The 101,831-nt window shown below is 41.3% G+C and overlaps 4 protein-coding genes across 4 annotated transcripts; 1 reads left to right on the top strand and 3 right to left on the bottom strand.

Moving 5' to 3' along the window:
• Nucleotides 1-5,719: 5,719 nt before the first annotated feature.
• LOC137265361 (lipid droplet-regulating VLDL assembly factor AUP1-like) lies at nt 5,720-21,317 on the bottom strand. Its single transcript, XM_067800751.1, has 12 exons — nt 21,157-21,317; nt 17,841-17,978; nt 16,792-16,942; nt 15,269-15,380; nt 14,954-15,026; nt 13,641-13,677; nt 13,356-13,400; nt 12,560-12,633; nt 8,565-8,743; nt 8,142-8,309; nt 7,552-7,676; nt 5,720-7,197 (listed from the first exon to the last, which is right to left on the bottom strand). The coding sequence occupies exons 1-12, from the start codon at nt 21,186-21,188 to the stop codon at nt 7,063-7,065; spliced, it is 1,269 nt and encodes a 422-aa protein (XP_067656852.1). The 5' UTR covers nt 21,189-21,317; the 3' UTR covers nt 5,720-7,062.
• Nucleotides 21,318-21,323: 6 nt separating this feature from the next.
• On the top strand, nt 21,324-65,891 carry LOC137265360 (TATA box-binding protein-associated factor RNA polymerase I subunit B-like). The gene is made up of 15 exons (XM_067800750.1): nt 21,324-21,398; nt 23,335-23,465; nt 24,231-24,345; nt 41,730-41,830; nt 42,403-42,509; nt 42,807-42,891; nt 43,799-44,005; nt 57,781-57,908; nt 58,710-58,806; nt 60,703-60,832; nt 61,346-61,517; nt 62,222-62,268; nt 63,088-63,178; nt 63,600-63,703; nt 64,628-65,891. The coding sequence occupies exons 2-15, from the start codon at nt 23,370-23,372 to the stop codon at nt 65,413-65,415; spliced, it is 2,268 nt and encodes a 755-aa protein (XP_067656851.1). The 5' UTR covers nt 21,324-21,398; nt 23,335-23,369; the 3' UTR covers nt 65,416-65,891.
• A 2,461-nt stretch (nt 65,892-68,352) lies between these two features.
• On the bottom strand, nt 68,353-71,897 carry LOC137265480 (cytochrome P450 26A1-like). Its single transcript, XM_067800888.1, has 5 exons — nt 71,724-71,897; nt 71,312-71,534; nt 70,688-71,185; nt 70,018-70,422; nt 68,353-69,663 (listed from the first exon to the last, which is right to left on the bottom strand). The coding sequence occupies exons 1-5, from the start codon at nt 71,828-71,830 to the stop codon at nt 69,292-69,294; spliced, it is 1,605 nt and encodes a 534-aa protein (XP_067656989.1). The 5' UTR covers nt 71,831-71,897; the 3' UTR covers nt 68,353-69,291.
• A 6,039-nt stretch (nt 71,898-77,936) lies between these two features.
• Nucleotides 77,937-81,981, bottom strand: LOC137265481 (cytochrome P450 26A1-like). The gene is made up of 5 exons (XM_067800889.1): nt 81,868-81,981; nt 81,447-81,669; nt 80,820-81,317; nt 80,151-80,555; nt 77,937-79,841 (listed from the first exon to the last, which is right to left on the bottom strand). The coding sequence occupies exons 1-5, from the start codon at nt 81,966-81,968 to the stop codon at nt 79,470-79,472; spliced, it is 1,599 nt and encodes a 532-aa protein (XP_067656990.1). The 5' UTR covers nt 81,969-81,981; the 3' UTR covers nt 77,937-79,469.
• Between the last annotated feature and the right edge of the window lie 19,850 nt (nt 81,982-101,831).

The following is a 101,831-nucleotide window of genomic DNA, read 5'->3' as shown; positions in this document are numbered from 1 at the left end:
AAGAGAACAACAACACACTGCTTATTCATTTATTCATTCATTCATGAGTAGGGATTAACACCCCCAGACATGTTGACATGTCAGCTTGTTGGAAATGCTGAAGTGACACAGGCCACATTCATATTACCACTTGTCGATGAGTGCATGCTGCACTTAACCAAAGTAATAGTTAGAATACCTGCCTGCCTGATGGCCAGGGACATGTTATTTTCAACATGGACTGCCAGATTCTCCAATTCACCTGCCTGATGGTCGGTATAAAATTTAAATCATAATTATTTTACAAGTTTTTGCGGGCAGGTAAGTTTTGGTCAGCAATGGCTAGTTTTACATTAAACCAGCCCTGAGGTCTGGCTGAAATGAGTGTCATACCCTGCCATAGTCCAATCGTGTGAGGAAAGTAAAATTCATGTCACAGATTTCATTGGTGAATCCCTCAAGCATTGGTATGATGGTGACAAACCTTGACTCAGTCGGAGTGACATAGGATTCAAACCACTGATCACAGCTATTTGATGTGGGTGAACTGTGATACAAACAAAAAATCTCAGACCTGTGAAGGTCCGGGATAGAATAGGCCTTTACGCTTGTTGTAAGAGATGATTAATAGGATTGGGTGGTCAGGCTGTCTGACTCGGTTGCCACATGTCATCGGTTCCCAAATGCACAGATCGATGCTCACGTTGTTGATCACTGGATTGTCTGGTCCAAACTCGATTATTTACAGACTGCCGCCATATAGCTGGAATATTGCTGAGTAAGTCATAAAACTCATCCACTCACTCACAAAAATTCTCAGGTTTTTGGCATCCATACAAGGGATGCAACCCTGCACTCCTACTACTGGTCTTCAGTGACAAAGTCCCATAACTCCTGAATCATATCAGAAGGCCTGTTTAGAACTGATCTTCAGTAACCCATGCTTGTTGTAAGTAGCGACTAATGGGATCGGGTGGTCAGGTTTGCTGAATTGGTTGACACGTCATCACATCCCAATCGCTCATGCTGTTCTTCACTGGATTGTCTGGTTAAAATATTGACCGACCACTGCCACATACCTGGAATATTGCTGAGTGTGGCGTAAAACTCACTCACTCCCACTTTTCCAGGTGTTGGACACAACAACAAAATATGTCACCTCCCATTTTAGGGACATGATGCCATTGGACAATGACTGGCATCAGGAGGATGCATCCATGTTGATGGGACATGACATATATCAACCAAACCAATGAGACTTGACCACAGCATGACAAACATGGGTCTGTTCTGCCTCCAGAGACTTGGTAAGCCAAGTCCTCTGGATGCTGTGAATAATAGATTCTGTCACAGCTGAAGGATTCTATTCTAACAGCAATTCTACACTATCACATATGCAACAGACATTAAAAATGAAACAATTACAAAATCAAGCATTGTTTTATTATTGAAACTCCACACAACTCCATGTTATATTACGTTTTATTTTTGACATTTTAAATCAAATAATTTTTTATAAATTTTTCATTTTGACAATTCAAGAAACTTAAATATGGCACATATTATTTATACACATATATCGTCAAGGCTTCCTTAAACCCAACTGCAGACTGAAAAACTGATTTTTCGGCATAACATAGCTGTACAGTTGATCAAAAATATATTAAATCATTGGTTAACAACTACACATTAACTGAGGACATAAAACTTTGAGAGAACCTCTGAAATCAGCAATGACCAAAAGTATTATAATCAGACATATGTTTAAATTGTCTTGCATAACCCTCATCTAAATAAAATACCAAGGTCACACAGTGATCTTGTGCTGTTGACACACACATACCAAACAATTTCAACAACTATATTACCCACAGCCCTTGTGCCATGGAGCCAAGGATATACTATACTACCGACAGAAAATAAGGGAACCAAGAAATTGAATGTAGATGACTTTGACTGTGACAGGGTCCGTTATCGTGGCGTATCTCCCAAACGCAACATCCAGTGACAATGGAATTTCGCATAAAGCATGCCCAGCACGTGCTACACGTGCATACAGAAGTTAACTCCTGTAAATGTACTGGAGAAGTTGCAATCGCTAATGCAATAGAGATTGACACTTACAGAAATGCCTCCGAGGCAGTATCTCGGTGAAGCAACAAAATGGAGAACTGTGGGGATGATAGAGGGGGGGGGGACATCATTATGTGAAGTTGCCCGGCAGATGGATAAATCAAAAAGTGTAATTTCACGCCTGTGGGATAAGTACCGTCAAACGGGTGGGGTTGCAACGAGACCTGGGCGTGGTAGACCAAAATCAACAACACCATGACAGGATCGTCTCATTACGTTAATTGCTCTACGCGATAGGTTTAAATCGGCCCCTGCCATCAATAGAGAATTCCGGACACTCACTGGAAGTCGCATTTCAACCTCAACCGTTAAAAACTATCATCAAAAAAAAAAAACTCTATCAAGCTCGTCTGAAAGCAAGACGGCCTTTTAAGGGTGTCACCCTTTCAGCTCACCATAAGCGCCAAAGATTGGCATGGGCTAGGCAGCATCAGGGACGGGCTATGCGCCACTGGCGTTACACCATGTTCTCTGAAGAGTCAAGGTTTTTCCTACGATTCACAGATGGCAGAAAACGTTGTTGGCGTTGGAGCGGGGAGCGATATGCCAGAGCAGCAATTCTTGACCATGATCGATATGGAGGTGGTATTGTCATGGTGTGGGGTGGGATTACACATGACAGACGATCAGATTTGGTCATCATTAACGGAGCCATGACTGGTCAGCGATACATAGACCAAATATTGCGTCCTGTTGTGGCTCCATTGGCTAGAGTTATCAGCCGAAATTTTGTATTCCAAGATGATAATGCCAGACCACATCGGGCCCGAATTGTCTCCGCTTATCTCCGACAAGAAGGTATCCAGACATTGGACTGGCCCTCTAAGTCCCCTGACCTGTCCCCAATTGAGCATCTCTGGGACGTTCTTGGTCGAAGGGTGTACGCCAGGGACCCAGGACCCGCCAACCTGGCCCAGCTTGGTGCAGCTCTCCAAGAGGAATGGCGGGCAATACCACGGGCAACCATCCGGAAATTGATTAACAGCATGCCATCAAGGTGCCGTGAATGTGTTGCCCAACATGGTGGACACACCAGATATTGAACTTGACACCTAAAATTGATTTAGTGGATATTTAAAGCAGTTTCAAATTCGCTATTATTTCATTAGTTCCCTTATTTCTTGTCGGTAGTATATGTGTCTGAAGACAAGCAATGAAACTAACATCAGACATAACGCTGATTTTACTTACCTGTCCTTGAGTTCTCAGGATCATAATGGTTTAGATCAAGGATGAAAATCACACAATAACCATGGTAACCATGCAAAGGGGATTCACCAGGCTATGTGTGTTAGGGACCACTCATAATTTATGGCTAGGGCGTGTGATGATGGTTTTCACGGAGAATGTGTATGGAACGAAACTGACACCAACCACCTCATCCCCCCAAAAATCATCATCACCCCTCCCCTGTCATAAATATTAACTACACTCCAACCTGTACCAGTGTTGCAACACATGAAAAGCTTACGATCCTGCTGCTGTTTGTTGCCATGAAATACTTGATGTCAGAGTGATATTACTCCAACATCAACAAGATGCTTCTCTTCAAGAAACACCTCTGAGGCTTTAAAGACAAGAGTTCCATAACAATGAAGCATAATCAAATATGTCAAAAATAGTTCTCATAGTTCTGTACAGCAAATGCATTCACACATACAATTTGATATTTTTTTTAGACATAAACTTCATAAAATATGAAAATAAACACTGTACATGGAGCTCAACTAATGAAGTCCAAATATGTTTTATGGAGCAACTACTGAAGCTATGACAAGCATGTGACTAAGACAGTCGTAAAGTAATGTTAATATATGGCACTTACGACTATCCTAGCACTAAGAGAGCTTCCAAAATCTGGGTCCAGATCTGCACATGCAAAGTACTGAAGCTATGACAAGCATATGTAAGATATCATAATACCACTAAAATATGGAATCTTGATATCCTCATTTATGAAATTATAATTGTGTTATTCCACTGATCTGCTTGGTAGTTATGAATAATTGCAATCTAGAAACTCCTAAGATTACTTCATGGAACCAGGCCTGTAAATGGTAGAATCTATTTCATCTTGACTGTTCATCTCAAAACTGCTTCCAGTGACACTGGCAGTAATGAATGAAGCAGCAATGTTGGAATTTGTCAACATAAGCACAAGGGATTGTCACTGACAGGGTCTTAGCACTGCACATGAAAGCTTTTTGTGTTACAAGCACCTGTTACCTAAGTAACATCCTAAAGAATGGAACACCCTAGATTAGTGGGGTTTTTAATTTCTGTCTACGTGCCGCCTGCTCCATGCCATCATAAAGTCTAAATTGTGACACTTGATGCCTGAATTTAAAGTGATAATATTTTGTGTTTTTTTCGACTATCATTTTGTTATATGATTGGTTACTACTTTTAATAGAATAGGAAAGAAAATAACCTTAAAAACACTGCAAAGACTTTGTTTCTAGTATCTAGCATATCCATTCATATGGCACTAGGGCGTACTGACTGGAAAGGGCATACCGGTGTACTTACTGATTTATTCTGTTAGAGGGTAACAGGTGTACTGTTGTAGGATCTACAGGTGTACTGACAGTATAGGACATACAGGTGTAGTAAGTAAATAGGGTCCTGGTGTGCACTGTACATGATACACAGGTGCATTGACTGTTGTAGGCTAGCAGGTGCACGGATTGTATCAAGAAAGCTGACTGTACCTTTAAGAATGACACAAAGGTGATTGAAGTCTTTCTGAACATGGGCTTCAGACATCCTACAAATGTTGGTTGGTTGGTTGGTTATTTGACACCTCATTCAGCAGCATTCCAGCTAATGGTGACAGTCTGTAAGTAATTAACCCTGACAGTCCAGTGATTAACGGCATGAGCATCCTTCTGCGTAACTGGGATACGATGACATGTGGCAACCCAGTCAGAAATATTACATCAGTGTACTGTACTGATGACCAATTCACATTCTGTTAATATTTAAAAAATATTCTGACCAAAATAATATCCCTTCCAAAACTGTAACTTTTTTGTGAGAACAAAATAATACCAAAAACAATCCCTTCCACAGAATATTTAATATTCAGTACACAAACGAGGGCTGCAGTTACTGGTAAAGGGCCATGTTGAAGTCTAACAGAGCTTGTAGTGATTTTGTTAAATCATCACACCCATCGATCACCTAAACAACCAACACAAACCACACACACCTGCCCATTTTAAAAGAAAACCAATGACACTGACAGCTTCCCCTTGAATAATCAGCCATGAGCTAATGACAAAACTGAATGCTCAAAAGTCAGGTGCATAAATTCTACTACCATTGGGCCTAGTCCTGAGTCAGGTTGACTGAGTAAGTGGGTTTAACTACAAACACTGTGATCTCAGGAGTAGCTGATGCAGGTAATCAGTTACATCCATTGGCACAGGGATCAGGCTGATAAATCAGAGATCCAACCAATCACCGATGTGTGAAGGACATAGCTCTACACAAGAAAGTAAGATTCTTTATGGATAACAACTTCTTTATTACGTCTTTAAGAGTGTCTTGCTTGACAACGGTATAAGGATCAATACCGAAACATCACATCATATGTCATAAAGAAGTTGTTATCCACAAAGAATCTTACTTTCTTATTACTCATGAACTTCTTATAATGCCAAGCACACAAAATAACTCTACACAGTCAACTGAAGTGTAAACACTGATCTGTGCAATTGGGTACCTGTGACATGTGTCAACCAAGTCAGCGAGCCTGACCACCTGAGCCCGTTAGTTGCCTTTTGCGACAAGCATAGTTGCCTTTTGTGGCAAGCATGTGCTGCTAAAGGCCTATTCTACCCCACCTCTTCACGGGTCTCTTTTGGAAAGAGCATGATGAAGTAAGGTCAAGCTTTTGAAACTCTTCATCTGCACATCTTAAATACCTATTTCAGGAACATGAAACTATTCAATTTCATGCATTGTAAAAGCGAAAAACTATAAAAATGTACTGAAAATGCAATTTGTGAAGCATGGCCTTTGACCTTCTGTGCTGGAGTGAGTGAGTGAGTTATGTTTTACACTGCTTCTAGTAACATCACATAAATGGGTTTCATGCACTGTGCCCCTGTGGGGAATCGAACCCAGGTATTTGGTTTGATAAGCAAACCCCACCGATGGACTTCCACCATCATCCTGCTCTGGAGTCTCAGGCAACTGCCGTATCTGTGATGATATCATCTACACTTTGGCAGGACAGAGCAATATTTGAACTTATCAAAGGATTCAGCAAGCCAAGGCTGGTTTGAAACATTAGATTCTGATGTAACACAAGAGAGTACACTCTTAAATATATGTGAACCCCTGAGAATACCTATGTACTGGTTTTCACAAGACCATCATATGATGTTTCTTAAACATAGGTTAATACATGCCCAACACATTAACAATATCTTCTCAAGTAAGTATTCTTACTGATTGTACAGGTGAAACATAACAAACCGCCATCTGCCATCGGCTTGCCATGGTAAGCCTGTATATGACAGTGCTAAATGCCCTTCAGCTGTAAACTGACCGCATCCTCACTCCCTGTCATCTGTCACATGCTGTCCTTCCCCCCTTGTGTGCCAAATGTAATACACTGTGCTTCACACTCTGCCAGAAATACTGTGTTGCGTCATGCCTTCAGTGTTTGATGTAGTATCACTCCCTCAGTGTCTGACGAATGTCACAAGATGTGGTGCCATGCCCTCAGTGTCTGACGAATGTCACAAGATGTAGTGCCATGTCCTCGGTGCCTGTCCATATGTCACAAGATGTTGTGCCATGCCCTCAGTGTCTGACGAATGTCACAAGATGTAGTGCCATGTCCTCAGTGTCTGACCATATGTCACAAGATCTTGGGAAGCTCTGTTGGTGTCTGACAAATGTCACAAGATGTGCCATGCCCACATTGTCAGCTGATTGTCACAACATGTTGTGCTTCTCCTTGTACCTCTTCCTAGCAGCCTCATACATGGCTTTCTTTCTGTCTTCCAGGGACATCTGACGGTTGCCGGCATTTTTTCCAAAGTTGTCTGACTTGAATGTCAACTGTGAAGGCTAGAAGAAAGAGTGAAATATTATAGTCAAGGGTCAGAGTCATGCAATTTTTCTGTATTAGCTAGAAGCCAGAGGAGTTGTCTCAGCATCTATATGTCCTTCAAAACCCACGCAACACTATTCCTTGATGGAACTTGATGGTGGCCCACACACTTGCGTAGTGGATCTTATGAGCTACATTTTGATAGAACCCAATAAATCAGAAATTACGCCCAATTAACCAACAAGCATTCATATGGTAGCATTTTACGTTTCGTCTAATTAATGCATCGGAATAAAGATGCTTCTATGTAGTAATATACTATAATATCAAAATTGTGAAAGTTATTCTAATTCATAAATGACTGAACTTACGCAAACTGTCTTTTGAACTGGAGGTGATACTGAGTTCCCCACTTGAGGCAGTATGTCCTCTGGAGTGAACTCCACATTCCCCTCCAGGATGTTGGTGATGACAACATCAACATCTTCACACCTGTCTGAAACAAATATCACACCTGTTTGAAACACCCATCACACCTGTTTGAATCATATCACACCTGTTTGAAACACACACCATATCTGCTTGAAACACACATTACACCAGTTTGAAACACCCATCACACCTGTCTGAAACATATCAACTGTCTGAAACACCTGTCAAATTTGCATGAAACACCACACCTGTTTGAAACGCACATCACAACTGTCTGAAACATTACACCTGTATGAAATACACATCACACCTGTCTGAAACACACATCACACCTGTCTTGAAACATTACACCTGTCTGAAACACTCATCAAACCTGTCTGAAACATATCACCTGTCTCAGACACATATCACACCTGTCTGAAACAGACACACAAAACAAGCACATGCTAAGTGCTGATAAATAAACACAATCAGGTCAAATCTCTTATTGAAACCCATCATCCTTGTCTATAGTTCTGCTATCATTTACCTAGCTCAGCTACTATAGTAGCAATAGGGACGTGTGGTAGTACACTCTTCACTTGGTCTACCATGACCTTGACCTCTGGAGCAAGTGTGATTTGATTGGTGGAGACTGGTGGTGAGGGGGATCCTTGAGATCGTTGTTTAGCTGCCGGAGCTTGTGTGATTTCAGCAGCTGGAAAAAGTTGCATCTGTCATCAGAATACACTCATCATAAGTTCAAGAAATTTGATAAAATAATAAAGAAATAAGAAAAAAAACTTTAAACAGGTGACAAACTGTTGTTTGTTTGACTGGTTTGGCTGATACTGGTAGCAGCTACACTTGTGGTCAACAGCATGGTCAGCTATCTATCTTCTTGCATGTTACACAGGTTAGAAATGGTTGTTCAAAGTCAAATGTTACTAATAGCCCTGCCATCACTACTTACTATTACTAGGCACGGATGGAGCTGGCAAGGGGTAAGACTGCCTCTTGAGGTAGTCAGTAATGTCTGAGTGGGTGTATGTGGTAGCCAAGACACCCAGACTTCGACACATGTTCTGTCGCACTCTTTCAGAAAACTCTTCACTCAGCTCTGCTTCCTTCTTCTCTGTCACTGGCAAATATCTGTAATACATGTCGAGTGAGTGAGTGAGTGAGTGAGTGAATTTAGTTTTATGCAGCACTAAGCAATATTCCAGCTAAATGGCAGCGGTCTGTAAATAATCGAGTCTGGACCAGACAATCCAGTGACCAACAGCATGAGCATCAATCTGCGCAATTGGGAACCGATGACATGTGTCAACCACGTCTGCGAGGCTGACCACCCGATCCCGTTAGTCACCTCTTACGACACGCATAGTCGCCTTTTATGGCAGGCATGGGTTGCTGAAGGCCTTTTCTACCCCAAACCTTCACGGGTAGTGCCCTTTCAGTAGCTATATCCTCATGTGGGCACTAACATGTACCCTACAGTATGATTTGGTGTTCATCCTTGATCAGTATTTGTGATGTCAGGTTCACACATCCTAGTGTGTGTTTCTTAGTATGTTGACTACACTCTAATACTCCAGATATATAACTATGGTTGCCCTAGAGGGAAAATGATACAATTTCACAAAAATATACCTCTCAGCCTCTTAATACGTGGGAGATGATTATCTGATGGCCATCCATCATATCCGATTTATATTTCTATTAAAGCCACCACCACATTCAATGTGACCTAATGTGGACTTAGCTTTCATAGGCAACTACTGAAACAACTTGGCAGTGTTTGCAATAATGTAATTTTCTGAAACAATTGATATTTTATACTTATCCTGACTCATGCTTAATTGCTTATCTCCTCTTCCCTGGCAAAGGTAGTGGAATACCTGAAATCCCTTGAAGTTCCCTTCTAAAAGAAGCGGACGTCAAATACACTCACCCACCAGAAACCTCCCTTTTCCCTTTTCCCGCCAAAACGGTCACATGACCTGCCATGCTTGTCGGTCTCTCCTAATAAAAAATCGCCCAACACAAGAATTTTGGAATTCAGTGTGCCTGAGAGGGGCAGCTGGGAGGGCTTCGTCATGAGTCAGAATAAGTATAAAATATTTTATTCAGAAAATTACATATTTTCCATTATCCCGACTCATGCTTAATTGCTTACAGAATCCAACCGAAACGGTGGTGGGTCAGGCCACGCTGGATTCTGCTGACTGTCAAAATTATGCCCAATATTTCCCCCCTAACAGGAACTTGGAATGGTGATAATTCAGTCCTGTTCTTACTATATTCATGTGTTATTTCCAGGGGGATCACATCCAGTCGAACTTGTCATCTGATGAAGGCTTCGTTGACTGGTATGTGATGATATCTTAGATTAACTAGCATCCTGTTAGTATCTAATACAACTAGTTGTCAAGATGCTAAAATCAATATTAGTTATGACCCTTTTTCATGTACAAGTATCTTCATTACGAGTACAGGGTTCTAATCACTCATGCTAGACTGTTCGAGAGGTGCGCATGGACTCTCAACCATTATACCCCGCAGAGTGTCTTGGTCTTCACAAGTCACGTGATAAATGGGTGAGTAAACTCAGCACCATGTTTGATTTCCAGAAGCAAACCTCCATTATAGTTGATAGCGAGCAATTTCCATGCAGAGCTAGTGTAGAGGCCAAGGCTTTGAGTTCATGTGGGTTGGAGGCTCGCAGAGGTTCCAATCCTGCTGCATTATTGGCTCTCAATATAACAGCTCTGATCCACACTGAGATAGTGTTGCAGGAAACTTCCGTAGGTGTCTCTGAAGATATAGGGATAAATAGGCACTTGAAACGTTGTTTTACGAAAGGCAGACAAGAGACCTTATCGACATAGTAGATTCAGTTTTGCAGTAGTTGAGGTGAGGTGTTTGGACATAAACAGCTGATCCTTCTTCTGTGTTGACAGGATCATTCTCTCTTCCTCTTTGGCAGGGTTGCTGAACTTGGAGTCTTGTTGATTGCCTTAGATCAGGCTAGTCCAAAAAAGGTACGTCTCGTAATGGTGTCCACTTGAACAAGTCACTTGTCCTGTATCTTATAAGATCTGTTGCGGGCACTATTGATGATCTTGTATGCTTCGTCTGCATCTGGTGCTCTAATGAAGGGCTCCATATGGTGAAGAGGAAATTAATGAATGTTGAAAGGTGGCATATGTTGCTGCTGAAACTCACTGGAATCACAGATATTGGAGCTATCGGCAGAAATGTTAACGTTTCGATGTCCTCGTTGTTCATCCTATAAGTGTTGGCTTCATTGGAGTCCTTGGATGGCAGACCATTCATGATCCACGATGTAACTTTACAGTCCGAGAAGAGGGCTTCCTCAGTAGATGACGACTGGTAGTATCTGTCTCCACCCTTCTGTGAGTGAGACTCATTTGATGAATGCCGATGATCCTTCTTAAATGAGTCCAGGTCTGAAGGGGATGACGAGTGCTGATGTTGCCTTCGATGAACTGGGGAGACTGATGAAGATCTTCTGTGTTGACTGGTAGACCTGTGAGTGCACTCATCCGAGTGAGTGTCCTCACTCACACGAATGCCATGCACGAATGGGATGACAAAGAAGACGGTGACAATCTCCTTGATCAGATGCGTGCATACAATGCCTCTTCATCCTCTGGAGTGAGTGCAGATCTATTGGTGTGCTCACACGGAGCGGCAGTCGATGTAGTTGAAGATTGTAGTCTCCGCTCCTCTTCAACACGACGCTCCATCAAGCTCATCATGTGCGTGGTGAACTGTTGCATGAAGGGTAACTCAGTCAGTGATGGCTGACTTGCAGAGTTGTCCGAAGCGATGACCGAGGCTGCTGACGAAGTCAGTGTAGTTTGACAATCTTCGATCTAGATGAAGGCGAAAGTTGTCTTTGCCGGTTGACATTCTGCTTGTTGTGTAGAAACAGAGGCGGCTTGTCGTCGATATGTCGTTCCTGCAGTGGGACGACCTTGTTGCAGAAGGACTTCTTTGTCAAAGTATAGTATGTTGATTCTGCGATGACTTCGTTGAAGATGACTTTGTCTTCGATGACGATGACCTAGACTTCTTAGGCTGCGACAACCCCATCTCTGTTGAAGTTCTCTTCTGTGGTCTACTGGACAACTCGCTGGAACCAAAATAAAAGTCCCAGCAACATGCCTGACTGGTCACTAGAATGTTGAATGTCAGCAGTTAATGATAAACAGTTACCCGAGGCTCATCCGATTTAGACACAAAATTATCACAAATTTAACAAATTCTGATGCATATACATGCATACAACATAAATTTAGTTAAAGGACCATAATAAATCAAAAACTTATAGCCGTATTTGGGACCCCAGCTGCCTCCAGCCGACCTCGTTGGGCGATGAGGAGAGAGTGACAAGTATGGCAGGTCATGTGACCATTTAGGCAGGAAAAGGGAGGCTTCTGGTGGGTGAGTGTATTTTAGGTCTGCTTCTTTTAAGAAGGAACTTCAAGGGATTTCAGGTATTCCACTAGCTTTGCCTGGGAAGAGGAGACAAGCAATTAAGCATGAGTCAGGATAAGGGAAAATCTTTAATTTGCCAGTTGGTCATCAGGTCTTGTTACAACCTGCAGACTTTAAAATCTACGGGCCCTGAATGAAATCTGCAGGCTCATTTTGTTAAAGTCAAACACTGTAACACTGTTTCTACTACATAAGTTCGCTTGCGCAAACTTTTTCATTCCTATGCGCAGGAGAAAGCATTGAAATACCAGGATATGAAACTGTAAATCATGGGCAAACATTAATAAAGAATAAAAATATAGGTAAGATTCCATTTGAAAAAAAATGAGAGATAATATACTGAAGAACGTAAGGGCCTGCAGATATCTGAAACTGCTTGCCTGACACAAAACAACCAGCACTTGGCCTCTGGGTGAGCGATTATTTGGAATGCTGACTCACCGTAATTTAAATATTGTGTATGGAACAAAAAGGCACCAGAAAAGGTCACTCCACCAAGTACTTTTGACTGTGGACTGAAACATAACAAACACCTGGAAATGCAGACATCTTGGTGTTTCACTATCAACTATCACCATACCTTATAGTTTGTTTAAAGTGAAAACATACCGATGAATTTCACTTTAAGTGAAAACATACCGATGAATTTCACTTTAAGCAAAAAGGTAAACAAAGGATCATAGATTCAAATCTCTATTACTGGTCTGTATTAAAAGTGGGAAAACACGGTAGTTGGAACAGTGAAACAAACTCATGTGCGGTACGTAACGAATGTGACTTACTTGTTCTCTCTGTTTCATTTAATGTGCATACCCCATTGTAATAAAAACCAATAATAGTAATTTGTTACTATGATCATTTATTAAACAGCTTTTATATTAAGATGAATAAAATTCTGAGTTGGCAAGTAAAACTTATGTGGATTTGCAATCTTAATTTTACTTTATTCAATTTACTTTTTAGTTTACAGTGAAATTCATAGGTATGTTTTCAATGTAACATACAATGACTGATGATGTACAATCTGTGTGACTTTCAGGCCATTTGAAGGTAAAAGTCAAAATGAGTCACATTCTGATTTGAATGTACAGACAGAAGATGTAAGGCAGGCACATTAGCACACAAATACCTTACATGAGACCTTACCTTATATTTTTGCAATATGAAACAGCTATATAAATGTCCAACATGAAAATATTTGAGAAAAATGCAGCAAAAAATGACATCAGATACTTACGACATTTATTTTGAAAATTTCTATTCTGCTTGCTTGAATTGTTATCTGAAACAATGAAGACTTTCATCACGAGGTGACCCAACTACTCTCGGCCCCCACATGAGGAATAATACCCTGGCTACATTACAACACCATTGTTATGACAGATCACAAAACAAACCAGGGCCCAGATTATTATACAACCTGAGCTTGTTATACTAGTTGGCCAAGCTGACTTCTCAAAGTAAGGTTAAGTTAACAAATGAAAGACAAGGACAAAATATGCATATATATGTATATACTCACAGGCTGTATTAAGTGACCTAATTCAAATGGCAGATACCTGGAAGATAATAATTGACATAGAAATACTGAGACAGACAGTAAAATCATTTATATGTAATTCTAGCATAGAACTGACTTTTGACCTGTGAAGGACCCAGGGTAGAATAGGCCTTCAGCAACCCATGCTTGCCATAAAAGGCGACCATGCTTGTCGTAAGAGGTGACTAACAGGATCGGGTGGTCAGGCTCTGTCTTGGTTGACACATTTCATCGGTTCCCAATTGCGCAGATCGATGCTCATGTTGTTCATCGCTGGACTGTCTGGTCCAGAGTCGATTATTTACAGACTGCCGCCATATAGCTGGAATATTTCTGAGTGCAGCGTAAAACTAAACTCACTCACTCACTAGAACTGACTTTCACACTTTGTGCATTTTTAAGAATGGATCTTCACAGGGCAATAGCCAACTTGCATAAACTGGTTCACACTATAATGCCCAAACACAAGGCAGAATTAATTCTTATTTTATGAAGGCGAAGTTTCATGTGATAGAAGCTTCTAAAGTGTGTGTTTACAAGTCATTATAGCTCAACTGGCAGACCATACAGATGTGTTCAAATGTGTTAAACCGAATGAGTGAGAAAATGGGGGAGTTGGTGAATGCAATATTCAGCAACACTCAGCAATATTTCAGCTATAAGAAAGCAGTCTGCAAATAATTGAGTCTGGACCAGACAATCCTGTGATCAACAGCATGAGCATCAATATGTGCAATTGGGATACGATGACATGTGCCAACCAAGTCAGCGAGCCTAACCACGCCACACAGTCGCCTCTTATGACAAGCATAGTTTCCTGCAGATCAATTCTAACCCGGATCTTTACAGGTGTGCTGAATAGATGCTGAAGAAAAGACTATAGAGCATTGCTGACAGTCTAAGCAATGACTGTGTTCATAGTTTGGATGTGTATATGTCTTTGTTTTGATCACAACATTTTCACTTTTCCCAGTGAATGCAATAAGCTAAATTTAATGTATTAAAGTGCCTTGAGGACAGAATTTATTTGTCTGTATTTATTCATTTATTCAGGCTTGGGAATTTTCTGAAAAATGTGTAGATGTGTAGTCATCACTTCAAGACCACAGTCTCCTGACAAACACATAAATATGAAAACGGTGCATTCAACAGCATTGGATGTAATTTCTGATAATAGACTTTAGGAAATTTGACCACTAATTCCTGAGAAAAGGCACAGATTGGTGTCTCCAGGTAGAATAGACAACCTCATCAACATAGCATACATCTCCAGGTGTCTTGAGTATGAAACTTACCAAAATTTTAAAAGACCTATCTTTCCACTTGTTGTGGTCTTTTCAGGAAAAAATAATAAGGGTAATGATGTACCTGGAACAAGAAAAGATTCACAATGATGGGAAATGATGTTCTTGTACCTATTATCAGTCACACACATTCACTATAATTGGATATCATATCAGTGTTTATGTTAGTGGATAGACAGCTAAAGTATGATTGTCTGTGTCATGACCGAGTTAATATCTTTTAATGAAAAAAAATGGTGTATCTTTAATGGGATAATATCAACTTTTGTCCATACTAAATTATCACAGGTTGACTGTATTTCTTACCATTGTATATTGATTTTACATATTTGACAACTTCTTCTTTATTTTTATCAGGGCTGATTTCTTGACATCCTGTCACCCACTGCAGTAGTGATGAAACATGCCAGTCCAACAGCTGGAACAAGAAACAGGAACTGAATGATGATACATATTAGAAAATGTATTTCAAACAAGAATATTTGTTTCCACACAAATTTAAATCATTGTCCATTGTGGAGGAAAAGCCAGAGCTGATACAGGGTGCATAAATATATTGCAGTGGTTCAGCCCATGTGATTAAACAAAGGGACATAATCCAGGTGCAAATAAGATTACAGGTTCCACTACACTATATCAGTATCACATGCTGCTCGAGCGAGGACTGTATGGAAACAACTCAAACGGACAGAGGCCTGTGACAGCTGTGATTGGATGAAATAGTGTAAGATGTGTATGTGTTTTAAAAGCACACCCACCCTGTTATTAAAACTGACCACAATTTTAAGTATTTAGTGCTGTCATTTTTATCACCATGGGTTATGCTTATGTGTGTACATATATTTTGAAGTAGGTGACATTTGGTGCGGAGCTGGGGGTTGATGTGTTCCGCTTCCTGTGCTTGGCAAATGTGCCGGACAAGTTGGCCACAACTTGTGTTTTATTGTAGCTTAGAGGCCAGACTGTGCACATGTGTACATGGAATGGCTGTTGACAGCCTGGATATTTTTAAAAAAAATATAAGGTTACTATAGAAGTCTATGGGAAAACATTTGGTGTTGTGTAACCTCAAACCCATCTGCAGGGCTCATGGCATGAAAGGGACATAATTCTGTCTTCCAAAGGTTCACATGATAAACTTATCTCCCTTATGTTCTACAGCAAAATAAGTTTGTTGTGACAATCTGAAAACAGCAGAGAATGGCAAGTTGGTTGGTTGATAGATTGGCAATCTTCTATTGCAATACTCCAAGGACATCATGACAGGACACCAGAAATGAACTTGACACATTGTAACCATGTGGGGAAACCACCATCAATGTGACGAGTAGACATTTTAATCACCAGGCAACACAGACATTTATGACAGGGAGGGGTGGGGCTGAGGGTTTGGATCATATTTTGCTCCCAACTCTTCCCTAGTCTACTCAACACAGAAATAAGTATGTGACACCGGTCACAAGGGGGACATTGGCTGATGTACCCCCTGTTTGTTTATGTTCCCTGAGCCCGAAGGAAACATGAATAAACACAAAGTACACCCATCCGTGGGCCCTGAGGAACCAGTGAGCAATGTATTTATCTTACTGAACACCTTAATGTTATTATACAACTGTTTGAAGCATGAGTATTGGATATTATAACAGGACTTAGGCAACATCTAAATCACTATCAACACAAACCACAAAAGCAATTCCATAACTCAGCATTTCCGGTAGGTAATATAGAAAATGTTATTCGCTTGTAAGTGGGGAACATTAACTGGCTCAGACAATCAGAAAATGACATTTATGTGTGAGGTTAGATACAGGTATGAGGACTGTACTTACACAGACATGAGGTACGACTAAGCTTGTGACCAAGTGATCAAGTGGTGAAATGTGGTCACAGACTAAAATTCTTGCACGTTTGTCACAGTTTTCATCTCCGTCTGTTGATATTATAATGCCAGCAACACCAAACATGAACCTCAGGATCACGCTGAAACACACACAAAAAACCCTGCGGTTTACTTGACCTGTGTTTCACTTTCACGATTACTGATAAAGGATCCAGTTATCTGCTCTAACAGCAATGGAATTTGGGTATCCCTAATGGGACCATGACAGCGATCATTAATTAGCCTCTCATTGTATAGGTTTCTCTGCACTTGATTTATAATACATTAGAGACTGAGTTTGAGTTTTATGCCCCTTTAGCAATATTACAGCTGGAGACACCACAAGTGGGCTTCACACATTGTACCTATGTGGGGAATAGAGCCTGTGTCGTTGGCATGAAGAGTGAATGCTTCACCACTTGGCTACCCCACCGCCCTTATGATAAATTAAACTGATTCAGCCCAAGATAGTCACTGCCCCTCCAAACAGAAAGACCATCATGAAGAAGCCGGGCCCTGTTCAACCCAGAAGTCTCCGTGCTACAACATGACTGGTAAGTGTTGCAGCAACACCCTCATGCAAGGCTACCCAACTATCCTACATAACACATAATAACAACCAAATGGTCTTATGTTCATTATAGACGCAATGTATGTGTATTGCCCATCTATCTCTGTGCCATAGGTATGGCGCCCTGTATTCCATGAAGCACTTGATATTGATTTATCAAATCATAAGTCACCATGTTTTACTCAGCAATTTCCAAAAGCATTAAATAAAATCTTTCCAGTTCATACCACTATCACTAGTGTCATAATTCCAAGGCAGTTCCGATCATATTTCACAGAAAATATATCTGAAAGCATCATGATAAAATTGTTACACTTACTGTTGTCACTTGGAGGGTGTATGAGCTAACTGTTTGTGTATACATCTTGACCAAAGATGACAGAAATGAAAAATAAAACACAGTTAACATTTGACATGTTTCTGCTTACCTTCTAATGAACCATGTTTTGGGGATGAGGAAGGAGATAAGGAGGGCATGCAGTGAGATGAAGAAGCGCAAGACAGCCAGCACCAGCCCTATTGGGAAATATATTATGACTGGCACCATGGATATCCCATCTGGTAACCTGCAAACAAGAAGAAACATGTTCAGTTATAATGTTTACACATCTGTTGGGATTAACAGTTAGATGTTTGGTGAGATGGTTTAAATATGCTTTAAGCTATTCACTAATTCTGGTTTTAAAGTGATATAGCTCATAAGGCTCACCTAGTTTGGACTCCACTGGTGCTGGGAAGGCACAATCAGACAGAACTTGCATTATATAGTAACAGCAAAAGAAACCCATGTTTCGAAAAAATGAAATCACATAAAAGTATGTGTTCATTTTCATGTCTTCTATTTCAAAATTACAAAAAAAACAGAGTTGCATTTCTTTTGCTGTTCAGTGTATGTGAGCTTGGTGAGGTTAAGGAATAAAGCTCAAATTATTATTTCGGAGATAAAATTTCACCACAAAACAATGATTATTGCTCACTGAATTCATCCTAAAAAGTGAGGAGGCCAGATGCCCATCACATGCCATCATGTAAAAATATCCATGGTATTCCTTATTTGATTGTAACAAAATATCCCAGCAGTGTAGTTTTTTTCCTGATACCTGGATGGTATAGTGATTGATCCAATTTGATCTTATTTCTGTGTTTTTACCTATATATTTAATCATGTCATGTGAAAATATGATGTCTACATACACGTAGTAAGCCATTTGTTTCATATAAGTCTGAAAGATTGCAAAGCTTTATATTTAGATAGTTTTGAGGGTTGGTCCAGCTGTCATAGCAAACATCATACGTAAATTTTGGTAGCTATGACCCTGGTTTATTTTCTATGATAATAAAAAACATACAGTTGATTTATCGGAATTCGTAAAACTAATAATGACTTTGCCATTTGTAGAGAAATCTGAAAATTTTCTTGTGTAGAAATAACTGATTATACACATTTACCCAAATACACAGCAAATACCTATGTGCATTTCTTTTGTAAGAACGAAGTTCCGTTGGTATCCTCAAAACAGTTTTGGCCCATACATGGTTTCAGGCTGCATGTGACACAGAGATTACATCTTCCTTGCTGTAACTCGTGTTTGATGGTATGAATCTACACGTGTTATCTGTCATCATTCACTTGATGGTCAGTTAATGAATTTATAACAGGTAGAAATAGTGGTAACACCACTTAAATTACTCGACATAGGTTCCCATTTGGCATTTCTCCTGTCTGGAGTAAATACTCAACATTACAAGTTAGGGTCCGTAGTGGCAAATGTATTGCATGTTATGTAATATGTGCAAGTAAGTGATGCAAGAGGGTTTATCAGCTAAGTTACAAAAACAAACATCGTTCAAAGGATTAACCGATAACACACTGATTGATTAATTACTTTCATCTTCTGTCAAAAAGGCAGTGTTTGTGAGTGTAGATTTATGTAATCAATACTGAATACACCCTGTCGTAAAGTATGAGTGTAAAAACAACATCCTTCCTACAAAGAATTAACCGCCACTGCCTTGATTGATTGATTGTTGCTCATTATTGGCTAACTAATGGTGGACATCATACAGTTAGTTGCCAGGTGTGCTGTCCTGGGTGACCAGTGAGATTATGTATACACACCAGTGTGAAAAATGTTCAAACGATGTGTCACTTTTTTGCATATTAGACTGTTAAAAGACACAAGACATAGAGCAGGATTATTTAGCAGCTGCAAATGAATGGAATATCGTTCTTTTGTGTGGATACTGATGGGTACATTCCTGAACGAGGTAATAGCCTGACATTGTTGCTATAACTTTCGTCTGTCTTAAATTTAATATTTGCATTTTGTTTTAATTTATTTCTTGTAGCATTCAGCAGAATCTGTATTACAGAATACATGCACTAGGTCGCAAATAGGGTGTGTGTGAAATATGATTCACGTTGGCAATCTATACAAAGTTTAGATATTAAAATCATGTTAGAAATACACTGTACATATAAGCAGACCGTGTGGGGTTTTTTTTATTAACTTTCAAAATGCATACAAATGTGACAAGGAACTAATTAGTTTTATAAGGCAAAATACAAAGATGTACATTGACTTTGTTACTTTTCAGTCCTAATGTGATTTTTTTTATACCACTCGCAGATGAGTAAATTTCAAGGTGTTCGATTTGTTTTCAAAATAACGAAGTAAAAGACTTCATCTTTGATGATCAGTCTACACATAAACTATCAATTGCACATACGGGAGGCGCAGCAGAGATCACAAACCAGTCACGAATTCTGGGATATCATCCGGGTACTCGCAGGAGAAAAACAATAACAAAAGAAACCACCAGTCCACGGAAATTGCTCGAGAATAGGCATCAACGCCCCTTTAATGACAAGTCACAATGCTGCCATGACTGTCTTTCTTGAGGAAGGAAAATAATGATCATGACATCTTAAATAGACATGTATTGGTATAAGGAATATGGGACAAAGAGGGACATGCACCTCAGGATATGCTTCTAGTGGTGTACAAACAATCCTATATCATAATTTTTGACAAGAATTTATGTTATATGTTTGTATTGGAACTAAAGACTGAAATAAGCAAGCATCAATTTGCGTCTCTGCTCCTTCATTGCTCCGACATGAACTGTTTATTGAGCAGTGTATCTTAACATTTCAAGTAAAGAGCTCAACATATTAACTTGTGCGCTCAAGAAAAGTTTTATTGCATAAGGTCCCTTTCGCCCTTCTGTATTGAAAACCTCTGTCAACGGAATATAACTCCAGGAAATATTCTTTAGTATCACTTCACTGATGCCAATATTGGCTCCTCACTGACCTAGTCATGTTGAACCTCTTGGTTTGTTCTGAATGTGAAATAGACAGGATGAGTGATCTCCAAGAATCCAATCCGAAGATCTAAACGTTGGCTAACATATTCTATGGCAGCTCTCTGGTTTGAATAAATTACTTATTCCTAAATCAACGCCGGGTGTTGATGGTAAGTGACATTATTGTGCTGTTTTCTGCCATCGTCACCCCTCTCCCATAGTGACCCTAAACAGTAACAAATCTTTAAATCTAACAGCACATTATTCGTTATCATTAAACGATAGTTGTTCCCGAACCCTTCACTTCATAACCTACTCTGGTAAAAAATAGTATTGTCAATTTCCTGTTGCGTTCGCCTTTAGGCTTCACCTTTTCTGCCTTAGCGACAGCGACGGACTGAACCTTGACTCAGTAGATTGTCCAAATGATCTCACCTGTTGAATTCCAACAAGCTGCGAATTTCCATTTTACCGAGCTATAATGAAACAAAGGATTTCAATTTCAATGTTTCTTATAAATTTCTTTTCACGAATTAATTTCTAACGGGTTGTAAATAGGTTCTTTTTCATGCAACCCAAAACACCATGGGCGCCGCCATGATGGGCGTCGAACTATGGGTAATGTATGGAACTTCCGGCGTTAGACGCACATGTCAATGTTTTGACATAGCCAACTGGTAAGTGTACTTAGTTTGTGATCCTTAATATCTATCTAAATTATGTTTAGAGACGGATTCCTTTAATTGTTTGGGAACTTGAACTCCCTGTCACTAACACTGTTTTTTGTCTGTGAGAAACGCTGCTAGCAACTGAGGCAGACGAACGTCCCCATGAAGCCGATAAGCTGAAAGGATTTTATCATCTCTTCATCCTTCATTCAACACCATATCGAAATGTCATCAGTCAGTCTACATCGCCACAGTAACAACGTGTCACAATTACAAATGAATGAAGAGACAGCTATCATATTGTTTTTGAAACTATTTTTCGTTAGCAGTATTTTTGCTGATGTCGTTACACCAAGTTAACCGGAAAAAGGAGTAATGACACTGATCATGAGCACTAGTTCGGAATATGTCCCTTCAATACTTTGATTGCTGCCTGTCGTAAGAGGTGATTTGTTGACATAGTTATCACTAACTGATTGCATGTGACTTGTTGCTCACACTATCAACGACTGGTTTTTGTGGCACAGACATGGTTATTTACAAGCAGCCTCAGAGGGCTGAACATAAGTTAATCGTCACTGACTTTGTCACAGTTAGAATTCTTAAAAAGTAAAGGCTGATCAATAAAATGGCACTTTCCATTTGTATCCCCAAATGTGAATATGAAGGTTGATTTTTGATGTCCTGATGGAGAAGCCGTTGTCAAGATCTGTCGTGTTAACCAGTAAATCAAATTTCTGGCACCTCATGAACCACAAGGTCCACCATCCTTCTCTGGGGTTTTGCACACACCTATCATGGTTTCCAGAGAATAGGTGTAAGTCCTCTGTGACGAAATTCAGTCTCTGCTGGACAAGGCAGTCATCGAAGTGGATTCAGAAGGTCAGCAAGGAGAGGGGTTTTATTGCACTTATATGCTAGTGTCCAAGAAGGATGGATGGTTCAGACCCATTCTAAATCTCAGAGGGCTGAACAAAACAGATGTACCGTATTTCAGGATGGAGACACTTCGTTCTGTGATCTCATCTGTGATGGCTAACGTCAGTCAATCTCAAAGATGTATACCTCCATGTTCCTATGTACCTTCAGTTTTCCTTTAATGGGAAGTTCTACCTGTTTCGTGTGCTCCCCCTCTTCATCTCCTTGGCGCCAAGGGTTTTCATCAATATTTTGCTTATTCTAGCTCTGTTAGCCAGGCCACAGAGTTGATGTTGTTACCAGTACCGATTCTGAACGCGTCTTTGGTGTTCTTTGGATCAAGTTTCAGTATGGCGCAGGGGATTGTCTCCCTTGCTCCGAACTGCATTGTCAAAGTCCGGAGGTGTGTGTCATAGTTTCTTAAGTCGTCCGGGCGTCAGCTTGGACATGGTTCCGGTTGCTGGGTAACATGGCGGCGAGAGACCTATGCAGCAGACACTAGCTCAGCTTTGGCTACGTTCAGAGGTCCCATAAGTCGATTCTTGAGACACCTGAGTGATTACTTCCTCATCTGTGGTGGTGGATGGAAGTCTGAAATTTATCCAGGGGGATCCCTCTGGACACCCTGACCCCATCCCTATCAATTCAAACAGACACCTCTCTCACAGGTTGAGGTACTGAATTAGAGAACTAACTTTTGACACCACATTTCTTCAATGATATGTCATGATGCCTAGTGTCAAATCATACATTTTTCAATATTATCCTGTCAACATCAAGTAACAGTTTAAATTTTGACATAACCATCAATTTCGAGTGAAAAATAGCAATTTTAAAGTCAATGATATGTATCATGAAAAGTATTGATATATTTATCTTTGAATAAAGTATCAGAATTTTCGATGCAATGATATATCGTCACAGCTATACTGATTTGTCAGAAGTTTGTCGCAGAATGAATACAGTTCATTTCAGACACACATGTATCAACATTTATCAACTTTTTGCAAAAACCTTGTTTTTACAGGAAACATTTTGAATATGATGTGAGTGTTGAACCATATGTTCACCATGCCTCAGTGTGTGGTGTGTGGGTTGGAGGAATTTGAGGAGAGAGATGGGCTGTTCTACTGCACCACTTGCCAAACTCAGACTCAGGTAAGCTATCATAAATGTTAATGAAGATGAAAGGACACTCTTTAATTTGATGGTGACTTAAAATATGTTTTTGAAATCTTAACAATTCTAACAGGTTTGTAAAATCTTAGCAGTTGTGAATGCTGAAAAATTCCTGTCATGTAATGGGGAGAATGGGGAAATTGTGATTGTGAGTTTTCTGATCCAGATTTGCCACAATTATTTTTCTGGGGGAGGACATGTAAGAACCATGCCCAGGCTCATGAGTTTTACAAAGTAGTAAACACGTGAGACCTGCTTCTTGTCAACAGATTCTCCCTCATCCACTGATATACCTGGAATACTGTTGAAATCTAAGGCTGCAACAATTCAGTTTTATTCATCAGAAATCAAATCTGACATCTTAAATTTGATGTTCTTCAGCTTATGTTACTAACTTAATTTAATATTTGAATGGGTTTATCGATTATTTCCAAGCAGTGAGAATGTAACTTTGACTCCAACTTTGAAATTTTGAGTGCTTAAATAAGGCGAAAATGTAATTGGTTGAGATCAGGCCATTTATCCAATGAGAATTGTTGTGCTGACGATGGATTTTACGCTTAAAAAGCCGACTCTGAGAGTCATGCTTTTATTTGTATGATGAATCATATTGAAAATGATCATATTGAGGGTCCAATATCGAAAATCTAATCAAATCGAGGTTTGGGTGAATTGAAAACCGAGTTAAAACTCACTATGTGAAGCCTCTCTATTCCCTACGGTAATTCCTTCTTGCTTCTGTAGGACTTGATACATGAGCAAGAAGACGAAGAGTTGCCACAAGGTGACCCTTCGGCTGCTGCTCCAGTGAGGAAGAAGATGATCAAACAGGCACAGACAATGGCCTCCAAACCTGAAGGTACATGGGGAATACAAAGATATCACCTGAATAACCAACATGTTATTATCCTTAAGATGAATATGTCGAATTCTGATAGGTTATTAGCCAAAGCATCCAAAACTTTATTACCCTTAAGATGAATTTGTCGAATTCTGATTGGTCAGTAGCCAAAGCATTTGAATCCATGTAGGCAGATTTGCCAGAATGTACCAAATGGTACAACATGAAGAATCTGTCAGGTGACACACTACACTGATTGTATGAATGACCTTGACCTTAGATGGAATGTGGCTGCCAAACAGCTGATCACTTCGAAATTTCATGAGGCACGTATACAATTATGAGCATACACAGAATAATAAAACTGTTGCAATAATGTCTTATTTGTTTGTGTCAATAAATATATATTTAAGAAATGTTTCTGTATTTCATATGTCATTTAATGGAACAAATTTGATCAGTTTTATCATAAACTAAGCCATCCTGAATAACTCTCTTTACGACCAGACACGAAATGTCATGGTGAAACATTTTGCATCTCATTCTGCTGAATGTTCAATCTTGTTGTTTAAAGATATACTAAATTTAAAGATCTTAAGGGTAATATATTCATCACATGGTGCTTTGGAAAGGTATACAGGACTGTAAGACCCTTGTAAATTCCATATTTCCTGAGGTGCAGCCAAAGGGTCATTAGGTCACGTGCACCGTTTCAAAAAGCTGTGTAACTAATAATGAAGGTGAATTTGCCAGGGTGGTCGAACCGTACATGCTGTCAAATATGTCATGTGACACACTACATGAGTTGTGAGAATGACCTTGACCTTAGATTGAATATGGCTACCAAATGGCTGATTGCTTCGAAATTTTAGATTTGGCCCACACAAGTATATATATAAGTATAAATAGAGTAATAAAATTGTTGCCATAACTTTTATTGGTTTGTGTCAATAAACATATCGAAAAAGTGAAATGTTTCTGTATTTCATTTGTCATTGAACAAAACCTCAAATTTAATAATTTTTATCATAAACTATGTCATTCTGAGTTATTTCTCTTTATCACCATTCTAGAAATATCACGGTGAAACATTTTTGGTCTCATTCTGTCGAAGGTTGGATGATGCTATTTAAAGATAAGCTGAACTAAAGATCTTATTGGTACTGAATTCATCACATTTCTCACAGAACTGTAAGACCTTTGTCAATTCCATATTTCCTTGGACTTCCTTGGAGTACCGCACACCCTTTCAAAACATTCTAACAGTATCACGTGACAGAAAATGAGGTATACCAACTCAAATCCTGGTAAAGATCCAGGTTGAATTTGATGTTCAGGAAACCATGCTTGTGATTTATTAAAAGCAACCTATGGGGTTTTTTGATCAGGTTCAATGACTAGTTTTCACTGATTCTTGTCTTCAATATGTAATCTATTGCACTATGATATGGAGAAACATTTTAAGTTGATACTATTCCGTGACAATGTATAATGCTGGACCAGCAGCTATTTATTGATTTTACTCTGATGATAGACAATCCCTACAGTATCATGCACTCTGTCAGGCAGCTAGAAGGTATAGACTAAGGGTCAATGACAGTGTGAATAGAATCACAATAGCACAGGTGAGTGTGAGGAGAACAGTGAGGTATATAATGAAGCTTTGGTGTAGATCCTGGCACCTTTTTCAAGATTTATGAAACTTTGAAACAGTGAAAGAATTTATACGAAATTGTCTGAACATGAAGTAGTATAGGGAATGATAGTCCGAAAACACTTTTCAAAAACCCCTCTAAAAAGCCTCATTTACTAAATGAGGCTTTGGTGGGACTATTAGCTCTTGCTATTATTGCCCCTACTACAAAGCCACGCCATCACGTTTACCGTGACTTGGCAGGCGGTAACACTGTGCCGTACGGTACGATCAATAATTCTTCTCTTACAAAACCCCTACCCGGCCCATCCCTCAAGTAGTACAAGTTAGGTTCGTCGGCTTTCATATCCACTTTATCTATGTTGTAAGTTTTGACTGACCATATAGGATCGGTGGCCCGCTTTCGGCTATCACCCTCGTGTTCCCCAGGCTGGTACAGATACCTCACTAGGGCCCTATCCGGTATCTGTTTTTCCTTCCCACGCAATGGAGCGGCCGACTCTACAACTATTGATTTTAGTTTGATAGCGTCTGCCGGTTTCTTACCGGTGAGACGGGTGACTTCATGGTTGATTGCCGACACCACCTCGGGTAACCTCGTGACCCATTCGGTCGATCGTTTTCCAGGGGTGGTCATCTCCCTAGCATACTGATGGCCGAACAAGCGCTCAGCCAAAGTCCTATTAAATCTCTCAACTATAGCTTGGCTGCGATGGGCTCCAGCCGTGCCACGCCTGACCTTCGTATCGTGTTTGGCTAGCAGTTGTGACACGGCACCCATGAACTCCCGTCCGGGGTCAACTTGCAGCTCTGTTGGCCACGTCAGCGGACTGCGTTTGTATATACGTTCGAATCCTCTGGCTACCTGGGCCGAATCTTTCGTGGTCAAGGGTTCGGCTTCCTTGTAACGACTGGCTACGTCCACTACGGTTAAGGCATACTTGTACCTCTTGTCGTGGGGTAGGAACAGTAGGTCTGCCTGGTGAATGCTATTAGGTATGTTAATTCCGAAACTCCTTCTAGGTACGTAGCGTGGCGCCGGCAAATAGATCTGCCACAGGGCTTGTTTTTCAAGCCACGCTTTGGCTTTCTCTGGTGATACTCGTGCCATTTTAGATAGCTTATCTACTGCGCTAGCTCCTTTCCAATATCCACGCGGGCTGTAATAAATAGCCTCAAATTTTTTCATGTCCATACGCGTATGTGTTTATACCATCAATAGCTATCCAACGTTTCGTGTCCATAGGCGATAGGGACGTCTTGTTTATAGTCAGTCCGTATATCTTATGTCCATCACTTCTAAGTGTGTTCATCTTATGCCTAAAGGTACGGGTCTTGAACAGAGCCTCCTTGAATCTGGTGTGTTTGATGTGTTGTTTCACCACATACTTCTTAACCCCTTTAGCTTTTCGGATCTCACTATTGTCGGCTTTCAATATGGAGTACATCTTAGGTCTCAAACCTATGTACTCAGCTATTGGCGTGCCAGCACACTCGTCCTTCATCTTACCTAGGACCTTTTTATTTACCGTGCTGTGTATAGTATGGGTCTTAGGATAGTCGCTGGTGTCGTATAAATCGATGTGTTTTTTCATGTCCTCGTACACGTCCTCGGTTCGAATCTCCATCAGCAGGGAATCCGTGTCAGTGTACAACACTTCGCACCTGTCGCCGTACTGTTTCTTGAGCTCGTTGTAGTAAAAGTCGTACATCAGGTGTTTGGATAAATCGAGGATACTCATCCCAACGTAAACAGGTCGGTTGAATTTTATGTGACTTTTCTTCATGTGTATGGCAACTAGGTCGTCTGTGAATATTTTATTACGGTTGAATGCCGGACTGGCTATCAATTTCCTGAGCTTGTCTTCCTCACTAGATCTAACCAGTTTCACGGTTACGCGTTTCCTCAGGTTTTCCATAGTCTTACCAAACACCGAGTTGTTCATGAGCTTGTAGAGATTTTTCTCAAAATCACTGGTGGCTTTTTTTCGTAGGTCTGTGTTCATTCTGATGTAGGGCTCCATCCATGGGCTCTGGTCGAACATGAGCACCCTGTGTATTTTGGTCAGCCTCATACCCAATGATAGGTACAGCTGTAGGTTGCGATAGTGAACTATGTACTTGGTCTTATTCATTAAGTTAGGCACGAGTTTCTCAACGTCCGCCACACGACCACCTGACAAGTTATGTTGGTACTCAGACATCCAGTCTGTGTTAACCTTCATACGTTCGGGCGCAAGGGGATAGCTGTTGTGCGATGTGTGTAATTCCTTGGGATACTCTAAGTCAACTTCGAGGATATACCCTTTGTTAGAATCTGATGCAATGCTCATAACATCAACGTTTGGTACCCATTCGAATCCTCCTGTAGGTAGATACTGGCTCATGGCCCAGCCGTACAGGTTATTTGCGTCGAGGTAGAGAATGTGATTGGTTGGTTTGTTAGGATCGTAACCTTTCACGTATTGATTATTTGCTTTAGCGTATCGTTTGGATGCCATGGAAATCCCACCTCGCAAGCCTTTCTCAATGAATAGGTGCATGTCGTAATCTGTAAGCAATTCTAAATTAACTCCTGTCTTTTTAAGCAAGGCGTCCCACGACAGACCTGGGCTGGTGTAATACCATGCGGGGTCGAGTTTATACTGCTTGAAACATGTTTGCCGAAACGTCTCGAACACGTCGGCTAACAGCAGTACATCTGTCCTCAAGTACAGATCGTGATAATCGCCAAGGTTCTTACAACCCAGTTTATTCCATACGTTAATCGCGTGCGAGTAATCGTCTCGTGAGACGGACGCCTCATTCAGCTTGCTATAAAAGCAGTCGATAGGAGGTAGTCTGGTCTCTGTGAACTTAGCCCAACTATCCATGTACTCATATGGGTATACGCCCTTCCTCATGAGCAGGTGTCTAGTCTCGGCGTCTGTGTATCGATCTGTGATAGGGAAGGTATTGTTGGCCTTGACCAGACTGTCGAGTGACGACAGGAGGAATTGAAACGAGTCAATGAACCTAAGTCCGTTTAAGCTGAAGGAGATGTATCTCTCCATGTTGTTTGGGATGCACGATATATTACCATCGATTTTCGCGATGGCCTGCATGATCAAGTGAGAGTCGTATCCTCTCAAGTTGTGAAAGACAACGGGGATGTTTATTGTCTTAGGGTTGATTTTAAGCTTGAGGTTGCACGCGTTGTGAGCGGCGCCTCTATACTTACCAGTTATGTGGCAGTGATCTCTCACCGAATCACCGTTAAGTGGTGAGTCGCACACGTGACAGTTAGTGCTACTGGCGTGAGCTAGCATGTCGGCTCTGGTCATACGCATGGGAGCGATTCTATACAATGCATTCCTAATAATTTTTTCTTCCTCCTGCAAGCACTTTAGAAACCTTTCAGCCGCGTCAGGACCCCTATACACTACCGGAGCTTTCGTTTCCCCGTCACAACGGACGACAATGTATCCAAACGAACAGGCTTTATGCTCTTGTGTTTTGTGTGTGAAACTCCCACTAGTGGATGATTCCCCTACAATTAAGGCTTCGAAGTCGGCGTATATAATATAAGGCACAGACATTTGATTCTTGTGATTGTCGAATTTTAGGATATTTTCACCTTCCTTAGGCATGTCGACTCGTATGGCCGTCTGCCCAACACCTTGGCAATCCTCCAGGTGGGATTCTAATAAATCGGCCCGACTGAAACAGTGTAGGCATCGTACACAAAAGTGTTTTTCCCCAACGTGTTTCGACTGGTCGTGCAACAACCGGCTGAGATGTTTTATCCACGTGTAGTGATACGTTTCACCTTTTTGAATCATGAATAAATTAATAACTTGACAATCCTTCACCGGGCTGACCCTGTGTATTATTGTTGTATTACCTTCGTGTCCAAAGACATTTATAGCCAGATTATTCTGTTTTTCTACTTTAGTGATCTGGGATATTGGGGTGGGTTCATCTATACCATCCCAGTTGAGCCCATCGTCCTGTGGATAATTAGAAGGCCTGTTCGGATTAGTGGCAGCTGGAAATAAGGCTGACCTGATAGATAACCTCAAGCAATCGTTTCCTCTATTCTTAACGTTTACTATGGCTTGTTTGTTCTTATAGTAGGGAGGCAAGGCTAGGTATGACCCACCTCTGAACGGCACGTATTTAGCTATATCTAGATAGACATTATCGATTTTATCTACAGCCCACCCGGACCCCATGTGTGTGTAGCGTTCTAGGTATTCTCGTATCTGCTGAAAACTATTATCGATTGATGTGTCAATGGTCTCTGCATGTGTGACGACCTCTTGTTTACCTCGGAAGTAAGGTTGAACATACTCAGTGGTACTCCCAACCTGCTTATCGAGTGACATTTTCACTGTGATCTGAAACTTGATACTTCCTAGATTATTTAGTTCCTGGTTGACCTTATCAGCTATCAGAGGCTTAATATCTGTAATGTCTATGTTTCTATCAATGTGCATGCGCCAACCTCTCAAATAATTGCCTACGGCGTGCTCAGTGCGCATGAACTGTAGGTCAATAGCTCTATTCTGTCGTAATAATTCTAAAAGCTGTGGTTTTCTCATACGAGAATACCCACCTAAACCCAAATCGTGTGCCTCGGCTTTCAGTTGTTTTACAGTGGGAGGTTTTGCTACAGGGGTATGTGATAACAATGTGGTTAACCCGGCTTTCCCCAGTTTTGAATAACCCGTGTATCCAAGCTGTTTCGCTTGAGCTTTTAACTGTTTTACCGTAGGAGGGACTTCTAAACCTAGTAATCTCAACAATGCTGGCTTCCGCATTCTAGAATACCCGATAACACCTCTCTGCTTTGCGGCCCGCTTGAGCTCGCGCACAGTAGCCATAGTGTTTACACCTAAGAGAATCAATGTCTAATTGGTCGGCAGTAACTCTTAAAAAATATTTTCTGGTGGCCGGGTACAATTCTAGACATTCTGTCAAATCGTCCCACGTACCTGGTAAAATATATAGTGTGGCTGTTTCAATCCAGTACTCACCTGGGTTATAGTATTCCTTGTATTCACTTATACTCGAAAAACGTTCTATATGGTATTGAGACGCGATATCCCGCTCCCATTCGAAGGGGTGAGTATACTTAACACCCTCTTTAATCCATACCACGTCCACTATTATCTTAAATCTGAAGCTGCCCCATAAGGCCAGTTCATATTTGAATATGTTTTCCACAGACATAGCTATACGTAGGTGTGTATAATCTCTAATTGGAGTCTATCTTGAGCAGTCGCCTACGTTCTTTTATGTAGCCTTTTTTATTCTCGTATATGAGTTGATGTCTGACTACGTTCGCTCCGTGAGCTTTACATAAACAGTAGTGACCTTTAACCCCGATACCACACACAGAACACGTGTAGTTAGGACTTCCCATATGGAAACAACAGAACCCCTGATTCCTGCATTTCCTACCACAGGCCTCGGTCTTCCCCATAAGTATATATTCGCATCGGTATGGAGCGGGTCTCATGTTTACTTATATAGGTATTTTAGTTTAATTGCTTAGCAACCAACGCAGTAGCTGCTATACCCAACACTATGAAGCCCAGTTCACGATTCATTTGTCCCTTGGATGGTGTGTAGTACTGAGCGAGTGTGGGTTTATTGAGCGCTTCCAATCGTTTACCAGTTAGTTGGTAGTATTCTTTCATTGCTTCATCAACATCGTTGAATGTTTGAACGGCATGGTTTTCACGCGTGAGTTGTTCGTTAATAAAATCGATCCTCTGGAGGCGTTTTTTAGCGTACTCAGCCTGTGCTCTTTGTAATTTCTCAGTAGCGAGATCGTGTCGCTTCCTTTCTTCCTGTATTTCAGCCGCGTGATCATCTCGTAGTTTCGAGAAGAGGAAATTACTCCCGGAAAATGCCAGGGCATTCACTAACGCCCCACCAACCATCATAGCTATCGTGGCCATCCCTATATTTATTTCATTATATTATCAGGTATTATTCCTTGTTTTACTAGGATGTCTTTTGTGGCCATCGCCATACCAAGGTTCATTATGAGCATACCCATATCCTGCAGGTTGAAATCTAGCTTGATAGTTGGTTGTTTAAGCACCATTTTAGTCAAAAGAGCGTACCCTACTGCTAAACTGGCTACCACTGTGGCGTGGTATGCGTCGTTGACGAACGTTTTCCCCTCAGACATTATGTATATGATATAAAATATTTTAAATTATAACATGATATGCGGGTCTACCATGGGGGATACCCCCATACCCCCACTGTTGGGGGTTACCTCACTGTTGGGTTGTGGCTCACTGTGGGAGGTGTATAACCATGTTATAACCACGGCAGCAGTTACGCCTACAGCCAACAACAGTCGGGTTGGGTTGGTCACTTTATGTTGGTTACACCACCGTTTTTTACCGGCAGCTACTCTCTTAGGATTCTTCTGTCTGGTTACTGTTGGAGGTACCTCCACTGAAGGGGTCACTGTTGGGGGTGGGGTCTCCTCCATCACTGTTGGGGGTACCTCCACTGGGGTTTCCTGTGCAGCATCCATCTATACTATTATTATTATTCTTTCTCTCAAATTGGCAATGTTTTGCCGTGATAATCGCCGCCGTCACTGGAGCCAACAACATACCATATTTGTGGTACAACCCGCAGCTGATAGAGCTCACGGCGTGTTCGATAAAAGGGTCTTTATCTAGGTCTTCCCACAGGTAAAGTCGGCGCTCTGGTGGAATGGGAAGGAAATGTGACACAATACCGGTGTACATCTGGGTCATAGCCGATCCTATTGTTTTTGTCATTTCTGCTCCGAGCCGGGACTCGTATCTAGCGTACAGCTTATCGATTTCTTCGGCTGACATTTTGTTAATTTTATCTGGAGTGTAGTCTCCAAAGTAATGTTTGGCTTTGCCTCCAACAGCCAACGCCACCAGTTTCTCTCGCTTGTCATCAGTGGGGCCTGCGGGCGGCGTGGGGGAACCCTCCACAGACAATTGTTCGAGCAATTCCTCACACTCCATCTTATAATATAACAAGTAAGATTTAGTTTTAACTATATAATACCCGATACAGACAAAACACAGAGAAATGAAGGTTAAGTTGCACACGACAAATACTTCGAATATCATAGCTATATGCTTAGCTTTGCTTAGCTTTAGCTTAGCTTTAGCTTAGCTTTGCTTAGCTTTGCTTAGCTTTGCTTAGCTTTGCTTAGCTTTGCTTAGCATACTATATAAGCCACGGGTTGGTCGGTCTTTAGCACGAGCTTAGCGTGTTTAGTTTCAGCGAGCTGTTTCTTCACCCGTTCCCGTTCTAATTTACTCATCACATCGTTCTCTCTCAAACACTCCTCAAACGAATCCCTGTCCTTGCAGTGAAATAAGGCCACCCATCGCGTCTGCTCCCTGAGGTCTTTCAACACCGAGTTGAACTTCTGCGTTAGCACCCAGACGCTGTGATTTGCATGCCGGCCGGAGAAGGCCAGGTACGATAGCATGTCTCTCTTTTTTGTTATCTCGCGATTAGCGCTGCAGTCGTCCAGTATGAACAGCGTCGGTTCCCCTTTAAATTTCTCGTGAAGAGCTTTCAACCAGTCCTGCAGGCGTGTTCCAGGGTCGATTTTGTGTACGTCCGGGTCCGTCATCACCCAAGGTCGCGCGTACGTTTTATTCATGCCCAGAGTAGGGCACATGATAACAATGTTATCGAACACATCCTTGTAGTAACCCTCCAACATATCCAACACGAAAACTGTCTTCCCACAACCAGTCTGCCCGCATATGATAGCGCAGTGTGGGTCAGTGGGGAGGGGGAGACCCCCACACCCCCCAGAGGTTGGTAGTTTATTGGGGGGTATGGGGGGGTACCCCCCACTAGTAGATGGCTTGCACGAATCTCCCATTGTCTATATTAAGTTGCGCGTCCATAATAACGTACAGATATAATTTCAACTTACCAGCGGTTTGAGCCTTCTTAGTAATCTGGATGGTTATCCCTTCGCTGCCGTTATCTATACGGCGCCCGCTACCGTGCAGTTTATCATCATCCGTGGATCGCATGTCCAACCATAGGGCGTACTTGGTGGTCAGGTATTCACCGATCTGCACGGAGCCGAGGTCCAGGTCCTTTGTTATGTAATCCCCCACTGGTAGCTTTTTTATCTCATCCCACTGCTGGTGTGGTCTCATACCATGACTGAACAGCTGGTTGGGCACGCCCTCGATGGTAACTTCCACCTTTTCAATCTCGGGGTTGAAAAACTTCTCGCTGTCCCTCCGGAATGGATCATAATCCTCCACGGGGACGACCAGGATACCTTTCATCGATCGCGCCGGCACGTTCAGGTTGATATTCCACACAGTGTCGCTCTTATCTCGCACGACTGATCTATGCCTCAGTACGCGATCGTACAGGATAGCCATCTTCCCAGAGTACTGACTTCGAACCTGCCTGGCCAGCTCCGGGCTAGTGACCATGTCGAACTCCAGAGAGATGTTGTCTATGGCATAACTGGCCTCATCACCGTTCGGCGTACGCACTACTTTGCTATAATCGTTAAACGTGAGCTCGTATTCTAGCCTATCACCCAGCGCGGCCTGGTAAAACGGCGCGTGTCCCGTGAGCAACTCGAAGTCGAGCGGCACGCAGAATCGATTTCCGTATGCTAGAGCGATGGCCTTTTCACCGTCCGATAGCTTGTCTTGTTGGTCTGTCGTGAAGACGTATCCTATGCGCGCCCGGGTTGATTTGCTGATACCCTGGTACACATCATTGACTCGTTCTCTCTCGCTTTTCCAGAGATCCTTGTAGCAGTGAAACACGTCGCTGTCGTCGATGCTCAGTACCTCGTTACCGCTGATCTTGACGGTCGTTTTCTTGATGATAGCTCGACCCACGTTCCGCACTAGCTCGCGTTTGTCGTTGTCGGAGGTCAACGTGATATTGAACGCCAGTCGAACAGTGCCTGGTACAATGAGGTCATTCTCACCAAGGTTTGGAAATCTAACCAGCAGAGTTTGGTTCTGGTCTATCTTGCTGGGATTGTTGGTGATGGTCACCGACTGGCGCACGGCTCTGGCACCTAATGGCTCTCTCAATTTTCTGAAAGGATCTAATTTTCTACCGTACATTGTTATATATAAATAAAATATATTTAAATACTAATGGATGAAGACATACCTATGGATGAGATGCCGGGCGCTAGTGCCCAGGCATCCGATGTGCAGGAGACCTCATTTACTAGTTTGCCATTGAGCCAACAACTTTTAGAAACAACGGTAAATGATTATTACGAAAGTTTAAAAAGTGATAAAAACTACGTTGAACCACAGGGTATATACCATAAGAATTTTTTTGTTGATACAAAGGGTGTTCTACGTCTTAAGTCTGCCCCAGGGGTTGACCTCTTTAACAAGATCACTAAAAAACCACTGGCCTTGTCAACTCTAGCCAGCCGCAATGGTGGTGCTAGATTTATCATTGAACATCTAAACATGCGTGATTACGGTGGTGCAATACCTAAGACCGTTAAAGAAGATCTGCAAGCTACCAGATCCCACCTCACCACTATAGATGAAATGACGCCAGAGCGTGCTACAGAAGCCTCGGACAGCATAGAAAAACTGTTGAGCACCTACTGGGACAAACCGTTACCGGGGTTTGACTTTCCGGTAAGGGAACTGTACGGCTTAGACGAAGCCGTGAAACGCGTGCGTGGAGAACTCGTGAACAACATGGGGAAACTGAACGAAATCGACGAGCACATCGCTAGGGAAAAAACCAAACTCACCGAAACTGACGACGATGATATGAAGCGTCGCATCAATGAACGAATACGTGATTTAGAAGACGAGAGACGTACACGATTGGAAGCCGCTTCCTCGAATCGTGAACATCTTCGATCCCAGATCAGTCGCATTCGGGAAACAATCGATAGAATACTGAACGAAGATACAACTTTAGCCAACAGGATTCGGATATTGTTCCGGGAGCAAGGGATCACCATCGCCAGCATTCTGACTGCATTGGGTTTCATTATATCAACCCTGGTGGTGTCACTGGTGGGAGGAACCCCTGTGGGGCCTGCCGGCGGCGGGGGAACTCCAAGTGGTGGTGGTGGTGTTAAAGACTGGATCAAAAAACTCGGGGAAGGCCTAGCTAAACTGGCTGGTAAAGCCGCCGAAGCCCTTCCCGGCATCCTGGGTAGCATCGTCTCGTGGTTGTTGAGCGCTCTGTCTAAAACTGCCATGTGGCTCAGTCAAAACCTGTGGGCAGCCATCGTCGCCGTGGCGGGTCTGGTGTACGTAGCGGCTAAGAAATCTTTAACCAAATAAGTCCCAAAGTTACCCCACCAACCACTAGGGCTGTTTTATTATCAATATGCTGTTGATAGGTGGTGGAAACCCCCACACCCCCCGGGGGTACCTCCACATGAACTTTAGGCTCCGGTGGTGGCGCCACTATACCCTTTTCACGTGGTTGGATGTGTGGGATATGTGGGGTGTTAATATCGGGGTTGATACCCAACTTTTGGTCCGCCGTGGCTATGACTATTTTGTTGTTATAACCCACCACTTTTTTTATTCTCAGTTGCATATCACTCGGAGCCATGTACAACCCCACGCCGAACACGTAATTGACTTTCGATCTGGCGTATTCTAACACATTTTGGTAACGGTCGATGGCCCTCGGGAGATCAACTGGAGAATTGATAGCATCCTCAACGTTGGAAACGAATTGTGTCTGAGCGTCGTAAGCAGTTCCCTTACCGAGGATGTTAGAACGCGTCATCGACTGCGCACCCAACAGCGCCCACACGTACGTTCGAATTGAGTCATTCAAGCGTATTGTACCAGCACGAGTGAATCCTTTCGATGTTTTTGAGATCATTTTAGTCCAGGCTGTGGCTGCATCAGGACTTGTTTGTTTTATACAGCTGACATGGATCTGTTCATTCGTTGTGGGGCCTGTAAATGTATGACGATGTGGGTTGTATGAACCATCTTTAGAACCAGCATAATATTTTCCGGACCTGTAGAAGTACACGAGAACTATACCGAGACCATGGTTCACACCAGGAAGGCGAAAGTCTTTATTCGTTGGAATCTCAAACTCCCCACAAATACGTTCATAAGCGCGTCTATCATAGGGGTTATTCGTCATACTCCACGCTTTATCTTGGGGAAGAGGAGCACTTATTTCCTTCAATATTCGTCTCGTTTGATAATAAATATGAAACAAAATAACCGCCTTACTCAGTTCGTCTATACCATAGTCTGGTTTCACACCCGACCCTGTTGTCACACACCACACAGCAAAGTTGAGTTGGTTCTGCCAAAACTGCATTGGGTTTTGATTCCAGTTTACCACCGCCTGCGCGTTATTAACGGACACGACATACTTTTCAAAGATATCAATAAAGGTTGTTTTAAACCCCGTACCATCTGCATTCACCACGATTTTCAAGTGTGCTAAATCCATATTATAATTTATAATTCATATATTATAATATGTACATAACACTTCCAGGAATAACGAGCGGTGAGGCCGTTCAGCTGACGCACGCGATCGATAACACGTCAGGTCAACTCGAAGTCGCACTCTGCGATATCACCTACCTACCACAATGGACTAACATTAATATCAGCAACAATAAGCTGTTCGTCAGTGGAACTCGCAGCCAGATAACTGACGGCTACTACAGCGTGTGCTCTCTAAACGACGAGGTCTTCAAACCCCTGGGAGCTGAACTCAAGATGAACGACTCAAACGGTACAGTGGTGTTAATCAACAACGGAAGAACCTCCTTGAGGCTAGGCCGACCATTAGCGAGGATACTCGGTATGTCTCCTGACGAGATAAAACCAACAACAACCGTCACAGGCACGAAGTTACCCGAACTAGTACCGTACCGAGAGCTATACATTCATCTCGGTCAGGTGAGCACAACGTATAACATTCAAGGAGGCCACCCTTCCACTATACTGAGAGCAGTGCCGGTGAAAACTGAGAAATTCAACGACGGTAGAACCGAGTCGTTTTCACCACGGCAGTATAAGAGATTAACCCAGGGCAACATACCTGAGCTGACAATATCGGTGTTAGATATAAATCATAATCCTGTAAATATAGGATACCTCAGCTTAACACTTCATGTAACATGACCAGCGCACAAGGACCCGGAGTGAAAAAATGTGTCAATATCGGGATCTCCGACCTCGGAGACACACACGGTTTCGACGCTCCCGGAGTAGATGGTAAATCGTACGCCTTGCAACTGAAAAACAACATTTACAAACGCGTTGAAATCCCCTCCGGTGGAGCCCTAAGTGATATGATAGATACCACAGGAGCAACAGCCAACACTAAGTACGCCCTCGTCAACACCGGTGATGACAACTGGAGAATATACCCATCATTCGGAGGTAAACTGTTCGACTTAGACGATTTTGAGAGCACTACCGTCGTCAAAAACAAACCATATATGCTCGTCTTCACCGAAGATGACAAGTGGGTGTTGTTACCCGATAACAAATGGTTTCTCAATATTAGACTCGTCTCCCCTTACGTGTTCACGGATAACAAAGACAACCACCTAAACAAAGTCGTAAACAATGGAACCCTGCTCGTGGCTTACGTCCCAACTCAGAGACGTAGTATAGTCGTCAGCCCAGTCAACACTATAGCAGCCCACATGCTATCGAGTAAACCGGCCATGCAAAACGTGAAATTGCAGTTGGTGTCTGAATTCGAAGGCGTGGTTAAGATACTAGAGAGTCTACCGGCAAACTCAACACTGTTCATCAAAGTCTACCTAGGGGAACCATCGGGGAATGATGTCGAGATCGTGAAGGGGATCAAACTCGGGTGGGTGAAACGACACCAGTTTCAAGTTTGCAACGTTTACGTGCGGGTGGGTGTCGACTCCAAGACCAGTCTGCAGGGGGTCAACGTGATCGTAGAAAACAAGATATCACTAATCAATATCTTCCTGCCTGACAACATACACTTCATGGGTATAAAGTTAACCCCTGAATTATTATCAGAAAACCAGTTGGAAATTATATCATAATAGTATAATAATGACTAATCATCATCCCAACACTACACTTAACGACCTGGGAGATACAGAGGGATTCGATCAGCCTGGTGAGGAAGATGAATTCTACATCCTACACTTCAAAGACAACGTGTACAGACGAGTGTCGTTATCAAACTTAAAAGAGCCTAGATGGTTGATCAACTTAACATTAGCCTCACCTTATATCACACTAAAAGAAGATGATCTTATCACTAAGATTAGAAACAACGGTGACTGGATCGGGGAGTTCATTCCGGATGGTGGTGTAGCAGTCATAGTAGGGTTTGGTAATATAAAAAATAGGTTAAGGTCTGTTGGGTCAATCAATAAATTAACATTTAACACTAATATACCTTTCCCGGGCAGTATTGAGCTATCATACTACCCTTTAACAATCATCATAGAAGTCTTCTTTACGAGTGATGGCACCATGAGAGTAACCCAAATTTTACCCGGGTTGATAATAAGATGGGATTACAAACACGAAGGTCAATATTGCCGTATTATTATACAACGAGGATACCAACCGGAACCTATAAAACACTTAACAAGCCTCAGTGGGGTTTCTATTGAAATAATAGGAGAGACTATTAAACTCTCACCTATTACCCTGACTATTGGTATAAACCTTCTAAGCCTTAAATACATTAAGAGAAAGTTAACTGAAACCCAATTAAAATATCTTTCATAATATATATTATAGGATGGGTCTGTACCCAGTCGTAGAGGAAGTAGCTAAGACGCTGGAAACCGTAGATGGGTTCCGCTTGAGGCAGTTATGTGATATGAAACGTCAACTAGAACAAGACCGTGACACGCGGAAAGCACTATGTAAAAAATACAATAGAGCTTTCAATATCGTGGATGGGGCTGACACTACCCTTATGGCAACCAGCATGGGACTAGGGGCGGCAGGCGTTGGGTTGTTAACCACCATCGTGGCTGCACCTATAGTGTTAGGTATTGAAATAACGGCTGGGGTGACAGGGTTGGTAGGGTTGGCGCTTAAGTTAGTATCACGCAGACTTAATCGTAAGGCATTGAAACACGACGAGATCAGGGTTCTGGCCGAAGCAAAGCTGAACACAGTGAGTGAGCGAATTTCCACGGCACTCTCTGACAGTAAGATCTCAGAAGAGGAGTTTCGTTCAATCCTCTCTGAACTCAAAAAATATAACGGAATGAAACAAGATATTCGATCCAAGTCTCGTAAGTCTGCTATCAGCGAGGACGAGAAAAAAAAGTACATAGAACAGGGGATACAAAAAGCCCAACAAGCCTTTATTATGAACACCAAAGAGATCGTAGGCGGTTCACGTTAAACTGTTTTATCGATATAAATATAACATAGCCGTAAGCGAACCACCGATCCTATATGGTCGGTCAAAACTTACAACAAATTATTGATCGTACCGTACGGCACAGTGTTACCGCCTGCCAAGTCACGGTAAACGTGATGGCGTGGCTTTGTAGTAGGGGCAATAATAGCAAGAGCTAATAGTCCCACCAAAGCCTCATTTAGTAAATGAGGCTTTTTAGAGGGGTTTTTGAAAAGTGTTTTCGGACTATCATTCCCTATACTACTCATGAAGTTGTTATCAATAAAGTTGTGAGCGTTTTATTGACTCACAAACTTCGAGAAACAATTAACAGTGAAATGTGATGTTTGGCAGCTTGTTCTGTTGTAATCTGGTATAACCTGGTTGTGTTTGGTGCAACTTGTTTTTCATGTCCGCATGCATGATTTGGATGTAGATCATGCTCCATATATGACCTGTTGCTGGAGAAAGACTAAGGTGCTGGGTTAGAATTGATCTTCAGTAACCCATGCTTGTTGCAAGAGGCAACTGATGGGATTGGGTGGTCAGGCAAGCTGACTTAGTTGATTCCTGATGCTGTTGATCACTGGATTGTCTGTCCCAGACTCGATTATTTACAGGCTTCCACCATATAGCTGAAATATTGCTGAGTGCAGTGTAAAGCTAAGCTCACTCAGAAAGATTAAAAATTTAACATTTTTTTCCCCCCATTCCTTTTCCTGAATGCAATGTGAATGATGATAATCATGTATAGACTGAGTCTTCATCCATCTTGTGGAGTGGGAGTCCATGTACATGATTTGGTCTTCAGTAACATATGCTGGTAGTATGACTTGGGGCTGCAATGAATCATCTGGGAGGTGAATATGATGCGTATCACAAATATTGGGCAGTGGATACAAACATTGGGTAACAAATACAATAACAAATCAGTTTATGTAGTATATCGAGTGCAACAATAGCAATATAAATTTTGTCAAATTACTGACAAATTAAATATGTGTTAGCTGTCATCATGCCTAGCTTGGATATACTGCATTTTCTATATTTCACTTCAGTTGAAAACATCCCTTAAAAAAATATGCATGAATATTTGATCCCAGTGAGTGAGTTAATGAAGTGATACACTTTGATATTTTGAATATGCAAGTAAATCGTAGCAGCTGTAGGATGAGGTGAAGAAATGGATCAGATGGTAAAACTTCTTGGTTGGCATATCATCATAATCTGATAATGTGTACCATTTGTCATTATATTAGCCACTGGGTTGTCTAACTTGGTTATATTTGACCACAGTGGTATAAATGGAATATTACATAGTGTGGCATTGAAGAATGACATGTCTATAACTTGACAGAATACAAGGGCAGACCATGGACTATCTACGAGGCCTATCAAATTATCCTCAAACATCAAGTGCAGGCTTTCATCAGACTGGGGGCACATGCTAAACTAGAGGTATGGCTATATGATGGGGGCGCTATGGTGAAACTTCCGTGTCAGGTTGCATGCTGGCAACCTATGATTATGGGTACAAATCCTGCTTCTTCGTGAGTATATGCTAGATTTTTCAACAATGTAGCAGTGCTTGTGAATTTCATTTAAATGCATCACCGCCGGCATTTTAGTTGCTGAGATTGATGCTTATACTGTTGATCACTGGATTGTCTGGTTCAGACTTGATTATTTACAGACTGCTGCAATATAACTGGAATATTCCTGAGTGCAGCATAAAACAACAAACCATCCAACCAACTACTGGTGGTCTTACAACATAAAGCCCATATCACATGTCATATATATGGTCATTAAATTAACAATAGGGCTAAGGTTTATTTTAATGATATTGTGCTTCTCACTTTATACATCATTATATGCCATGATTACTGTTTGATACAATTGTTTTTGACTCTTGGATTATAATGCTGTTAAGTTGTTACAGCTCAGTTTAGATGCTCAGATCAGATACTGTTTTAGAATGGCAACACGTGGAGATGTGCTACTGGTACTGGATGGGTGTTTTGTTTCAGGAGTTTGTGTTCCGGTTATGGGCCCTTTATCTCTCCAAACTCAAGGTGGCCTTCTCTGAGGATGAACAAATCTACCCAGAAGCCCTAAAAAAACATGTCCGACACAGGTAACATTATGAGATTGTTCAAGCCAAACATGTTACAGTTGCCTATTAATAATCACTGCCTTCTCGACAATGTGATATTTGCATGTACAGAATCGGATTTACTGCCAAACTGATTTACATATTTAGAAATATTATACCAATTGTGGTGTTAATGATATCCTGATGCATTCTATCTCACTGGGTAGTAACATGCACTCCACTCCCTCATAAGTGTAGTAATTTTAAACATGGTGTTAGATCCCATTTTACCTCAACCATCTCACCTGTTGAATAAGTAGAAGTTTTGGTTGGTACTAGGGAGAAGTACCATGGTACCCTGGAGAACCCCATTCCTCCAGCTGTGAGGAATGTCAGGATGCACAAGAAGAGGAACCCCAACAAGGTAGATACTGTGATATTTTGACAAATATTTTCAGTTTTAATGAGTTTGTGTTTTGTGGTTTTGAAAGTCACAGTGTGATGATTAACTGATTGAAGATGCTTTTGCCCTGAGTATAGGAAGTGTTTTTTTGTGTTGTCAACACTGCAGTAATTCATCTCACACTTACATTGTTTAGCTGTCATGGTAACCATGGTAACTGCATGCTCTTTACTGAAATTGAACACATTCTAATTAGTTTTGATGAAACCATCAAAACGTTTCTGCTTCTATATTCATATGTTCAATTTACTCCTGACTGAGACCTGGAAATGTAGCTCAATGATTTGTTCTGATATTTACAGACTTAACTCATTCAATGTTTTACAGATCATTATTGCAATAGTACTGTGGAAAATTAAATATTTAGGTTCCATGAACCCAAAGCCTCAATAATATCTTAATTGTTATCCCCTGTGTCCATGCACATTTGTCTTTTTTGTCTTACTTTCAAATTGTTCGCCATTTCTTCACCAGCTTGGCTCATAGATAGATCTGGTGGTGTCCTGGTGCCTTTTGGTAGTTTTGGATTTCTGAATAAAATATTTTTTGTGTTTCCATGGCATCAAGTTTTGACTTAGACTGAAATTGGCGGTAGTGGTCTTTTCCTGAGGAGAACTTAAAAACTTGTTTCATCACCAAATTACATATATAATTAGGTCCAGTGGGAAACTAATGACATTTCACATGATCATAACTTATACACATATTCATGAAGAATATTTTGCCATTGCAGGGGATATGGATGACTTTGTCTTGTTGTTAACATTGAGATACATTGATATAAAGCTATTAACTTTATTTAAGAATGACATATTTGATATTGAGGATGTACAGATGACATGAGAACCACATTGGTGACATGTTATAGGTAGTGGACAGTGTCACCCCAGTCTCCTTAGAAGGTGAAGAATTTTATGCAGAGGATGACCCTACGAAGGAGGACAGGGATGAGTACCCCAGCTCGGAGTCAGAAGAGGAAGTGGACGAAATGTATCCCAAGTCAGCTGACTATATTCGACAGGACAAGGATGATCTGTCTGATGTGTCTCTGTTCGATGATAAATTCATTTTGAAGGTAATCTTCTGTTGTCATAGGCCTGAAAAGAAGTGACCCAACTAATCCTTCATTTTCGTTGTGATCTTAAATGTATTGGTATAAGTAATAGCGGTTCTGGACCACATTCCAGATCCTCTGCAAATTTGCAGGGGAATCCAAAGGAACACCACATCTGAGACTTAAGTATACAACTACTTTTCATCTGCGAAAACAGTTCACATATTAATTTACAGAGGTGAGTAACTCTACCAAATTAATAGGGGTACCCCACTTTCACAAACTCTGAATACCCGTCTGCCTTCACATAAGGCTGGTTTGTTCACATAAGGTCTAAAAACTTCGATGTGTGGCAAACACCACAGTGGTGGTGGCCTATTCCATTAACTACTCAAATGTTTAAATGTGAACTAGCAGGCACGATGGATAAAGTGAGCGACCGGCTGAAAGCTGGGTTACACAGTGCATACGACCTCACACGAAAGTGAGTGACCGGCTGAAAGCTGGGTTACACAGTGCATACGACCTCACACGATCGATAAAGTGAGCGACCGGCTGAAAGCTGGGTTACACAGTGCATATGACCTCACACGATTGATAAAGTCTGTGCCGCTGAGAGCTGATTACACGGTGACATACAGTTAGAGAAATGATTCACATATATTATGAACCCTGTAACATAACTACAGTGCATGAGTTGAAAAGCAAGCATGTGAACGTGGAATGCGGGGGGTATTGTCATATGAGGAAACCTGAGTTACTTTGAGGGGCACTAATGTGGAGCAATTTCTGTGGACTGGTGTGAACTTTTGTTATTGTTTTTCTCCCGTGAGTACCTGGATGATATCCCAGAATTCGTGACTGGTTCGTGACCTCTGCTGCTCAGTCCTTGTGCGCAATTGATAGTTATTTATAGACAGATCAGCTAAGGTGAAGTCATTTTTACTTCATTACAAATGTATTGTGAAAACGAATGAAACACTTTCAAGGTTAATCATCTGCCAGTGGTAGAAATAGTAATAAAAACTATTAGGACGGAAAAATAGCAAAGCCAATGTACGTCTCTATATTTTGTCTCATAACCCTAATTAGTTTATTGTATATTTGTATGATTTTGAACATTACTAAAAGAACACACGGTCTGCTTATACTTATAGTACATTTCTAACATGACAGCAACATTTATACATTGTATCAGAGATACCCTACCTCTATATAGGCTCCCTGATTTTTTTATATTGCCAGTGTGGATCCTATTTCACACACATACGCGATCTAGTGTGTGTTTTCTGTCATATAGATTCTGCTGAATGCTACAACAAATAAATTAAAACAAAATGCATGTAAAACAGACTAATTTTATAGCAACAATGTCAGGATACTACCTTGTTCAGGAATGTATTCATCAATATCCACATAAAAGAAATCGTATTCCATTCATCTGTAGCTGGTAAATAATCCTGCTTTGTGTCGTGTGTCTTACAACAGTCTAATTTGCGAAAAAGTAACATCGTTTCACGTCTTTCACATTGGTGAAAACCTCTCATTGGTCACCCAAGATAGCACACCTGGCAACTAATTGCATGATGTTCACCATTCTAAGTAATTTAGTTAACCAATAATGAGCAATCAATCAACACAAGGGTGTTTAATTCTTTGAAGGGAGGATGTTGTTTTTACACTCGCACTTTACGACAGGGTGTAGTCAGTATAAATTAGTACATCTACACACACTGCCTTTTGACAAATCTGCTAGAAGATAAAAGTAATTAATCAGTCAGCGTGTTATCGGTTAATCCTTTGATCGATGTTTCCTTTTGTAACTCAGCTGATAAACCCTCTTGCATCACTTACATGCACATATTACATAACATACAATACATTTGCCATTACAGACCTTAATTTATAATGTTGAGTATTTACACCAGACAGGAGAAATGCCAAATGGGTACCTTTGTTGAGTAACCGAAGCGATGGTACTACTAATTATACCAGTTATAAATTCAATAACTGACCATCCAAAGAATGATGACAAATAACACGTGTAGGTTTACACCATCAAACGCGAGTTACAGCAAGGAATATGTAACCTCTGTGTCGCATGCAGCCTGAAAAACTTATGGGCCGAAACTGTTTTGAGGATACCAACACATTTTTGTTACATAAGGAATACTGGCATTTGCTGTGTACTTGGGTAAATAGATGTAATAAGTTGGGTTTTTTAACGTAAGAAAATTTTCAGATTTCTCTACCAAAGGCAAAGTCATCGTTTTTAGTTTACGAATTCAAATAAAACAACTGTGTGTTTTTATTATCATAAATAATAAACCATGGTAGTTACCATAGCTACCAAAATTTATGTATGATATTTGCTATCACAGCTGAACCAACACTCAAAACTACCTAAATATAAAGCTTTGCAATCTTTCAGACTGAAACAAATGGCTTGCTACGTGCCTGTAGACATCATATTTTCACGTAACATGATTAAATATCGAGGATAGAAATAGGATCAAATTGGATCAGTCACTATACCATCCAAGCATCCGAAAAAAACTACACTGCTGGGATATTTTGTTATGATCAGACAAGGAATACCGTGGATATTTTTAAATAATGGCATATGATGGGCATCCGGCCTCTTGACTGTTTAGGTGAAGAAATTCTGCTAATATGGACAGGAGCCCAGTCCCTTTGTCCGTCACGGTCGAGGGAGCGGGCTCTGACCAATTTGCAGTTTGGTTTCGTAATTAGACCATTGGCGAGAAACATTATTCGCTCCGCATCAGTGCCTCTTTAATTTATTAGGGGTAAAATATAAAAAAAAAACTACTGTGAAAGAGTTAATAAAGGAAGCTTGTGAACGTGGAATGCAAGGGTATTCACGTATGAGGAAGTCTGAGCTCATTGAATTACTAACGAAACAACAACCTATACAATTACAATTCACACTGACTGAACTTGCTACAGGAAAATATTTGAGAGGCTGGAAGATGGGAGTTCAAAGAAATATAGAGTTTGGAGATATAAAACAGTTGGTATTTGATAAAGTAAATGAAGAACTGAAAGATTTAAGAGGTATAAAATTTCAACTCATATTAAAAATGACACTAGAGAAACAACAGGCGTATGAAGTAATTGACCAGACCATTGTTTACTTCAGAGGTAATCAGGAAGTTACAACACGACCAGATACTATCAACTCTTCATTTGACAGTATGGGGTCTGTTTGGGTTATTGTTATGACTAATATGATCTACCTGGATATAGCAAACTATAAACCATCGAGAGGTGGATCATACTTACCCCTGCCTGAGTATTTTAAGAAAAAACATGCTACGGTTAACATTAAAAACCGTGGTAATAATTGTATGAGGGTAGCGATAAGATCCGCAAGGTTTCCTACTGAAACATATTCTGACAGACTTTCCAGTTATCCGGAAGATGATGGGATAAATTGGGAAGGTATAGATGAACCCACCCTCATATCTCAGGTCTCAAAAATAGAAAAACAGAATGCAGACTTAGCGATAAATGTATTCGGACAAGAAGGTAAAAACGTAGTAGTACACAGGATAAGTCCTTTATTGTATAAGGATGGGTGTAGAACAATCAATATATTTATGGTACAAGGTGAAAAATATCACTCCACATGGATTAAGAATTTCAGCGGACTGTTGAACGATCAATCGAAATATGAGAGAAAGAAACACTTATGTGAAAGGTGCCTTCACAGGTTTTCTAGGGCTGACCTGCTTTCGATTTGCACAGGGGTGATTGCCTAGGTGTAGGGGAGACAGCCGTACGGGTAGATACGCTGACCAAAAAGAACAATATCTTGAAATTTATCAACCAAAAAATCAGATGCCGGTACCATACATTATCTATGCCGACTTCGTATCGATACAGTGGTCCAATCCCCTAATCAGAGTTTCACGCAAAAAGTTGAACAGCATGAAGCATGTGGGTTTGGGTATGTGGTCGTTCGTTGTGATGGCCAAACTAACCCTCCTGTTATTTATTGAGCCCCAGACGTGGTTGGGAAATTTCTAAAGGCTTTACAACATGAAGAGAAAGCGATCAGGAAAAAATTGTACTACAAAACACCAATGAGTATGACCCAAGCAGATCGGAAAGCCCACAACAAAAGCATGCATTGTCACATGTGTCATAAACCTCTGAATGGTGATTCTGTTAGAGACCACTCTCTCAGCCAGAGCGTTGTAAACAGGGCCTGGAACCGACAGCAAACTTTTGGTACAGCAGCACACAACATGGGGGTGGTCATCAGAGGTCGACAACCCAACGCCAAGACCATGTTGTGGCTCTTCAGGCATGATGCCATCCCTTCTGGACAGCAACCAACCTACATATCGACCTCCTGAGCACCTCGGGGGGGGTGAATGTGTCAACTCAGACGATACGGAATCGTCTTCACAATGCAGGTCTCAACTCGAGAGGGGCATGTGTTCAAATCCCTCTGACTGATGGACTGGGTTGAAGATCATGTCACTTGGACACAGAACGATTGGGTTCCAGTTCTGTTCACCGATGAGTCCAGGTATTGTTTAGACTTTACAGACAGGAGGCACTGAGTGTAACGACGACAATGTGAACGTTTCCATGAGGCCATCATCAATGAACATTACCCTTATGGTGGTGGTTCCATGATGGTCTGGGGTGGAATCAGCAGGGATGGAAGAACAGATCTTCATGTACTGGAGAGAGGAACAACAACAGGCTTGCTGTACCGGGATCGTGCCACGGTGGTCTAGCAGTACCTTCAGCAGGAGACAATTGTCCGCATGGACTGGCCAGCGAGCTCGCCGGACTTGAACCCGATTGAGCATGTCTGGAACATGCTGCAGGATTCCCTTTCACACCATAGAGCACAACCCACGGCAGAGTCGGAAACGAGTGGAACAACCTTCCCATTGGAAACATCCAGGTGCTTATTGACAGCATCGCTCGACGTTGTCGAGCCGTCATTGATGCAAGGGGAGGCCATACCCGGTATTGACACTTCATCAATTAAGTGTAATGGTGGACTATCCCCCAAAACTGTGTAATTCTTTCTCTGGTTTGCTGTTATCATTTTGTAATGAAATGCCTTTTGGTGTTGTTATTAGATTTCAACATTTCTTATTGATAAAAGTTCATGCCATTCATGAATTTTCATTCATAACCTGAGTAAACACGTTTCTGAGTCAAATTTATGTCTTTTGTTATGTTAGTGGTAAATTACACACATATAACCTAGTGATCCTTATCAAATTTGGAGTAGTATATTTGAAAATGGATGTGTTGTTGCTGGCAGATGTGTTTGAGCTATTCAGAAAAATGTGTTCGAAACAATACGGGTCGAACCCGGCATAGTATTATTTGAGTCCTGCGCACTCGTGGGATGGCCTACTGAAGAAAACAGGTGTGGAGTAAGAATTATCCACCCATTACGACATGCAATTGAGAAAGGGTCACGTGGTGGTAATTGTATGGTATCAAAACGTTATGCTATAGTTAACAACAAGTATGTGGAAGGCTACAACCCTAATAAACGTACAAGCCACCAACTCTATCTCGATGCTAACAACCTGTACGGCTGGGCTATGAGTCAGTATCTACCAACAGGGGGATTCGAATGGGTGTCTGACCAGCTGGTTGATGTCCTGAGCATAGTGCCGGATTCCCCCACTGGCTATACACTTGAAGTGGACTTAGAATACTCAAAGGAATTGCATCAGTCTCACAACAGTTATCCCCTGGCACGGTTGACAGTTAACCAAGACTGGATGTCTGAGTACCAACATAACTTGCTTTGTCGGGTGTCCCCATCCCCCATTGAAAAACTGGTACCGAATTTGATGAACAAAACAAAGCATATTGTTCACTATCGTAATTTACAGCTGTATTTATCACTGGGTATGAAGCCGACTGAAGTACATAGAATACTTAAGTTTGACCAGAGCCCATGAATTTAACCCTACATCAGGATGAACACAGATATGTGAAAGCTGGCCACTAACGACTTCGAGAAAAACCTGTACAAACCCATGAACAAAATGGTGGAAAATTTATGAAAATGCGAAGCATGTAGCGATAACGTGAAGTTAGTCTGGTTGAACGAGGAAGACAAGATCAGGAAACTGATAGCGAGCCGGGCGTACAATAGAAGTACTATATTCGATGATGACTTGGCAGCTATACATATGGAAAAGAGTCACATTAAACTAAATCAACCGGTCTATGTCGGTATGAGCATTCTAGACCTATCCAAATACCTGATGTATGATTGCTACCACAACAAACTCAAGAAAAAATATGGCGGCAGGTGCAATGTGTTGTACCTGAGACCTGAGATGTATTCTATCAATGATGTCTCAGTGCTACACTCCTTCAGAGGGACGGAAAGATCGTGAGTTGGTCTTCGTGGCACTTGGTTTAGCGGCGACAGTGTTAATAGTTAAACAATTACATCACTGAGGTGTGGGGCCCCACCTTGATTATCTCTTCCTGGCCAGCATCCATCTTGTATAGTATTATTATTATTTGTTTTATTAAATTTACAATACTTTGCCATGATGATCACTGTTGTCATCAGGGCTAGATACATATTATATTTGTGATACAAAGCACAACTGATATAGCTCAAACATTATTGATAAACATGTCCTTCTCTAAGTCCTCCCACAAATAGAGTCAACATTCTGGTGGGATTGGTAGAAAGTGTGACACTATGCCGGTTTTAATCTGGGTAATAGTTGAACCTATAACTTTTGTCATCTCAGCCCCGAGTTGTGTCTCATACCTAGCATATAATTTATTTATTTCCTCATCTGACATTTTCTGAATTTTGTCAGTGATGTTGTCACCTAAATATTGTTTTGCCTTACCGCCCACGACAATGTTATCAGTCTGTCTTGCTGCTTGTTGTCCTTTTGTTCCTCTGCAACTAACATCTGTTCCAGTAATTCATCGCACTCCTTTTTATAATATAGTGCTGTAGTTTTTGTTTTCAAAAAATAATATCCAACATACACCAAACAGTAAAGACAGAGAGATAAAGGTTAGGTTACACACGACTAAAACGCAGGTCATTATTAAAATTTACTAAACTATTACTAACATTTACTAAAATTTTATTAAAAACAAAGGCCGGCCGCAGACCAATACTAAACTATTACTTTGGTAATCCACTGGTTGGTCAGTTTTCAACACGAGTTCGGCATGTTTAGTTTCAGCGAGCTGCTGTTCCCAGTCTGATTTACTCATCACATTGTTCTCTCTCAAACACTCCTCAAACGAATCCCTGTCCTTGCAGTGAAATAATGCCGCCCATCACGTCTGCTCCCTCAAATCTTTCAACACCGAGTTGAATTTTTGTGTCAGCACCCAGATGCTGTGATTTGCCTGCCGACCAGAGAAGGCCAGGTACGACAGCATGCCTCTCTTTTTTGTTATCATTCTGTTAGCGCTGCAGTCATCCAGGATGAACAACATTGGTTTTCCTTTAAATTGGTTGTGAAACAATGTTAAATACTCTTGTAGTTGTGTCGACTCTTTGTATGTCTGGCTCTGTCATCACCCAGGATCTATCCTCGTAAGTCTTGTTCATGTCTATAGAAGGGTACAAAATAATGATTTTGTCAAATACGTATTTATAGTACCCCTCCAACAAATCCAGTACAAAAACGGTCTTGCCACAACCTGTCTACCCGCATATAATAGCGCAGTGTGGATCGTGGGGTAGAGTGGGCCTGGTCTTTGAGCCTTCTTTGTTATTTGAATGGTTATACCATTGTCGATACGATGCCCACTACCTTGTAGAGTGTTATCATCTATCGATCTCATATCCAACCATAACGCGTACTTTGTTGTTAGTTAATCCCCGATATTCACGGAGTATAGATCCAGTCCACTGGCCATGTTGTCAACTATTGAGTTTCGTTTGATTGCCGGTAGCTTCATTAATTCATCCCACTGCTGGTGAGCTTTCATTCCATGGCTAAATAATTGATTAGGCACTCCCTCTATGGTCACTTCTACTTTGGTGATATCTGGGTTGAAAAATTTCTCGCTGTCTCTTGTGAATGAACGGTATTCCTCCAGGGGTAGGATCAATATACCTTTCATTGATCGCGCTGGAATGTTCATGTTGATATTCCATACCGCTTCGCTCTTGTCGAGTACGATCATTCTGTGTTGCAGTATCCTCTTGTATAGGATGGTCATTTTTCCAGAGTACTGATTTTGAATTTACCAGGCAAGATCTGGACTAGTCACCATGTCGAACTCCAATGAGATGTTGTCGACCACGTAACTACTGTCATCATGGTTCGGTGCACGCACAACTTTGTTGTAATCATTGAACATGAGTTTATATTCCAGCCTGTCGCCCAGTGCGGCTTGGTAAAATGGTGAGTGCCCAGTTAGCAACTCAAAGTCAAGCGGGATACAAAACCTATTCCCATACACTTCAGCGATTGCTTTTTCACCATTTGGTAGTTTGGATGTCTCCTCTGGCGTGACGGCATACCCGATACGTAACCTATTCGATCTTTTGCTGCTGAGTCCCTGGTACGCACTGTTGTCACGCTCTACCTCACCTTTCCATATGTTTGTGTAACAGTAATACACATCTATGTCATCTATGCTAAGCGCCTCATTGCCACCAATTTTTATAGTGGTTTTCTTGACTATAGCACGACCCACATTATTGACTAGCTCACGTTTGTCGTCTGAAGTCAGTAGGATGTTAAATGCCAGTAGTGCTGTCCTTGGCACTAAGACGTCGTTCTCGCCCAAGTTTGGGAATCTAACCAGCAGTACCTGGTTCTAGTCTATCTTACTGGGGTTGTTCGTAATAGTAACCGACTGGCGCATGGCAAATGATTATTACGACGGATTAAAAAGCGATAGAAACTACATTGAGCCTCAGGGCCGAGACTATTCAAAGTTTACCATAGATGAAAAGGGTATTCTACGTCTTAAGCATGACCCTTATGTTGACCTCATTAACAAGTGCACTAGAAAACCGCTCGCCTTGTCAACTCTAGTCGGTCGTCATGGTACCGAATTTATCCCTGAAAAACTAAACATGCAGGATTATGGTGGTGCAAAACCAAACATTCCTCTGGAGGTCATTCAAGATCTTCAAGCTACCAGTAAATAGTAGTGGTGACATAACACAGCGTGCTACAGAAGCGTCAGATGGCATCGAGAAACTGTTGAGTAATTACTGGGTTAAACCATTGCCGGGGTTTAAATTTCCAGTGAGGGAACTGTACGGTCTAGACGAATCCGTGAAACATGTACATGGAGAACTCATGAACAACATGGGAAAACTGAACGAACTTGACAAGCACATAGTTTGTGAAAAAACCAAACTCAGCGAAACGGAAGATGAGGATATAAAGCACCGCATCACGGAGCGAATTAGTAACTTAGAAAACAAGAGACGCACGAGATTAGAATCTGCTTCATCGAATCGTGAACAGCTGTGATCCCAAATCAGCCGCATATGGGAAACAATCGATAGAATACTGAACGAGGAAACCACGTTGGCCGACAGGATCCGAATATTGTTCCGGGAGCAAGGTGTCACCATAGCCAGTGTTCTGACAGCATTGGGCTTCATCATATCGACTCTGGTCTATCACGGAGTAGGGGATCTCCCATATGCCCGAGTGGTGACACCACGCCAGGTGGTGACGTCAGAGACTGGATAAAACATCTGAAATCGCTGGGGGATGCCTTGGCTAAACTCGCTGGTAAGGCCGCAGAAGCCCTGCCCGGTATCATAGGAAGTATTGTATCATGGTTGCTCAGCACGCCGGGTAAAACTGCCACATAGCTTGTCCAAAATCTGAGACACAAGCTGATTGCGACACCTCCGACACTCAGCACTGTTTAACGATCAATATGCTGCTGATTGGTTGCCTGCACGTTGGGGGATACTGTGGGGCCCACACCCCCTGGTTTAACCCTTGGCTTGGGGGATGGCGCTACTTTTACCCGTGGGGGACCCTCTAGTGGCTGATATCAAATCGTTAATATACATGTACATATTAAGAAGTACAGTTGATAGCAGGTGATAGTGGGTTTATTGGGAAATTTTGTGGGAGACGTTTACATCAGCAATAAAACCCAATTTTTGATTGGCTGTGACGATGATTATTTCATAGCCCATTATTTTATTGATTCTCAGACGCATATCGCTCAGAGCCATGTACAATCCCACACCGAACACTTTTGACCTGGCAAACAGATAGATCCGGCGCGAGTGTAACCTTTCGATGTATCCAGCATAAATAATTTCCAATCATCTTTCGAACTGGGAGGCTGCTCCACTTTTTGGATAGTGAAAGCAACATCACCTTTAAAATTCATAAGATCATCTCTCCATTCATTACTCGACAGAGCAAAGTCCTGCCAAAGTATCCCTCGTTTCAGTAAATCATCGTTAGCATCTTTCACTGGTTGGGGTCCATATTTGGTAGGTTCAGGAACAATATTAGCTAAGGCATGGAAAAAATTGCCCGTACTAAACATTTCACATTTCATAAAGTTTGTTACTATGTCTTTTCTGATTGCTTTTACCGAGAGCCCATGGCTGTATGGAATTTCTAAACCATGGTTTAGACCTGGTAAACGCCAGTTGGTCTTTGGGTCAATTCCGAATTCATTACAAATCCTTTCGTAAGCCTGTCTATCATATGGGTTGTTAGTTACATTCCACGCCTTGTCCTGTGGAAGTGGAGCGCTGATCTCTTTGAGGATGCACCTAATCTGGTAGTATACATGAAACGTGATAACTGATTTACACAGGGCATTGCACCTAGTGTCTGTCAACGTCAGACTGCACACAGTAGTAGTGCACCATGTCGCGAAATTGTGTTGATTCTGCCAAAACTGCATCAGATTATTGAACCATGTGTGGACAGATTTCTCATCAGTGACTGATAGCTTATACTTTCCAAACACATCTACAAACTGGGGTTTGAAATACGAACCATCCGCATCAACAAAGATTTACATGTGTGTGAAGTCGGAGGCATTTATGTTGCCGTTTTAGAGGTAACGTTCTTTGGATTTATACATATTATAATTATATATAATTTATATCATAATATGTGCAGTACTCTTCCGGATATAACAAACGGTGAGACCATTCAACTTATACACGGTGTGACTACCATCCTGGAAAGCCTTCCAGAAAATTCCATGCTGGCCATAGAAGTCTTCCTAGGTGAATCACCACAGAGCGATATTGAGATCATGAAAGGAATCAAACTCTGGTGGTATAAAAAACACCAGGGTCACGTTTGCACAATTTATATGCGGGTGGGGAGTGGTCCACACACCAATATACAAAATGTCACAGTGATAGTGGAAGACACTATATCTCTAACCAAGATTTTTCTATCTGAGCCCATCAATTTTATTAGTTTAAAGTTCATACATGAGGCGTTACCAGAAAAACCATTAGAAACTATTTTCTAACAGTTATATATAAACAATGGTAAGCTACAATGTAACACTCAGTGATCTAGGAGACACAAAGAGTTTCAGTTGACCTGCTGAGGAAGACACCCCATACCTGTTATACTTTAAGATAACATACAAACGAAAATCCCACTAGCAGATTTTACAGAGCTTGAATAGGTAATCAAAATAACACTAACCAACCCTTACATCATTTTTAATCAAAATGACGTTTCCAAAATTACTAACAACGGCTTTCTTCTCACATCCTTTAGTCCCTTAAAAGATAATTCTGTACAAGTTTTACAAATACCATATCACATTGGCAACATGTTAGCCCCAGTCAACTTGGATGCCAGTTTATGCATTGGCAGAATATACGATTACCAACGTCTATATTTTTCGAGTTCACGTGAAATGAAATCATACACAACACTAATTATAGACGTATATCTCGCAGAGAGTCCCTCAAGTCCAATAGATATTTTAAATGGCCTTAGAATAATTTTGGTATAAAAAGCATGAGAATAAACGTTGCCGAATCATAATAAGACGAGACTTTCCATCAACAGCAAGCCTCGATGGGGTTCATATTATAGACGATGATGGATATGTTAGTATCTCACGCATATACCTATAAAATAATATGAACCTTATAAGCTTAAAATATGTCAGTCAAAAATTAACTGACTTATAATTAAAAACTAATTTATAAACTATATTATAGACAAATAGAATGGGGTTGTATCCAGCCATAGATGAAGAAGGAAATATACAGGGAAGTGCAGACGGATTTTGACTGAAACAGATATGTGAAATAAAACATGAGTTTGAACAAGAGTGTGATATCTGGGCATCACTACATAAAGAATACAATAGAGCTTTAAACTACATAGATGGTGCTGATACCACCGTAATGGCAACTAGCATGGGATTAGGACCAGTAGGAGTTTGTTGTAGCTGCACTGGGTTTGTTAGGACTTGAATTAGCAGCTGTAGTGACAGGAACAGTTGGGTCGGTGTTTAAATTTGTATCCCGCAAATTGAATTGTAAAGCAAAGAAACATGATGAAATTAGAATACTTGCTGTATCAAAGTTAAACATGAAAGAAGATCATGTTTCAACCGCACTGGATGACAAAAAAAATCTCAGAAGAGGAGTTTCATTTGATCCTAGGTGAAGTAGAAAAATACAACAAAATGAAGAATGAGGTTACATCACAGGTTCATAAAACATTCTATAAACGAGGACGAGAAAGAAATTTATATAAAACAAGGGATACAACAAGCCCAACAGGCATTTACCACGAAAACCAACGGAAGAATAGAAGATACATGTTAAACTGTTTCGCTGAAGCCAATATGGAGGATACACCCCCACCCCGTGTTTATACAGTGGGGTAAGTCTGACGTGGACTTTATTGATGCACTGTGTAACCCAGCTCTCAGCCGGCGTGCTCACTTTATCAAATGTGCTCGCTAGTTCACATTTAAACATTTGAGTAGGCCACCACGACTGTGGTGTTTGCCCCACATTGAAGTTTTTAGACCTTATGTGAACAACCCTGCCTTATGTGAAGGCAGACGGGCATTCGGAGTGAAAGTGGGGTACCCCTACAAATTTGGTAGAGTTGCTCACCTCTGTAAATTTACATGTGAACTGTTTTTACAGATGAAAAGTAGTTGTACAATTAGTCTCAGATGTGGTGTGCCTTTGGTTTGGAATGTGGTCCAGAACCGCTATTACTTACACTACTAATGTTGCACTAGTTTTCGGTAGAACATTTGAATAACACAGATGAAATAGTTGAAATAGCTTTGCATTCTTACATATTTATTAAGGGAGTGGCTCTAGAAAGAGATTTTCTCTGGTCCTCATTGTATTTTCATGGGAGAATATATATTAAGATCTATAATATTACTATAATATTACTGACTGATTTATGTATAATATTGCTGAATACAATAAATCTTTAATAGTGCTGATATATCTGTCATCATTGGTGATGTTGCTGAGTGTGATATATCCATAGTATTGCTGAGTGTGATATATCTGTAATATTGTTGACTGCAATGTATGTGTATTATTGCTGACTGTCATATGTCTTTCATCATTGGTAATGTTGCTGAGTGCGATGTATCTGGAATATTGCTGAGTATGATATATCTGTAATATTACAGTAATTGTGTTTTTAAATCTGTACCAGAATAGTCTGTGATATATCTATGCTGATTGTCATGTATGTGCATTATTGATGAATGTAACCACGCATTACATGTGATGGCAACTAACACTGCTAACTCCACACCTCCAGACAAAGGCCTCCGTCAACCGCATGATGGCGCTACAGATAGAATGGGTGAATCTCTCCAAGCTGTTGTCTCTGTGTCACTTGGGCCTTCTTTACACCAACAACGCTACAACAGCAGCTGATATTGTCAGGTAGGGCGAAATTGTTGGGAACAAACATTATCATCTCTGAAATATTACATGCATATCCTGTTTATATCACAAGGATCTAGGATTATACTGATAATTTTTTTCTCACAAATGATGTTTAAGGTTGATATACTTGAAGTGTAAAGATACAGTTGGTTGCATTACAATACATATATTGATAATGTTGGTGCAATATGTTTCATATCTCTGTCATTTCATAGATTACATACCATGACATTCTTGTTGAATAAGATTGTTTTCAGTTGAGCCTTCTTGAGATATCACTTGAGTGAGTGAGTGAGTGAGTGAGTTTAGTTTTACGCCACCCTCAGCAGTATTCCAGCTATTTGGCGGCAGTCTGTAAATAAATGAATCTGGACCAGAGAATCCAGTGATCAACAACATGAGCACCGATCTGCGCAATTGGGAACCGATGACGTGTCATCTGACCACCTGATCCCATTAGTTGCCTCTTAGGACAAGAATAGTTGCCTTTTGTGGCATACATTGGTTGCTGAAGGCCTATTCTACCATGGACCTTCGTGGTTCGTAATTACATAGGCCTAATGTTTACTGTTAGATTCTGTTGTATCATATGAAATAAATAATAAATCTGTCGCATTAATGTTGCAGATTTGACCTCACTTAGTCTGTATGGACCTAACTCATGTTAATGAGATGCTCATGGGTAGGTAATATGTAGTTGCACCAGGCTTTGTTTATGGTAATGAGAAGAGCTTATTGAACAACATCAACTCTGGTTCCATTACACCAACAATTTGTAGTACATGGTTTCCTTGGCAGGCTGGTGGAGGCCGGTGAGATCCCGTACACTGAAGTGTCCACGCTGCTTCCTGAAGAATTCCAGTATGGCAGTTATGACCCACATCTGTTTCTTACTGTGAGTGGAGCATTGGGTAGCCAGTGGTAAAAGCGTTCGCTTGTCACTCAAACACCTGGGAATCCCAACATGGGTACTGTGTGCGAAGTCTCATTTCTGGTGTCTTTGGGTGTGATGTTGCTGGAATATTGCTAAAAGCGGTATAAGACCATACTCACTCACTCTTGCTGTTAGTATCACACATAGTAAGATGGCTGCACATTCTTAACTGGACATCTAGGAGGTGAAACTTGTGTATTTTAATGTACAGAAACATTACTAGGAGGTTGGCCATAGCGATGCGTTTTGGGTTTCAAATCTATTGGCAACCTAGCTCTTCATTTGGAATACACTCTCTCCATTCTACTATGAAAAAAATATCTTTTTGTTTGTTGATATTGAGTAAACTGACATGAGTTGATTTCAGTGTTTTCCTGGGTGTCAAGTAGATTAATCATTATCTTACCTCACACGTAAATGTCGCTTTCTGATTGGCTAAGTGCTCTTCTATTCTTTTCAATGTACGCAACTTACAAGCGAGGTACATTGCAATGTACCCTGCTGCAAATGGCAGCTCATTCCATACTTTGTATGGATAGATGGAAGGGAGATAACTCTAAATTTGTTTTTCCTGTTCCATCAGCAAAATCTAGTGATGGCTACGAAAAGATTTGCCTTGCATTTCAATAAATAAAGTTTGACAAAACATTCAAGTGTAGTCTTTGTGAATATTAAGAAGGGGAATTACACCATGGTAATTTTACTGAGACAATACATGCAGGTGAAAACAGCAAGATGCAAGATTTGAATCATGTGATTCATACACAATCTGATACCCATGCTTCAAAGATGGGCTCAGGAAATATAAACAAACAGTGAGGGTACATCAACCCATGCCCCCCCTGGTGAGCAGTGAACAACTTGTATTGTATGTCACATTGTTTAAAAATTCTTCAGGACAGTTGCTCTTTAACATTTTGTAATTGATACCTCCAGCTGACCAGTGAGAATCAAATGTTTTTTAAATTCATGGTAGAATACCTGTCAAAGAATATCTGTCAAAGAGCACTTGACAAAGAATACCCATCAAAGAACACCTGTCAAAGAATACCTATCAAACAATACCTTACAAAGAATACCTGTCAAAGAATGCCTGATAAAGAATACCTGACACACAGTACCTGTCAAAGAACACGTCAATGGCCACCTGAGAAAGAATACCTGTTAATGAATATCTGTCAAAGAACACCTGACATAGAATACGCATCAGAGAACACCTGTCAAAGAATACCTATCAAACAATACCTGACAAAGAATACCTGTCTAAGAATGCCTGATAAAGAATACCTGACAAAAAATACCTATCAGAGAATGCCTGATAAAGAATACCTAACCAACAGTACTTGTCAAAGAACACATGTCAGTGGTCACCTGAGAAAGAATACCTGACAAAGAATACCTATCAAAGAACACCTCTCAAAGATATGGGGACTGACTGATGAATGATCAGGTTTCTGTGTACTACTGAACATTGTGCACTGCTAACTCATGTACAGGAATGGTGGTTAGTCTTTTTTAAGGGATTTTACATCGAGTGGTCACTATTTATGATTGATTACATGTCATCTTACAACAATGGACATGGTTTCAATGAATATGACATGAATGAATCATACAACTTTATGGATATCAGCTTCTTGTTTATTGCATTTCAGGAACATTTCAGTCAAAAACTATCTGCACTGAAACATAACTCTGTGCAATAAAGCATTATTCATATAGTGATAAGCTTCATTTATCTCACCAACTTCTAGAATGCCAATGGAAGAGTGAATATAATATGTCTTGCAAGTATATTCATCTGGTATGTTGTGTGCTCACACACACACACAGACACTCATGCTCGTGTGGTTTCAGGAAATACCCAAGCCTCATGCCCTGAGGTACCAGACTGGTAACATGGCTTATTTCCTTGAGATCAGCATCCTCCCGGAGGTACCTGTCACTGAACTCATCAGCAAATATATTCTGATGCTGGATCTCCCAGGTGAGGTGTTACCACAGATAGTCTGCAGTTCACACATGCACAGATTTTACTTGTCAATGCTGTCTCAGCAATATTTCAGTTTCATGATAATGGTCAGATAATAATGGAATCCTGACCATACATTCAAGTGATTGACATCAAGAGCACAGATCTATGTAATTGGGACACAGTGACATGCTTTAACCAAGTCAGTGTAGTCTTACCAGTTGATCTTGCATGCACACATGACAAGTAGTGATGTGTAAATGACTTGACACTATATTTTTGTCACTCAATCACTCTTAGAGGTACATAAAACATATCCCATACCCACTTCCCATAATGATTCTTAATGTTTGTCTTTCCCTCAGTGTATTGGCACACCCGTAATGGAATAGTACCTTTGAGATGGTTCAGATTTGTTCAGATAGCCAAATATAAAATCAGCTCTTCCAAAGTGCTCTTAAGCAATAAGACATGAAGACATATACTTTGAGTATATACTCTGGTGACCTGAAAGTCTTTCTGTTTCAGGAGAGTTCCATGGACTAGTGATGTCTCTTGTATCTTGGCACCGTCCACAGTGCCAGTTCTCACCAAAGGCTAAAGGAGCTGCTGCAGGTCTTCCTTTCTTTGATGGTCTTGCTATGGCCTACATCATCCTTACTCTCAAACTGTATTTTGGGCTTGATGACATCACAGAAGTGTGAGTTACCATTGTGTCTGAAGAATAATTATCACCTCATGCTTGCTGTAAAAGTGACATAATTGGATATTCATTTGGATGTAACTTTCGTCAGTCTTGTTCCCCCCTGTGTTCCAGGTCTGATTTCAGTTCTGAGCCGCCTGAAATTTTAATGGTGAAAAGAAAAACCCTCCCAAAGCACTTATACACTTGAAAGCTTTTTTGGGGGGTCAAGATGGCTTGGTAGTCAGAAAGGAATTATACACTTAATGGCGCAGTCTTTTGGGTCAAGATGGCTTGGTACTCAAAAACCACTTATGCACTTAATGGCACACTTTTTGGTTGAAGATGGCATGGAATTTTGAAAGAAAATGATGTCATTCCACAACAGTTCTTCAAGTTTCGGCATTTGGAACACCTCAGATGTATAAGTTTTTTGAAATAAAGAATGTCCTCAGTGCAATTGTATTGCAGTAAATGATCAGACATTGATGAAATTTTAATGACATTGAATTATTCTCTTGTAGAGTTATTTTAGGTTGGAAGTAAGTGTTGACAAGATTTCTGACTACCTGTGACATTAACTGTTTGATGAACAATGAGTGTGTACATAGCTGATTGTTTCTTGTTGTGTTAAGCCCTGGTTTGGCTTGTCCAAATAATGTCATAGCTCTGATGTTGAAAACTAACACTTGCTGATTAGTTCATTGTGTTTGTCTGTGCAGGAAATTGTCAGAATATACAAGTGAAATCAAGCAGCTCATTCAAAACAGTAAGTTACACAACACTTCCGATCAACTGAGTGCAGAGTTGTGAACTTGGGCACACCAGAACCAATGATTGTGGGCTTAATTCTGGTGCATCTAAAATGGTGTTTGGAGTTTGTCAGCACCATGCCCTTCCTACTGGATGTCTCTTATAGTGTTAAGTGTCTAAAACCAATGTAACACCACACTATCCTTCTATGTTATGCTGATATGTTATGATCTATCTGGAATACTGGGTTATAACTTAGTACTGTGGTGTAACTAGGATACTCTGATGGAACTGTGTTACTGTGTTATATCTTGACTGCTGTGTTATGGCTAGGATACTGTGATGTAACTGGAATACTGTTTTATAACATTACTGCGATATGACTAGGATGCTGTGATGTAACTGGAATACTGTGTTATAACATTACTACGATATGACTAGGATACTGTGATGTAACTGGAATACTGTGTTATAACATTACTACGATATGACTAGGATACTGTGATGTAACTGGAATACTGTTGAAAGTGTAGTGAAGTTCAACAGTCAGTCTCTTGCTTATGACAAGTTCAGATTGGTTCCAATTCATGATTTGTGTAATATTTATGAAACATTGTGAAAGATGATGTTTAGCAAGTCAGTGTTTGAATGAGAAGTATCAGCAACAAGTATTTACATTTGATTGTTACCCACTAAATCAGCCTCGCATGAGCCAAGTGAGTGAGTGAGTTAAGGCAAGTGCTAGCAATAGCACTGCATCATGGATGTAACAAGCAACCCGGTCAGGCCCCCAATCCCTTTTAGCATGGAACACAGAGAAGTTGTGTTATTTCAGGACATGAGCTGTTTGTGTTTGAAGACTGGAAGACCCACCTGACAGAGAAGCGGGCTCAATGTGCGGAACATGTCTCTCTCTTCAGTCATGTGTGAGTGTTTCTGAGACAGTCTATACATAATATTTGGCATTGACCCATTGTTTGACCTTAACACTTGACCTTGCTGATATGACAACCTTACAAGCCTAGACAGACTAGATAGTTTACACATCACTGCCATACAGCCGGAATATTGCTGACTGTGGTGTAAAGTTAAACTCATTGACTCACCTTGCATACTACACAAAAGTAGTTAATTACCGCATTACAGTTATCAATGATATGAAAGTGTTACTATTATCAATGGAATGAAATATCATGTACGTGTTCATAATAATGTAGGTAATTTTCAGGAATATCTATGCTAACTCACATTCTTGTGAAATTGGTTTTATTGTTATCATGTATTACATGTTTGTTATCCACCTTGTAACGTTTTATAAGATGAAAACAGTAATGTAATTTCCATCAGTGACCTGACAGATGTGAACAATATCGATATCCTGCTTGAGAGCTACTTCAAATCCAACCAGCACCGTCGCCGTGTTCCACGTTACTACAGCCATCCAAAGGGAGGTATGTACTTAAAGTTGATTCTTTTATACTACTTTTTGAACTGTCTTATAAAGGCCATGTTTTAGGGATGAATAGCTTTTGTGATATCTTTTGAAAGGGAAAGATTGCAAATATTACATTTTAACACCTCATGAAATAGATTAGGTAGTTACAGTTTGTGACCTGATTCTCAAACATAGGTATTGTCAAAGAGAGTAGCCCATTATTATGTCCACCTTTGATGGCAACTATTACACTCCTGAAAATATTACTTCTTGTCTGCAGTCATTCTTTAATGCTTATGTTCCAAACATGATGATATTTTGACAAAGTATTTGCATGCTTAAGATGTCGACAAGAGCAAATTGTTCGTACAGAGATCAGGTGAAGTGTTATTAATGGCATTATATTTGTGAGTGAGTGAGTCTGGTTTTTATGCAGTGTTTAGCAATATTCTAGCAGTAGCACTGTGGGCTTCAGACATTGTGCCTATTAAACTCAGGTCTTTGTTGTGATGAGCGAACGCTTTAGCCACTAGGCTATCCCACCGCCCTACTCACAACCAACCCTGGCGTCATGAGCCATTCCTGAACATCACTGTTACTCTTTATTCATTATGAACATATCTGGCCTAGATGTTTGGGTGTTTAGCTTTGATTGTGTATTTTGGAAAGAATGCACCATGCAGGGTTCTCTCTTTTTGTTGTTTTGTTAAAACAACAGCCATGTCACAAATATGTCTGTAAATGCATCAAGACTAGACAAACCAGTCGCTTCAATGACATTATCAGCCATGTCTTAAGGCAATCCCATTTGAATCAGCTCACAGAGGTGGAATTGCCCAGTGGTTAAATCGTTGGCTTAAACACTCATTCACTTACAAGAATGTTCTCATGACCAATTTTTACCTGGCAACTGGATAGATGTTAGTCATTTGTTTTGTAGTTGATGAAAATCGCTACCAGCAGCCAACAAAGGAAGACTTAGCTCATCCTTTCAAATTAGTACGTGAGAAGATGGAGAAGTCTTCTGATACTGTACAAGGTGAAGGTCATGATGGAGGAGAAGGTCATGAGGACAAGGAAAGATCGATATCAACAGAAAGTCGTAAATTCATATGTAGCAGCATGAAACATATCACGACCCCAGCAACGTTTCTGGATGACCTTGACCGTCATGGCTTGTCAGATGACACTATCTACAGCTCATGCATGGAATCTGAGGATGAAGAGGATTATGACGGCGGAAGGGGGGATGATGATGGTTCTCTGTGCAGTGGCACCGAGTCAATGTCTGTTGACTCTTTTGATAACTATTTGTCTCAGAAACCTAAAAAAAAGAAATCAGCTGTAAAGCAAGCTGTGAGACGTGTGTTGACCAAGATGGAATTAAATGAGAAGCTTCACATTCCACACATCAAAATGGCTGAAATCATGAAAAGACATATTTGTGCCAGCAAGAACTTTGTGATATTTAAGAAGGTTCTTTTAGATGACAGAAAGAAGCCATTGGAGTTGTACCGCCCTAAGTCCTACTGTTGGCTCCTGAACATTTGTAGTGAGATTGTTCGATGCTCCCCTTATGAAATGGACGTGTTTGTCCTTCAGCTGTCCTACATCTATTTCAGCTTCAGTGCACTGAGACACAAGCTTCCAGGAAGGGACATCAGGAAGTTCAGAGACAAATATTTTGCCCATGAGGAGGAAGAAGACAATGACTTTGTTAGGTATTGATGACTTGAAGGAGATAATGATTTTTTCTATATTGATATGTGAAGGGACAAAGCAGATAAAGTTTTATGTGAAAGTTGAATCAATGAAGGTAAAAGAAAAAAAGATCCCCGTGTGTGGAAGATTTTCAACTTTTTTGTCTATGGGGAAATGGTGGATCCTTTGTGAACATGCGCAAGTGATAACGACAGTACATACTTCCTGCAATTCATATTTATTGAATGTATGGTTATTATACAATGACATAAAACTTTTTTAAGAAACGGTAAAGTTTGCAAGTCCACTGTATTATTTCAAGAAATGTTTTGTCACAGTTACATGGTTAAAATGTGCTGAACATTTAGAAAGTATCTTGTTTCATGTTTTCAGAATGTTAACTGTGTTTGAAGTGGTTCATTATTAAAACCTTTTCATGTTGAATACTTTGTCAGATATCAGCTGCGACAATAAAATTATAGTCAATCTGTTACCATTCCATATTTCATGTATAATATATATTTTTATACTCATCTCCACATGTGATCAAGCTCTTTGCCAGGATTTCCTTTATTTAATGTGCCGCTGGATTGGATGACGCAAATACTTCACTCATTCTTCAGTGTTGAATGTTTATGCATGTGTATACCATAGATTACATGCTATCAGCTTGTTAGCGGGGTTAACCTCTTTGGACACATGGACAAGACATCTGACCTCGGATCACAAGGTCCGTGGTTTAAATCCCAGTGCAGGACTTATAGCCAAATTTTATAACCAATACACTGGCATCCAACTTCAGGCTGAACACATTCTTATGGAATTTTAGCAAAATAAGTCGCAGTACCATCTTGTGCAATTCAGGACGTACCTGATGTTCATCAAGTAATGTGTAGCAGGGCGTGGAATCATCGGACACATGACATCTCTACCTTGTCAGTGTGTGTTTAAACTCGTTGGTCATGTGGACAAAGCATCCAACGGATCATAACGTCTGTAGTTCAGGTCCCATCAGAAACTTGGAAATATTTGTGGGGACGGGGTGTGGATAAATTCTTTGATTAAAGTGAAGGGTAAAATATCTTAGTGAAGATGGTGGTTTAAGCCGGGGTAGAATAGGTCTTCAGCAGCCCATGCTTGACATAAAAGGCGACTTTGTCTTGTAAGAGGCGACTAACGGTCAGGCTCATTGACTTGGTTGACGCATGTCATCGGTTCCCAACTGCGCAGCTCGTTGCTGATGCTGTGGATCACTGGATTGTCTGTTCCAGACTTGATTATTTACAGACCATTTACTATACGCTCCCCATATAGCTGGAATATTGTTGAGTGCAGGGTGAAACTAAACTCTCTCACTGAAACCGACCAAAGAAGTTCCTACTTTAGTCAAAACCAGTTGCTGGTTAAACGCCTAAAGTGCGCGAGGTAGCGTCCTGTTGCCATCGTGAAAGGAAGACTTTTGTTAGCTACAGATGTGCGATACACACAGCAAGTAGAGGTGAATAAAACCAAATAACTAACGCCATTGACCCAAAATGAAGTCAGAAATTGACCTTAATGTCAGACAGTTGAAATTTAGGTTGCAATGATGAAAGGTCGCCATGACGTTTTCAGTACATTGACAAATGTTCATGAGCACATTTAAAATTAAGCGGGAAATTTTATGCCAATTTGGAGTGAAAGTTTACGTTTACACATGGACGAGTCATTTGGAGATGACGCAGTAGGATGGTAAGTCATTGCAAATGAACAAAGATTAAATATTCTTCTATAGTCATGGTATATTTAAGTACCACGTTTCAATAACATACAGTTTGCTTTCCTACATCAGATAGCATGATGTTTATGGTTTATCTTATACTTAAATGAGTTATCATTAAGACGTCTGTGATGAATGGTGTTACATCGGTTTGTGTCGGCTTATATTGTTCCCGTTTTGGTAGTACTGTAGAGTATAACCTGGCTAGAAGGCCACACTGTGTTCGTAGAAGTAGTGTGTTATTCCATGTTGATGTGCTTCATGTGTTTTGCAAGGTTAATAGGGAACACGTGCACACTTCACTCTGCAGCCTTGAAACGAATTTTGTAGATTTTACGTTTTTCTTCTAATCTAGAGGGAGACTTATTCTCACGTCCGTAAGAAACTGACTTTATGTTCCGGCATCAGCATGATGAATCACTATCGACCAGGTATAGGTGGATACTTGCTTTTGGATTTTTCCCCACCGGTAAAAACAACGGCAAACCAATTGGTCACTTAAACACACAAGTGACAATGGGAAATCGCAGCAGGCATTATTCTTGTCAACGATGCATCCGAATTTGCATCTTCCATAACACGTTTGGAAGGTGAGGCCTAAAATGTATATATGCGATGCAGACACCAGGCACAGAGGCTGGGGTTGGACGTGACACAGATTGAGGGCAGACAGGAGTAAGTGAGTATGGTTTTACGCCACGTGTAGCAATATTCCAGCACGACAGGGACGCGAGTAATGATCTTCACATATTGTACCCATGTGAGAAATCAAACCTGGGTCTTTGGTGTGACGATCGAACGATATATGCAAAAGGCTACAGACCGTCCCGAAGATGTGCGTCCCCAGACTGTTTTAATGAGTAGTTGCGATGGGGTACGGTGTAAACCCCTTTGTAGAATGGAACTAGAAGAACGCCATTACTAAAACTGAAAATTGATGTCTGTGGCAGTTTGGCACTTTCATGTCAGAAGGTGTTGTGGAAAATATATTAATAAAGTTTAATGAAGTATAAAGTAAGATTGGATGATCCATAATTTCAACATTACCAGGCGGGAACAGTCTGGGGATCAGCTCACATGTATATTGTCTGATGAGACATTATATTTCTCATGTTTTGAGGCCCAACTCCAACAACTTTACAGATGGGCTGAAAGATGTTACAGTTATGCCCTATTCACTAACAAGGAAACAAAATGACAAAAAGTTCACAAGTATATATTTATACTTTTGTTATTGTTCAAGGCAGAAGGTCTGTTACTGATGTAACAGGTTAATCGCCAATGCATGATCAACATGACAGAGACCGGTCACTATATCTTAGTGTATGCGGTCGTATACATAATTATTATATAACATACACTTGGTATAAATCTACTACATGTATTGCCATCAGTATATATCAAGACTATCCATAGGTCATCGAGATCATCCAGGCAAATGATGACTGGCAAGCTAAATCTGAAACCTGTAGGCTACCACACAGTTTTGTCTTTAGCACGTTGGACACTAATCAGTTATCAAAAAGTTGGAAACTATACCATTTCCTGCTTTGAGTAAACCCATTGCCACAAATGTAGGAAGTAGCCAACTCCCAATATTTCTCAGTACATTCACTGCATAACTTCTTGTACATTGTTCATTTACTTAATTTCTTTTGGTTATCTGAAGATCATGGGTTGTTGAAAATACCATCACCTTATTCATACGAAAATGAAAGCTGAATAAGGCCCAGGCATTCACAACTAAAGGGAGAAAATAGCCCCAACATATTTATACCACGGACGTCTGTAGATGGGTCTAGCTGTAAACATTCTGTGATGAGGATGAACTAGGTCTGTAGTTAATAACTAAAACTCAACTTACTTAACACTCACTAAATGATCCATCACGTTGCATCACTAAGTCCTTTGATGTCTTGTGTCAGCGCAACATGTCTCCAAACAATCTACCTAGTGGATAACGTTCTGTGAGGAATGAAGGCATGTAATATGTGGTTACAAGTTCCTGATGGCTTAAACTCTCTGTACACCTTCATTAATTGTGGTAGACACAGTCTGGACCCTCCTTACGTTCAAATGCCCCTTACACAGTTCCAGCTGTCAATTGTCATTGAAAGAACCCAATGTTGTCCATTGAAGGGCACCTATTCCTTCTGTTGCACATACCTGTTAACTGTGTGACGAAGGTGAAAGGTTACAGGGAGATTATCTGAAGGCTTTGTTGCTGGGAAGTAGGTAATCTTAGGACTTCTGTTCTTGAGTTCCCATGTACATGTCCTAATGAGTTCCACAATAAAAATTTTCAGAAACGTCATGGCAAACCTTTCGCCAGGGCATGCACGAGCACCTGCTCCAAAGGGAATGTAGTGGAATCGGTGGCCACTCACACGTGTCTTTTCACCCACTATATTCCAGCGTTCAGGTTTGAATTCCTCTTTGTCGTCAAAGAGTTTGGTTGTTTGATGTGTGTCTCGGATGCTGTAGATCACATTCCAGCCCTCAGGAATCTGGTAGCCCTGTAGATGGAAATAGGAAGATTGTAGGACTGTATATCAAAGTTAGTCGTGATATAAATATGGCTTTCAAGCTTTATGTATTGAGGAAAACGGTAGATTCTGACTTAGGTCTTTGTTGTATACCAGTGGTATACAACAGGTCTTACCAAAATGTGGATTTTGTTGTTATTAGGCCATTTCGATTCATGGAATCTGTGTGAGATTAGAAAATGTCGTTCAGTAGTATGATCATTGCAAACTTCGTCGTATTTTAAGCTCTTTGTGGATAAGATTTTGTGTGTGATGGAATATTTTGTTCCCCGTATTTCATGTCTCAAATGAAGAAACGCCGTTGGTTACGGTTAAAAAAAATACCTCAATCTCCATTGTTTTCTTAACCTTCCTGAATCCACCACCAACAGGCGGATACACTCGGAGCACCTCCTTCACCACGTGACCAACGTAGGTAAGCTTCTTTAAACTGTCAAAAGTCAGCACCGCGTCAGAACTCAACAATCCATTCTCTTCGAGTTCTTCTTCGATTTGTTTTCGAACTCCTTCATCTTTACCTAAAGCCAGTAGTGTTGAATTTGTCGTGCTGGAACTGGTATCATTTCCTGCAAACCATAGTTCTAAGACTTTGTCTGCCATTTCGTCTGCTGTGAGTGAGGTAGTCGTTTTATCAAGATTCTTCAGTTCATCAAGGAGGGACCATTGTTGTGTCTCCGTGTGAAGTCTTTTCTTGATTTCCATTATGAGCTGTTGTCGTGCTTTTAGACCCTATATAAAAGAGGTAAAGGTCGTTTCAACTTCATTGATAAAATAATGATGGATTTTTTATCATATACTAAACATGAATATGTTGGTATCAGAATGCAGAATTTTTCTATATAGCAGAACATTCAGATATGTATTCGCCTCATTGTTGTTTGCTGTTATTCCCCTACTACTGGGATTGGGATTCCAAAGGAGACTAAATAACCAGTACCCAATGCGTAGTTATTTTGGGTGAATTTGTCTCTGAGTATAAGACACTTGTACGTACCTTGGACAATCCTGATCCAGGCAATTCCCATGGCAGTGAAAAAAGGTTGCCAGTGAAAGTCTGGAAAGAGCTTATTATTGACTGCAGGCTCTGATCATCAACGTCAAATCCAATAAGGATGTTGGCAGCAATTGATATTGTCAAGCGTTTGCAAATATCTGTTCCGAATTGTTCCCCCTTGCTACACCAGTCCAAAATATGGTTTCTAACGAGTTTTTGAATCCTTGGGACATGTCCTTGTATAGCTGCAGGAGCTAGAGCACGGAGAAGTAGCTTCTTCCTGATCTTGTGGCTGTCAGGACTTGCATTTATTACTCCACCTTGCCCGAGCAGACGTTTGACTGACCTTGGTTGACAGCTCTCAACATTGACGTGCTCACCCATCAAAATATGGCGTACATTATCAGCTCCCATGATTCTGATGGTGGGCTGTCCCAGGAGGTGTGTCTTGTATACGTTGCCGTACTGTTGTCGCCGAGACAGGAAGTAGTCGGATCCCTGAAGGGAAAGAGAATGTACCTTTAATTTAAGTCCAAATTCCTAGAATTTTGATGTAAAATGTGATTCGACAGACAAGTGATCGACTTAGATTTATTGTAAACTTATCAACAATGGATGACTTACTCTACTTATTAAGGACAGTGTCTCGCCCACCAGTGGAAAGCCCATGGACCCTGGGGGGAGGGGCAGTTTGCTGCGGGGGTCCACGGCACGCTGGTAATACTGACGCCACAGCCAGGTTGTTACGATCATGGCGAGAAATAACCACAGCATGAATCGCGAGATGTCTTCAAGTATACCATCGTGGTGGTCCACAGAGAGAACCTCGGCATCTTGTCGTGGCTCACTGAAGACAGAAAGGTAAAATAAGTCAACCATTTAAATCATGAAGTAGAATGACTATCAAGTATATGAGATCGACTTGACATTGAATGGACCGCGGCTGCGATCCAAGCCTTGTCTTATGTCACACAGTTCGTGATGGTAGACTCAACATGTTCCCAGTATTGCCCATCAGACAACGACACATACTTACCATGTGTTTGTAGGTTTTTGGTGCACACCAACAAAAATCACACTTTTCACTGAAAGTAGCAGTTGTTTGAAAGCCTTATCGTGGACAATGTAGGATATGGTTGCCATCGTGACAAGACGGTGACTTTCTGCTGTTTAACTGTTGATGCGCTATATATAACAGGAAGGAGCCAGTGAAAACATCGATGACTAACACGTCATCGGTTGTAACTGAAAACAAAACTTGTACGCAGTGTAACCTCACAACTTGTAAACAGTTTCAATTTAGGTCGCAGTTCAGGGAGAGGTGCTAATCCCATGAAGGATGTTAGTGACTCCTCGGCTTGTGAACGTGGACAAATACCATCACTTCTGGAAGTATCTTATACGGATTTTAAAGTCATAGACTTCTACATCTTCGCAAATTCTGCAGTAGTAGTTATCTCATTATCAGGGCAATAAACAGGAGCTTAGAATTATATAAATACTGACGTAAATAATGAAAATATCTTGCTGCCTAACCTCAAACTGGAACGAATGAAAAAAGAAATAATCATTATGGCCAGAGAATTTGAGTTTTGCAGGTTTTGCAACGAACACATTTGCGTTTCAGTATATTCTCCTGAGTCTGACACCTATTTCAAACCAACATTGAATAGCACAAATATCACTATGTGTGATATCTTTGACTCTGTACACAGCCCCAGGAAAACTGAAAAACCAACCCAGTCGTAAGAAAGATGTATTTGTGCACTGTTTACCCAATATGGCATTGATTGCAGACATCATTGTTGAAAACAAACCAGTCTGTATATAGGTTGTAGTGACTAATCCTCTCCTCACTCAACACATATAGACGGGTTATGGAAACACAACATCATGTTTACAACAGGGATATTGTTTGGATGTATTCATGTGGTCACGTTGACAAGTATAACTATGAGACTCTGGATAGACCCATCCCCTCATTTGCGACCCTGAAATATTGTTGCACTTTCTTGTCGGCAGTAAATAAATACTCCGGCACAAACGAAAATATATTGTTTGTAACGTGTGCACAACAGTTAAAGCACGACAGGAGGAGCTTTGATGACGATCTGGTTCTTCAGCACCTGCTATGTATGTATGTATGTATGTGTGTGTGTGTGTGTGTGTGTGTCTGTCTGTCTGTATGTATGTACGTATGTACGTATGTACGTATGTATGTATGTATGTATGTATTAGTCCGTGCATGGCTTGGGAAAAAACATCAACTGAGCACATCAACTTAGTCAGTGCATGGCTTTAACATGTCTTTGGAAAAACATCAACTCATGTATATTTGGCACAGGAAGAAACTGTTCATACAAAAAATTAATATCTGAATTGATCAAACCTCTGTAGACACATATGGATTTAAGTTCAGAGACTAGTGACAAACATCCAACATACATACACGTGCCACGTTCAATGGCGTCAGTGGTTTCTTCCTTGAAACGTGCAATACGTTGTTGCGCGTACATTCCGGGGAAGAGAAACAGAGCAAATGAATGCCACACAATATTGTCACTTTTTGGAACGCTCAGCCCCTGCCCTTGCTATCGTTCAAAAAATGAAACGGCTATTGAAACGCATAGCATGCCAAGGCTCATGTCTGCACAACGTCATCAGGCCATTGGGGTGGTTCTTGGGGGAACGTCTCCACTACAAGTGACTGCACATTTCCACTGCTACCTGAACACCGTTTCTGCTCTAGTGATACGCTACCAGAACACAATTGACGTCATCGACCAGCCATGTTCTGGACGTCCACGTGTAACAACGCCAAGACAGGACAGATGGATAAGGGTGACCCATCTTCGCCACAGGTTTCAAACTGCAGTGATGACTGCCCGGACCATCCCAGGACTTCACCGTATTCACCAAAACGCAGTTGGACAACGTTTCCGTCATCACGGGATCAGCCCACGACGTCCCGCCATACGACCTATCCTGACAAAACGTCATCGAGAAGCTAGCCGGATATGGTGCCGAAATCATGTCCACAGACCCTTTTTTAGGTGGAGAAATGTTGTTTTACAGATGAGTCGAGGTTCAATCTTTCCCACAGTGATGGACGTCAACGTGCCTATAGACGCGTGGGAGAACGTTAAGCACAGGCCTGTGTCATGGACAGGAATTTGTCTGGTAGTGGTTCCGTGATGATTTGGGGTGAAATAACAACACACCAAAGAAATCCTTTGGTGATTTTTCAGGGCATCCTAGCTGGTGTGGGCTACAGGGATCAGATTCTTCGACTCGTGCCAATTCCCATTCTGCAACGTCATGGCCCTGGGTTAACATTCCAACAGGACAATGCCCACGCTCATTCTGCAAGGGCTGCTATGGATTTCTTTCAACACCTTAACGTTGACTTACTGCCCTGGCCTGCAAATTCACCGGATCTCTACCCTATCGAGCACGTTTGGAAAGAGATGGATCGACGTCTACGCCGTCTTCCTCATCCGCCAGATAACGTCCTTGACCTTGCAACAGAACTTGAGAGAATCTGGCGTGCCATCCCACAAGCCTTCCTTGCAAGTTTGATGGGGTCGTCGATGCTTGTGAGTCGTTTGACCCTTGCCCCGTTTGTGAACTCGTAACGTCATTGTGATTGACTTTTCAATTGAAATTCTCCCAACTTGTTATGGTCTCATGATCCCTTCATTAAAGTTTGTCTGTACCTTTGACATTGTTATCGTATTTATCAACTGGGATAATATTTTGACAATGTTCAGTTTCTTTATGTAACTAATGTTTCTTTTTGGAAATCCCACTGTGCATGTCTTTCTCAACGAATAGGTGCATGTCGTAATCAGTGAACAATTCCAGTTTGACGCCCATTTTCTTCAAGAGCGCATTCCAAAACGAGGCCGATGTTGGTGGGTCGAGTTCATACGTCTGTAAATAATAGAGTCTGGACCAGACAATCCTGTGATCAACAGCATGAGCATCGATCTGAGAACCGATGATATGTGTCAACCAAGTCAGCGAGCCTGACCACCCGATCCCGTTAGTCGCCTCTTACGACAAGCTGACTCGCCTTTTATGGCAAGCATGAGTTGCTGAAGGCCTATTCTACCCCGGAACTTCATGGGTCGAACACGTTCTGAACGTCTTGAACACGTCGGTAGCAGGAGCACGTCATGATAACTAAAAGCGGTCCACGGGGGATAGTGTCGTCTCGCCGAACTTAGTCCAATAGTCCATATACTCCATATATAAGTACACTCCCATTTTGAGCAGCAGGTCGAGTTAACGTGTCGGTGTATCACTCGGTGTTTGAAAAGGTATCGTTGGCCTTGATCAAAATGTCAGTGACGAGAGGAAAAACTGAACGCTATTGATGAATCTCAGACAGCTGAGCAAGAAGGAAATATATTTCTCCATGTTGTTAGGGATGTTACTGGTTGCGAATCTGATGAGCCAGTTCCAGTTTCGTGGCTATACATAAGGTTACAGGACAATTCCCACCCTGACAATTGTCACCCGGATAAATGCCACCCGGACAATTCCCACCTAGGGCAATTTCCACTTAGGACAGTTCCCACCTAGGACAATCCCCACCCAGGTATTTTCTCTGTAATTGCCACCATACTGAAATAAAGAAACTGACTTTGATGAAGTTCTTACTTTGCGCAATATTCACTTTGATAAAATATAAACTTGATGAAATGTTAATAAAACCAGTTTATTTGAGCACGGGTGCTACTGTTAAACAGTATACATATTTTGAGATGGTGCCAAGAGAAGACCTATTTATTAAAATAACAGCGAGAAATGTGTATATTGAGCAAGTGCTTGGCAGATCAAGGTCTTACCCCAGGTGCCCAATCGAGGAAACAGTATCGCGACTGCCTGCAGCGCCTGCAGTGAGTCGCCACAGACTACCCCAACAGACGGTGTCTAGACCTCAATCAACAGAGATCAGGGATATCTCATCCCAACTGCATACAATGAACTCATAAAAATAACAGATTAGAGCTCACCAGCCACCATTACTAATTCCACTATCAGCCATGTATACTTTGTCACAGCTACAGCCACTATTGGCTTCCTCTTATTGTCTCATCATTACTACCACCCATTGTTGTTGTTGTTAATCCCCCGCCTTTGATTCATACCTACGTGTTGTTATTACTTTATCCCTGTCCATGTATATAAGTCTGTTCTGTGATGTATTACTCCACTCTTGCTTGACAACGGTATAAGGATCCATATCGAAACGTCGCATCATATGCAATAAAGAAGTTGTTATCCATAAAGAATCTTACCCTCTTATCTCTTACGAAGCGTTGACCACAGTATTAGAATGTAGCGAACTTGAGGTCACGCTACATCAGTAAACATGTAAACATGGCAATATCATTAAAAGTTACAGTAACCTTATGTATGTCACAAAATAGTGCTTCCTTACTTAAAAATGCTATCATTTGTTATGTATTAAACATGATCAGTAAAGCTGATACTAAATCATGTCAAGAAGAAGGTGATAGTTCATGTTTGTTTTATATAGAACATGTGTTAAAATGAATAAATGTACCATGTTCTTCATGTTACTTTCATGTAGGAATCGTCCTAGGTGGGAATTGTCCTATCTGGTTCTTGGTAATGGTTACCGACTGATGCATGGCTTTGGCCCCCACTTGTTCTCTCAATGTCCGGAAAGGATTTAGTTTTTGTCCGTAGGCCAGTGACATCGCAGATATATTGAACGAAGGTTTTTACATCTTCAATAGAACAACCTTGGCCAAAGGTGGTTACGGCAATATTCCAATGGACGATTTGGTTGAGAGAACCCCATTGGTCGACGATGATGATGATGATTACACAGACACGAACAACGTGAGCGACAAACTCTTGAACGATTATTACGACGGTATAAAATGCTATGACAATTACACCAAGACACCGTATCGAGACTATTTCATGTTTGTTATCGATAGCAGGGGCATGCTGCGATTGAGAGTGGATCCGAAGATCGATCTTATGAACACATGCACAACAAAACCGCTTGTTCTGTTGACTCTGGCCGGAAAACATACCATTAATTGACTTTGTGATGAATTAAACCTTCGAGATCATGGTGGTGCATGACCCCAACAAATTCCACCCAAGGGTCGTCCAAAATCTGCAAAACGTGTGTACCGAACTAAGCTTTCGTCAGATCAACTGGAGCAACGATGGCATTCTTGACACTGACCACGAACTGTTTCTGTGCATCGTAAGTCATCCCATTACCTAGGATGCCGGAACGTAGACTGACTCAGCTCATCGCGACGAGTGTCGTTGAAGGTCACACCGCACCCAGTCATCCTACACCACAAGGCGAAATTGAATTGATTCGTCTAGAACCGCGTCGTGTTGTAAAGCCAATCCTATATTACTTTTACAATCGCTGCCGAAAACCTATACTTGTGAAAGATATCGATAAATAGGGTTCGAAGTGGGAACCATCCTTGGCGTCCTTCATGATCTTCATCTGCGTGACATCGGTAGCAGTGACGTTATCGCATTTAGGACAAATCACTCCCGGTGTGTACTTGGGTGTGTCCTTAGACATATTGAATGTGCATGGCAGTTTTCTGTCTGGTGTTGGCCGAAAATGCCAAATACCAACGCATGAACGAAGAAATGAGTCGCCTCTTACGACACGCACAGTCGCCTTTTATGGCAAGCATAGGTTGCTGAAGGCCCTTCACAAAAACACCGTCCGACTGAAGCCTCATGCAAGACCAAGTGGAACAGCTCCGCAACATGCGTGGAGAAACATCGATCTGGAATGCAGATTGGCATAACTATAATTGTAATTCTACTCTTTTACCACCATGAACATACATGGCATGGGTGTCTACCAGCACATAAAAACTGACAAATTCTTTCGACAGGTTGTCACAATAGCTGCGTGATATATACAGATATTTGGTGGACGTGGAAGAGTTGCCAGAGGCAACAACGTGATTTGGGTGATCAGACGGTGTAACATGGTTTATAGTGTACCATCCTCTCCGATGGGGTACATTGTAAGCTCATATTTGGAATGGAAAGTTTGAAATTTATGTATGCATTAGTTTGGAATCAATATGGGGATCAGCTCACACGTTTGTTGTCTGATAATATGATTGCTCACTTTTTGAGGTATAGCCAAACTTTACAGTGAAGCTAAAATGTTATAGTCATTCGCTGACTAAAACACTAATACAGAAACTAAACGACAAAAAGTTCAAAAGTTTATTTCAACCATTCAATGATGTATCATCATTACAGAAATAACTATTCACTACACAAAAGTTAGGGTCTTTTTACACAAGACAGAAGTTCTTTCAGTGATGTTATCAGGGTGATGTAGCAGTGATGTTCTTTCAGTGATGTAGCACTATTTTTCACGGCATTATTATTTGTAGACGCCCGAAGTCTTTCATTACCTGAAAAGACCGAGGGCTTCTGCAAATGATAATGCGCTGAAAAATAGTGGTTACCGTTATTGCAGCTAAAATGGATAGAATTTCCTTTTCCTTTGCAGCGCTCAACAACGAGTTCAAGTAGATGTTTTCGTTGGTGTATGTTGTAATTTATGGTACAACTGCTATGGGTGGCACCGGCAAGGACGCGCAAAATGGCACACGTACATGTGACGAATGTAAGTCAGAAATAGCGCAACACTGACCCCAAGTTAAAACGAGATGAGCTACTTATGACGTCACCTAACAACGATACTTGATAATGGCCCATCGTCAAGCATGTTAGCGGGCATTGTCAAGTTCTGGCGTTTTAAGGAGAATTCTATCCATTTTAGCAATGAAACAAGTAAACATGTTTTGCACCAACATGTCAAAAACAGGACACTGCGTGGTAGTGTATGCCGTCGTATATATGCACGACATATAAATAGTGTACATCTACTCTTGCTATCAGTGTATATCAAGAGTATCTCCATGGTAACATGATCATCAGGGCATATGACAACTGGCAAACTGTTTCTGTAGGTTATCACAGGATGTGGACTTAAGCATGCCGGACGCTAATCAATTACCAACAAGATGGAACACGGCGGTGACATTGACACGAACAAACAAAAAGCAAATCAATGATCACTTATCAATTGTTCTTAACACAATCGCTTGATAACTACTGATACATTGTATATTATTTTAATTTCTGAAGATCGTGGTTTGTTGGAAATACCATCCCCTTAATCAATGATGCTGCAGGAAAGCTGACTAAACTAGGCATTGGCAACTGTCCATAGATGCAAACTTGAAACAAGAGAAATCAATCATACATTCTAGAGACATGACTATCCAATTTCTCTGGAAGATCCCGGCATATTCACTTGATGCGACTGATATATGTTTCCTTTGGTATTATGGATGGTGTGGTACGTTGGAAATACGCACCCTTAATCACTGATGTGAAAGGAAAGCTGCCGGAGAGCTAGACTGTGGTACTGATAACCTTTTTCTGTAGTTCGAGTAAAACCCCACAAATTATTCAACACTCCCTAAATGGTCCACCTCGTTGCATCACCAAGTCCATTAATATCTTGTGTTAACGCAAAATGTGTCCAACAATCTACCTCATCGATAACGTTTTGGGAGGAGTGTCAGCTATAAAATATGCGGTTGCAGCATCCTGATGGCTTGCACTTTCTTGACATCATCAGCAACTTTAGATGTCAAATTCAAAAGCCTTTTACTCCGTTCCAGCTGTGAATTGTCAAGGGTACCCAAGGTTGTCCACTGAAGGACATTTAGACGTTTTGATGTACATTCTTTTTAACATCGTTACGAAGGTGAAAGGTCACAGGGAGGTTATCTATGGGCTTTGCTACTGGGATGTAGGTAATCTTAGGATTTCTGTTCTTGAGTTCCCATGTACATGTCCTGATGAGTTCCACAATGAAGATTTTCAGAAACATCATGGCAAACTTATCACCTGGACATGCACGAGCACCTGCTCCAAAAGGAATGTAGTGGAACCTTTGGCCACTCACACCTATCTTTTCGTCCATTTCACTCCAGCGTTCAGGTTTGAATTCCTCTTTGTCGTCAAAGAGTTTGGTTGTTTGATGTGTGTCTCGGATGCTGTAGATCACATGCCAGCCTTCTGGAATCTGGTAGCCCTGTGGATGGAACATAGGAAGATTGTAGGACTGCATATCAAAGTTAGTCGTGATATAAATATGACTATCAAGCTTTACGTATTGAGGAAAACGGTAGATTCTGACTTAGGTCTTACCAAAATGTGGATTTGTGTAGATGAAACGTATAAGGATATTTTGACTCAAAGAATCTATGTGGTATTTCACAATCTCGTTCAGTCGTATGAATATCGCAAACATCGTCGTGTTTACAGCTTTGTCTTCATAAGATTTTATGTGTCACGAATTTCTTGTATCATATGAACAAGTGATCGAATAGTAAACGTTTACCTCAATCTCCATTGTTTTCTTGACCTTCCTGAATCCACCACCAACAGGCGGATACACTCGGAGCACCTCCTTCACCACGTGACCAACGTAGGTAAGCTTCTTTAAACTGTCAAAAGTCAGCTCCTCGTCAGAACTCAACAATCCATTCTCTTCGAGTTCTTCTTCGATTTGCTTTCGAACTCCTTCATCTTTACCTAAAGCCAGTAGTGTTGAATTTGTCGTGCTGGAACTGGTATCATTTCCTGCAAACCATAGTTCTAAGACTTTGTCTGCCATTTCGTCTGCTGTGAGTGAGGTAGTCGTTTTATCGAGATTCTTCAGTTCATCAAGGAGGGACCATTGTTGTGTCTCCGTGTGAAGTCTTTTCTTGATTTCCGTTATGAGCTGTTGTCGTGCTTTTAGACCCTTTATAAATGAGAAAGGTTCAGGCGAACATCATTGATAACAAACGGATGGAGTTTTCATTACATATGCAAACCAGCAATGTGTATGTATCGGAACATAGGACTTTCCTGTCTAGCACAACATTCCGACATGTATTCACTGCATTGCTGTGGCACGGTATTTCCTCACTACGCTACTGGGATTCTGAAGGATACTAAATAACCAGTGTCAAATGCTTAGTTATTTTGGTGAATGGTTGGGGAGTGTAAGGTACTTCATACATACCTTGGTCAATCCTGATCCAGGCAATTGCCATGGCAGTGAAAACAAGTTGCCGGTGAAAGTCTTAAATGAGTTGATTATTGACTGCAGGCTCTGATCATCAACATCAAATCCAATTAGGATGTTCGCAGCAAGTGACATTGCCAAGCGTTTGCAAATATCTGTTCCGAATTGTTCCCCCTTGCTGCACCAGTCCAAAATATGGTTTCTAACGAGGTTTTGAATCCTTGGGACATGTCTTTGTATAGCTGCAGGAGCTAGAGCACGGAGAAGTATCTTCTTCCTGATCTTGTGGCTGTCAGGACTTGCATTTATTACTCCACCTTGCCCGAACAGACGTTTGACTGACCTTGGCTGACAACTCTCAAGATTCTCGTGTTCACCCACCAAAATATGGCGTAAATTATCAGCTCCGGTGATTCTGATAGTGGGTTGTCCCATAAGATGTGTCTTGTATACGTTGCCGTACCGTTGTCGCCGAGACAGGAAGTAGTCAGAACCCTAAGGGAAAATGAACTTACGTTGTAGTTAATTCCCTTGAGTCCAAAATCCTAGAATTGCGATGTGTTCTCTGAATGAGATTCAGCAGGTTAGATTTACCCATGAACTTCGCAACAAAGCATGACTTACTTTTCTTATGAAGGACAGTGTCTCGCCCACCAATGGAAAGCCCATGGACCCTGGTGGGAGGGGCAGTTTGCTGCGGGGGTCCACGGCACGCTGGTAATACTGACGCCACAGCCAGGTTGTTACGATCATGGCGAGAAATAACCACAGCATGAATCGCGAGATGTCTTCAAGTATACCATCGTGGTGGTCCACAGAGAGAACCTCGGCATCTTGTCGTGGCTCACTGAAGACAGAAAGGTACAATACTTCAACCATTAAATTGTTGAAGAGACATGAATGGCCAAACAGATGAGATCGACTTAATACTGCCTTGCAAAAGGCACCGTTGATCCAAGCCCTGCCATATTTAACACTGTTCGTTGATGTTGACTGGACCCAACGTATTCACACTATCGCCCATCAGACAACAGCATACACTTACCATGTGTTTGTAGGTGTTTGGTGAACATCAAAGAAATTCACGCTTTTCACTGAATTCAGCAACTGTTTGAAAGCCTCGTCGTAGCACACGGCTGCCATCATGACAGGAAGGTGACTTAGTGCTGTCTATGTGTGGATGTGCTATATATGGCAGGAAGGAGCCAATGAAAACCTCGATGACTAACACGTTATTGTTTGTAACTGGAAACAAAGGAAGGAAAGTTCAGTCTCTCGTCTTGTACACAGTTTCAATTTAGGTCGCAGTCGCTATTTCCATGCAGGATGTTAGTTACTCTTCGAGGACCAGTACAATGCATTTTGGATGCATTATTTAGCATCTAAAGGCTTCAAGGTCATAGACTGTAACACTTTTATGTGGCATATAGCTGATTATGAGTAGAGATATCTCTTGGTCATGGAAAAGCTTTTGTAACTTTGACTGCGATAACATGATAACATGATAACATGCATGATAACATGCATGATAACACAAATATCACTGCGTTTGGTATCTTAGTTTCTAACTCCTGTATCGACGTCGTTTCAAACGACCATCTGATAATGCAAACATCAAGTATGTATCCAGTCTCTAATACCCCCAGCTATTGAGAAACCAAACCCAACATTAGGAAACGCGTTGTACTTATACACTGTCTACCAAATATTTAAGTGGTTGCTGACATCATCATTGAAAGCAAACCAGTCGATAGAAAGTTTGCGGTGACTAATCGTCTCTTCAGTCAACACGCATAAATTCTCAATAAATGGAAAATAACAAAATGTTTATAGCAGGAATATTGTTTTATTCACGTCTTCGCTGGACAAGTATATCACTGTATGACTCTGGTAACTGAACAGACCCATCCCCTCAATTGAGAACCTAGTGGATTAAAAATAAATGCTTCAACATAAACTAAAGGATATGTTTTTGTGCTTTTGGTGCTAACACCCATGGACCGGCTATATGAAGCTTGTTTTGTTGGTGGATTTTCATATACCTAATTATAAAACGTGTTGAATTTACGGAGGTTGCATATTTTGCTGCATATTATGGAATATAGATTCCTTTTCTGTTGAACAGTAGCTACATAAATCGATGTCTTGGTTTCCCCTTTTATAGGGGCGTGAATTTGTGGTTGGGATATTGTGATATTTGTGTGTAGAATCCGTGCATTGAAACACTAATATACTAGGCACATAAACAAACTGTGCATACAAAGATTTAAACCCTAAATGTATAAAATCTGTGTAGACACATGAGGATTTAAACTCAGAAATTAGTGACATGTATTCAGCATGCATGCACGCGCCACGTTCCGAGACGTCAGTGGTTTTGCCCTTGAGACGCGCAATACGTTGTTGCACGTGCATTCCGGGAAAGAGAAACAGAGCAAATGGATGCCACACAAAACTGTCACTTTTGAAATTTCTGCCCTTGCGATCGTTCAGAAAATTAAACGGCTATTGAAACCGCATTGCATGCCAAGGCTAACGTCTGCACAACGTCACCAGGCCATTTGGATGGTTTGAGGGGGAATGTCTGAACGACAAGTGACTGCACAGTTTCACAGTTCACCGGAACACCGTTTCTGCTCTAGTGATACGCTACCAGAACACAAATGACGTCATCGATCAGCCACGTTCTGGGCGTCCACATGTAACAACGCCAAGACAGGACAGATGGATAAGGGTGACCCATCTTCGCCACAGGTTTCAGACTGCTGTGATAACTGCCCAGACCATCCCAGGACTTCGCCGTATTCACCCCAACGCAGTTGGACCACGTTTACGTCATCACGGGATCAGACCACGACGTCCCGCCATACGACCTATCCTGACACAACGTAATCGACAAGCTCGCCGAATGTGGTGCAGAAATCATGTCCGCAGACTCCCAAATATGACATATGTTGCATTTGACCACTTTCTAAATGGCATCGTGTAATCATAGCTTTCGGCCGTGGGAGCCGTGCCAATTTACACTCATCAGAGGGGTACACAAAGTACGCAGTCTAGACTACCAGTTGTCCGACTTTCATTTTTGTGGAAGTCGCGGTGGCTGAGCGGGCTAGGCGGCTGACTTTGTGTGCTGGCGATTAGGTGCCTGACTCTGAGGGTGCGGGTTCGAATCCCGGATGGGACTCAACCGAAAAAAGTACTAGAATTTGTACTTCACTAAGAAAGTGAAATCCCAAATATGACATATGTTGCATTTGACCACTTTCTAAATGGCATCGTGTAATCATAGCTTTCGGCCGTGGGAGCCGTGCCAATTTACACTCATCAGAGGGGTACACAAAGTATGCAGTCTAGACTACCAGTTGTCCGACTTTCATTTTTGTGGAAGTCGCGGTGGCTGAGCGGGCTAGGCGGCTGACTTTGTGTGCTGGCGATTAGGTGCCTGACTCTGAGGGTGCGGGTTCGAATCCCGGATGGGACTCAACCGAAAAAAGTACTAGAATTTGTACTTCACTAAGAAAGTGAAATCCCAAATATGACATATGTTGCATTTGACCACTTTCTAAATGGCATCGTGTAATCATAGCTTTCGGCCGTGGGAGCCGTGCCAATTTACACTCATCAGAGGGGTACACAAAGTACGCAGTCTAGACTACCAGTTGTCCGACTTTCATTTTTGTGGAAGTCGCGGTGGCTGAGCGGGCTAGGCGGCTGACTTTGTGTGCTGGCGATTAGGTGCCTGACTCTGAGGGTGCGGGTTCGAATCCCGGATGGGACTCAACCGAAAAAAGTACTAGAATTTGTACTTCACTAAGAAAGTGAAATCCCAAATATGACATATGTTGCATTTGACCACTTTCTAAATGGCATCGTGTAATCATAGCTTTCGGCCGTGGGAGCCGTGCCAATTTACACTCATCAGAGGGGTACACAAAGTATGCAGTCTAGACTACCAGTTGTCCGACTTTCATTTTTGTGGAAGTCGCGGTGGCTGAGCGGGCTAGGCGGCTGACTTTGTGTGCTGGCGATTAGGTGCCTGACTCTGAGGGTGCGGGTTCGAATCCCGGATGGGACTCAACCGAAAAAAGTACTAGAATTTGTACTTCACTAAGAAAGTGAAATCCCAAATATGACATATGTTGCATTTGACCACTTTCTAAATGGCATCGTGTAATCATAGCTTTCGGCCGTGGGAGCCGTGCCAATTTACACTCATCAGAGGGGTACACAAAGTACGCAGTCTAGACTACCAGTTGTCCGACTTTCATTTTTGTGGAAGTCGCGGTGGCTGAGCGGGCTAGGCGGCTGACTTTGTGTGCTGGCGATTAGGTGCCTGACTCTGAGGGTGCGGGTTCGAATCCCGGATGGGACTCAACCGAAAAAAGTACTAGAATTTGTACTTCACTAAGAAAGTGAAATCCCAAATATGACATATGTTGCATTTGACCACTTTCTAAATGGCATCGTGTAATCATAGCTTTCGGCCGTGGGAGCCGTGCCAATTTACACTCATCAGAGGGGTACACAAAGTACGCAGTCTAGACTACCAGTTGTCCGACTTTCATTTTTGTGGAAGTCGCGGTGGCTGAGCGGGCTAGGCGGCTGACTTTGTGTGCTGGCGATTAGGTGCCTGACTCTGAGGGTGCGGGTTCGAATCCCGGATGGGACTCAACCGAAAAAAGTACTAGAATTTGTACTTCACTAAGAAAGTGAAATCCCAAATATGACATATGTTGCGCAGACTCCTGTTTTGGTGGAGAAATGTTGTTTTTACAGATGAGTCCAGGTTTAACATTTCCCAGAGTGATAGACGTCAACGGGCCACGTAGGAGAACGTTATGTGTCTTGGAGATGAATCGCTTTGGTTCCGTTCTGATTTGGGATTTGGGGTGGAATAACAGCACGCCAAAGAAATCCTTTGGTGATTGTTCAGGGCAACTTAACTGGTGTGGGCTACAGGGACCAGATTCTTCAACCTGTGGCAATTGCTTTTCTTCAACGTCATGACCCTGGGTTAACATTCCAACAGGACAATGCCTGCCCTCATACGGCAAGGGTTGCTAAGGATCTCTTGCAACACATCAACGTTGACTTACTGCCTTGGCCTGCAAATTCACCAGATCTCTCCCCGATGAGGCATGTTTGGGACGAGGTGGATCGACGTCTACGCCGTCTTCCTCATCCACCAGATAACGTCCTTGACCTTGCAACAGAACTTGAGAGAATCTGACGTGAAGTGCAGAAAACAAATGATTGAGTTTGGGAAGTGTCAGTGACTTAAGAATTGTGTTTTTACCTACTGGAGGTAAGTCACGAGCAGACCATATTGCCATTAATGTTTCACATTGTCGAAGTTCGTTTTCATAATTCATCTAGATCATTTCATTCAATTCAAAGAAAACGTGATGCCAAGCAGTTGAAAAGGTTCCTGTTTCCAATTTAGATTCCATTCTGGACATACTTTCAATTTCGATCTTTTCTTTGAACCTTTCCATAAAAGTTTTGTTTCATCAGTATTTACTTTTAAACCAGAGAAACGAGCAACAGATGTTGAAGTCTGAGTACTGGGTAGAGCCATCTTTCACACCCATTGAGTGTCATCTGCCAAATGAAGAAGAAGATATTCCTTATTTCCATTTTTGAATACATTTTATGTCTCTATTATTCCAAATAAGTTTGCTAAAATTTCTACACAAAGAAGAAATATATAAGGATATAATGGATCTCCCTGACGACATCCTCAGGATATGGTAAAGAATTTTGATCCAAAACCATTGACTAGAATACATGATTCTGTTACATTATAGAAGGTATTTATCAGTGTTTGCATTGTCTCCAAAACAGAAAAAGGACCGTATTCTGTCTATATACTTTCAATCATCCGTAACGAATGCTTTTTCGAAGTCTACTAAGAGTGATAGGCTTGGGATCTGATGGTCTTCCGGGTGCTGAATCACATCATGTATCTGCCTGGTTATGTCTCAGATGTATCTGCCAGACATAAATCCTTTCTGATCTTCGATTACAAGCAGTTCTAGTACGTTTTTGATTCTGTGGGAAATGGCAATAGAGGCAGTTTTATGAAAGATTGAGAGAAGAGAAATTGGAGGCCAAAATAGTATCTATTTACTTCTTCCATACTCTCCTGTTGTTCGCCATGATTATTACTTTGGCTATGCTCTAGCCGACTAGTTGCTTTAACCAAATAGCTATAGATTCTAATCTAAGAAAATATAATTTTGGTTTCTCCCCATGTTCGGAACAGTCTGCCTTTGACCTAACAATGAATAACCACAAATCACGAACTACAAAACGAAATAACTCCGTCGAGTCGATATTTTCCCTCTCACTGCACCACGTGGTTGCACAATGTGATCTACAGGATTATTCTGCCTCTGGTACGCGGACAGGGAGTCTATAAACAAACTTGAAAGTTATCTTATCTACCCTGTTTTCTTGGACGTTGAGCGATTTGACGAGAAAGTCTCTCAACACTTTTCCTGTATCCTCCTGAGGGGACTAAAGTATTACATATTCCGGTTCTGATAGAAGAATCGTGACTTTTCTTTCTTCTTCTTCGAGTGCCGACGCGTGAAGGTCCCAGGGTAGAATAGGCCTTCAGCAATCCATGCTTGCCATAAAAGGCGACTATGCTTGTCGTAAGAGGCGACTAACGGGATCGGGTGGTCAGGCTCGCTGACTTGGTTGACACATGTCATCGTTTCCAACTTGACGATCGATGCTCATGTTGTTGATCACTGGATAGTCTGGTCCAGACTCGATTATTTACAGACCGCTGCCATATAGCTGGAATATTGCTAAGTGCGGCGTAAAACTAAACAATAGGCTAGTGTGAGTAGGTTTTCTGACAAAACATCCACTTGCAAGTTTTGAGATCGATTGGATCTTTGTGTGAAGAGTTATTAACAAAAACCTGGGACTACATGCATTTCATGCCAAACAGTACGCTACCTCACCGCTCCCATGAACGCAGACACACTTCAAGGCAAAAAAGGAATCAGTTCACCCAACATCTGCATAACTGATATATTACTGTATTATAGAGTTTCTTTTGTTAATGTGAAGCATGTTGGAAGTAACCTCCCCTTAATCACTGATGCGAAAGCTGAAGGATCGCTATTCAACTGCTAATTTGTAACTGAAGAGAATTTCGCATTATGTGGACACTCGCTCACCGTGTTGAAGACATGGTTTTGATACCCAACATTCTCAAGTTTTTTAATCCTTGGGACATATCCTTGTATAGCTGCAGGAGCTAAAGCCGGGGGCAGAAGCTTCTTCCTGATCCCGTGGCTGTCAGGATTTGCATTTACTACTCCGTCTGGCCCTGGCAGACGTTTGAGAGATGTTGGCTGACTGTCTCAAAACTGACATGGTCCCTCATGATAATATGGCGCACATATCAGCTCAGATTTAAAAGTGACAAAATCCTTTTAACATCCACTAGAAGTGTGTGCTCAAATAAGTGTTTGTCATACATCGATAACCATATTATGAGCATATGTTTTTCAAAATACGCCAGGTGGTCGTCAAAAGGTGAGCGTATGCAGCTTTCTGGAAAACCCTTTCGTCATGCAATCATATGGAGCGGTTTTGTTGACCGAACCCTTTCCTCTTCTTTATTTCAAGGACATGATGAACCAGAGAACAGGGATTGGCTATTTTGTAAGGTTAGATCATATCTATAGCTGATGCTGGATTTTCACTTCTTTTCGGCGTTACACAACAACCAATCATTCAACTGACATCTTGATCTAATTACGAGTACCTCATTTCGATTTTGCCAATACGAGGAGAAATTCTGATTTGCATAAAGAAACTGATGACTGGGTTCCGTCTTATTGTGCAACTTGTTACAATAACCAGTGTAGAATTTTAGCCTAATTCATTTAAGTGGATGCATGAATATTAATCAGTATGATTTGATACATCTAGGCACTTGTATATTGCAACACTCTTTCTAATACTTGCAAATGCGTCGTACAGCGTGCTCTGTCGTAAAACGACCTTTGACAAACCAAAACCTGCAAACCACGGAAATCTCAAACCAAGGTTCTGTTGCTTGAAACGTTTGGCGGTCTGATACGGAAATGATATCATACCAATCTCATTGTGCGTTACAAAATTCTAATGAATAAGCGAAAAAAGACATAACAGGTGTAACCAGTGATCCAAATGCATTGTGAATCATTTTACGACCTCATCAAACAAGGACAGCCCTGACGTCTCAGTTAAGGCCATGCTGCCTACATCTCGCCGTAAAGCGTAGGGATACGGTGTTATTAAATCTTAGAATTAAAATTCATTTGTAAATACCATTTTTTCATGAAACAAGGAATTGGAATTCAGTGTAACCAGAGTTCTTTGCGATGTCTATTTTCACTTTCCCTCGAGAAAATTCGGATCGACAGAAAAGTAGGTCTGAATAGGCTAAAGAGACCCTTGTTTCGGTTTCCACTCACGTTTGTGAGGAATGAATATTCAGTGCCATTTGAAAACTGAGAGATGTAACATGGTGCTGTGATGGACGCTCTTACTATTGTACGACGGGTAACTGTAAGCCGAGACAGTCCTGCTCCCAGGAAACCTTTTGCAATATACCGACTGGCGCGGCGAGGAATTTTGCATTCCTCGAAAAGTTCACAAATGCAGTGAATAAACTAAATGGAGTAATCGATCTTTTATACCCACCAATACCACGATGTGATCCCCAAGGTTCACGTCCATTAGATGTTCTGTGACATGACATGCATCCATTGAAAATCATGCTGTCACGTACATGTATTTCATGCCGCATGCATTTGGATATGATGTTTTAGGACACCATATCACCATAGGAATCATCAAGAAAACAAACGTATTTTCTTTGTAAAAACCTCCCTGTATCAATGCACTACTGCATCAAAATGTCATTTTCGTTATGCCGTCTTTTTAGAGCGTATCCTCATGAAGGAGAGTGGAAACGTGAAGATTATTAAATTTGCAGCGGCCCAGCTGACATTCCTCCGGAGCTGCTTACATTTGTTCTTATCCACATCACCTGCTTACAGGCGCTTTGTTTCACAAGTATCACTCTCAATGCAAATTGTTGATGGTTCCTTAAAACTGAAATATTGTGAAAAATTGGAAGATCTTTGCCTGAGAATAGTGCGTTATTTCTCTAGTTTGCAAATTTCAAATGCTGGGACATAAATTGTCTGGTTTCAATAATCCTTTTCTGGCTTACCCAAACGTTTAGAAGCAATATAGAGAACTTAACTCAGCAGTTGTGTCCACTAGGTTTGACGTTAATTGTCTTGAACCCCATTTCAACATTACTTTAATTGTTACATTTTTTTCAGCGACGCAGAGTGTAATTTTTTCTTACTTTGGGCAATTCCAATGGTTCCTGCAGGAGAGGCAACAAATCTTCTAAATGAATGATGTCATTTGTCTTTTGTCAACTTAGTGTGACTATGTCAGAAACACGCTCAGGCATTCGTTGGCTGTCTTCCTAACCAAATTAGTGGCAAAGTCGTTTACTTTGTGATTACATCCACGACCCATTGCTGTACATAAAGGTCGAATCCAGTCATTAGAATTTTCTCTTGACATTCTCTTTAGTAGGGCTTCATTTAGGCCACTGGAATGGTGATATATGTTTCTCTCCCAACAGTTATGCAACGGATGGAGTGATTATTACAATTGAAACATTAGTAGACACGGTAGGAAATAAATCTGTTGATGCCTTGTGTAAGCTGGCTGACGCGTGTTTATAATGTCAGTGTTGTCTCCAACATACATCAATCCACAAAATGTACACGTACACTGATTTTTTTCAAATGTTTCTGTGCAGCATGTTTTAGTTCTATAGTTAGATTGAATTCACAACGAACCATCAAAATACATTCCATTCTTTTGCCCTAAACACTGTTGAATAAGTTACTGCTTTGTGTCAAATCGCTCTTTAGTTAGTGATTGAAATTAGGTTTATGTCGCTTTGACCAATATTCCAGCAATATGACTTCGGAGACATCAGAACTGGGCTTCACACATTGTGCCCATGTGGGGGAATCGAACGCGGGTCTTCGGAGAAGTGCTATGCCACTTACCGCTCCTTTCTTTGATGAGCTCAGAACACTAGGCATTCTATTTACACCTAGAGTAATAGTTAGGCACACAGTGACACTTATCAGTGTTTGTTGTTTATGCACCAAGGAAGTTCAGCATCTAGTGAGAAACCTTATCGTGCACAGTATAGTGAAGGAAAATGCAGGTCCCGGAGAAAGTTCCGGCCTTTTGCTGGTGCGCGACTTTTGTAGTAACCACTCCTATGCATCAGTCATGTTTAATGATCATTGGATTGTTTGCTCCAGATTCAATCATTTACAGACCGCCGCCATACAGCTGACATATTGCTGAGTTTAACGTAAAACTAAACTCACTCACTCATATGCAAACGTTATATTTGGAATTATAAGATGTGTTGTATATCGGAAAGGTTTACTATATGTGTACAGTAATGCCATGTGATGTTCTAACAGGATACGGTCCATCTATAGGCCAAATCAACGTACCTGTGGTATCCTGTATCAACGTACCTGTGGTATCCTGTATCAACGTACCTGTGGTATCCTGTATCAACGTACCTGTGGTATTAACAAACATGACGGACTAATGATGGTATCTGTTGGTTACTTCTTCTGTCTTGTTGGTATCCTATGCGTCGTTTGAGAAGAATCAAACAATAGGAAGTGAACACGGTTATAAGTCGTATTTAACGACTGTCTCGCTACATGACGACCTGCATGTGTGTATATGTGCGGCTGCTTGTGCTAGCCCAGATGTACACTGCTTTTTTTCAATAGAGCTAGCTCACTGAGATACCATGCTGCAGTTAAACATGAATACCCCACTCCGACACATTATACTGACTCCGAGCCGACCGGTCCCTGTTGCACCCATTAATCCCGTGCACCAAGCAGGGACATATAAGTATGATATTTCAACGTCTTTTGGTATGATGTGGCCGTTGATCGAACCCGGAACCCTACGCTCTCCGGACGAACGGTGCAACCACTACACCGCGGAGGCGGTTCAAACAATATTGTGTGGAAAATTGGAACTTTCATTTAAGTATTCTTAGATTTATTAAAGATTGTTGCTTTAATGTAAATTTAATCAGATTGAATTTAAATTTGGCTATATATTTCAAGTATGCTCAGATTATAGACAGAACCACAAAACGTTACTATCTAGTGCAACAACATCACCTCATCCATATTGGGACGAGTTGTAGATCGTTGGCTTGAAGCTCACAATGTAGGTTCATCCACCTGTAGCTGCCCGGCATTTCATAGCCCTACATAACGACTGTTTTCAGCTGGGATAAATCCATTCTGTCCCAGCCATGTGTTCATAGGTCGGCTTCACATGTCATCTGTATCACATACATTAACAAAATTGTTTGCACTATCGCCCAATCAACGATGCTTGTGCATAACTGGAACTTTACTGGCGCCGATTCGCTGACCCTTTGTCAAAACTGCAACTGTACTGGCACCGAAATGAAACATCACAAAAGGTTAGGCATCACGCATCCGTTGTTTGTTTCAGTATTTTGTGATTCAACTGTCGACGTGTCATGCAAGATTCAGTTTAGTCTACATTCCAGGTCAGTGGCGTTAAGCCAACTTACAGGCATCATGCAAGTGACTTGGTAGTTACTTAACCATGTGGCAATGATTTAAGGTTTGGCTCTTGTGTCACCATTCTTGAAACTTGTGCGTCACTAGTAGGATTCGAACCCACCATTTCCGTATTGAAGGCTAACGGAGAAACACTCCTGTCTATGGCATATTTACTACCAAAAACATTTACCATTTCTAACATAAATTCTTCGAGTACGACAGCGTATTAGGGCCACGGTGAAAAATTGTTTATGTGTCACTATCTCCTACGTAGGACCTACTATCATCTACGTAGGAGATAGTAAGTCCTACGTAAGAGATATTAAGTAGTACGTAGATGTTAACTACTAAGTCCTATGTAGGAGATACTAAGTCCTACGTAGGAGATATTAAGTCCAACGTAGGAGATGGTAACACCCAAAAAACTTTCCACCGTGGCCCTTATACGCTTCCGTATTTGAGTGACATTTTGATGCTACGCTGGTGTGATGAACAACGGACATACTTCTATGGATATACAATGTCTTCGTTAATATGAGCGACCTTTCTGTGAATAGCTACTGCTACCATCATCAGGCAAGTGATGTACAATACTGCAGGCAAGGGCTATGTGTACATAGTCTGAACAGTTCGTCAATTGATGTTAACACAACATTGTTGGTGTGCAGTGTTGGTGAAATGAGGTACAAACAGACATGGCATACAGTGATAACACATATAGATGAGTAAATACAGACATGGCATATAGATGAGTAAATACAGACATGACAAGTATAGATGGGTAAAGAGAGACATGGCACATATAGATGAGTAAATAGAGACATAACACATACAGATGAGGTAAAGACAGACATGACACATATAGATGAGGTAAAGACAGACATGACACATATACATGGGTACAGACAGCCATGACACATATAGATGAAGTAAAGACAGACAAGACACATATGCATGGGTACAGACAGACATGACACATGTACATGAGGTAAAGGCAGACATGACACATATACATAGGTACAGACAGCCATGACACATATAGATGAGGTAAAGACAGACAAAACACATATAGATGAGGTAAAGACAGGCAAGACACATATGCATGGGTACAGACAGACGTGACACACATGCAAATGAGGTAAAGGCAGACGTGACACATATAGTTGAGTAAAGACAGGCATGACACATATACATAGGTACAGACAGGCATGCCACATATATATGAGGTACAGACACACGTGATACACACAAAAGAGGTACAGACAAAGATGACACATCGAGCCATGAGACATGAGATATCGATGAGACATAGAGAGACATCGTACAAACCGACAGACAGGACACGTGTATTTGGTACATACAAATGCATGGCCCATGTACACTAGGTGCTGACTAGATAGAAATAGCACATACAGACTGATTACAGATAGGAATGACACATATAGATGGGGTTCAGACATCTATGACACACACATATGTGATTCAGACATCACATACATTGGGGAATGTTGTTCCATGTCCATGTTCCATGTCTGAACAATGCTTGTCCCAATCGAGCAAACGTCAATGGTTGATTCTGGGCTTGAGGTAAACATCGTTCCATTACATACCCAGCATGCACGATTGCGGACAGGAAACAGTTGGCTGTGAACAACGCACCATCGAAACACCTCCTGTGCCAGTCGGTGATACTGGAACAAAACTGGACGTTTTGCAGGCTGTCGGGGTCGGATGTTGTACTCCCTCAATCGATTAGGTACAGTCCTTGAACTGATTGGACGTAAGAGAGGAATGATTCGAGCAGTCAAACTGGCAGTCTGGCAGGGTGGAAGCGCTGTCCATCGAGGAAATGGAGTTGCTTTTGGGGCAACTTCACATTCCGTGTGGACAGCACTTCCACCCTATAAGTATGGAATCGATTTCTTTGATGTGTCAGTCGAATGTGGCTTACTGACGTGACGTCGGACGGCTGGCCGGAGCCAAATCTCTAGCTCGTGCTCTCTTAATGTTGAAAACATCTCCACAGAGATGAGATCGTGTTTCGATGGACGCCCAAATGTTTGGCCTCTTAATGTTGGGCGACATCATTCTCCAGCATAACCACGGAGCAGAGGCGCCAATGTTCTGGATGGCGTACTTGCAGTTTAGCTTGAAATTACCTTGTTCAGAGACTAGAGAATAGGGCTGGGACGGGTCGGGTACAGCTAGAATCGAGTCCTATTTCTAGGAATCGAGTACCCGGTTAAGGAGAGAACTCTGTAATGACAAGGGCAGATAATAATTTATCTTTTTTCCAGTATTGACGTAACGCAGATGTATATCATTGGTTTTGTCCGATTAATGGAGGTTATTATTAACGACTGTAGCTTATCTATGCAAGGACAGTGAGTAGTCAAGTTACTGTAACGGCGGGGATGAAAGGTTCTGTATTTTAACGAGGAATGTAAATAATGGTGTTACTTTCTATACATACCGAAACATGAGTCTCATTAACCTGCTTTTCAGACGATCCGACTTTTCTCGTGTGAAAGTGTAAATTGACACCACAAACAACTCTGGTTAAACTGAGTTCCAATTCCTTGTTTCATAAGAAAATGGTATTTACAAATGAATTTTAATTTTAAGCTTTAATTGCATCGTCATTCTCTACTTTATGTCGAGGTTCAGGCAGCATACCTTAACTATGGAATCACAGATTGCCCCTGTCTGATGAGGTCGTAAAACGATTTGCAATGCATCTGGCACACTAGTTAAACATGTTATATGTTGTTTTGCGCTTATTGAGCGTAGTTCTGTAACGCACAATAAGGTTGATTTAATATCAGTTCCGTCAGAGACCGTTAAACTTTTCTAGCGGCAGAGCCAGGTTTCCATTTGTCAGAGCTACGGCGTATTTACTGGGCTTAGAAGGGGCTTAGTGTTGCAATATACAACTGCGTAGACTTATCAGATCACACTGATTAATATTTATGCATCCAGTTAAATGACATAGTCTAAAAATAGTGGACTGGTTATCGCATTAAGCTGCGCAATAGGACGGAACCAAGTAAACAGGAAACGAGACTGTTCCGTAATCAATGTTTTGACATGTAGTTAAAGGACTAGGGGTTGGGGTAAGGTGGGGTTGGGGGTATTCATATTGTTCGTGCAACTCCATAAAAATCATTCCCCCTAGCCATCAATCATAAACTGTCTCTATAACGATGTAAATTAAACAGCCTGAGACCAGTTTCGGTGTCTTATTCACACGCTCTCAAGTTTTCTGTAATAATCTCTGTCAGGTCGTGCTTGAATATTCAGTAACCCGAAACGCTGTTTCTTACATTGCAGTGTACTCCATTGCGATTCGGATCAGTACATCACACAGTGTTCAGACAATAGGGCACACGTGCATGTGGTACCCAATACCAGCTGTAGTTGACTGAACCGTAGAACCTTTACTCCACCCTGGGCCACTTGCCCCGCCCTGATAGTCAACTGCTGCATACATACTACCCCCCGGGACACAGGGTCTGGTCACATTGGCATTGGGTGACAGAGAGCCCACAACCGTCTTTCTATGGAAAGTGCCACTATGACCAAATGTTGTATCACTGACACTTAAACAGTGTGCCAGTGTAAGATTGAAAACATACCCGCGTTATAATAAGCCCGCTGCAAAGTCATCCAACACCGGCTTATCTGTATGTACATAATTTTGAACAAAACATTTTGATAAAACCATAAATATGTGTACACAAGCCATTCCACATGGCATTACGAGAGACCATATAAAAAACAGAAACACGAATCCATGTTTACATCATATTGCCAAGAATATACATATCAAATCAACGGTGTTTACAGTAACTAAGCATGTTCACAGTGTGGAGACAGTGAGGGTCATTATTCAACGACGTGCATCATTTCAGTGCGTGACACAGGTTATTTTTCAATAGCAGACTAGTGCTTCAGTGTGTAAAAAGGTCGTCCGGTCTTGAAAAGTGGGATCAACTCTCCGAGTAAAAATTCATTGTTGAAAAGGTACCTGCCGGGTATGTTTTCAATCTTACACCGACACACTGTCAGAATGTTATTTGTACCTTTTCAACGCGGGTATGTTTTCAGTGTTACACCGGCTCAATAATTCGGTTAATGTTATTAGGTCAAGTTATTATTAGACAGGGCTATTCTTAGATAGAGCTATACTTGCTGACAGCGCTGAGATTCAAAGGCGGCACGTTTCACATCACATTATTCTGGTTCAAAGTGTTTCCATTGTTTCTTGTCCATCTCCAAACTGTTATGATTGTTGTCACCCCGAACCACACTGCTACGCAAGGTAAACAGTGACATAAACAGTGCTTAGGCTAAACGCGACCAAGAGTTATCGGTCGTTCACTTGCTCACCCCACACGAACATTTTGCATTCTCTATTTTGTATCTACTCACCATATTATAACAAGCCGTCAAATGATAGTAATGATACTTTATTTGCCCGACAGAGGAATTCATTTTACAATAGAGAGGCATACAGAATGGTTATAACAAATCAAGCAAAGAAACACGATCACGTAAAATAGAGATGAGAAGATAACTCAGTCTGTATACTGTAAGAGACTAGTAGACGAATGGATTATAATTGTGGCTAGGTCTAACATTCATTTGAAAGTTTAATGCTAACAGGCATAACATATGTTTGGGCGGAGTTTAGGAACGAGTAATCTACGTCCAGATTGTAAAAGTTTAAAGCAACAAGGTAAATCATGGGATGGAGTACAATTCACGCATGTCGCATGTATATCTCATGTGAGAGAGTCAACAACAGGGTGTGGCAGACTGACTTCGTGAACAGAGGACATTCAGTAACACAGTCGGGCCATGTAAACGAAGATAAACGCACCATTTGGCCTTAGTGGAGTATAATTGTAATTTTGAGCTAGATGAAAATTGGAAATGCCAGTATTTTACGTAAGACTGAAGAAACATTGCGACACTCAACACAGATTCGCAGATGGGAGAAAGTAAAATTCAATGAAACAAACACCGTTCACACTGATAGAGATACCTCTTGTGCATAATTGTACAGAAAGCGTCTTTTCGTGCGAGTGTGCGTGTGTGCGTGTGCCTCGGGACATGAACTGATGTCAAGAGGTCCCCGTTCAGGATCATGAAGACTTTGCTTCTCCAGCGACTTTTTTCAATGGTCCTGTATGGTGTGCCTGGTCCAGTGGATATAGGGTGTTTTGTTTCACCTTCAGAAAAGGCAGGACAGCAAGATGAGCTCGACGATATAGTGCTGCGCAGGAAGACTGGAGGAGAAAACACCACATGTATTGTAAAGCCATCTCCCCCTCCCATGACCGACTGTCTGCGCCACCGTCAGTCTCTGGCGTCCGTGTTTATGTCCAAAGGCTTGTCAACGCAAGGATCTACCCGGCCAAATACTACCCAGTTTGTTCTTGATGACCAGGGCAGCAAACACACAGGATGTAGAGAGACATCGGAGGTAGCCATAAAGATGTGTTACAGACAGCGGGGTAAACATGTAGATGTGTTACAGACACCAGAGAAAACATATGGCTGTGGAACAGACACCGGGGTAAACACAGAGATGTGGTACAGACAACGGGTAAACATAGATGTGTTACAGACACCAGGGTAAGCATAGAGATGAGTTACAGACACTTGGGGTAAACATAGAGATGTCTTACAGACACCGGTGTAAACATGGATATGTGGTACAGACACTGGGGTAAAACATAGAGATGTGGTACAGACAAAGGGTAAACATAGATGTGTTACAGACACCAGGGTAAGCATAGAGATGAGTTACAAACACCTGGGGTAAACATAGAGATGTGTTACAGACACCGGGGTACACATGGATATGTGGTACAGACACTGGGATAAAACATAGAGATGTGGTACAGACACCGGGGCAAACATGGATATGTGGTACAGACACCGGGGTAAACATGGATATGTGGTACAGACACTGGGATAAAACATAGAGATGTGGTACAGACACTGGGGTAAAACATAGAGATGTGGTACAGACACTGGGGTAAAACATAGAGATGTGGTACAGACACTGGGATAAAACAGAGATGTGGTACAGACACCGGGGTAAACCATAGACATGTGTTACGTACATCGGGCTAAATAATAGAGATGTGGCACAGATATAGATATATAGATATGAAGAATGGAAGCACACTTGTGAAATATTATGATAAACGTGTTCTGACCACATTGAAGTGATTGTAAAGCCTTTCCCGATAAAAGCATGAACATCATGCGTAAGAATTCACCATCCCGCGATCTGCACGTGCGCTGTACTGCCTTTGAGAAACCCCAAGACTCCCGTTTACTCAGACAATATACCATGAAGGTGAAAAAGTAATCAAGCAACTGGTTTGTTTGAAGCAATTGTCTCTCAACAGGACATTGTCAGGCGCTTCAATTGTCACCGAAACACTATTGAAGCTTTAGGACGCGGATACCGCCATACTAACGACATTCAAGAACGACCGCGGACAGGACGTCCAAGCGGAAGCGTTGTTCTGCAGCAAGACAACGCCAGCGTGCACACCACATGAGTTTTACAGATGTTTATGTCATAATGTTGCCGTTTTGCCTTGGCCTGCGATTTGACCTGATATTTCCCATAATGAGCACATAATGGATGAAATGAAGCTGTGATTACGTCGCCAGCCACACCCTCCAGCGATCGTGCAAGAACTGACTGCAGCACTAAAGAGGATAACATTCCTCGTGTCTCCCTGAGACGTCTGATTGGGTCGATGAGACGTCGTTGTAATGCAACGATTCCGGCAAATGGATATCTGATATTAAGGATGTGAAATTACCTTTTGACCCCTCGAGTGTTCTTGGACCTCTGGGTTGGGTATAGGAACGCTTACGTTCAAAGGAACGTCTTGCTGATTGTTTGTTCAACTCGTAATGTGCTTGTCTATCCATAAAAAATGTCGGCTCGTTTAATATTTCAAATTGACTGATTAAACCTTAGAATGATACAATGCAAAGTTTCGTTTTGAATAGATGTGGTACAGACACTAGGTGTACACATTTAGGTGTGATACAGACACTAAGAGGTACACATATAGATGTGGTACAGACACGGAGGTACACACATAAATGTGGTACGGACACCTGAGTTAACATGTAGAAGTGGTACAGACACCTGAGTTAACATGCAGAAGTGGTATGGACACCTGAGTTAACATGCAGAAGTGGTGCGGGCACCTGAGGTAACGTGTAGAAGTGATACGGACACCTGAGTTAACATACAGAAGTGGTACGGACACCTGAGTTAACATGCAGAAGTGGTGTGGACACCTGAGTTAACACGTAGAAGTGGTGCGGACCATTTGTTAAACATATAACCTGGCTAGCGAAAGAAAATACATAGGTTCTGTTTCTTCCAATAAGATAAAACTAAAAAAACCTTTTGATGAAATATAAAATGTATGTTGAAGCACATGCAGATGAGGCACAGACACGGGGTTTTACATACAGTTTTCGTACAGACAAATGGGTAAACATATAGACGTGGTACTGGGCACAGAAAGATACATCACGTACAGGTTGGTTTCAGAACGATGTGTCACACATAGGTTGGGTACAGAAACATGTTTCACATATAGGTTGGGTACAGAAGATGTTTCACATATAGGTTGGGTACAGAAAGATGTTCCATATAGGTTGGGTACAGAAGATGTTTCACATATAGGTTGGGTACAGAAGATGTTTCACATATAGGTTGGGTACAGAAAGATGTTCCACATATAGGTTGGGTACAGAAAGATGTTTCACATATAGGTTGGGTACAGAAGATGTTCCACATATAGGTTGGGTACAGAAAGATGTTTCACATATAGGTTGGTACAGAAAGATGTTTCACATATAGGTTGGGCACAGAAAGATGTTTCACATATAGGTTGGGTACAGAAAGATGTTTCACATATAGGTTGGGTACAGAAAGATGTTCCACATATAGGTTGGGTACAGAAAGATGTTTCACATATAGGTTGGGTACAGAAAGATGTTTCACATATAGGTTGGGTACAGAAAGATGTTTCACATATAGGTTGGGAACAGAAAGATGTTTCACATTAAGGTTGGGTACAGAAAGATGTTTCACATATAGGTTGGGTACAGAAGATGTTTCAGATATAGGTTGGGTACAGAAAGATGTTCCACATATAGGTTGGGTACAGAAAGATGTTTCAAATATAGGTTGGTACAGAAAGATGTTCCACATATAGGTTGGGTACAGAAGATGTTTCACATATAGGTTGGGTACAGAAGATGTTTCAGATATAGGTTGGGTACAGAAGATGTTCCACATATAGGTTGGGTACAGAAAGCTGTTATATAGGTTGGGTACAGAGAGCTGTTCCACATATAGGTTGGGAATAGAAAGATGTTTCACATATAGGTTGGGTAGAGAAAGATGTTTCACAAAAAGATTGGCTACAGAACCACATATGACATAAAGGTTGGCTGGAGAAAGATATATGAAGTGTAGACTGGGTACAGAAAGGTATACCTGATCTAAGTTGGGGACAGACATAAACCACAAATTTGGATTGGGCTCAAAGATACATATGAGATATAAATGGGGTGCGGACAAATGGATAAATGCAGGTTGTAGAGGATGGACAGGGCTACAGGCAGGGTACAATAAACAGGACATATGTTAAAGTGGCACACACGTACAAGACACATACTTGATCCCATATGCAGTCGAAGTACACGGAGCTGACACAATACCGTACTGCTGCGTGCTGGCCATATTCTAAACAAGGGGTGACCTTGTTATCAAATCATGGCTGATAGTTCACAACATTATTAAAGTAGTCTATACACTCAGCCTACGTTGTGTCGACCTTCATGATCAGGAGTCGACTTACGTTGTTTCAAGTGAGTGAGTTTAGTTTCACGCCGTACTCAGCAATATTGCCCATATATCCCACTTGCGAAGATCGATGTTCATGCTGTTGATTACTGGAGTGTCTGGTTCAGATGCGATTATTTACAGACCGCCGCTATATGAGTGCGGCGTAAAACTACTCACTCACTCACTAACTCATTTGATCAGGACAACCAAGAATAATAGTTTTTCTGAAACACCATGTGATGCTATCCAGTGCACAGTGTAGTATGTAGAGGTATTTAGAACTGAGATATAAATATGACAAAGGGATGTTATTATTGGTAACCTGACACACATGTGTGAATGGGCAGTTGTGCATGTATAAATATATCTACATGATGTCCATAATAACAGTTCATATGACGCATAACATAT

The sequence above is a fragment of the Haliotis asinina genome, chromosome 15, assembly GCF_037392515.1.
Source record: "Haliotis asinina isolate JCU_RB_2024 chromosome 15, JCU_Hal_asi_v2, whole genome shotgun sequence".
NCBI classification, from domain to species: Eukaryota; Metazoa; Mollusca; class Gastropoda; order Lepetellida; family Haliotidae; genus Haliotis; species Haliotis asinina.
Note: the sequence above shows the minus strand (reverse complement) of the source record. Positions and strands in the feature narration are given on the sequence as shown.

What these genes read in the sequence shown, in the direction of transcription:
- LOC137265480 (XM_067800888.1), bottom strand. Translation starts at nt 71,830, where the DNA reads ATGGCAACCATATCCTACATTGTCCACGATAAGGCTTTCAAACAACTG. An exon ending in CAAAAACCTACAAACACATG is followed by an intron (nt 71,535 to 71,723) that starts GTAAGTATGTGT and finishes TTCTGTCTTCAG; the next exon opens with TGAGCCACGACAAGATGCCG. An exon ending in AGAAAACAATGGAGATTGAG is followed by an intron (nt 69,664 to 70,017) that starts GTATTTTTTTTA and finishes TTCCATCTACAG; the next exon opens with GGCTACCAGATTCCTGAGGG.
- LOC137265361 (XM_067800751.1), bottom strand. Translation starts at nt 21,188, where the DNA reads ATGGAAATTCGCAGCTTGTTGGAATTCAACAG. An exon ending in ATAGGTCTTTTAAAATTTTG is followed by an intron (nt 13,678 to 14,953) that starts GTAAGTTTCATA and finishes ATTATCTTCCAG; the next exon opens with GTATCTGCCATTTGAATTAG. An exon ending in TACTATAGTAGCTGAGCTAG is followed by an intron (nt 7,677 to 8,141) that starts GTAAATGATAGC and finishes TATTTGTTTCAG; the next exon opens with ACAGGTGTGAAGATGTTGAT.
- LOC137265481 (XM_067800889.1), bottom strand. Translation starts at nt 81,968, where the DNA reads ATGATGGCAGCCGTGTGCTACGACGAGGCTTTCAAACAGTTGCTGAAT. An exon ending in CTGGATCAGGATTGACCAAG is followed by an intron (nt 80,556 to 80,819) that starts GTATGTATGAAG and finishes TCATTTATAAAG; the next exon opens with GGTCTAAAAGCACGACAACA. An exon ending in AGAAAACAATGGAGATTGAG is followed by an intron (nt 79,842 to 80,150) that starts GTAAACGTTTAC and finishes TTCCATCCACAG; the next exon opens with GGCTACCAGATTCCAGAAGG.
- LOC137265360 (XM_067800750.1), top strand. Translation starts at nt 23,370, where the DNA reads ATGTTCACCATGCCTCAGTGTGTGGTGTGTGGGTTGGAGGAATTTGAG. An exon ending in TCTGATGCTGGATCTCCCAG is followed by an intron (nt 60,833 to 61,345) that starts GTGAGGTGTTAC and finishes TTTCTGTTTCAG; the next exon opens with GAGAGTTCCATGGACTAGTG. An exon ending in CTTGATGACATCACAGAAGT is followed by an intron (nt 61,518 to 62,221) that starts GTGAGTTACCAT and finishes TTGTCTGTGCAG; the next exon opens with GAAATTGTCAGAATATACAA.